This window comes from Mytilus edulis, chromosome 10 (genome assembly GCF_963676685.1).
Source record: "Mytilus edulis chromosome 10, xbMytEdul2.2, whole genome shotgun sequence".
Lineage (NCBI taxonomy): Eukaryota > Metazoa > Mollusca > Bivalvia > Mytilida > Mytilidae > Mytilus > Mytilus edulis.
The window spans coordinates 8,881,293-9,025,471 of NC_092353.1; the positions used below are offsets into that span (position 1 = coordinate 8,881,293).

General features: G+C 31.9%; 8 protein-coding genes and 2 long non-coding RNA genes across 44 annotated transcripts in view; 6 read left to right on the forward strand and 4 right to left on the reverse strand.

Annotated features, from left to right (window-relative positions):
• Positions 1–16,496: 16,496 nt before the first annotated feature.
• On the forward strand, positions 16,497–19,226 carry LOC139493316 (toll-like receptor 2 type-2). Its single transcript, XM_071281596.1, has one exon. The coding sequence runs from the start codon at positions 16,517–16,519 to the stop codon at positions 19,103–19,105; it is 2,589 nt and encodes an 862-aa protein (XP_071137697.1). The 5' UTR covers positions 16,497–16,516; the 3' UTR covers positions 19,106–19,226.
• Positions 19,227–20,504: 1,278 nt separating this feature from the next.
• Positions 20,505–27,636, forward strand: LOC139493317 (toll-like receptor 4). Its single transcript, XM_071281598.1, has 2 exons — positions 20,505–21,123; positions 24,936–27,636. The coding sequence occupies exon 2, from the start codon at positions 25,027–25,029 to the stop codon at positions 27,610–27,612; it is 2,586 nt and encodes an 861-aa protein (XP_071137699.1). The 5' UTR covers positions 20,505–21,123; positions 24,936–25,026; the 3' UTR covers positions 27,613–27,636.
• Positions 27,637–32,488: 4,852 nt separating this feature from the next.
• On the reverse strand, positions 32,489–41,460 carry LOC139493318 (eukaryotic translation initiation factor 3 subunit H-A-like). Its single transcript, XM_071281599.1, has 6 exons — positions 41,329–41,460; positions 39,488–39,644; positions 35,569–35,736; positions 34,789–35,038; positions 33,614–33,749; positions 32,489–32,829 (listed from the first exon to the last, which is right to left on the reverse strand). Exons 1-6 carry the CDS (start codon positions 41,383–41,385, stop codon positions 32,608–32,610), a joined length of 990 nt encoding a protein of 329 aa, XP_071137700.1. The 5' UTR covers positions 41,386–41,460; the 3' UTR covers positions 32,489–32,607.
• Positions 41,461–45,246: 3,786 nt separating this feature from the next.
• On the reverse strand, positions 45,247–47,042 carry LOC139492337 (uncharacterized). Its single transcript, XR_011656797.1, has 2 exons — positions 46,898–47,042; positions 45,247–45,831 (listed from the first exon to the last, which is right to left on the reverse strand). It is a non-coding gene; the product is annotated as an uncharacterized lncRNA (long non-coding RNA).
• Positions 47,043–49,639: 2,597 nt separating this feature from the next.
• On the forward strand, positions 49,640–65,656 carry LOC139493319 (uncharacterized). Its single transcript, XM_071281600.1, has 3 exons — positions 49,640–49,771; positions 57,424–57,573; positions 61,696–65,656. Exons 1-3 carry the CDS (start codon positions 49,655–49,657, stop codon positions 62,854–62,856), a joined length of 1,428 nt encoding a protein of 475 aa, XP_071137701.1. The 5' UTR covers positions 49,640–49,654; the 3' UTR covers positions 62,857–65,656.
• Positions 59,588–61,031, reverse strand: LOC139493320 (uncharacterized). Of its 2 annotated transcripts, XR_011656977.1 has the most exons (3): positions 60,689–61,031; positions 60,268–60,346; positions 59,588–59,706 (listed from the first exon to the last, which is right to left on the reverse strand). It is a non-coding gene; the product is annotated as an uncharacterized lncRNA (long non-coding RNA). The 2 variants fall into 2 exon arrangements; XR_011656976.1 differs by lacking the exon at positions 60,689–61,031 and having other exon boundaries at positions 60,268–60,489.
• A 4,066-nt stretch (positions 65,657–69,722) lies between the features above and the next one.
• LOC139493321 (adenylate kinase 9-like) lies at positions 69,723–114,194 on the forward strand. Of its 34 annotated transcripts, none has more exons than XM_071281601.1 (41): positions 69,723–69,793; positions 71,954–72,097; positions 73,035–73,155; positions 73,553–73,702; positions 74,198–74,310; positions 74,672–74,779; positions 75,004–75,072; positions 79,700–79,828; positions 80,240–80,314; positions 80,708–80,949; positions 81,675–81,855; positions 83,161–83,320; positions 84,532–84,585; positions 86,170–86,199; positions 87,841–87,972; positions 93,372–93,675; positions 94,459–94,686; positions 95,093–95,217; positions 95,600–95,617; positions 97,292–97,378; positions 98,271–98,324; positions 98,606–98,652; positions 99,015–99,047; positions 101,535–101,712; positions 102,114–102,235; positions 102,405–102,623; positions 102,995–103,191; positions 104,159–104,383; positions 104,760–104,979; positions 105,149–105,217; positions 105,764–105,994; positions 106,889–107,107; positions 107,372–107,585; positions 107,938–108,139; positions 108,701–108,847; positions 109,471–109,688; positions 110,791–110,949; positions 111,340–111,541; positions 111,892–111,990; positions 112,446–112,663; positions 113,210–114,194. In XM_071281601.1, exons 1-41 carry the CDS (start codon positions 69,776–69,778, stop codon positions 113,419–113,421), a joined length of 5,973 nt encoding a protein of 1,990 aa, XP_071137702.1. In that variant the 5' UTR covers positions 69,723–69,775; the 3' UTR covers positions 113,422–114,194. The 34 variants fall into 34 exon arrangements, with proteins under 34 accessions (XP_071137702.1, XP_071137703.1, XP_071137706.1 ...); XM_071281602.1 differs by having other exon boundaries at positions 98,274–98,324; XM_071281609.1 differs by lacking the exon at positions 69,723–69,793 and adding an exon at positions 69,929–69,948.
• A 5,613-nt stretch (positions 114,195–119,807) lies between these two features.
• On the forward strand, positions 119,808–122,849 carry LOC139493322 (uncharacterized). The gene is made up of 5 exons (XM_071281638.1): positions 119,808–119,873; positions 120,594–121,041; positions 121,256–121,426; positions 121,622–121,903; positions 122,204–122,849. The coding sequence occupies exons 2-5, from the start codon at positions 120,601–120,603 to the stop codon at positions 122,708–122,710; spliced, it is 1,401 nt and encodes a 466-aa protein (XP_071137739.1). The 5' UTR covers positions 119,808–119,873; positions 120,594–120,600; the 3' UTR covers positions 122,711–122,849.
• A 4,979-nt stretch (positions 122,850–127,828) lies between these two features.
• LOC139493323 (uncharacterized) lies at positions 127,829–130,914 on the forward strand. Its single transcript, XM_071281639.1, has 5 exons — positions 127,829–127,929; positions 128,656–129,103; positions 129,318–129,488; positions 129,683–129,964; positions 130,270–130,914. The coding sequence occupies exons 2-5, from the start codon at positions 128,663–128,665 to the stop codon at positions 130,774–130,776; spliced, it is 1,401 nt and encodes a 466-aa protein (XP_071137740.1). The 5' UTR covers positions 127,829–127,929; positions 128,656–128,662; the 3' UTR covers positions 130,777–130,914.
• Positions 130,915–139,819: 8,905 nt separating this feature from the next.
• Positions 139,820–144,179, reverse strand: part of LOC139493324 (uncharacterized) — a 6,780-nt gene continuing 2,420 nt past the window's right edge. The window contains exons 3-6 of the mRNA XM_071281640.1: positions 142,252–142,620; positions 141,798–141,938; positions 141,429–141,544; positions 139,820–140,081 (exon numbers count right to left, since the gene is read on the reverse strand). Of these exons, the coding sequence (XP_071137741.1) occupies positions 139,956–140,081; positions 141,429–141,544; positions 141,798–141,938; positions 142,252–142,620 (752 nt within the window). The 3' untranslated portion in view covers positions 139,820–139,955. The remainder of the gene's footprint in view (positions 140,082–141,428; positions 141,545–141,797; positions 141,939–142,251; positions 142,621–144,179) is intronic.

Genomic DNA, 144,179 nt, shown 5'->3' on the forward strand with positions numbered 1-144,179 from the left:
CTAGAATAGCATCATACAAAGTGGACGGAAAATATCCAGAGCTCAAAACAGCATTGAAATAGTACATATATAAGGCAGCACAAGGTCCTCAAACTCAATGAAAAATTTGTTTAACAAACCATCTGGACCATGACTTTCAAGTCATGTATAGCTTTGATACGTTCATCAATGGTTATATCCATATCCAGTTCTTTAAAAATACACACATTATCTGGCATTTCTGGTTTTCTGTTGTGTGTGCTCTTTACTATCAGATACTAGAGTTTTGAAATATTCAAAAAAAATCAGTTACTGTTAGATCACAGTTGAATACAGAAAAATTTTCTTAGGATTGTTCTTCCTTAATTAACAAAGTGATGATGGGGTTAAAGTCTCCTTACGATGTCAGACAAGTCTCCGCTACACCTGTGGACTATACATGGCGTTGCACTTTTCAAAAAGACTCCATAAACAATGCCATACGTAATTTATCCCAACCAGTTTCGTCACTAGTCCAGTCTATTATTATCACATGTTTTTAAATGTTGTCAAATTTGTATAAAATTGAAGACACGTTTGCATTTTTTACAATAACAACAATTTTTTGCAAATACTTTGAACATTTTTCATATTCTACTCTTTCAATTTCAAATTTACTCCACTCTTTCTCGTTATATAAATCTGAAATGATGAAAATGGTATGTTTACTTCCCGCAACAGCATAAGATATTGCATCTGCTTTCGAAGTTCCCAGTTGGAAATCCCGATCCTCTAGGCAGACAGTCATATTCCATGAATTTTCTATTCGTGGCAGGAGAACTTCGCGAACCCATTGAATTCTGTCATTGGCATATGCTATGTAAATGTCATATATGAACTTTCTTTCTAATCTATTTTCTACTGCTTTTCTAACATTTCGGTATATCCAATATGTGATTTTCCATCGAAAGTTAAAGATAACACCAACAATAATAGTTAAACCAAAAAAGGAAACAATAAGTCCAATCCCAACGCGTAACCAACTTTTGCTACCACAGTTACCGAAATGGTCATGAAACCGACTATAAACCAACAATGTATTGGTTTCTGTTCCATTAGTCAAAGTACAATTGTATCGTTTTTTGTTCTGATCGAAACCAACTTTCGTTTTGAATAACCACTGAATGAAATCGGCTGTATCACACGTACACTTCAAACTATTACCTTTTATAAGTAGAAGAAACTTTCTACTTTCACTTTTCGAATCAAGCCAGGTTCTGAATGTTTGTCCAATTGTCTGAATTCGATTATATCTTATATCTAATCTATTTAGGTGCGCTAAACTCATCACTGCCTTTGGAATTGTTGATAGTAAATTGTTCGCCATGTTCAGGTTTTTCAGTCTCGTATTAAACGAAAAAGAATCATCATCCAGATATAAGACATTGTTGTATGATATATTAAACTTTTCAACAGTCGGGAATAGTTTAAATACATTACCATTTCTTCTTATGGTTTCATCAATCATAGTATCCTTCATTATTGCAGTTTTGATCTTTTGAAATATAGGTACTGATGATTTGTGAATGAAAAGCATTGAGCTGACACCAGTTAAGTCCAAGTATTTTATGTTGAAAGGAGTAACAGAATATATTTCTGGAAAATATGAAACTTTCAAGTATGAAATATCTAGGTATCTTAAACTAGCTGAGTTTTTCAAAAAGAAATTTACGCCATACTCCATATATGATGTCATATAATGCGATAAACGGAGAAAAGTGAGGTTGACAGGCATTGAAACAGTCATATTCGATTCCTCGGTTATTTCAGAATATCGAAGGTTGGAATTTGAATTTTGAAGTGTTTTAGAATTTTTTGGTTTTACATTACACCCATTGCTATATATCTCGTTTCTATAGGAAACATTTTGGAGAACCTCTATATTGCAGTACGTTACATCGTTGAAATTAATGGCATTGTACGATAAGTCAAAGTACTTCAAATTAGTTGTTTTCGTTGCAAGAACTATAAGCTCCGTCAAATGCTGACCGTATGCTAAAGAAAATCGGTAGCCTGTAAAAACAAGATTCTCTTAGCAGTGTGGATATTTGAACGCAAGCAAAGAATTTGTTTCGTATCCAACAATATCACTTTCTGCTAATTCTAACGTATGCACACAGATTTCTTTTAAATATTGCACCATATCACGAGTTATAAAAACAGGCTTTTCGGCAGAACCAACGATACGCCTATAAGTTATAGAAGTCATTTCTCTACCAGTAAACGGAAATAAAAGTTTTAGTGCATCTGCTAGTTTGATATTCGCTTCAATTATATTTAATTCCACAAGTGCAGGGAAAGGTTTCAAAAACCCAGATTCTACAAAAGGTATGAACGAATCACAATTGAAAAGGTGAAGTGATTTGATGCTACGTGGTAAGTCTCTCAACGTGTCATTTAACATTTGATCTAAATAACATTCTTCAAATCTTATTGTATGAAGGTTAAACAGCAATTCAAAACCACTTGAGTTGAAAACGGGTCTCTTGCCAAGATCTATATATAAATGTTTTAATTCAAGCAAATAACCAAAAAAGGGATATTCTATTGTTGGTTTGATAAACAATCTGTTCAGGTTATATCTCATGTCTAAATGATATAGAGCGGATAAAGGTTTAAATACATGTTTAAATATTATGGATGATATATCAAATGCATTGTTTTTCATTGACAGCCACCTTAGATTGTGAAGACCACAAAACGCGTCTGTTTCAATGGTGTCCGAATTCTTATTATCAATCTTTAACGTCTCTAAAACTCTAAATCTTTCGAATGCATTGTTTTTCAGCAATTTTATATTATTAAAACTGAGATCAAGCTCTGATATGTTCAGTGGCAAATATTTAGGTATATCATGTAGTCCAATCCTTGTGCAGTCTGCAATAATTTTCTGCTTTATTTCTCTTATACGACATGTTTTTGAAGATGCCGTATGCAAACACAAGATGAGTAAATATAATGTCAGTATATCAAAATTTCTCATGTCGACACCCGGTTCTTGTGTTCGAAACGTAACAATCAATCGTGCCTTATCCAAAAACCTGTAAAATAAGAACATTAGCATAATAAAAATACGTGATGTAGACTGTTTGCTATGATTAAAATTGTAATTGTTTTTGTTGACTTTTCAAGTTCTTAGCGAAGCAAGTTAACACAACATTGAAAATAAAATGTTTGTCTGCGTAACTAAACAAATACTAAAGAATTGACAAGTGTTAAGTTATGGTAATTAAAATTTGTTATTTTCTAGTTAAGGATAAAGAGAATGTAAGATTTTGAAACATTTTCTTTTCTTGATTTCGTCTGAGTTATCCTGCGACATGAATATTTAAGAATGTTCATGTTCCTTTAACAGAATCATAAAGAAACTTAACCTTCAACGCCCTCTTTGCAAAGATTATCCTGGTATGCCCCTTTTAGCTATAAACACCTTAAAAATCAAGAACTTTTACTTCCTCATCTTTCAATTATTTATATTTGAGTGTTCCTGAGTGTAGAGAAATACTGGAAGGCCCTAGGAAGCACGAATATGTAGAAAGATCTTCTTTCTTTCTGATTTTTCCAAATAGTGGACTTAATCACTTTTGGGTAGTAAAAAAATCGTTGGAAGTACTTCATAAATTACATGCTTATACGGGTGATTTCAATCTGTTCAAAGTTTAGATTTTTCTACCCTATATACCACTTTGCTTCATAATCAGAGTGCGAATACATATGTCGACAAATGTTTTCGGTCATTTTTTGGTAACAAACCAAAGAACTTTGTCTATTTGACATTTTTTGATAATATAACTATCCTTGAAATTTTTACTTGATAACATTTGTGTTCGCTTTTGAGATTTCGTATATCGTAAGTTTTCGGAATTACAATATTAATTGGAATCAACTGTGTACTATCTATTGCGAACTTGTGTCTGTATTATTATGAGTTATAGTGTTTCACTAAAATCAACAAATACTCATTGAAACAACATCTGTTTCAAAAATTAAACAATACTCTTAGATTTTTTGATGATATATTAGCTCTCAATTGTATACTAAAGAAATTTATTTTACATGAAGCTAATACTAACAATGAACACTGCTTTCACTCGATCATTAAAACGTCTGTATAGTAGTCAACGATTTTCCCCACGAGGGCGCTGGATCGTTACGAGTAACGATACATGTACACAATAAATAAATTATATAAACGCCTAAAAAGTGTACACAACAACTCCAAATACAAAATATATGTGTGTGTATCATTAATAGAAAGTCTAATACCAAAATTTATAATAAAAGAGATTATTTTTCATTTCCTATCGTTAATCATCCATGTAAAGTTGGTGACGTTACCTTGTCACCATCTTATGGTGTTTTTATATCTCACCTTCTCATGTATGTAACAACTTATAAGTTGTTAGTGAGAGAAATCTAGTTACGATACATGTACACAATAAATAAATTATATAAACGCCTAAAAAGTGTACACAACAACTCCAAATACAAAATATATGTGTGTGTATCATTAATAGAAAGTCTAATACCAAAATTTATAATAAAAGAGATTATTTTTCATTTCCTATCGTTAATCATCCATGTAAAGTTGGTGACGTTACCTTGTCACCATCTTATGGTGTTTTTATATCTCACCTTCTCATGTATGTAACAACTTAATAAGTTGTTAGTGAGAGAAATCTAGTTACGATACATGTACACAATAAATAAATTATATAAACGCCTAAAAAGTGTACACAACAACTCCAAATACAAAATATATGTGTGTGTATCATTAATAGAAAGTCTAATACCAAAATTTATAATAAAAGAGATTATTTTTCATTTCCTATCGTTAATCATCCATGTAAAGTTGGTGACGTTACCTTGTCACCATCTTATGGTGTTTTTATATCTCACCTTCTCATGTATGTAACAACTTATAAGTTGTTAGTGAGAGAAATCTATGAAGTTCTGAAAAATTAAAACACCAGTGTTGTTGGTATCACTAACTAGTCAAAATATTTACTAAATAATATCATCGGTACAAGGACATAATTCGTAAATTCAACATGTAGACATCTATTTGTTCATGTATTTCACATCCAATTTTTTTATTGTTATGTTCTTTACACAGCACAAAAATGTCGGCATTCACCTTAAGAGGCAACAAAATCTATAAACAGACTTATTAAGAAGGGATATAGTTACGATACTGTTGTCAGGCCATTAAAGATTGCATATTTGTATTTAATATTGATAAACTCATAGGGTCTTTGCATCGGAAATAAGCACATTTATTCTTAAACCTTTTGTTGGCATGACACAGGCTATGTTCTTCTCATATATTTTATAAAGGTATAATACTAAACCCCTTAGTAGGGATTGTGCTTTTATTTTATTTATATGACGAAGACATACTATGTCAATCAGTTTAGTTTATGTCTGGAGCTGGCATAATGTCTAGTAGTCCTTTGTTAAATTATTTATCATTGTCATATTGTTTTTTTTAGTTTCCTTTGTTGCCTTTGCTGACATCGGACTCGGACTCTTTTAAACTAAGGTTTACTGTGTGTATTGGTATGTGTTTGTTTTTCTTCTTTGACTAAAGGTATAGGGGAATAGTTGAGATAAAAAAAATCGTGTTAAACCCCGCCGCATTGTTGGGCCTGTCCCATGTCAGGAGCCTCTAGTCTTGTTTGATTTTTAATTTAAGTTTCCTTTAAATATTTCAGAGTTTCGTATGACGCCCATTAGCATTGAACTAGCATATATTTTTTTTTAGAGGCCAGCTGAAGCGCTCCTCCGGATATGGGATACTCGCTGCATTGAAGACCTATTGTAGGCCTTCGGCTGTTATCTCCTCTTTAGTCGGTTTGTTGTCTCTTTGACAAATAACCTATTTCCATTCTCAATTTTAAATTTAGTTTATCTATTTCGAATGTAATTAAGTTCTTCAATTTCTGACATGAATATGTAAAACCATTTTGTATGATTTATACATCAATTCATATTTGTTAAAAATTATAACAAAATAGTGAAGGTATGATTTCCATTGAGCCAACTTTCCGTCAGAGTCGAAATGACGTGGTTTAATCAATTAAAGGTTACTTTACGGTCGTCCAAAAGGAAAACAATCCACGACGTTTAGTCAGGTTTCAAAGGCCCGACATGAAAAATGTAAAAAAAATATCAAAAGAAAAATATAGAAACCTGATTTCAACAATACAGTATACGATTAACAAATATGACAGAAATAAACGATTGACTAACACTGAATTGAAGAATTCAGACTTGAGATGGTTAGGTAAATAGCGGCCCCAATATTATAATGATAACTCAATCATACCCTTATCTGGAACATCAGTATACCTTCACACCGTAAAAATAAACTGTTAGAATCAATGCATTATTCAATGGATTGGACTTTGTAACAAACAAATTCTCATTTACTAAAAGCCAGATAGGAGCAAAATTGTACAATGTATTTAGATTATAAAACAATGTTGACTGACGAATTTTACCTATTAACTCTTGTTTTTGTGTGTGCACATATTACTGTCAATATAACTTATTGTGTGCAAAATCATACAAGTGAGAGGTTGGGCTAGCTATTAAATCAAGTTTAAATCACCACTTTCTACACTAAAAACTATATTTATTCTTTCGTTTGGTGTGTAACAGCTTTTGATTTTTCCATTTAATTAATTTTCGGTTTGGAATTTCTTCGGCATTAATTTTTATTATTTTAATTTCTGGTTACCTACTCAATGCTAAACTACTCGAAACACTTGTTTGTTTCATTTCTTCGTTTAGTATTTGTTGCAAATAATCTCTGCTGTTATGGTGATTCCGTATATCGTCAAGTTATTGGAAATCCAATGGGGGACATACTTATTGCGGATCAGTTGTTGTATTGTTATGAGTTACAATTTATGACTCAAACTAGCAAAGACCCATTGAAACAACATTTGACACAAAAATTTAACAATACTTTCAGATATTTAGATGATATCTTGGCTCTCAATAATGACGACTTCAGTATGTATACTAAAGAAATTTATCCTGTTGAACCTACTTTAAATGAAGCTAATACTAACAATGACCACTGCCCTTTCCTCGATCTAGATATCTATATCACAAAGATTTATGATAAAAGAGATTATTTTTCCTATCGTTCTTTATCCTTTTTTAGATGGTGACAAGGTATGGTGTTTATATATCTCAACTTGTACGATTCGCTTGTGTATGTAACAACGTATTAGATTTAAACGAGAAAAAATTATGTAATAATGAAAATTATTACACCAGGGTTTTCGATATCACAAACTAGTTAAAACATTTACTAAATTTTATCATCGGTATAAAGAAATTATTCGTAAATATAACTCAAAATGCAAACATCTTGTACGTTCAGGTTTTTTACATCCAATCTTTTATGGCAATATCCTTTACATAGCACAAAAATGTAAGTATTTATCTCAAAAGCTTACAAAACCTTTAAACAGACTTATTCAAAAGGGATATAGTTACGATACTGTTGTCATGTCATTAAAGATTGCATATTTTGGCGTTAATATTGATTCATTTATAGGGTCTTTGCATCGAAACTAAACACATTTATTTAACAAAATAGTTGTTGGCATGACACGGGTTATGTTCTTCTCGTATATTTAATGATCATATGATTCTAAACCCCTAACGGGAGGGATTGTGCCTGATACTCATATGATGAAGACATAAACGTTTAATCAGTTTAATTGAGGTCTGGAGCTGGCATGTCAGTTAACTGCTAGTAGTCTGTTGTTATTTATTTATTATTGTCCTTTTGTTTATTTTCTTTTGTTACATCTTCTGCCATCGGACTCAGACTTCTCTTGAACTGAATGTTAATGTGCGCATTGTTATGCGTTTACTTTTCTACATTGGCTAGATGTATAGGGGAGGGTTGAGATCTCATAAACATGTTCAACCGCTCTGTCTTGTTTTATTTTTAATTCTAGTTTCTTGTGTATGATTCGCAGTTAAGTGTGACGTCCATTACACTGAACTAGTATACATATTTTTAAGAGGCCAGCTGAAAGACGACTCCGGGTGCGGGAGTTTCTCGCTACATTAAAGACCCATTAGTGGCCTTCGGCTGTTGTCTGCTCTATGGTCGGGTTGTTGTCGCTTTGACACATTCCCCATTTCCTTTTTCAATTTCATTTAGATTAAAGCATATGCAAATACTTGAATTAAATATTTTTATGGTGTCAGAAATATTCGGATATTTTTACCGACGTGTTTTTGTGGAATCCATTTCATTATGTTGACAGTTGTCGACAATAACATGAAGTAATTTATGTATAATTGGTATATAATGTTGAGGGTTTTGACTGGCTATAACACCAAGTTGATACCCACAATTTTCCTCTTGGCTGTATGCCCTCAGTGTACAAATCAGCTAATGATTGGTAGATATATTCAAGCCGAGTTTTTTGTCAGGTGTTTATGGACCTCCCTCTTTTGAATTACCTATTGTTCAAAAGTTTATTCATAAATTGTTTAAGTTGAAAATGTTTTTAAAGGGCAAAGTATAACAAACTGTTGGTGTCAAACCTTCAAGGTATTATCTTTGTAAAAATAGCTTTACTATCAGCAAGCAATACCGTGTTAAATATGACAATGAACTACTGTAACGTTTATTAAGATGATACTTGGTTTTTTTTGGTAAAATACAAGGAAAGGGGTGATGAAAATATAGAATTCAAAACTTTGATTATATCAAGGATTACTCGTTTTAACATACAAGATATGATATGATCATAATTATAAATCAACTTTTTTCAACACTTTGAGTTTTTAACGAACTAAGAATTATCTACCAAAAATGTCATTCATGTAATTGACAAAACTTAGTGGAATTTTGGATCCTCCATGTTATTCAGCTTTGTAATTAGCTGTGATTTTTTAACTTTGATTCAAGTGCCATCACCTATGGCTATTTTAGACAAAACACACGTTCCCAATTAGTTTTAAAAAATGAATCAATTATGTTTCCAGTGTTCCCCTTTTTAACTTCTTATCTTCCTGCTGCCGTGTATTGAAGTTAAAACGATTCAACTGGTTTTGTTTGTATACTGTAGATTCATTTAATTTCGTGGGCACCAATTTTCGTGGATGTAACAAAAGTTACACTTTCCTGAAATTGTCTATTCAGAACCGTTTTTGTCGAAACCGTTTCGGAACAAGTCCCGTTATAAATACGCAAGTCGTTAATGATACCCACGTCAGAGTCCCGACAATTACAGAATACAATACGACTGAGACCAGACAAACATAGAAATACACAGTTAGGGAAAAAAACTTAAAATTGACACTTATAATTTTTAAACACCCTCTTTCCCCTCCTTTCTAACAAATAAGGCTTACTATTTGTGTTTTGCATGAATATATTTATAGAAAGAGTATCTTCCATGGATTTGATTTCTAATGGTAAAAAAAATGTCACAAAAATCTCCAAAACTTGATCCAAAGGAAAATTTCAATCACTTACAGTGATACCTATCCTGAAACCATAGGTTTATATCTATCAAGTGGTCCAAAAAATATTCATATGCATTACTGCTCGTTTTTCCATAAAATTGAATTGAAAAGATCGAGCGCAAAATCTTTGTTGATAAACACTACAATAATTGATGGACCTATAGGCGGTACGGATAGGAAAATACGGACTGTCAAACAGATAAATGGCCTGTAAAACATGTTAAAAACAATCTAAATGTTCATATAAACCCACTAAGAAGCCTATATAATCCTTAAATTATCTAAAAATCAATTTTATTGTACAAAAACTTTCTTATTTAAAAAAATCACCATGGCCATAAACTTCTAACTCTATATTGATACCAAAGCCGTTTGCAATGCGATAGAGTGGATCGTGATAGGATTGCGTTCCGACAGTACCTGACCATTCCGGATATGCCGACAGTTTTCAATCGGATAAAGTCCGTCAGCGTCGGTCCACTGACTGTTCACTGTCTGATCTCTGTCGGATTACATTCGCTAGAATCGGCACGCAGTCGTGACAGACTCGGTCGTATTTTACCACGCGAAAGATACAAATCGGATTGAGAACGGGATTATCGGAACAAATTCGTTTGGAAACGGTTCCTTATCGACGCTTCCTGAACAATGTCTGATTGTTGTCGTGATTGATCTTTTTATACAAATTTTGACTAAATTTTGAATTTTCATCCACGATTCACAGGATCTTGATCAGACTTTTGTCAAATTTTAATTGGGAATGGTCCTGTCAAGGACGGTAGTAAAAATCGTGAATGTGTGACCCAAGCTTAAAGCACAATTGGAAGGATGCATACAGAAAAGATCACGATGATCTAGTTGTATTCTCAGTTTTTACAAGTGTATTAGACCAAATTAACTGGCCTAACAAGTTATGGTGGTCTGAGTTTAGCTCAATTTAGAATGATTTCCTTCAAAACTCTATTAAAATATACTGAAATGTGCATAATACTATCCTTAATTATTATCCATATCGTATCTGCACCGTATACTGCTAGCTAAATGTATTGCCGGGAAAGATATGCCTACATTAAGAAGTTTGAAAATTGATTACACCCTTAAAAGACTGAATGGAAAAGTAAAGATAAATCTGTGAAGGAACCTTAATTTGTCCATAGAAGGGAACAGTCTAACATGCACTTGGGACACATCTGATTTTACAACGTGGATTTTCATTACAAAAGTCGTTTTTGATCGGGTTGATAAAAATTTAAGCTGTACATTGACAAATGAATCTGAAAGTAAATACAATGGATGTCGTCAAACGATTTCATGAACACTTTACAACTGAAATAGCCAAAATTGGTTGCTCGTAGGAATAGGAGTTCTTGTCGCATTTTACAATTGTACTGTTCCGTTTGAAGTTATTTCTTATTTAAGATGGACAATTACTTTTTGGATGTATCTTAAATTCAAAACAGTCGTAGAATATAAATTAGAAATCTGTTCATAGATCTTAAGGCTATTTCGTGGCGGTCGGTTTTTAGTGGTGAAGAAAGCTTGTGTGCAGATTTGCATGATAGAGGATTGCTGCTTACAAGAAAGCTACATGTATTAAACCAAGATTCCCTTCGTATATTTCACAGACGCCATAACAAGTTGGTTGACCGTTAACGAATATCCGTTTCACATATGATATCGGATAAGTTACTAATGTCTTAACTATATTCCCGTTCCTTTCAAAGAGTTTGAACTACCAAATTCGACTATTAACCGTGTTTTTAATAACACGAGCAACACGATGGATGCCACATGTAGAGCAGGATCTACGTACCCTTTCGAAGCACCTGAGATCGACCCCAATTTTTGGTGGGGTTCGTGTTGCTTAGTTTTTAGTTTTCTATGTTGTATTGTTTGTACTATTGTTTGTCTTTTTTTTAGCCATGGCGTTTTCGGTTTGTTTTTGATCTATGAGTTTGAATGTGCCTCTGGTATCTTTCATCCCTCTTTTATCAAAAATCAGTAGGTTTAAAAAAATCATTGAATGATAAGATTTGTTTTCAAAATCCTTAAATTGCATGGAAGTATTTGAACATTGGAGTTCAATGTTTTATTCAGACAAGTGAAACGAAAATTGAATGTGTTTGGACACTCAGAACTTATTCGTTTATATATTATTACCTATAAATCAGCATCATACCTTTAGGTGATTGGTTTATAGATTTTTTGGTTACAGGACGTTCTTTGTGATATAATGTATAGATAAGTAAGAAAATTTCAAATTACCTATTAATTCTTATACTTACTATATAATAAGGTATATGGTCTATTATATAATATGACTCAAAGGCATCCATATTACATGTCACTATAGTATCAATTTAAAAGTACTGTTACTTCCCTAGATCTTTGCGTTTATACGTAAAATGTTCAGCAATTTATCATTCAAAAAAAATATTAACTTGATGATCCTAATGTCTTCGAAAAGTTTGATACGTTTTTAAGAAATCCGTCACTAATTTGTGTTTAACGAAACTTAAAGTACTTTTTCATAGCGGTCAGTTTAATTTTGCTGGGGAAAACCGGAGTGTCCGTAGAGAGGCACTGGCCATAGATTGTCAATTACGACAGTGGTTCACCTGTCACGTGAAGGGATTCGAACTCATAGCATCAGTGTTTAAAGATCAGTGGTTCAGTAGTTTGCCTACTTATACCAACAGGCCAACAAGGCTCTAGAGAATGTTAGTAAACACAATTATAATCATCGGTTTAAAGAATTGTTTTACACTTGTACTTTGTGATCATTCTATTCAGTGTGAGCAATTGCTGCGTATTGAAGATCATTCGTAGACCTTTTATGGTTTACGATTAACAAACTAGGACTTAGATGGAGAGTTCATTGGTACTCAAATCACATCTTCTAATATATAATTAATTGAAGAAAGGTTAGAAGGAAAAGGAAAATCATTTATGAATATAACGTACATATTTTGGCCATTATTGGGTTTACCGGTCAAAAATAAATATAATGTTGCTGAGAAGATGAATTACCTTACGAAAGATAGTGGCAATGTAATCTAAAAGAAATTATATATATTAAGTATGTCAAGCTCTTAATCGTCAAAAGTGTTGTAATAAATATAATAAACCGGCATTCAAAATAAAACCCATTCGAAACGTCATCGACATATGACTTGACAATTTTGAGTTTATAATGTTATAAATTGATAAATTATGTATTATGCTGAGTCTATATTTAGACAGTACCACTGCCTTTAATTATACTATTTTTGATTTATGATTTATGTAGGTGAGTGGAATGCATAAAGTACACAAAAATCTATTTGGAGTGCTTTGTTAACAGTTGTAAACATTAAGTTAAATGACAAACAATCGTTTTGAAAAGAGTAGATAATTTATTATTACTTGTTTCGACATTAAACGAATAACATGTACAAGGTAAGAAGCATAATATATCTTTTGCTTTTATAGCACGATGTTGGTACAATATTAAAAAAAGTTGTAATGCTGCACATCAGCAAAAAGAGGCAAAGAAACCTAAGATGATTTTGCCTCATGTCTGCATGCAGTTCTTTTTCTGAACTGAACTTCTTGTCTTTTTCTGTTAGTAACTATTGGTCTATGGTTGTTCGGTCATACTTTTCGATAATTATTTTATGCGTTGTTTTGTTTGTTTCTGTTTATGTTGTTTGTTTATTTGCTCATTGATCAATAATTGTTTGTCCTTAAAGATGTAGCTATATCACAATACCTTGACTTAAACAACTGTGAATTGTGCATTCAAAAAATAAAAGAGGCTCCTTTGTTGATAATTGAATTTTGTTTCTTATATTTATTTTGTAAACGATTAGGAATTTTCTTATTTGTAAACCACTAAAGAGGAAATGTTCATTTCTCATTTCGTATTTCTTTCCTTTTTGGTTGCTTTGTGATAAAGAGGGAAATAAAAATACTACAAGTTGGTCTTAACTGATTTTATGTGCTGACAATTGTTTTCCCCTTTATAACCATGTGTGCTGCTTTGTTAATATTGGTCGTATAACTTTTGACGTGACTCGATATTTATTCATCGAGTTATAATGTTTTATGGGTTTGGAGGTGCGATTCGTACCTAGAGTGTTCAGTTTCGTTTTCATTTTGTCAAACATTATGTCTATATTTTACCTAATGTGTATACTTTCGGGAACGTGTGTACCTGATACTGTATGAACTATTTAGTACATAAACTTTCGTTTATGACGTTTCCGAAGATATACACTCGTCGTATTGTTTGCATTTAAGGTCAGTTGTAGTGTACATAGAGTATGTATGTGATGTGTAATGTAAGATAACACAGTTGTGGATGCTGGATCTGAACTACATTAGCTAGTTCCTCCCGTTACTCATCCAAAACTTGTCAATGAAAAGCATACGAAGGTTTAACTAGCTGTAAAACTACATTTAACAATCTGTGTTATACGGACATGTATGTACCAAGTCAGAAATATGACTTGTGATTTCTATCATTCAGTTTGTAGATAAAGTCTTACGTTTGATGTTGTCGGTTTGTATGAATTACCCCTTTTCTTGTTAGTCATGGTTGTTTAAAAAAAATGGTAGTCATGGAATTGCCATGTTTATTATTTATGACAGATATAAAAAGGAATCCTGTCACGTTAAACAGTTACGCCCATTTTTGGGAACAGTACAATTTTTTTAAGTCTATTTCAGAATGGAAAGATAATATTTTGTTTACCTTTACATTAAATCTAGTAGGTAGGAAGAACTGTGATGGCGTATTCAAAATGCTTTTTTTCTTCTTTTTTTTTCTTTTATCTTAATTCTAAGTGATTTCATTTTTTTTTAAGTTTATTAACCAATATACGTGTTTTCAGTCACGATGTCAAAAACATGGTTGCCGTTGGATGTTGAGTGCCCTCATCTCTATGTTGTTTTCGTATTATGTCGGATCCCCTTCAAATTATTCTATATCAATGTCGCCTATTCCAATATTTGTTAAGGTTTTCAAAAATCAACGACTTAATTGCATTTGATGGTCAGAAAAACCTGAATTAGTGAATTATTTTATGGGCAGGAAAGGTACAGAAATATATTTTAATGTACCTTTTACATCGTAATTGGACTGCCTTATTGGTAATTTGTTTTTCGAAATCCTTATTGAAATCTATTATGCTAAATGGATGACAAAAATTATAACGAGTCTTTGATTCTTTTTATGATATTCACTGGCCTTCAACATGGTGCTTTAGCTCATAGCGAACTGCAACTATAAAAGGCCTGAAAATATAACGAGTGTAAATCAGTTGAAAGGGAAACTGACATTCTAAAAAATACTTTTATGATTGGTGCAACCTGTTATATTTTAGTACATAAGAAATTTTCACATAAATTTCAGAATTGTATCTTTATCTTGCAATTCATGTTAGTCAAAATCTTATGATCACTGATATTTAAGATCGTGGTCATTCATTATTAATAGGCGGTGACCGAAGTCGGTATTATGAAATTTTAATCGTCAAAAATGGTATTCGGCTGTAACATATATCATTCGATTCGAATGTGTACTTTGAGATTATTTTGGACGTCAAAAGAACACTGACAACATCAACAAATAAGAAATATCAAGTCCAAAATATTTGATGAAAACTATGTATGCAGCCCTATCATGGACGGGACACAACTATCCAGAATTGTTTTAAGTTAATTTCTGAATAGAAGAGATTTTTGAAAGTAAAAAAAATATCGTTTTTTACAATCTTACCTCATAAAAATGTATGTACATAAAAAGAAAAATTGCAGTTTTATTACTTTATAGTCTTTACGATATAATCCATTCATCAGCGCTTTATTATATGATGTTGGAATCAGGTAAAACACAAATTGTTTCCGTTTATAGAAATGTTTACCTTCATAATTTGTCATCAAAAGGCTTTTATTATTATATTTTTTGCCTAATGCATAGAACGTTATGTTTGACGTTTGAATAAAACAAAAAAGAAAGATATTTGAGGGCAGCGTTTGAATAAAAAGTCAAACTGCATGCCACAAGCTAAAATACAAAACAACTGCACCATACAACTTTTGACGACCAATCTTAAATTCAAGTTTAATCATTTTTTTAAGAGTGTGTCAATTTTTAGCCGTATACCCAGATGTGAAATTAAACTGTTTAAATAATCGTTTTTTTCCCTATTTCGTCACCGCACTACATTGACAGATTATGTAAAGCAGTGTTTACATACAACAAAACAATTAAGAATATTCACAGTTTATTCACAATATTGTTCAAACAGGGAAAAAATCCAATTCGGTATGTCTCATTTGAGTTAAAGAAAGAAAAGAAAACGGTACTGTGAAGCAGATATCAAATAACGGTCAACCAAGTCGAGATGGCATCCGTGAAATTGTCGAAGGGATTATTTTAAATTCTCCACATGGAATTATTGGATTAATAGAATCCTTCTTTGTAGCAATTCTCTATCCCGTACTTCATGAAAGGAAATCCAAGCTTTGGAATATCGTTACAGCAGGGCTATATTTAGCTGAACTTGAAGGATGATGTTGTCTTCTTTCTTTTTTTTCTTTAAAAGGAACAAATCAGAAAACTGGAACGCACAGTTTGTGCATATGGGAGTGGAAATTTCTGGTTAAAAATCCGGTCCTACAACGTATTAAGTATAAATTAAATAATTAAAAGTCCTGATCATGTCAGTTTCAGAGAATGTTTTGTTCCAATCATAATATTTGTAAGGTTTCATAACATGTTTGGAATGCATGCCAATGAAAATACTGATTGCACATGTTTTTTTATGAAACGAACACGGTAAACTGTTCAGATTGAATTTATCAGGTTATTAGAAAATGAAGTCAAATAACCTGCATTATTTCTAAGTCCTTCGACTATAACCTTTTGTACATATGTTTTTCATTATGATCTATTTACATTTCCTATATTGCAGGATTCATCGTATGATAAAAGAAATGTTCACTGATGAGTTACACAACATTTATCATGAATAAATCCGTTTACCTAATCCTTTTGATAGTAACGTTGACAACATTTGCACATAAATGTCAAATAATATTACACGCCGATCAAATAATTGCAGATTGCACCAGACTTGAATTAACAAATGTGCCTACAGATTTACCACTAGACATATCAGGTATTGATCTGAGCTACAATCAGATTTCAACGATACAAAAGAAGGCCTTTGAATCGTTCTCAAAGTTGACAGCTCTGATATTGGATTTTAATATGATTAAAACTATAGATGGTGATGTCTTTAATGGTTTGAAAAAAATAAGATGGCTTTCAATGAAGCACAATCAACTTAACATATCGTCTAAAATACTTGACGTTGTATTTAAATCGTTATTACAACTGCAACACTTAGACATCAGATACAATATTGATAAAATGTTTAACCAATCAAATCCAATGGTCTATCCCTACTTTGGAAATCTGCATAATTTAACCGATTTATATATGGATCTTGCACAAAACCCTGTATTCAAGTTAAGTGGATTCGAGGAACTTACAAACCTGAGCACAATAAAATTTGCAAAATGCTATTTGAACCAGATGTCTAATGATACCTTAGTAGAATTACCACCATCTATTACTGCAATATACTTTCACGAATGCACTGGTACAATAAAGATTGTAGAAGCAGATTTTTTAAAGCCGTTTACGTCACTTACGATATTAAATATGGAAAGAGTTGCTATACAATTAGAAGATGCTTTAAAACTTCTTTATCCTTTTACAAATAAAACAATGACCTCCATCATATTCAAAGCAATTACACCTCATGTTCCTAAACCTGTTTTCTTATATCACAATATGACTAATTATTTGATACATATTTGTGTTAAAACCTTAGTTTTAGCAGAAAGTGAAATAGTAGGATATGAGAACGGTCTTCTTCGCGATTTTAAATCTCCCCAATGTCTCGAAAATGTTGTTTTATCGGGCAATCGATTTTCAATAGCATTAGGTCCTCATTTGCAGGAGTTAATGGTTATTATGAAGATGACAACCAATTTGAAATTTTTTGACTTGTCGTATAATTCAATTAATTTTAACAATATAGAATACTGCAACATAAACGTGCTTGAAAATCCTTCTTATAGAAAGGAAGTATATAGAGAAGGATGCCAAATTAAATCTGAACCTACAAATGAATTTACAAATTACAACTATGTATTAGAAAAGGCTCAAATGGTTGATATACCTACATACACGATTTATTTACCTAGTAATCTTACTTTTCTTCGTGTTTCTCATTATATGACATCGTATATTATGACGGGACAAAAGTTATTTTTTGCGAATGTCAATAATCTAAGATATGTAGATTTCTCATACTGGCAGATAAAGCAGTTTCCAGAAATTTATTCAGTTACTCCTTTTAATGTTAGGTATTTGGACATTTCGGGACTTAACTCAACAATACTTATTCATAAGACGTCAGTACCTTTTTTCCAGAATGTCCAGACAGCAATTTTAAAAAATGCAATGCTGGGTCTAACAACGGGAAAAACTGGTAAAATATTCAAACTTTTCCCGGCTGTGGAAAAACTAGATATATCTTACAACAACTTATGGTATCTGGATGAAGATGCCTTTGAAAGAAACTTAAATTTGTCAATTGTTAGTATAGCACACAATTTACTGCCTGCTATACCTATAGCTTTGATAGATTTGCCTCATTTAAGTAAATTGGATTTAAGTTACAACCGCCTTCAAACCATCAATAAAACATTTAGAGACTGGATGGATAAGAAAAGTCAAATTTATAAAAGGACATTTAATTTCTTTATAAAAGGGAACAGTCTGAAATGCACCTGCGAAACTTCTGATTTTATAAGGTGGCTTTTCAACACAAATGTCGTTTTTGATCAGGCCAATAAAAATTTCAGCTGTACATTGACAAATGGATCAGAAAGTAACACAATTGATGTCTACAAACGATTCCATGAGCACTTTAGCACCTGTAATAGCAATAATTGGTTGCGCCTAGGAATAGGACTTCTTGTTGCATTCGTCATTTTCACTGTTCCGTTTGCAGTGATTTTTAATTTCCGATGGAAAATAACATTTTGGATATATCGGAACTTTAAGAGAGTCGTAGAACAAAAATTAGAGAGAAAATTTAATTATGACATTTACTTGTCATATGCAGATGACATGCTACAGTGGATTCAGGTCGATTTTCTCCAGAGAATTGAGAATTCATGGAGCATGAAAGTATGCATAGAGGAGCGCGATTTCCAAATTGGAGTTACCAAAGCAGATGAAATAGCAAATGCTATAGCTAGCAGTAAACATGCAATTTTTATCCTTTCTGAGTCGTACAAAGATAACGAGTGGAACAAGTTTGTAATCGAAAGAGTCAAATTTGAAAAATGCAGAAATTATTTGCAGAAGATAATCATCCTGGTACAAGACGCTACAGCATCATGCATTCCACATGAACTGGACGACATTCTACAAAATGTCACCATAATAGACTGGGAGGACAACGAGACAGGCTGGGACAAACTGCGAATGGCACTGTTTACTGATTCCTTTTAATTAAAGGAATACGAAGTTGATTAAATACCACTACTGACTATACATTATAAAAAAATATGCAGCTAAAACAATTGTTGGAAATATATCTTCGCCTATTCATAGCTTTACAACCAGACTTGTCTTTTTTTCTATGATATTTAGTCTATCGTGTTACGGTATATGTATATTAAGTATAAAGCATACGTAAAAAGTTATATATATATATATATATCTCAGGCCAACCAGAATGTATTAGTAGAAAGTCTATCCTTGATATTAGTTGTAAAGAAATCCCCAATCTACAAAAAAAAGTGGATACTTCAAAACTTTTGTAGTACTGATCAATATTTACGATTGTATTGTCATACACGACGATTAAGGTAAAAACAAATCACATGGTGATAAAGACTTTTTATAAGGTGTAACAAAATAAATATTGTAAGCATTTATATGAATTTAAAAAATGCCTAATTATGCATAATCCATTCATTGGCGCTTAGAATTTCCATTTGTGTTTATTTTCAACCCTTCGTTTGATGTTTCGTTACATAATCCAAAAATATTGCGAAAAGTATACAAATATATATATATAAGTTTTCGAAAAATAGTATAACTATAAAACTGGGAACAGTTAATTAAATATATTTCTTTTTAATATAACTTTATAACGGAGAACTATCAACATAAATGTTGTTTGATTACGTTTCGTGCTGTTATTAAAATAGCGAAATTGTTGAAAGATACAGTATGTTTATGTTTAAAAGACATATTCAAAGATATCCAAAAAAAAAAAACTTTGACCGATGATGAATACATCATGTATACGTATCAATAGTTTAAGATAACACCCTTTAGGAGTATTTTTCGTTCGCGTTTTCCGAGTTAATTGAGACTCTTTAGTAATACTCAATAGAGTTGCTCCCCTGGACAATGCCAGATTTATGAAACAGGTTATTATAAATGAAAATTTGTTTAAAATTAAAAAAAAATAGATAAAAGAGATTTTCCTTATACAAGTAAGCACTTCAGATAAAAATAAAAACATTATTTTCTTAATTCCGAATTTATTAACTTAACAATAACAGCACTTGTAAATTAAATAATACGTACCAAAATTGCTCGAAGATAATAAATCATGGTTTTGTTACCGAAAGCTATGGGACTGTAATTTACTTGAGGTTATGCTTGGTGACTTTCTCTCTTCATTTATAAACGATATTAAGAGGCTGTTTTAATTTTCATATAATCTACAAATAAACTTTGAAATTATTGGCGCAGATTTAAAAATTACGATGTTAGTATATACTAGTAATACAAATGTTCATATCGATAACATTGGTTTTAGCACTGATCGTATCGCAGAAAAAATGTTTTAATGTTTTCATTTCCTTCTATATGTTTTGTTTTCATTCAAAGAAATATTGAGGATGGAAATGGGGAATGTATCAAAGAGACAACAACCCGACCATAGAGCAAACAACAGCAGAAGGTCACCAACAGGTCTTTAATGCAGCGAGAAATTCCAGCACCCGGAGGCTTCCTTCAGCTGGCCCCTAAACAAATATATATACTACTTCAGTGATAATGAACGCCAAACTAAACTCAAAATTGTACACAAGAAACTAACATTTAAATTATACAAGACTTGGGAGAGGCGCAAAAATGCGGCGGGGTTAAACATGTTTGTGAGATCTCAACCCTCCTTGGCATATATTGATTGGACTTCTATTAAAAATATTGTTCCCTAGCTCAGCATTTCAATAGATGATTCCCTTTTGTTGATTAAAGAAATCCTGCAGGTTGTTTCTGGTAACGATCATTATATAAGACTTTAGTTATAATTCATTAAAATATATCATATTCAAGAAAAAGAAAATATATATGAAGATATTTATTAAGTAATACTTTAAACCATTAAGACATAATTTAAGTATCGTTTCCGAAAACTTGTTATATTCCTTCCTTTGGCTCTTTTTAGCAAAAAAATATCTTCCTGGTTTGAAAAAGAAATCAACATTTTCCGTTTGAGCTATTCGCAGGTATGTCGAAATTAAAAATTATTTGTATTAACAAAATAATCATGAAGACTTTTTTATTATTGTATTTTGATATTTTTTTTTTATCTATTTTCTTTTTTTTTATATTTCTTTTTTTTATTTGTTTTAGTCGAGCTCACTTTACATATGAAATGAAACCCTTTATTAATGTGTTTATAAGTGTAAGCATATATTGTTGGTTTTGAAACTAGTCGTCGTATCATTTCAATAGTATGAATATCTTGATGGTCTTCTGGTAGCTATACTACACATAATATCAAACCTTTTGTCTCCTGGAGCGGTGTTGTACTTGCTACGAATTCCAGATATACACTGATTGTTTGAATATGTTTACAACAAATTATTTAACCAACAGTCCTATATAGGTTAAAGATCAGAGCGTTGGTGTTCAAATCATTTGCATGAGTTTTATGTTATTCTTAAGATGGACCCGTTAAACAACGTATTTTCCAAATAGACTGAATAGTAGGTGAAAAATTTCAATCATGTGCTCATTTTTATAAATTTCCTGTTTACAAAACTCTGTATTTTTCGAAAAACTAAGGATTTTCTTATCCCAGGCATAGACTACCTTAGCCGTATTTGGCACACCGTTTTTGAATTTTGGATCCTCAATGCTCTTAAACTTTGTATTTGTTTGGCTTTATAAATATTTTGATATGAGATTCACTGATCAGTCTTATGTAGTCTGGCGTACTAAATTATAATCCTGGTACCTTTGATAACTATTATTTAGCAGACCACAAATTGATGACACAGCTCAATACCAACATGTTCATACTGTTCAATGTCGTCCTTCATTTTAAAAAAAACACATTTGGCGTTACATAGATGGACTATGATAACTATTATTTAGCAGACCACAAATTGATGACACAGCTCAATACCAACATGTTCATACTGTTCAATGTCGTCCTTCATTTAAAAAAAAAACACATTTGGCGTTACATAGATGGATGTATTTAACACGTATTTTAACTTCGATCTGCATAATGAAATGAATGCTAATTTTGAAGGTTTCTGGATATTTCATGAATAAATTGAAAACAAAATAAATTTGCCAGCTGTAACTAAAAAACAGCAATACCCGCATATCATTTGGAAATATTTAAAGAGGTATCTAAGCGCACATTTGTTTTTTTTTTATCTTGAGTTCTTCGGTAACATATGTAAATTTCAGAGAGAGAAAATATTATCTGCACAAAAAGTCAGTTAGTTCAGTTTATATTTAGACAAATCAACTGGAATTAAATTAAAAAAATATATTCTTAAAGATTTATGGAAGTCACCAAGTGCTTATATGACATAAGTGTACTTCAAAGGAAAAAAAAACACTTTACTTGTGAAATTATGTCAAGACGTTTTCGTAAAAAGTATGTTGAAGATGTTTTTTCGGAAAATTTACACACTATGATTATAAAAGATTGTTAAAGTCATATGAAGTGAGTGAGTGGTGAAAAATAAATGTTTATCCAATTCTTGAACCAATGCATGTATATATCATAAACTTAGTCCTCTGTGCACGATTTTATAATTTTTTACGCAAATATATCGTATAATCGTCAAATTTTTTTTTCTCTCTGTCTGTTATGATTTAATAAATATGGATGCTCATTAAATGCCGTGTTTTGAAGCCGAAGTTTAACGATTGTCACCTTATAGTAAACAAATAACAAAATGCATGGGTATTGAGCACGTGTTTAACATGTACAATCAGATAATTGTTTATTTTAATGACAGATCCATGCGTATTGCGACCACCGGATTTTTACGAGGAAGGTTACGCTCAGGTCACTATGCATACGGAAAATATGTCGGCGAATTGCTTCCTGGAAACAAACAATCAAAACTAAGTAAACTTCTTCTAAATGTGGACAAATTAAAGAATTTTCCTCAGAAAAAAGTATATGTACATAAGTTGGATGATGAAAACTATCCATTTAGTTATAAAAAAAACATATGCATATTTTTTTTTAATTTGAGGTTTCTTATGACTTTAACACTCTTCGCTTTAGTCGCTTTCTATTCCCATGATATTGTCAATTTTATTCGACTTATGAGTATGAATAATTCTTGGTTATTGTCGCCTCTATTGTAACCCGGATTTGTTTTTCCTCTATCGATAAATGAATTTTGAACAGCGGTATACTACTGTTGCCTTTATTTAAAAACACAATAATTTTGCATAGTGAGAAATCAAAATAACGCTCTGATATTTTGATAATACACACCGAGATTATTAATAAAAAATTCATGAAATGAAGAAAAGAAAAAACAATGACACAAGTGAATAACACACAATGATTTCAAAATTCACATATTTGGAATTTTCAAAACATGCCTTCAACTTAATTTTGACGAGAATGGTTTGCCATAAGAGATACCTGTCATTGGCAATCCATCATACATTCACGTCTCAGTCATTACAGCTGAAAGGTCGTACTGGGTCAGCTCTCCCTTACCCGCTATCTACGATGAGGGTTTACTGGTAGATTGATCAACGACTTACTACTTTCGATGACAGAAACCAATCCAACGCTGTACAGACTACGTTAGGCGTTATCCACATAAATACTCGTGTCAGCATTCATTCCGTTACCCATTATGGATGGGGAGTGTTATGCCGACTGACATCCGAGGGTTGTATCCTAGGTGTTAGATAATTGAACGTCATTTCACTGTCTCGCGACATTGGCCCTAATAATGCGTCCTGTCATCGTTATACCAACGTCCGAGATTCATGATTCATGTAAGCGGGCTACCAAGCTGACCAATATGGCCCTATAAGCAGCCGTTGTAAAGGCTGTAAACATTATCAACATAGTCGACAAACCAAAAGATCTTACCAAAACCAAAATGGCGGCCGTTCTGTTCCAACTTTCCATCGTCACGTTTGATATATTTAAACGCTCACCAAACGCCTTCGGGTACCGAACCGACCGTTCGAGTGCTATTATTTCACGATTTGAACAAGCTTAAAAATAAAAAATTTCGAAAAAAATTAATTACCTCAAAATGTCATAAGATATGATGTCCATGAATATCGACTGAAGTTTACACTTTGTTGTCAGTTCTCCTAGAAATATTTCATATGTCGCACCTCAAACTTGAAGGAAAGTTTCCACTCATGAACATATCAAATGAAATTGATAACTAGACCACCTGCGCACATAAATCAATATACGAAATGTATGTAATAGACCATACCAGTTTTCGTTTAAACTCATTGATTTACAAAATATTCTTGTATGCATGAAGTCACAATGGCAATAATTCTTTTCTGTGGAATGTAGCTTTATTTAGATAAAAAAACATACCAAGATTTTACAAAGAATTAAAATTCTACGTTTGAAAACACTGATAAAGGTGACAATTGTTCTACTATTTTATTTGTCTGACAACTTTTTCGTTTCCTCCTCGTTGTAATTAGATAAGGGTCTGGTATTATAATAGCCTGCCTTGTCACTATATATCTTGAGCATTTCTTTGAATTTATTATGTCCGGTATGTTGTATAATCTTTTGTCAGAAATGTTTTAAATGTTATTTTCCAACCTGCACCTCAATAAAATTGCATATAAAATTTAAATTGTTCTTTAAATATAAAGGTCTCGCCGCATACGATGATTACCAATAACGATTATGAGATATTATACAAAGGGGAATAACGCTGTTAAGTCAACGAATATTGAATTTAAACGGATTAATTAAAAAATGAAACTGTAATAATCAGTAATGTTTCTCTTACTATAACCATATGTAAATTTTTAATGTTTTTCGTTTTCTTTTTTACAGGAACTATTTTGATATCGTAAAACTCTGCATTCATCAATATAGCCCATCTGCAATATTACGAATGTCTCTGGTGAATTAGATAATATTAAACATGCCACGATTACTTTACCCTATCATCATGATCATATTGCTGATCAATTTTACCGTGTATGCGCATAAATGTCGGATTGAACAACAAGGTGATCAAATAATTGCAGATTGCACCAGACTAAAATTAACAGATGTTCCGACAGATTTACCGATACACATATCAGGTCTTGATCTGAGCTACAATCAAATTTCATTGATAAAAAACAATACCTTCTCATCTTTTTCTAACTTGAAGACATTAACAATAGATTCAAACAATATTCATACTTTATACGGTGATGTCTTTAAAGGATTGGAAAATTTACGATGGCTTTCAATACAGCATAACCAACTTAACATATTTACAAAAATATTTGACATTGTTATTAAACCTTTATTACATATGCAACATTTAGACATTAGATACAATATAAATAAAACGTTAGATATACCAAAGCCAATGATATATCCTTACTTTGGAGACGTGTTAAATTTAACCAATCTATATATGGATCTTGCGCAAACACCTGTATTTAATTTAAGTGGATTCGCAAGACTGTCGCAACTAAAAACAATAAAGTTTGCACGATGCTATTTAAAACAGATGTCTAATGACACTTTTGTAGATTTACCATCAACTATTACTGCAATCTTCTTCCACGATTGTGTCGGTAAAATATCGATTGTAGAGGCAGACTTTTTGAAGCCGTTTCCATCACTTATGATATTGAATATGAATAGAGTAGCTATGCAATTAGGAGATGCGTTACAACTCTTATATCCTTTCAAGAATACAAGAATGACCTCGATTATATTCAAACAAATCAGACCTCAGTTTCCTAAACCTGTTTTCATAACTCGTGTTATGATTAATTACTTGATGTATATTTGTGTAAAAACTTTAGTTTTAGCAGAATGTGAAATTGTAGGTTATGAGCAAAGATCTCTACTGGCACTGAAATTTCCAGAATGTTTAGAGAATTTGGTACTCTCAGGCAATCGATTTGCAATAGCCCTAGGACCGCATGCACCGGAATTGCTAATCATTATGAGAAGAGTTATCAATTTGAAATATTTTGACTGGTCGTATAACGCAATCAACTACAACATTATTGATTACTGCAACATAGACGTGCTGGAGAATGCTGCATATGCAAAAGAAGTTTATAGAGAAGGATGCCAAATAAAGTCCGCAGCTACAAATGCATATAAAAACTTAAACAACTCAACGTTAGAAAAAGCTTCAATGGTTGATGAATATAAATTTACGATTTATTTTCCGGGTAATCTTACTTTCCTTCGTGTTTCCCATTACATAACATCTTATGTCTTGTACCCACTAAAAATATTTGTAGCCAAGGCTGATAATCTAAGATATGTAGATTTCTCATACTGGCAGATAACGCAGTTTCCTGTAATATATTCCGAGACTCCTTTTAATGTTAAGTATTTGGACATTTCTGGACTTAACTCAACAATACTTATTCATGAGACGTCCATACCGGTTTTTAAAAATGTCCAAACAGCTATTTTAAAAAATGCAATGCTTGGGCTAACGACTGGAAAAACAGGTAAAATATTCAAACTATTTCCGGCCGTGGAAAAACTTGATATATCTTACAACAACTTATGGTATCTAGATGAAGATGCCTTTGAAACAAACTTAAATTTGTCAATTGTCAATATAGCACACAATTTATTGTCAGCCATACCAATAGCTATGATGAATTTACCCTACTTAAGTAAATTGGATTTAAGTTTCAACCGCCTTCAAACTATTAATAAAACATTTAGAGACTGGATGGATAAGAAAAGTAAAAAATATGAAGGAACATTTAATTTGTCGGTCGAAGGGAACAGTCTAACATGTACATGCGAAACTTCGGACTTTATAAGGTGGCTTTTCAGCACAAATGTCGTTTTTGATCGAATCAATAAAAATTTCAGCTGCACATTGACAAATGGATCGGAAAGTAACACAATGGATGTCTACAGACGATTTCATCAACAGTTTGGGAACTGCAAGAGCAAACAATGGTTGCGCCTCGGAATAGGACTTCTAGTTGCATTCGTCATTTTTACTGTTCCGCTTGCAATACTTTTAAATTTCCGTTGGAAAATAACATATTGGATATATCGTAACTTTCGGAGAGTCGTAGAACATAGATTAGAAAGAAAATTTAATTATGATATTTACTTGTCATTTGCAAACGACATTTGTCAATGGGTGTATGATGACTTCCTCCCAAAAGTAGAGTGTTCATGGCACATGAAAGTATGCATAGAGGACCGCGATTTTCTGATTGGAGTTGCGAAAGCAGATGAAATAGCAAATGCTATTTCTGGTAGTAAACATGCAGTATTTATCCTGTCCGAGTCCTACAAAGACAACGAGTGGAACAAATTTGAAATCGAAAGAGTCAAATTCGAAAAATGCAGAAATTACTTGCAGAAAATAATCATCTTAGTCAAAGGAGCTAAGGCCACATGCGTTCCACATGAACTGGACGACATTCTACAAAATGTAACTATAATAGACTGGGCTGATAACGAGACGGGTTGGGACAAATTACGAATGGCATTGTTTACTGATTCTTTTCAATTTTGAGTAAAAGTATTTTTTCATACGCAATTGATTGATTTATTGATTGTTGATTGTGCGTTATTGATAAACAAAAATAAGGCCTCAAAATACACTATGCATGATAGAGTACTATAAATATCGTCAACAAAATCCATACAGAGAACACGAGGACAGTAAATTGCATATATGCTAGTAACTGAAATAGTTTTGTTTTCTTCTTACGAGTTTGGGAAATATTATATGTCACCTTTTACTTGTCAAAATAGCAAGCGATTTATCCATATCATTAGACAAAACCAATACGATATAATTGAAGGCAATTATCGATAAAAATGATTTACTTTGAACTTTTGTAAGTGTAGTTGTATTTACTCTTGTTTCATGACTTACTTGTTTTTATTTGTAGTACTTCCTTTCGTTCTTTTTGTCGTATTCCGTTGTATACATGTACTACAATTATAGGCCTAATCCCTTTAAACTAGTGGTATGATATCAATTTCTTCCAAAGTCCAAGTAGTAAGACATACTGTACCTATATTAGATATTACCAACGTGTTCATTTCATATAAAAAAGGAGATGAGGTATGATTGCTTATGAGACAACTCTCCATAACAGACCAAATGAAACAGAAATTATTAACTTTACATGTAAGTCACCGTACGGCCTTCGAAAATGAACAAATAAACTCATCATTGATACCAGGACTAAATTTTGTATATATACGCCAGACGCGCGTTTCGTCTACAAAAGACTCATCAGTGACGCTCGAATCCAAAAAAGTTAAAAAGGCCAAATAAAGTACGAAGTTAATTTATAAATATAAACATATCAATGATACTACCCATACTGCATAGTTAGCTTTAAAACACTCCGAAATGACAATGTAAAACAATTCAAACGAGAAAACTAACTGCTTTATCTATGTACAACAAATGAACGAAAAACGAATATGTAACACATAAACAAACGACCACCACTGAGTTAACGGCTTCTGGCTTGGCACATACATTCAGAATGTGGTGGGGTTGAATATAATAGCGGGATATCAACCCTTCCCTGACATTGGACAGTGGTATAACAGTACAACATAAGAACGAACTATAAAAATCAGTTAAAAGTCTTAACTCGTCAGATGGATACAGTCAATTTAGTGATATTTTTTTACAACCTTTCATATAATTAAGGTGTATTGCGTTTAGGATCAGAGGATATTAGTTATGGATTGTGCACGACATTTTTTGAGTTTTGAGTTTTCACTGCTTTTCTGGCAGGGGTAAAATTTTCATCAGGTCAAGATCTATCTCCCCTGTTATTTTCAGACGTATCATTGTTGGGTTGCTGCCCCTGAATTGGTTATTTTAAGAAAATTTCGCAGTGTTTGGTTATTATCAAGAGTTTCAAATGATGAAGTTGAAATCATCCCTTTGTAAATCTAATAGACGACATCACGAGTTGGTTAACCGTTATGGAATAACTGTTTTACAGATGATATCAGATATGTTCCTTATGTCGTAACTACAATACACTTCCCTTTAAACAAATGTGACCTACCGAATTTACCGGATTAGTAAAAACTTAAGCAACTCGAAGATGCCACATGTGAAGCAGTATCTACTTACCTTTCCGGAGCATTCGAGATTAAGTCGGGTTAGTGTTGCTTAGTCTTTAGCTTTCTATGCTGAGTTATCTGTACAATTATTTGTCTTTTTATTTTTAGCCATGGCACTGTCAAGTTTACTTTCAACCTACGAGTTTGACTGTCCCTCCGACATCTTTCGTCCCTCTTTGTGAATATTATTACAGATTGAGCAAAACTGTTAACAGCACTAATATTAAGCAAAGTAAGATCTGCAAATAAGTCAACATTACCCAATTGTCAGTTGACCCTTAAGGAGTTGTTGTCCTTTGAAGTCAATTCTTAACAATTTTTCAACCAGATGCTCCGCAGGGCGCAGCTTTATACGACCGCAGAGTTCGAACCCTGAACATTGGGGCAAATATGGACACAACATTCAAGCTTAATACAGCTCTGGATTTTATTGTGATTAAAAAGTTGACACAACACAGGTTTCTGACACATAATGAATGTGGTCTAAGAACTTAAACTTAAAATTTTAAATTGGACATTACCTATTATGGTCCAATATCCAAAATATAAATACATGGTTAGATTCAGCATATCAAAGAACCCCAAGAATTCAATTTTTGATGAAATCAAATAAAGTTCAATTTTGGACCCTTTAGACCTCAATGTGGACCAATCTGATAACCGGGCCCAAACATCAAAAATCTAAATACATCGTTAGATTAAGCATATATCAAAGAACCTCATATATACAATTTTTGTTGATATCAAAAAAAGTTTAATTTTGGACCGCGATTTGGACCAACTTGAAAACTGGGCCTATAATCAAAAATCTAAATACAGGTTTAGATTCAGCATATCAAAGAATCCCAAGGATTTAATTTTTGTTGATATCAAACAAAGTTAAATTTTGGACCACGATTTGGACCAACTTGAAAACTGGGCCCATAATAAAAATTATAAGAGCATGTTTAGATTCAGCATATCAAAGAATCCCAAGGATTCAATTTTTGTCGAAATCAAACAAAGTTTAATATTTTGGACCCAATTTGGACCAACTTGAAAACTGGGCCAATAATAAAAAATATAAGTAAATGTTTAGATTCAGCATATCAAAGAACCCCAAGAATTCAATTTTTGTTAAAATCAAACTTAGGTTAATTTTGGACCCTTTGGAACTTAATGTAGACCAATTTGAAAATGGGACCAAAAATTAATAATCTACATATACAGTAAGATTCGGCATATCAAAGAACCCCAATTATTAATTTTTTGATGAATTCAAACAAAGTTTAATTTTGGACCCTTTGGGCCCCTTATTCCTAAACAGTTGGGACCATAACTCCCAAAATCAATCCCAACCTTCATTTTATGGTCATAAATCTGGTGTTTAAATTTCATAGATTTCTATTTACTTCTACTTAAGTTAAAATGCTTATTTGGCCCCTAATTCCTAAACTGTTGGGACCAAAACTCCCAAAATCAATCCCAACCTTCCTTTAGTGTGTCAAAATTTCATAGATTTCTATTTACTGAAACTAAAGTTATAGTGCGAAAACTAAAAGTCTTCGGATGCCGACAACGACTACAGACAACAACGCCAAGGTGACACCAATATACGACCAAAAAATTTTCAACCAACAAACAAGACATGGCTAAAAATAGAACATAGGGGGAAACTTAACATTTTTACGTAAATCTCTAAAACTAAAGCAAAAGTATAACAGTTGCATTATTTCATGCATCAATTGTTCATTAAATTATCAGGTGAGCAACACAGGCTCCTTGGAGCCTCTAGTTAATTTTTCTTTATGTTTGTATTCTTGTTATTTACTTTATATGCAGTCAGACAATTTTCAAGAGCTCTGATTTTGTATTAATCCAAAATTGGCAATGCTAATTTGGGAAGGCAAAATGTTCGAATGAGAAAAAGAAAATTAATTAGATTCCAGATAAAGCTAAGTTATTATTGACATGTGATGACTAGAGAACTTCTGTCAACTTTTCATTATACTTTTTTGCAATATCAACGACAAATGATCATAAAAAACAACTGAAATTGAAATACTACTCGTAACATACCCAAACTTACTCTTGTACACAGATTTTTTAGTAATCATGTTATAAAACGGATGACTACTAATAATGAAAATTGTAACTCTATCGTGACCATGGACATACAGCCATTGATTGGTACCGAGTTAGGATTATGACAGTTTGTTTTCAATTTGTTTAATGATCTTTAATATGTTTGAGCATATGATTTTGCAATTTGATTAGGGACTTTCTGTTTTGATTTTTTCTTGGAGTTCGTTTTTTTTGTTATTTTACTTTTTATGGCACTGCAACAAAGTTGTTGGGCCATAAAGGTTTACTCTTCTTGGTCATTCGGCCAAAAACATTATAAAATCTAAGTTACATTCCCCTCTTCTTATTTTTGCCAATAAATTGTTGAACATCACAGTGATACCCCAACTTCACACTGAAGTAATATAACTGTATTATAAAAAAAAATAAAAAAAACATGACAAAGTCAATGCCAGACTAAGTTCAACTTTCTCCCAAAAAAGCAATTACTGATATAATTCAAAATCCTGATCACATACACACCTTCAATATATGTACAAACAGCCAGCAAAGTGAAAACTTCCTAACATTCAAACTTGGAGGAGTTATCCGGAAATGCTATGCACCTCTTCTGCAAGATTATACTTCAAATATGACAAAGTTCAATTATCTCCAGAAAGAGCAAAAATTCAGAAAAAATCAAAAATCATACACACCTTCAATAAATGTACAATCAGCCAGCAAAGTGAAAACAGCCTAGCAGTCTGTAGGAGGAGTTATGTGGCATAACTATATACCCATATTGGGATGGATGGACAGATGGATGGACAGGGGTAAAACAATATGACCCATAACTTTCAGTTGCGGGGGCATAAACGAAGTTGCATGGGGCTTAAAAATGTGGGGCAAAGTGTACGCGGTTTATTTTAAAGTGTTTTTTTATGTTATCTTGATTCAAGAAGATATTAGTCATTACCTATAATTTAATTCTGAATTCCATTTGTAGTCGGAGTAAATCATGAAAACAACCTTGATGACATCACGGTCACATTAAAAAATTATGTCTATAAGCTGATAGACACAACTCTGTCAGCCAATCAGAAGACCTGTTTCATCCAAAATAAATTATTTGACCATGTTTGTGAATATTTTAAAGCACTAAAGCCTTTTGATATGTAGGTCAAGAACAACATTATGTACACTCAGGAGAATACTTAGTATTGCTATGAAGGATATAAAAGCCAGACTTCAAGTTTTTTTTTTTTTTTATTCTGACAACTTTTTTTCATTCTCAATGTACTAAAATGGCTAACCATATTGATCTTATAATTATTTTCAGTTTTCAAATCTAAGTTCAATCTGTTCATTAACTTTCTAATGGTTCTTTCTGTAAAGTTTCAGACATAAACAGCTTTCCAACACTCTGTGATGAAAACTCTCCTATTTGCTGGCAGTAGTTGTTAATCTGTTCAGCCAATAACAAGCTATCTAATCTAGCAGGTGCTGGTATTGGCTTAAACATCTTGTTGATGTCATCCTCAGGTAAAGGTTTCTCACCTCTAGCTTCTCTGGCTGTATTTTCTTGTTGCTGAAAAATATTTCATTATTACATGATAAATCTGCATAAAATTCTTACACTATAGCTATGAAAGTCTACATCTATTCTTACAAGGAATTACACTAAAACAGGTGCTAGGGGTTGTCTTAAACTTGAGTTCTGAGTGTTTTGCTCCATTTGAAGGCCTCACTGTTGTTTGTGAGATGAAGAACAGCAATAAAAGCACTGTTTCTTTGCTTTTAGAATTTTTTTACTGTGCAAATACAGGTTTTTGTGTCATAGGTAGATACCCCACATCCTTTTCTTTTTATTATATTTTTCAGGCATTATGACATGGTAATTTATAGATCTAATGGTTTAATTTTGTTTGAAACAAAATCACAAGTCAACAGCAGTAAAACAATCCTTTCTGTTGCCTCTCAAACAACCACATAAATAATGTAAATAAATAATTCCTGTGTTAATTTGAATTTTTAGTTTCAAAAGTTGTTTCTAAACATAGAAATCGATTTACAGGAATATTGTTTTCTTAAAAACTACCACAGTATCATGTTTTTTTTATGTACATAATAATATTCCATAATGAAAGGATGTGACAACTGGTATTAATTACATAGAAAAATTGTGCGATTTCAACAAGGAAAAAAGTGTTATCTGCTGTATCCATATATATATCAGCTGAAATGGTGAATTTCATGTTTGTTATGTTTAACCACAAAAATCACTCAGACCAAAAATTTAGTCTCAAAGAAGAAGCTGAGCTTATACAAACTAGGAACAGTTTTTTAATGGAATTATACTCATATAAACCTACCCTCTTCGTCAGGAACTGCTGTTTCTGTACAGATTGTTTATTATATTGTCTCTGGTAGTTAAGGAAACGGTTGGCATCCATAGCAACCTCATCAACACAATCCATTAACTGACGGAGATTTTTTTCCAACATTGAACTGAAAAAGAACAAAATAAAGTTGGATTAATGTCTTACTGACCCCCACATCTCTTTTATATCACACAACAGCACGGGTGGATTTTGCTATTTCCACCGGCCCACCGTGGACAGCCCACCAGTGCCCACTCTAGCTATAATCTCTTTTTTGTAAAAATATTGATTACAATTGCTTAACTGCTTTTTTCAATTGATTATACTTGCAATTCTTTTGATTATACAAAAGAAATTGCATGCCCACTCCTATGGGTGGGCAGAGTGGACAAGCTAGAAATTTTGCCCACCCGGTGCCCACTCCCACTGTGGACTGGTGGACAAAGCAAAATCCACCTGAGCTGTAGTGTCATATATAATAAAGTTCTACATTGATCTTTCTGATATTCTCTAATAAAGGCTGTACCAAAAATGAGGATGTATGTATGTTGGAAGTAAACAGCAACTATACATACAATTTTATCTTGATTCAAGACCGTTTCTTTTTCATTTAAAAATTAATCAAGCATTGGTGTAGTAAAAAATCACCACTAGTTATTGAAATTATTGGAATTAGAAAGAAGGGTCCAACAAATTCCCAAAGATACAGACATCACAACTCATCACTGTTCAATAGTTTAGAGAAACTTTAAGTAGTTAATTCAACATATTGAAAAATTCAAAGTATCTGTTACAGGGAGTAGGTATCTAACACAGGCTCTTTTCACAAAAAAATGTAACAACAAAAATTGTTTATCTGTTATACTGAAATGTTTATGTTTAACAAGTATTTTATCTGGTAAGTTTTACTGTGAAATGAGTCACAGATTCTTAACATGCTAACACATCACTACTTGTTGCTTTTAAGCTGCTGAATCAATATAATTTTTTTCTATTTAGTAGTATATAAGAAAGTGTGATGAAAATAATAGTTGGACAAACAGACAAACAAGATGGTTGCAATATAGGGTGGGTTCAAATAATTTGGAAAGTAATTTGACAAGTTCCTAATCTTCCTGACTCAATTTTATAATATTATTGATTTTGTCTTGAGTTATCTCCCTTACCTAGTTGCTAAATCAAGATAATTAAATTTATCTTCATCAGTAGTTTTTTCTTCTACTTCACACAACAAGGCATTGGTCAGATGAGAATTCTTCACATAGATTGGGATTTCTTCAAACATTTTTTCAAAGCTGATATTTGATTCTTTAATCGAGTCTGGACTGTAATCTCCATTTCTATAGAAGTCCATCATTTCTCTGGTCAATCTGTAGGCCTTTAATGCTAAATATCCCTGTGTGGTACGTAAAGGATCTGAAATGTTATAATTGTAATACATATAAAAATTGATTTGAAAAATTATTCCTCAGGCTGAAATACATGGCATATAAGTATATCTTGGTATTTATAAACTGAATTCAGTTAGTGATCAAAAGGCGTAGAACATAATTCATCAGACATCTCCTTCCTCTTGTGTTAATCAAAATCAGTTCAAACAGTCATTCTACATATGATACAAGTGCATTTAAATTTACATGTCTCTCTTTGTTTAAATAAATACACTGTCTAGACCTGCATCACTACATGCACTTGATTACAGTAACATGTAATTTTTGTTGTATGTTTGTTGTTATTGGGTTGCTGTGTCCTTGACCTTTATTCTGTATGTTTAGGTTGAATTTAAAATGCTACATTTTTTTAGTTGGTTAAATTAAAGCTGCTGACATAAGTGATTAAATCCTTAATATTGATTTACAATTTTTGACTTTTACTTTATCCCCAGTGGCGTTAGCAATCGATGACTATAAGAAATCAGAGGTGTATGGATATAATGATTACCTTACCATAAATAAGAACAACAGATTCTTCAATATTATCTTGGTAGTTGAACTGAGAGTCTAATAATGGTCTGTTGATGAAAGAGCCAAAGTATGTACTCTGATACCATCCAACATGTAAATGGTCTATGTTTACATGTCGTAGATTTCTCATCATTTCCATCTGGTATTGAACTACAAAATAATACATAAATGTACATTATAATCAACACATGAGAGAGAGATATGACATCAAATAAAACATTATTATAAAAAAATATATTTGGTAATCCTGACATATGAAAGAAATATGATGTCAAATCAAAAACCACAAAATATTCAATACAATGTTTATCATATATACAAATTTAATGTCATACTCATAATCAATAAACATGTTTAATAAAAAGAGAATTTAAATATAATGACACTTATATGTAAAATATATGAAACCAAAACCAAAATAAGGTGATGTTTGCATTTTGTATATTCATTCATTAACTACAAAGTCTGAAGGGAATTAGGCAAAGGACAGAGAAAATGGTAGGGATAAACAAATTATTGACATGTAGGGTGGCAATCTGGAGCTCTGATGGCATCTGTCCTACTTTCATTTTTTACATTTTATTGCTGCTTTGGTATCTTGAAGTACATAAATTTTTCTAAATATGTTTTACCATGTTTACCATGACAAAAAACTAGTATTATACAGCATGTACAGATACCACGTCCCTCTATTTTCAAATCTTAGAGCTCTAGATCACTGCTTGAAGGTGGCCATATTGTTTACATGTATGGTCAGCAAGGTTGGCAAAAAAGTGGTCAAAGTGGTCAATACTAGCGGTAGATACCGGTAAATACTGGCATTTACTGGCAAATACTGGTCGATTGAAATTTTGGATGGACTTTACTATAAAGTTTATAAACACCACTCTCTACCTGGTCAATTGCTACATGTACCAGTAATGAAATAATGAAAGTGTTGCAGTCATTTTAAATATTATCATTTCTATTTTTATTGTAAATTAATAGTAAACAGTGATTTACAATCACTTATTAGTACAAAAGATAAAAACAGTGTTGTCCCTGTCAAGGACTCATCAGGTGCCTTTAGCACTGACTATAGCATCGCAATCATTTGCTCTGGTTGTGTTGTTGTCTTCTAATATTGTATTAAAGTTCCAGATAGGGTCTTTACTAAAGTTTCGGTTTCAGTTTAAAGTCATGGTGGTTGAACTAGATGTGTATGTAAAAATTTATTACACCAAATAATAGATTTTTTTGTTCACACCATAAATTATAAAAGGCATAAGAGTAAAGTTCCTTCATTTCCTGCAGGGTGGTTTTTGTCTTACAGTTGAATACACAGGATAAAAACATTTGATTTTTTAACTTAATGAGTATCTTCAAATATCCTTTTTATTACTTTCAACCCATGTTTTGTCATCATTCATTGGGGGCTGTTGTTTTAGTAGTTAAATTATCACACCTAGCAATGCCAGGTGATAGGTAATATGACACCTGTAACTTAATTTACCTCAAGTTTTATTTACCTGTAAACACTATTTTCAAAAAAATCATATCTTAATTTATAAATCACTAGAACACACCCGCGAAATCGCGGGCATTCAGAGCGTGGTTGAAAGAATAGGTAAATTGTCGTAGGAAAGAATTTTGTAAAAGACTTAATGACTGGAGAATTTCAGGAAAGGTATCAAAAGTCATAGGTACTGGGGACAGGAAAATGTTTTCTTTTATCCCTCCTCCCTTTTTCCAAAATTGCCAAATTTTTGTTTTCTATCAATTTCAATATGAAAATACATTTAATATATGTTATCATGGTAATGAACATTCAAGTCACTGAGGAGCCTGTAATTCAGTGGTTGTCGTTTGCTTATGTGTTACACATATGTATTTGCCAGTATTAATTGACCACTTGAAGAGTATTGTCCAGGGCGGTAAATACCGCCCAACCTTGCTATGGTGGCCTAGCAGCCTAGCAGGAATTAATTCTTTGCAAGGTTTTATGGTTTGTGGCATAACTGAATATAGTTTTCAAACATTGTTGATTTCTTTCATTTGACTTTGCTGTCAAGGGTATAATAATAAAGATATTAATTTTAACCATCAGGCCACACCAAATTAATTAGTAGTTCTTTGGAAAACCCACACCTAAATTGCCGAAATTAAAATAAAAAAATAAAAATAAATTTCCCGCACCTCACCTGCCAAAACCAAAAAATAAAAATAAAAATAAAATTCCTGCACGTCGAAAATAAATCCGCATTTTCAACGAACTCGATTCCGGTATTAAAAAAAAATCTTTATCAATTAAGCGTTTGAAAATATGCAGTGTTTGTCATTTGTCAAGCATATTTTTGATTCTGATAAAAAAAGTTGCAAAGATGGAAAACGTGCTGATTGTTTCTGTGGTGAAACATTCAGACAAAAATAACAACAAGGCATACATATTAAAAAATACGGCAACACAAACAAAATGTCGGACATTCAGGGAACTATATCAAGAAGCCATTGAACGATGTAGCGATGCACAAAGTGAGATTATTAATATTAAAACCATACAAATAAGTAAGTCGAACAGTTTCGATGATTCTAGTATCGAAATATCTGACGAAAATATGGTATGGTCAATATGTAATGACCTAAACTTTAAATATGTGCAGTTCACAATTGATGATGGATCTACTGCTACTAAAGATGCATCAAATTCAAAACCAAGTGGAATTAATGCATTTTCGGTACTCATGAGCTCACTAAATGAGTTACACATGCCTGATAAACCTGTCCCCTTGTCTGGGAAACAGCTTTCTGGGCCACAAAGACTTTACTCTGATATCATTGATTGGGCCTCAAACATTGATCAAGGATGGTCACTAGACACTTTAGATACAGGTAAAGAGGTTTTCTGCATTTGTTATTTTTCCTGGTGGATGTTGTGCAGTTCTCAAACTTTAAAATACCCCATATTGTTCCATTTTTATATGTACCTTTTTATAATAATACAAGGTACTGACAAAATGATAAAATTTGATATTTTATACCATTTTTAAAGATGGGTGAAATTGAAAGTTAACTTGTTTAACACAGGATGTTTTGTAAATGAAAAAAATGCATTTCTATTGCAGGATTATAGACTCCATGATGCATCTGGTTGAAATCTTAGTTATAACATAGGCTTATAAATGTAGGTTATGTAGGTATTTCCATGTTGGTATGTTTTGGTGTAATTTATTTTCTGATATTTAATTGTAAAGTAGCACTAGCTAGGATCCCCAGTTTCCACTGTGCTTGGATTAACTGGTATGTGATCCATATGCATAAACACAAAACACACACCATGCAGTTATGTTACAAGAAGCTAGCTAGCATACTACAGAGGGTGTCTAAGGACCAGAAGGTGCATATACTACAGATGAAAGCAGTGCATATTAAAAGCAGATAGCCATATAAAGTTCATGCATAAAAAAATATGTTCAAAAGTGTATATTTGTGCAGTGTTAATTATACAAACAACAAAACAAAATGAAAAAGAATGCAGAAAGTTGAAATACATATAAAAAGGGAGATAATTTAATTATATCAAATTATGTCCCCTTTCAATTAAGTGAGTAGAAAATTCAGTTGCTTCTTTTAGGTAAAAGATATAAAAATTGAGAGAAAAAAAATATCACTCGCTCCATATTTCTTTAAAATTTGAGGCGAAGAATTTAAAAATATAAATTTAAATTTCGCTCGCTCGCCCCATTTTTTTTTGGGTAAAATCTCAAAGAACTATTAATTAATTTGGTGTGGCCTCAACTTCAGCTTTATTCAAACATTTACAATAGAGATACAAATTATAGACACATACAACCACAGACACTTCATAATAACAACTCCTTTCACTGGAACTATGAGGTAAACTACAGAAAATATCTTTACTTACCTTCATTAAATTCTTCTTCATCATTATGCCTGGGGAAAGGAAAGCAATTTGTGATTTCCAACTTGTTGTCGACGACTAGACCTAACAAGACACCCTGGACCAAATCTGTTCCACCAGCTGCTTCCTCTTGACAATGTTTAACTATCTTCAATACAACCTACAATGTAACATAGTAAAATATATGTATGTGAACGTGTTCTTGACAATGCTTAACTATCTTCAATACACCCTAAAATGTAAAATAGTAAAATATATGTATGTGAACGTGTTCTTGACAATGCTTAACTATCTTCAATACACCCTAAAATGTAAAATAGTAAAATATATGTATGTGAACGTGTTCTTGACAATGCTTAACTATCTTCAATACACCCTAAAATGCAACAAAGTAAAATATATGAATGTATTCTCAGTTGGTCCATCTCACACATACATCCCAATGAATGTTATAAATCTGTGCAGGAAACAAAAGGATATATCAACTTCGTAATAAAGAACTCAGTCATCAGATCAGAAAAGTCATTCAAATTCTTGTGCATTCTTCTAGACCAAATTCTTCTGTCCCTATAATGCATATATTTACTAATTTACATTCGCTTTTTATTGATTTTGCTATTTTCTATTTTTTTTTGTGTGCAATATACATGTATAGAGACAGAAAGCAGTTCCAATCCAAAACAGGAGATCGTGGACAATTTGTTTGCACTAATTTTTCGCTTATTTTGTATAAATTTGTCAGATATCCGTACCAATACACACTGGTAGATAAACATTTTTTTCAACATTTTCATGTGCCTTTTTAGAATCAACAACCTTTATATGTCAAGATAATCCACTTTTTTCAACATTTAATACATTCTACTTTTAATCTAATCAAGTTTGGCAGAATCTGTTTGACATATTGAACTATTTCGACCAATCAACACTGATTTCCGGTAACATGATTCTTCTACCTTCTTGCATATGAATAGCAAATTAGGTTATAATTAGATATCATAGTTAGTCATAAAGGAAGATAGAAGATCCTAGTAACCGGAAATCAACATTGGATGGTCGAAATAGTTCAAGATGTCAAACTTCTGTCAAACTTGATGAGATTAAAAGTAGAATGTTTTGAATATTAACCATTTGATGCTTGATGGTAAAGGCATTCTTCTTCTACCCGTTACGAGTCTAACTATGTAATAAAGTGTAATTGAATGGGGCACATCTCAAACAGACAGGAGGCCACTCATACCACAGGAGTTTGAAATCCTATCAATAAGGGGGTCAAAATATACCAAAGTCGACTATCACAGTAGAGCTTCTCTCGAAGAGAGAGAGAAGCTCTACTGTGGTAGTCGACTTTGGTATATTTTGACCCCCTTATTGATAGGATTTCAAACTCCTGTGCTCATACACTCTTTCAACTATGTTGATTTCTTTGAATAATCAGAGGCAACCAATTGGATTTAAACAACTAACACTTAAGTGCCAGGTGTATCAATATAAGTACATTGTCAGAATTTACAGAAATATAAAATGTATTTGTACTGGCTACAAAATAGAATGTCACACTCTGGGAAGCCTGGCTTATTTTGATTTGTAACATACATAGCAGTCTATGAAAAAAAAACAGAGGAGAAGCGTTTCTAATAGTCGACTTTATTATTTACAGACTTTTATCATATTTATTGACAGAAATTTATCATGAATTTCCTGTGGCACTACAAACGATGTGAGACTAATGTAATTGCGTCGCCAGATTAGAAGGTACCTATTCAAAGCTTTATTGAAAAGCTAAATAGTTATATTTAATGAGCATACACTAATTATTGAAATCTATTAATTAGAACACGTACAAGACCATCAATTTGAACATATTGTACAGGAGAACTCGTGTGTTTTCTGGAAGCCATCTTGGAAAAGGAGAGTCCGGGTTAATGAAACGCTTTCTGGACAATCTCAAAACATATTTTATTTATTCCTATACACAAACTCGCCCCAAATAATATTTCGTCCTTTGAGTACTAGTGTCAAAATTGTGGCGTTAACCATTATAGAACCGAATAATTTAAATGTATTGTTGTACAATATTTCTTGGAAAAGAAAAAAATGTCGATAAAATAAAAAAAAAGAACAATTATAATTCGTTTTTTTTTCATTCTGTCGATCTTGTACAAAACATGTTTGAGGGGATAATATACTGCTGGGCTAGCAATCTCCGGCGCAGAGCTCACATCCGTTCCGTACTTACTACGTATCACTACACTAAGTCATTGTATTGTAGTGTACTAAGTCACTGTGTCTAAACCACACCGGCAAAATTTGATCGGACTCGATGGTATCTAACATCCGGCACAATGACGGAACATCAATAGACAGAAGAAAGATAGGTTTCTCCTTATTTTCTTATTTTTTAATGATATCGAAGAATATATATACATATACAACTATTTTCTATTGTGATATGCAATATTTTCTACAACCGTTCTATATTAACGAAGAAATAAGTAAAAATGCATGTCAAAATAACGAATTGAGTGAACCTTGCCTCAAAATTGTTTAATTTTTCGTTAAATTGTTCACATTGTACGGAAAGAAAGATACGGGAAGATGCAGAAGTTAAGATTTATATTACTAAGAAGTGTGTAAAGTTTGATGCAATAATGATAAATCGTTTTGAGATATGGCGCGACATGTTAAAAAAAACCACACTCCTGTTTTACTTACAAAGTTCTGTAACTCAATAAGATTTCATTTGATTTTTACTAAAAGGTTTATAGTTCGTTTGACCATTTCAAGAAATAACTTTGTTAAGTTTCATGAAAACTAGATAAGCTGTTCTCAAGTTACGGTGCGACATGTTTACGCTGGACGGAAAGATAGACGGACGGACGGACGGACAGAATGACTGATAGATGGAGGAACGGACGGATGGAAGGAAGGAAGAACAGATGGACGGACGGATGTATACAAAATAATACGTCCTGTCAAAATTTTGACGGGCGTGTAAAAACGCAATGAAATGGAAAAAAAACCTCTTAATTAAAGGTCAAAAGTTTTATTAGGATATCGACCAAGTCGATTTATTTGTATATCTTCTTGACTTCCTAAGTCATTTTTGCTATATGCCTTATATATATATTTTTGAAAATAATAATTTCTATCTATTATTTCATTATTGAAAAAAATTAAATTAAAGAATTCCAAACAAAATTACACCGTTCTTGAATTTAAAAACAATGTGTAACAACTGAAAATTTCAAATTTCACGAACCGGATCGGACATAGCTTCACTGACGTTTTTTTCTCAATAAAACAAATAAGACATATTATTTATATTTAAGTGTACATGTCACAAATGCTTAAATGGTCGCAATTCAATTTATGGTGAAGGTCTGTGGCCGAAGGAAAAATAATATAGAAAATGAGGTCAAGGGCAAGGGCAATGGACATATGACAAATAGGGAAAAAAATCGTTAGATCTGTGTTTCATACTTGTATATGTTACAGTCAAACCTTCTTACTTTTGACATATGCAGCTTTATACAAATACATGTAGTTCAAAACGCTATGAATTCGAATCAATTAGTGTCGCTTGTTTAAAAATATCAATGAGAATGTTTATAATAAACATAATCAGACTCACATAATCCGATTTCGCGGGTGTCCCTGTTTTCTTATTTCTTACAATATTTTAATTCGGTATACACTTTATAATATAAGTGGCGAATCTCGAAGACGTATATATTGCACCCCCCTCCCCCGATCCCACCTTTGATGCATGGTAGTTGTAATCCTTTTCTTCCTATAAACATTCATTTTCCATTTCGATTATGCATGCATATATACATTTGTCTTATCATATTTTCCATAATTCATATATAAAACGCATATTTGAGAGCTTTAACCTCAATTTGCGTTATAACCTTCATTTATATGTATTCTGCTGTTAAAAATTTTTGAATGCAAAATAAAATAAAAATTATTTGTCTTCTATAAGAGTAGGAATTTTAGTGTTTGCTTATTTTTTATTTGAATCTGAGACTAATCATATAAATAATAAGCCGTTGTCCTGTGAAAGAACTTGTTTTCCAACTACCCGGTCACAAAACTCCTTTTTAACACTGAAGCTAAATTATCAATTATAATGCAATGCGATTATGATTTTTTTTATTTGACCAAACCGGGTTATGCATTGTAAAATCTAAGACCAAACCGGGTGGTACATATTGACGAAACCGGCCAGTTCCATTTTGACATGACCCATTTCTTTCGTTCCATACTCAGAAATACAAGTATTGAGATGTTCATAAAAACAAGTTTTGCAATCTCCGTGTCAGTATCTATCTTCTCGTACCATTCTTTCCGTACAATGTGAACAAGTTAACGAGAAATTAAACAATTTCGAGGCAAGGTTCACTCAATTCGTCATTTTGACATGCATTTTTACTTATTTCTCCGTTAATATAGAACGGTTGTAGAAAATATTGCATATCACATTAGAAAATAGTTGTATATGTATATATATTCTTCGATATCATAAAGAAAATAAGAAAATAAGGAGAAACCTAGCTTTTTTCTGTCTATTAATGTTCCGTCATTGTGCCGGATGTTAGATAGCATTTAGTCCGAACAAATTTTGCCGGTGTGGTATAGACACAGTGTAAGTATACGGAAAGGAAACGAGCGCTGTACGGAGATTGCTGGGCTAGTACTCATTTCCGAAATCCATCTTTTTTGGTGATTTTTCAATCACCCTTTTATAGGCATATGTAGTACAACGAAAGCAGAGATCTTTATTTCAATTAGATTGATGTTGATATACTAAAAAAATGATGTTTTAGAGTACATACAATCTAAGACTCTTTCATCTTGCAATAGTATATTAAAACATTTGACTTTTCTACACTTTTTCACAAGTATTCCCCATTCTAAACTATAAGACAAATTGAAAGAGTTGATTATCCTTATAACTGCTTTTGTTTTTGCGAAAGAAAAAAGTGAATAGCAAGTAATTTAAAAAGAGTGGCAAAATATACCAGAGGGTCAGTCAAACTTATAGATCGAAAACAAACTGAAAATATGTCATAGCTAAAAAAGAAAAAGACAAACAGACAAATAATAGTACACAAGACACAACATAGAAAACTAAGGACTAAGCAACACGAACCCCACCATCATCTATATAGCGTAAAATAGAGTTAAAGGATATTGCTAACTTCTTATCTTTCTTCCTACGAAGTTCCTGTATGAAGTCAGCCTCATAATAATAAAGAAACAAGTCGGCAGAAGAGGGCACAATTGGTTCCCATTGGAATGCCGACAGTTTGTTGGAAAATACGTCCTCCGAACGTAACAAATATGCTGTCAATCAAAAATCAAGCATCTTGATAATGTAAGTTTCAGAGATTTTTTTGTTTGAATCAGAGTAATCCTTTACAAAGTAGGATTTATCCCTCCCAGACTGAGTTAGTCCCTAAGACAAAATACTTGTATCTACGTTGGCCATTCTTTTTTATGAAACAAATCAATACCAACTCTTCCAATTTGTCTTTTATTTTGAAATGTGGAATACTTGTGTAAAGTGTAGAAAAGTCAAATGTTTTAATACTACTGCAAGATGAAAGAGAGTTAGAGTGTATGTACTCTAAAAGATATTAAGTTATAGTGCGCCAGGAATGAAAACCGTTTTGAATATATTTTTCTCACACTAATCTGATCAGGCTTTACTCTAATTCAAAAATGTCAACTGATTGGTCATGTTGATAAGCAAGTTTAAAGTCAGCGATTGTCATAGCCGAAGATGGCACTCGTGACCTGTCATAATCGAGACAAGTTTATTTCATAACGATTACAAACAAGATATATACAAGATATATGCATGTTTATGACATAAAGTACACACACACACACACACTTACAAACAAAACCCAGATATAGGCGTGCATGTTTACATTGAATACAAATAGTAGTTGCTTTAGTTAAAAATCCATCTAATGAACAGTTTGGATTTTTTTCGAATTCTTCATAAAATGTTCCCAATAGATTTCGTAGAATTGTTCCCATTCATAGAATTCGTAGAAAATACGGAAATACTTTATCTATGTAGACTATGATATTAAGATGTCAGTTTCCCGAAAATCTCCAAATGTCTGTTCGTCTGGTGAACTTTCTTGCGCAAAGCGATTTTCGACGCCGGGCTTTTCTCCACACATATCTCTGAGCCGTACTAGTTGTTCCACGATATGATTTTTCTCTTCTTCAAGCTTTACTGATTGTTCCTTTAAATCACAATTTTCTTTTTTTAAATCTCGCTATCTCACAGTCTTTTGCTATTAATTTCGTACTTGCTTCACTCTCTTGCAGGCGCGTAGCTACGTTTACGTCAAAACGCCCGGGCGTACACTTGAATTTTGAGAAAATGATAATGTAATCTAAAAAAATAATAAAAAGAAGTAGTAAGAAGCACATCAGCTTTATAATTCTTTCTTCATTAGCTTGTAATTGCGGAAAATTTACTTTTCAGCCAATGGTATCATATAGTATATTTGTTCATTTTCGAATGACAGCATAATGTTGAAACTATATGCAGTTCAGTTTACCGTGTTTTACAAACAAAATTAACAGGTACTAATAGTTATAGGCTTTGGTTAACATTTTTTACACAACAAATTCTTTGTCAAATCTTCATCTAATTAATGAAACTTCAGCAGAATCCAAGAATTTTTTACAAATTTTGTTTTAAGCAATTTTGAAAGTAAATTTGCTTATTCATTTTTCAATATTATACTGACAGACTGTATGGCTTTTTAAATTCACAAATGCATAACCCTGCATAGACAGTTATGAAACTAGGGTCAAAAGTAATATTCTAGATAAAAAAAATATCTAAAGAACATGTTTGATTTTTTTTAAATCCTGTAATGGACTGATAACTGGATTCACTTTTGCGAGGAATATTCCAGACGAGAACCAGGGTTCTACAAAACACTTTACCATATCTAATATTGCACCTGAACATCTCTGAAGATTAATTTTTACATGTTCATTTATGAAATTTTGACATAAAATAGGTGTGTTTGTTGGTTGAGTGATTTACCCCAACGGTTCATTTTAAACATAATTTATTTTAAAAGTTACTGGTTTTGACACTTTCTCTAAATCAAATGACCATTATATTTCTAATTAACAAAAATGAATAATTTAACATAACAAATAATCCATTTAGATTCTAATTTATGTTGCTACTGATGAGCCTTTGATGACAGGAATGGTACCCATTCTCGATTACTCTTTAGATTCCGGTGGCTTTGCTTCCTAGCTAAACCACAACAGCGATTGTTTGACATGGACCCGTTTTGGAATCCTTGGATTCCTTGCCAAGGTTCGGGCGTACACGTCAAAATGACCTAGCTACGCCACTGCCTTGATATTGCATTTGTCTATATTTCCACACGACTCCTATAACTAAAAGCCCTATAAGTATAACAGATTCTGTGATACAGCATAGCTTATAACTATCATTCTTCCTTGTAGGCGATGAATTTTGAACATGACTCGTATTACTTTCACATAATTACATTAGATGTATGTTTCATTATAACACTTTATTCTGATTGGCTATCTGCACATCACGTGTTATTCCGTAAGCAGTTGCAATGCTCAATACAACTTTTCATTCATGATAACACGTGGTCCAACAATAAAGGGCACAGGTGAATTAAATAAAAAAATATATAAAATTCGTGTTTTCATGATCATAGCTAAAAAATGCAATTATAAGTATTGAATGCTTCTTTTTGTAACTTTATAGGGTTGTAAAAGCGTTGACCGTGCGCACATTTTTAGAATGAAGCGCTTCCGCGCTTCATACAAAATGTACTTCGGTCAACGCTTTTACACCCCAATAAATTTACAAAAAGAAGCATTCAATTCTTAAATAAAGTTATATATTGCAGTTTGTGATAATTGGAATTATTTGTTGACATAACAGCCACTGTCTTAATGTTGAATGCTTCAGTATTTCGTTCAATAAAGTAAAGCCTAATCCTATCATTTGTTTGACTTGGTCTACACTCTTCTATAAGTTGACATGATGTATTATATACACAATGATATTCATGACGTGTTTGCTCTATTCGACCACGTGTTGTCATCTGGACAGACTGTTGCTCCGCTGCAATGAAAAACAATGAAACAAAAATAATAAATTATTAAAGAATAATGATTGATTACGTTAGGGTGTTTAACGTAACTTCCGGCACCCTTGGCTATGTCGTGGAGGCTGCACGGTTTCATTGACAGAACAAGACGGAGGGAACAAATGTACTTTGAATTGAAAAGAAGACGACGGTCAGTTCCAATAAAATTGTCTACCTGGTGGTATTAAAATCATACCTCAAAATTTGTGACGTATTTTTTACTATACACATGTGGTTATTCAATAGTTAGTATATCCATAGAAGTATTACATTATATTACTTCCATGGTATATCTTTCGAGAATGATACAACCCGTACAGCTTATGTTCGATGTACACCAATGAACTGAATAGCCTTCCTATGACAATGTGAATCTTTTTCAATCACATGACCTAGTTAGGCTAGGGTTGTTCGCGGTAACAGCTGTTCTTCTGCTATATATACATATATATAGTGTATATTACCTATTCGGTTCTAATGAAGTAAACGAGAGCAGCCGTATGCGGTACTAATTTATTATGGGGACAGTAAATCCACATATATATATATATATCGTGATTTCCCCAAAAAGTTAATAAAGATAAAAACTGCAAATAATCAAAGCATACTGTGATCCAGAAATTCAAAGTTTACAGAATGTATGGAAATCACAATAATGGGAACAAAAAAAATAATAAATTTGGTTTATTATTTACTATCAATTCCAAGTAAACTACCTACAGCCGTCACCCCATTGATATATTATGTATAAATTTAGACTGTATATGTAAGACCATACAAGTATTATAACATACAATACTTCCCAAACTTATTAAAATATAGATCTCTGATTTCGTTATACTACATACATGTATGAGTATAACGAGATCAGAGATCTGTAAGATTGAACACTTCCATGGTAAGACCATTTTAGATTTCACTGACACTACTTGAATCATTATAAGAATTCAATGATTTTTCTAAATTAATTTGCGAATAAGCCTATTGTCGGTTGACCAGTCAAGTACGAGGGTCTGTATGATGGGGACTGTCCATTCATCCAAATAACAATTTATAAAAGTAAACATGTACGCCCTTCAACACGGAGCCTTGGCTCACACCGTTAGTCCATAATTCTCAATTGTTTATATAATTTAAGAACATTATTACTCTCTATTCCTTAGGTAAACGAAAAAAAAATCACAGGAAACAAGGTCACAGGAAAAAAAGTCACAATATTCATAGGAAAAAAGTCACAAGAACAAAGTTCTGATGAATAATTTTACTCAAACATATATTGCGACTTTTTTCCTTTGACTTTTTTTCCTATGGATTTTGTGACTTTAAAAAAAAACCAAATATGTCTGACATTTTACCACTATATTAATCCCCGTATACATGTCGTAACACCAATATTTTATGGAAAGATAAACTAAAAATGTGTAGGCATGCAGGCGGCAGTGTCTGGTTTCAATGCGGAGAATTGTTTCGTTTAAAAATAAGTTTTCGGTATGATTCCATGCATTCGCAAGAAAAATACATCTGTGAAATAGGCTTTCAAAGGTAAAATAAAAAAACGGGAACTATATATTTTTTTAATAAGTTTCAAAATGATTACTGACATACATAAAAAGAGGGTGTTTAAAAAAAAACCACCAAGAAATACTATAAAATGATAGAAGAAAGACACTTTAACACCATTGCTAAAATTAATAAAGGAATTGTATATTTAAATATACAATTCCTTGAATTAATGGACAAAAAATTAAAAATAATTGTGTATTATTTTTTTTTTAGTAAACTGATTGAGTTTTTAGGTTATAAATCAACTATTTATAGATATCCGATATATTTAAATCATTTATTTGTTGACATCCTATATACAAAGGAAGTTCGTGTCTGTTTATTGACAATTAATGACACGTGTTTTAATTATTTAATTGACCATTCCTACCCCTCAGTAGGTGTCTTGGTGATCAGGTTACATAGCATCATTTCCATCATGGATTACTTACAGAGCGCGGTAAAACTTATTCCAGCGTGGCTGACTCTTGATTTTGTCATCACTGTCTACAAAGTTTGTGCGTTTGTTACTGCTTATTGTATGGTACAAAATAGTGTAAGTACTACTTGATTCATTGTTATCCCCTTACATTATTCTAAATTACCTGGGAATAGCATAATATATTTAATATGTCCCAGATTTTACCATTTTATGTAGTTATGACTGCATGTTTGGCACAAACGGGCAAGAATTTAATATCATACTTTATCTGTATGTAAAGTCTTGGTAGAAGTTTTCGTATCCTACTATAATAAGTAATTAGGAAAAACGAAATAAATCAAGACAAATCATTTAAAAAAAATAGTACTAGAACACATGCAGAGCTATTTTGGAAATTCAGGGCTAAAAAACCCTTCATTTTAATCGTTAAGACTTAAAAGAATTATGTTTTCTCTCACAAAATTGAGTATGTTAATCCTTGTCTTTAGGTATTAAAAAATATAATATAAGAATAATAGACTTTCGCGCTACAGAAAATTTCCTTTTGTATTAATAATACAATACAATACAATATTTTTTATTTTCCAAATTAAAGGGCCCATTAAGAGCATAACATTAATTACAACATGACATAAACATTAGAGTGATTAAAGAAACATAAAATAATAATTCAAATGCAGATTCAGATTCAATATTTTATTATAGTCTCACCACATACAAACATGAAATGAGATTCACATACATAGATTTAAAACATTAAAACATTTGCATTGCATGTACCAATCTTAAAAAGATTTATGAGAGACTTTTAAGATATACTATATACATATAAACATATTTTTACACATTTATCAATGTTTATAATTAAAATTCTGACACAATATACATTTTTACTAAATGATATTAAAACATTTGTTTCTTTAAAAACTAGTGAAATAAAATACTATTTCTTCTTAATAAAATATTGTTGCAGGTTTTGGCAACTATAGCAGCAACATTGTCATTACTAAATAAAAATATAATTTTTTCATTATCTGATAAAAGGTTAAAATGTTCATTAAAATGTAAAGCTTCATGTATCAGGATTTGTCTTAGATCCACATACAATGGGCATTTTTAAAATGACATGCATTTCATCTTAAACAATAGAGCTACAGTTAAAACATGTCCTCTCATGGACTTCTTTCTTTTCATATCTTCCAGTTTCTATTTTTAGTGGAGCTACCCCACATCTAAATTTAGCGAAAAAACTTCTGTTTTTTAATGACATAATAATGGGAGAATTGGGTATGATCCCATGCTCTGTTGATGCTACTAAACTATGTGTAGGTTACTGGCATCATATAGTCAATTCAAATCCGGATAGCTTAATAAATAAAATTTATTCATCAAACCTTAATAATAAGTCGGACTGGTATAGAATTAAAATGAAATTGTTATTTGAAAAAGTTGGATTTGACCATGTCTGGGAAAATCAAAATTCATTTAGTAAAAATCGTTTGACTGTTTCTATATATAAAAAATTGAAAAATGATTTCATAAAATTTTGGGACCATTCTATTTCAAAAAATATTATTGATAAAAGAGGAAATAAATTAAAGAACTTACAAGGATTTGAAAAAGAAATTTGAGATGGAAGACTTTTTAAAATTAGATATAGACAGAGCTGATATTTCAAACTTTGTGAGAATTAGAATAAGTAATAGTATCCTTATGATTGAAAAGGGCAGACACAGAAAGATTGATTTAGAAAACAGAATATGCCCTCTATCATTGAATAAAAGTGACACCTAACATCCACGTATTCCAACATCAGTCTGAATTCCGATAGCAAAAAATCTTATTCGGAAGACTCCGTATACATACTATAAGTACTTTATTGTAATTAAATTACAAAATATTGATCACATGATGCTAGTATTACTAGACTTTCAATTGCTATTTAAATTTGAAGTTGAGGATGAATTACACTTCACCATAAAATGTACCAAACTCAATGAGTTGAGAATTAAATTTTTTCAGAATATTTCAGATATTTTACCATCTTTCAATAACCTTAGACATAGAAAAATTTCACCTCATTTTTCGAAGTAACGATTATGATGTCAGTAAATGTTGCATAAAAGGTATTAGTGAGATGTACAAGTTCAGACGTTCACTAACTTAAGCTATTTTACGTTATTTAGTATATAAATTGTATAACTATGATGTAAAACTGTACCTCCTCAGTCAAATAGATAGATAAGAAAGAAAATATATATTACCATTTTATGTACATATAATTGATTGTAATGATTACTGTTTGTTTGTTCTTTGTGTATGTGTTGATGACAATCCAGATTTTGGATTTTTATATCAATAAAATCTTATATCTTATATCTTATATCTTAATATTTTGCAAATAATTTTCAGTACAATAGTTATTTTCAAACAATTTGTAAGTCCTTAATTTAATTACCTCTACATATGCAGCAACTATTGTACACCAGTTTGATTTAAAATTATCAAATACATCCTCCTCAATTTGTTTAATACAATTTTTGTTCAATACATTTGATTCAAAATTACAATATTGCTCATAATTATAAAGTTTTAACATTTCTATAACTCTAAAACTCCAGTTTTTAATTCTAGTATTACATTTTCGTATCGACCACTTAAAATTTTTTAAATTTATCCTGTGTGGGTCCATTATGGAACACCTAGCCCAATGTCTCAGGACACTTGACCATTGTTTAACGCATGGAGGTTTCCAGCCCATATCACCAGCTATGGCATCATTTGGTGTGTATTTGCCAACACCCATGTTGCATGAGGAAAGGATCAGTGGTCAAAGTGGGATACTTTTGATATCTATTAGAGTATTAAAGTTAACTAATTTTCTGATTTTCTAAGTTGCAGGCCTTTATCGAGGTATGCACATACAATAGATAAAAATCTGCTATCTTCATAAATCATGATCCATGAAAAAAGATCTTTTCTGTTTAAATTATCTAAACAGGGGTATTTTTTTTATATAATCAGTCATATCTCTTCTGAGGTTATTGTAAAGAGGGCATTCCAAAAGAAAGTGCATTTCATTTTCAATACAATTTGAATTACAATATAAACATATCCTCTCATGTCGAGGTAATATTTCATATTTACCACATTCATTGGTAATTCGTTCATGTCTGCCAGTTTCTATTTTAAACAGTGATTGCTGAGTCTGTATTTTGTTAACAAATGTTTTTGTGGGTGCTTTAAATCTAAATAATTTTCATAGTCAAATGACCTTTTGAATGAAAAATATGTGTCCAATTTGCCTTGATTATGTAAATAAAAATCTCGCATTTTCTCCGAATCATTTTGAAAATTTAATTTGAGCTGTTTTTTCAGTAAATTTTTTAATTTATTTTTGCCTAAACTTTTACATATATTTAGGTCAATACCCAATTTTTCACTGTAGAAAATGATATTAGAGAGCCATGAATTATTGGAGCTAGTTTGAGCCTTATTCTATATATATATATATATATATATATATATATATATATATATATATATATATATATATATATATATATATATATATATATATATATATATATATATGTCTAAAAATAGCAACAATCAACATTCAATCTAATTAAGCGTGGATCAGTTTGTGAAAATAAACTGATACAGTTACTGAATTAAAATTATATAAATGTCTAAGAATATAACTAAAACACACTAATTGATACATTAAAAAGTTCTATTAGATGTTAAATAGAAATACGCAATATTTCGCTAAACAAATTAGCTTCATCAGGCGTGTGCATCTCTCAAGGTGAAATCGGATGCATGACAGAAAAATATTTTTGTAGCTTAATCTATACAAGAACTCTTGAACCTGATGGACACAATGAGAGAGACGAAAAAAGATTTCAAAGCAAATCAAAACCATAGTTATCTTGAAATCATACAAATTAATTTATAAAAATTCATACAATTAATCGAACATCTATAAATGTGTTAAACTTTTATTCCAACTTCATGTAGTTGTAGCTACATACATATTTTATGACCGAATTAATATGTTACACCCATCCCTCAAATCTTGTATAGATTAAGCTACAAAAATATTTTTCTGTCATGCATCCGATTTCACCTTGAGAGATGCACACGCCTGATGAAGCTAATTTGCAAGGCCGTAACTACCCTTGAGGCAAGTGAGGCAATTGCCTCACTAAAATTTCGACACTGATTTTTTTTTATACATATATATAAATATAATAGTCGTTTGTTGTTCTGTCTCAACCTTGATTTCTATAACTTGTCATCATTCCTTTTAAACTATTCTTCCTGGATATAACTCAGCATCTCAACGGGTGATGTTTCTCGATTACATTAACCTAGTAACGATAATCATAACGGATCTCTAGTTAAAAACAGGCTCTTGCAGAAAAAGGAAAAGCGACACTGAAGGTAAATAAGGAATAATTCTAGTAAACTAGTTTTTTGGTGAACAGAGTCTGAGTATTGCATATAACTTCATTAGTGCAATCCAAAAACGATAAGTAGACTAACAAATGAAGTACTGGTCTTCGGAAGGGGGCAGTCCTGTCTGCGTATTCATTTCTCCGTTTCACCAACTTTGACAAATCAAGTACTGGGCATCGCAAGGGAGCAGTCCTGTCTGCGTATTCATTTCACGAACTTTAATCTTTCTCTTTACAGATAAATAAAATATAAATAATATGAAACATCCATGGATTAGTTTTTATCCATGTTTCTTTAACCTTAAAAAATTGAAAGAATATCCCATATTCCAATTTGATATTATTGAGGATCGAATGGTAGAACCTTTAACACAGGATTTTGTCTTTACTTATTCGGGACTACGGTATTTCGTTTCTTTATATTCGGGGTTTCGGAATCGGACACCCCAGACCCTAACCCCTAAATTTATAGATTCTGGAACTGAAATACCACCAACTATTTCCAGAAATAATTGGAAATTACGGACCTACATGTAAACGTCAAAAACTCCAGTCCAATTTCCCCTGTACCCATACCAGATATACTTACTCTATAGATAGAATCATATACCTGTATCTTATCTCATTCTATCCCTAGTTTGTCTACTCTTTGTCAGCATAAAAGCGAGTTGAATATTTTGAAACTGCGACTGTATGATGGTTCTAACAGGAAAGCTTAATTCCCTTTTGCAAACAAAACTGTTACTACCGATGCTGCTACCGAATTGCTGATGGAGAAGGAATTGGAAGAAGACATTGATCATTGTGTTGATGATAATGTGCTACCTTTAGAAACACAGACTGCCCTGAAACGACTGAAAACTTGGAAAAGAGCATGCATGAGTGGCGAGAGATTGTGCGGTCTTGCCATGCTCCATGTTCATCGCGATAAGGATACCAGTAGACCAAATTATGATTCTGAAACGATTTGACTGAACCGGCAATAGAAAAATTTGGCAAACTCTACTGAATCGATGTTTGTTCTATGTTCTGGCAGCAGACTCAAATCAGTGATATTTGGATGATTATCTTACATATAAATTTAAATAAAGTTGTTGGTGTAAGTAAAAGTCTTAAAATATGAAAAATTTATATAAAAAGTGTCCAAATTCAAAACATTATCAAACTCTCTAAAAATGCCTAGAATGCAGGATTTTACACCATTCATTTCATACCCTAAAAAAAAAATTTCGCCTCGCTTCGCTCGGCTCAATTATTTTGCCTCACTAAAATAAAATGCCTAGTTACGGCCTTGATTTGTTTAGCGAAATATTGCGTATTTCTATTTAACATCTAATAGAACTTTTTAATGTATCAATTAGTGTGTTTTAGTTATATTCTTAGACATTTATATATATATATATATATATATATATCTTTATTCTCACAAACCAAATTACAAAGGTATAGAGATATATAATTATACATATTTCAATACAATTACATAAATAAATAATGTACGAAAGTAAATAGAGGCGTTCACAATTGTTCACCCAGAAAAGTTCAATGTCTCCTTAATCATTTAATAAGTTTACACAGTTTGTTCAGTTCTTTACATTTTTATGCCCCACCTACGATAGTAGAGGGGCATTATGTTTTCTGGTCTGTGCGTTCGTCCGTCCGTCCGACCGTCCGTCTGTCCCGCTTCAGGTTAAAGTTTTTGGTCAAGGTAGTTTTTGATGAAGTTGAAGTCCAATCGACTTCAAACTTGGTACACATGTTCCCTATGATATGATCTTTCTAATTTTAATGCCAAATTAGAGATTTTACCCCAATTTCACGGTCCACTGAACATAGAAAATGATAGTGCGAGTGGGGCATTCGTGTACTGAGGACACATTCTTGTTTAGAATTCATTAATTCATAAAACTTCAATGAGTTTGGTCTATTTCTATAGTAAAATGCAATACATTGTTTCCTACAATTATCAAACACTGAACAATTAAAAATGTAATGGTATTCATCACCAATGGCATCTGAGTTACACAATACACATTTTCTGTTTTCTCTTTCTATGTTTTGCCATCTTCCAGTTTCTATTGGAAATTTCATATCGAAGTTCGAAATTTAAGAAATAAGGATATCTGCCTGTCATCCAAAATATTTAAATATTTCTCAAACTCCAAAGTATCTTTAAATAAACGATAATTTAATGCTTTTTGGTGATTCCTGTAGGCTTGCTAGCCATCTTTGTTTAATAAATTGATCTATCAAATTCTGTTTGATGGTTACATGTAGCCATGTTTTATTTACAAAAAAGATATTATCCCATACATATGACAAGCCACACGTGTCTAAAATTGATTTGACTTGTTTTAACCATAAAATATTTGTACCACATTTGGCAGTTGCTAAGTTATACAAAATAAAAGGCAATTTGTCAGGTTATCCAGTTCGTAACTTGATTGAAATATCTAATGGATATCTTCCCAATTCACCATAAATCATAAAATCAGGAGTAAACTTTTTTACTCCACGTAATAGTTTACAAAATTTAATATGAACCCTCTCGATTATTGAATTATTTCCAAAACCCCAAACTTCGCACCCATACAGATAATATTGTCTTATAGGAACACCAATAAGACAACTCTCTATCAAGACACATAGTGGTCAAAGTAAGAAATTATAGGTCCCAATCTGAGGTCCCAATCGAGGTCCCAATACAGCCTTTAACACAAATCCTTGGCTCACATCGAACAGGAAGCTATTAAGAGCCCTAAAATGATCATTGTAAATCAATTTAGACAGGGAAAAGAAACAGGCTAATAAAATACAAAACGTAAAGCACATACATGTACATTTCTTACAGTATCCTATCGACGAAGTATTAGAGATATCATTAGATTGGTTTAGGACGCCAGGCTAACTGAAATGTTATAAACGTAATTCATGATCATGCATCAATGTATATAAAAATCATGATAAAATTATAAATGCTTATTTTGCCACCATCAATAAATTAGAAAGGTTTATATACATGAAATCCAGAAATGGTTCTTATCATCAAGGTTTTGAAAAGTGGCTATACAAATCCTTAATTGCTATCATCATTGTATTTATATTTATCTGCTATCATGTTTTAGTGAAATAAATAGAGAGAAATTGCTACTAATAGTTTAAGTTCTTTTTAAAGCTTCATGTTTTAATAACTTTCACTAAATTTTTCTGTATTTTTCATGAACCATAGAAATAACCAAGCTAGGGTCGAACATGTGCTTTGGTCCGAATTATATTATTCATCTTTGAGACTTTCCATTTTAGAAGATCAAACGTGACTTCCGGTTGCAGAAGAAGCCCAAGCGAGAACTTACTGCAGATGAAGAACAGCGGATGATTGAGAAGTTTGAAAGAGGAGATGCTGAAGGAGTACAGTTTGTCACAGAAGCATTTTATGACCATTTAGAAGCAAAGGTGATTTCATAATTCACACTATTGTCTTGTAATGTAATTAAACAAGGGTTAGCGGACATAGCAATCAATGACAGATCTAGAAATGTTCAAAAGAGGGGACTGCCTAAATTGGGAACCACTCAGTCATGGTTCAGTGATTCCCAATATAATCAACTAGTGGACATTTTCCCCACTAAAGGGGGCCCCAGGCCTCCTGCTCCTCTTAAATCCACCCCCTGTTAATGATTCACTAACACTGCATCTGTCACTATCAGTGTCAAGGTAGTCCAAATGATTTTGACGAATTATAGTTATCGCATACCAATGTCAACTTGTACCACTAAATAAAACCTTGTACTAATGCAAACTTGCGCCACTGCTAACTCGTACCACGGTAAATTCATACCAACTTATTCAAATGGTGTGATGGATATATACTTTAATTAACACAGGAAGTTCAGAGGCATAAAACTTGTAAAAATAGTGCAAACCCGCAGGCATATAACTACTGATTGTAAAATTTTATTATTGAAATACGTATAGGAAACGACTACTTCCATTTGAAGTAAAAAATCGAAAAAAAATTGTGAAATTAAGTATCTTTGGTCCAAATGACCTTCTGTATACTGCTGAACCAAGATCAGATTCACTCCCACCTAACAACTGTTGGGGTCAATTTGTTAACTGGGGTCCACCCTACATGCAGGCTACAGCTGTATACCTTTACCTGGGTCTTTAAGGTCAAGTCAAAGGACGAAAAATTGTCAAATTTTCTGCACCTGATGACCAACTTTGGGGCAAATTCAAGTATTATAAATTCAATTTTTTTTTATTAAGTTTACAAAAATACATAAAACATTCATATTTTTGAATACATTTTTAATGGTACGAGTTTGCAGTGGTACGGGTTTACGTTGGTATTAGTTGACTTGCTTCCATTATGATGTCTTGGCAGGCTATTTTAAATTTTTGCTTTGATGCTTTCCTGCAACATAAGGTGTCAAAGAAAAAATATAATAGTCTTTCAAAACGTCATAATTATTTGGACCAAGTGTCAAGGAAGACTCGAATACATCTCAAATATGCATACACTTGTTTTGAGCCACATTAAGGTTGATGTGGACCCTTCGGCTAAAATGGCTGTATTTTCACCTCAAAATTTACCTTGAGTGCAGACAAACCTGTACATCTGGAAAAGTTTTAAGGCATAGCATGCCCTAGATAAATACATTTCAAGTAGGTTGTATGTATAAGAAAAAATAAAAACTGAACAGGATTTTGCAGTGCACTTTTTTTCATTCCTCCAGAAGGTACCAAAATAAACTAAGTTGAGAAAGAGGTTTGAGATCTTCCCCACAGGTAATTATTGAAGTGAGCTGTTTTGTTTGACATGGACAATAGATGGACAATAGCTACCTGGCAATAATTGGTGATTTAAACTGTGTACAGGAGTGACCCATATCAAGCAAAACTCAAATGTTTGTTAATTTTATCATCTTCTGCAGGGATGAAAAAAAGTGCACTGCAAAATTCAGTTAAGTTATGAATTTTCTGAATCATACAATGCATTTGAATTCTAGTTATCTAGGGCATGCTATGCCTTAAAACTTTTCCAGTAGCACAGGTTTGTCTTTACTCAGAGTAAATTTTGAGGTGAAATGCAGCCATTTTAGCCAAAGGCAGAGGGTCCACATGAACCTTAACACCATTTCGGCCATTTAAGTATGTGAGACTGGATTCTGATGTGTATAAATCCACACCTAAAGAACACCTAAATGTCAAATAAACTTAATGCATTTTTTCCCCTCCAATTGCAAGTTATTTCAAGCATAACTGTCAAGTTTTGTCTCAGTCAGAACTATAGTTTCAGAGAAAATCACTATAATGTAAGGCCATATCCTACGGCAATTTCAGTCCAATTTCTTCGAAAGATCCCAATTTCAGTGTATCATTATAAAATGCAGTGTTGACTAATATCTGATCATAAACTCATGATATATGCATTCAAACAATTAAATAGAATACAAAAGACAACTTTAAGATGATAAACAATTTTATTGCACCTTTTAGAGTTCATTTGAAGGTCTGTTTTGGTCTGTTTTGGTCCATTTTTCTTCCTTCCTTCCTTTTTCATCAAAACTTGATATCTTTTGTCTAAAAAATAAAACAAATGTGATTATTTTCCCACAAAAATGAAATAAATGTAATGTTAAATCAATAATTAAAGTGTTTTAGCTGAAAGAACTGTCTCTATAAATATTAACAGTCTACACAGAAGTTTCTATAAGCCCTTATGTGTAACTTGAGTTTTTGGTCTGTTCCCCATGTGTGAGAAGTAACGGTTCCCTTTCAGTCAATCATTTATTGCTACTGGTATCAAAGTCTTTTTATTTACTCATAACAGTATATTTCTAATAGATTTACACAAAAAGTCCACTTTCTTGTATTTTACATCAGAAAATGGGGAGAAAGAGTAATAAAAAAATACCTCAAAATGTTTTTAAAAAGGGTTATGTCCCTTGGAATGCTGGTACAAAAAATAATTGGTAAGAATTATAAAGTTTAAGTATGTGAGACTGGATTCTGATGTGTATAAATCCAGGACAAATAAGTGTTTAGATGAGTTATTGTCTGTGCAAAATGTAGACGGCACAATGGCAAATTGTAAACTTTTGCGGCCAAAACAAAAAAAACATGATGATAGTTGATACATACTTTAATGCTGAAGTGTCATCTGCAGACCAATTCACATATAAGATTTTTCAACAGAATGCTCTTCAGAACATGGTTAACACTGAAATAAAAAATTCACATGTTGTATAAACAAAACAAAAACTGTAAGGGTAATTTAAAATTTAACACAGTAATCTAAATACAGCTTCGTCTGTCCACCCATTTGACTAAGAAAACACCCGTAAACCCCCATTTCAATGCAATTTTACCTCAGTCTAAATCCATTCCAAATAGTCCATGTTTACAATGTATGAACTGGTTTATTAATAACTTTTAAAAATTAAAGTACAATAGGGTCACGAGTGCACATTTAGTTTCCCTAAATAGGTGTAATACCACCATTGATTTTTCCCTATTAGTCTTTGTTAAATTGGCACTTTTAAAAAAATCGTACAGTATTTACCTTTATTTCAACCAAAGAAATACTTTGCATGTGTAAAGTTCAATCCTTTCCAGTGATACAGTGAAAATTTCACACTACATTTCATTGCATATAAGAAAGTAACCACCGCCGAGGGTAGACAACCCAATTTTTACACTGTTATTTACTGGTTACCTGCTTTGGTAACTATGTAACCTTAACGTTCCAAAATATTTTATAAGACCATCAAATAAAAAAAGAATGATGCTTTCAGACACCCAACATACATATTTATGACTCAGAAAAATTTAAGTGCATTGAAATGCAGGGTTAATTTTCTACAACTGTCAAATTCAAGGGAATATTTTTTTAGGCCTACTTTCGTATGCAACCGGATGTAACGTACCATGATTTGGTGGTATTACACCTATATTGTTGGGTACTTCAAAACTCAAATCTCATGTCTATATTTTCATAAGGGGAGACAACCCTTACTCCAAAGTACATTATAATTATATATATTGACATTCAGAACAAAAAAGCATTGATAAAAATGTGAGTGTCTATATTTTTGAATGGTAAAATGCACATTAATTTGTAAAATTTCTTCTCTCTAAACAAATAAAGTTTGCTTCAAACAACTCAATATCAAAATAATTATAGAATATCGTTGATCATCTCAACGAGATTGATCTTCTTGCTTAAGCCAGTAAGACGACACTGAGGAAAGTAGTTGAGTGATAATCTGATTATATCGCTATTTTACCTATGATAACTTGGTCAGTTTCATTGATAGGGTTTTTCCTACTTCCTATTTTCATCAAATAATCCTGTTGCATTGTATCAATTTATTTTTGGGAAACAATTCAGGTTTCTTGAAGTCTCTTCAGTCTTGTTTCTATAATTCACAGTTTCAATAGCTCCCATCCCTGCTTTCAATGCATCGTTTCTTTTTCTGTCCAAAAACTTGTTTATATTTTAATGAATTTACAGATATCTGTCATCTTCTTAACTCATACAATGTGTCAATTATATCTTGAATATTGTAGGAGGAGGAGTTTATTTCACGGGATATATTTCTTCACTCCAACAACAACTGGTGCACATGGGAAGATTTGATCGCACAGGATTTATTTCCTCACTCAGACAACAACTGCTGTAAATGGGATTTATGTGATTGCTGTCGCCAAGAGATTTACACATCCACCATGTCATCTAGTAAGACTGTTGAAAGTTATGTTGCTGAAATAATTGCTAAGATTAAGGATGCAGATTATCCATACTTGGACACTTTTTACGATACACTACAGAAAATGAGGTCTAGTGGAAAACAAAAACATGAAGATAATTACTGGAAAGTTTTACAATGTTTGGGTGAGACTGGCTCAGACATGATCATTAGGTCCTTATCTCTGTGTGAAAGAGCATCATGTAAATGTCATATCAATCGTAATCTCTATGTCCTGATGCAACTGTTTGTAGAAATGCAAAGTTCAGTTGCTGTTATCAAACATATCAATCTATATAAAGACAAAGTTGTGTCTGTGTTATTTAAAGCAGTAAGACAGAGGGAAATCCCAGAACTCTCTCGTAAAGGGTTTGTCAGTTTGTACCGGTGTCTTCTTGTCGGAAAGTTTAGTATGGTTGAATTATACCTCCGCCATAACATTTTCAGAGACATTCAAGAACACATCAAATGTAGATTGCAGTTTTACAGCATACCAAGTATGGAGGCGATTCAGTACTGTGCCAAGATTCTTCATGTAATGGCATTACTGGGAGGAACTAATACTCAACGAAGGATCAAATCCAGTCAGGCACTCAAACTTTTAATGGAATATGCCAAGACCTTCAACCCAAATCATCCACAGATGGAGAAAAACTATATCTGGTGCTACCATAAAGAGGAACTATTTCTTCATTTCAATTCCCTGATTGAAATTCTTTTTGAAGAATCCCAGGAGAATCTTAAAGACAGTTGGCATCCCAAAGACAAACTGAGTGAAGATTTATCAGATGAAGCTAGTTATTTCTGTTCCTGTCCTAGTTGTAGAAAGCAGTGTTGTGACAAAGACAAGTTTCTATATTGTGGTGCTTGTAAACTATCCAGATACTGTAGTGAGAAATGTCAGAAGGAACATTGGAAAAATGGTCACAAGTCTACATGCCTTAGTGATCACTTACAGGAAAAGGACTTCAAATCATTTTAAAACTGCTCATACATGTACATCTTCATGCTTGATTCCAACAGGAAAGGTTTTTTTTTCCTTCTCTGAAAGATGATGTCTATATAAAAACTGTGTATGTAGATGTTGTCAGGTTGTACTTGTTAAAGTTGTTTATTGCTAACTTTTAATTTGCTCCTGTCCAAACAATCCACAAATGTTAAAGGATTTCCATGAAATTGCATGAATCCATGATGCAAATAAAATTTAAAAGATAATAAAGGGAGCCATTTTATTTGAATGTGAGTTTTATACATGTAAATGAATCATGCAAATTTGAAACCTTTTTAAGGACCATTTCAGCCTGTTTTTATTGAGGAAAATCTCTTTTTGGCATTTACTTGTTCAATAACTTCTGCCATGTCTGTATAATTATTTATAAACATGTGTATGAAATTTACTTTTCAATCCTAAAAATCAAGTTCGTTTTATCTTTTGTCTATTCAGGACTGCATATATATATATATATATCATGCATATATCATTTATCCTGTGTTCTGATTATCATAACCATGATAACCTGTTTACAAGTTTTGTTTTCCAAATATATTTTAATATCAAATGTGTCAGTTGTCATGGTTATACAAAGCAGTCCTGCATTGTAAACTGTTACCAAGTTATACATTTTGTATGATAATAAGGATGTAAATGCTGTTATACAGTAATTCATGGTCATAGAGCTAGACAATGGCACATGTATAACATGTATGTATAATACATGTATATATATATATACTGATATATGTACAAAAGTCAAAAGTCTATTTAAATTTTTATATTCATGTACATGTATGTCATGTATGTCACTTTGTACATCATGTGCACTACATGTACATCAAAGTACATAGTCTTGCATTAGTTTAACTTCTAAATGATAAGGCCATGGAAAGTTAATTGTTGGTTTCCGCTAACATGGGAAAACTTTAAAGACCCGGCAGGCAGGCTTTTTTTTTGGGGTAACCATGCGTTATTTTATATGTTTTGTTTCTATAGCGGAACTTTTGTTTACAGAAAAATTAAATGACCCAGCGGTAAAAAAATAACCCGGTCGGGTTAGGGGAAACCATCAATTATTTTTCCATGGCCTAAGATAAATGATTATACCATAGTTTTAGAATTTAAGGAAGATTTGAATAAAGACAGAACTGTATCATGTATATATATACAATGATATATGTATTAAATGTCGGAAATTTTACATGGATCATCATGATTAGGTAGATCTATATATGGGATTTATCTGACATTTTAATATAAAATTAGACAGAAAAAATTGTCAATATGCCAACTTTTCAAGTTCAATTTTCAATTTTGAACTTGAACTGGTAATTTTATTACAAATGTAGTGATGATCATTTTTACCAAGTCTTTTACCATGTTTACAATTGTTGTAGGTATTACTGTACATGTAGATAAACATATACACGATATATATATGAATATGGTGTTCAGTTCAGTTTAGTGCTTTTTGAAGAGGTGCTTAGTGATTAAGATTAGGGGTTGAAAACTTGTAGTGCTACTTTCTAACATGTATGTTATACCATTCCCAATTCTGATATGTCTTAGGCCTAAAAAATACTATTTACAGTTCTAACAGCTTGCTTGAAACAATATAAGTACATGAAGTACGTTGGCATTCATTCATCATAAAAAATCCTGCTTAACTTTTACAGTGCAAGTTTTTGTTTTCATCATAAATTTAAGAAAAATATCACTTTTATATATATATATATAATCATGATAATAGTTTAAAAAGTAAGGAATTGTATTAAAAATTCAGTTGTGAGACTTTGCAAACATTTACCATAAATCATGTAAATATATTTTTTTTCCATCATTTACCCCAAATACAAAATGATGATAATTGGTGGGGAATTACGTTGACAATGATGTTAACTCCTAGTCAATGATAAAATATATATTTCTGTCCCACAAAGGTGTTCCCATATATAAACTTGGTGCTTATTAACTCATTTTATCATTGTTATGGTACTTGGAAGCTTTAAGTATTGATGGGCCTTTCCAAATGTTTAATGTATACATGTAAATAATATTGCTTTGTAGTAATTTTTAGTTTTTTGTTCCAATCTTTAAGAGAAGAAAGATCTGTTATACATATATTAGTCAGTTTTATTGTGTACTGTTTAATAGTGTGATGCATTGTAGTTATTTCAACTTATACAGTTTATTCATCATACAAATGGTATTTTTTTAATCCATGAATTTTAGATGGGACCATTAACATGTACCAGAGTACTGTGTCCTTTTTTATATTTTTTTATGGACAAAACATTTATAGAAAAAAAGACAAGATAATATGTCATATACATGTATATAGCTTGTATATATGACACATTATGATATTAAGGCAGAAGGCTTAATATTTTAGGGGTTAAATATTTCATTTGAATAAAATGCAAAATGATATTACATGTAGTTTCAAAAGAAACCTTTTAAATCTTTAAGGGGATATTGACAAGTTGTGTACATGATGTGCTAAAAATGATAATTATTTCCTCCATTTCTCTAGATTTTTTTTCAAAATTTCTGCATTTATTTTCATCTATTCCATGTTCCTTTCGTTCTTCTGTTTTGTCATGGTTTGATTTTTGCTCAGGCCTGTAAATATTGCAATTTGTTAACCTATTGGTGCTTGATAATGTCATGAATGTTTACACAGTTTAAAATGTCTTCATTTATTGAACTGTTTGTATTATATGGGCCGGTATGATATGTATAGTTAAACCAACATTTATGGTCAAATTGATATTCAGGAAAATAGTTGGGTTTTATGCAATGTATTAGCTAAAGGGCATTATTTTTTGTTATATTGTGCATTTCTTGTTATTAATTAAAAAAAGAAAAAAAATGCTGTATTTACTCATTACTTGGTAAAAACCTTTTTAGTCAACAATGGTCATTTTTTTATGTCCATATTTCATGTATTTATTGCATTCAGGAAATAATAAATCAACGACATTGCATTTTTATGCTAAAGTTTGGAGAATAATTCCTTCAGTTTTTGTCAGACCAATTATGAAAGTTATGGAAAAAACCCATTGGTTTTCAATTTTTGTCTGGTCTACAATGAAAGTTGTGGAAGAGAAACATCTGGCTTATAATGAAAGTAGTGGAGGGGAGACATTAGCATTCAGTTTTTAGCCTGGCCAATAATGCATGTTGATGTTGTGGAGGTAAGACATAAGCATTCAGTTTTTTGCCTGGCCAATAATGAAAATTGTGGAGGGGAGACAAAAGCATTCAGTTTTTATCTGGTCTTCAATGCATGTTGTGGAGGCAAGACATAAGCATTCAGTTTTTAGCCTGGCCAATAATGAAAATTGTGGCAGGGAGACAAAAGCCTTCAGTTCTTGTCTGGCCTACAATGAAAGTTGTGGAGGGGAGACTTCAGCATTCAGTTTTTGACTGGCCTACAATGCATGTTGTGGAGGCAAGACATAAACATTCAGTTTTTGTATGGCCTACAATGAAAGTTGTGGAGAGGAGACATAATCATTCAATTTTTGTATGGCCTACAATCAAAGTTGTGGTAGAGAGACAAGCATTCAATTTTTGAATGGCCTACAAAACATGTTGTTGAGGGGAGACATATGTGTTCAATTTTTGTCTTGCCCACATTGACAGTTGTGGAGTGGAGACATAAGCATTCAGTTTTTGTCAAGCCTACAATGAAAATTGTGGAGGGGAGGCATAAACATTCAGTTTTTGTCAGGCCTACAATGAAAGTGGTGGAAGGGAGACATAAGCATTCAGTTTTTGTCATGCCTACAATGAAAGTTGTTGAGGGGAGACTTAAGCATTCAGTTTTTGTCTGGCCCACAATGAAAGTTGTGGAGGGAGACATAAGCATTCAGTTTTTGTCAGGCCTACAATGAGAGTTGTTGAGGGGAAACTTAAGCAATCAGTTTTAGTCTGGCCCACAATGAAAGATGTGGAGGGGAGACATAAGCATTCAGTTTTTGTCTGGCCTACAATAAAAGGTTTGTAAGCTAGTTTTTTTGTCTGGCCTATGATGAAAGTGATTCAGGCGAGAAATAACCATTCTCTTTTTTGTCTTGCCTATAGCTACAATGACAGTTGTGGAGGGGAGACGTAAGCATTCAGTTTCTGACTGGGCTTTATAGAAAGTTATGGAGGTGAGACATTAGCAGTCAGTTTTTGTCTGGCCTACAATGAAAGTTGTGCAGGGGAGAAATAAGCATTCTTTTTTTTGTCTGACCTATAAAAAAAGTTGTAGAAGGGAGATGTAAACATTCTTTTTTTTTGTCTGACCTATAAAAAAAGTTGTAGATGGGAGATGTAAGCATTCTGTTCTTGTCTGACCTATAAATTGTTTTTGGAGGGGAGACATATAAGCACTCTGTTTTTGTCAGACCAACAATGAAAGTTGTGGTAAAGAAACATTGGCTTTCATTTTTTGTATGGCCTACAATGAAAATCGTTGGAGAGAAACATCTGGCCTTTAATGCATGTTGTTGAGGGGAGACATAAGCATTCAGTTTTTGCCTGGCTTCAATGCAAGTTGTGGAGGTGAGACACAAGTGTTCCGTTTTTGTCTGGCCTATAATGAAAGTTGGAGAAGGGAGACATAAGCATTCAGTTTTTGTCTGGCCTACAATGCAGGTTGTGGAGGGGAGACATTTAAGTGTTCTGTTTTTGTCTGGCCTATAATGAAAGTTGTGGAAAGGAGACATACGCATTTAGTTTTTGCATGGCCTACAATGCAAGATGTGGAGGTGAGACATAAGTGTTCCGTTTTTGTCTGTCCTATAATGAAAGTTTTGGAAGGGAGACATAAGCATTCAGTTTTTGTCAGGTTTATAATGAAAGTTGTGGAAAAGAATCATTGGCGTTCAGTTTTTGTCTGGCCTACAATGAAAGTTGTGGAGAGTCATAAGCATTCAGTTATTGTCTGGCCTACAATGAAAGTTGTATAGGAGAGACATAAACATTCAGCTTTTGGCCCTGCCTATAATGGAAGTTGTGGCAAATAGACATTAACATTCAATTTTTGTCTGGCCTATAATGAAAGTTGTAGGGGTGGAGACATACGCAGTTAGTTTATGTCTGACCTATAACAAAAGTTTTGGAGAGGAGTCATATAAGCACTCTGTTTTTGTCAGGCCAACAATGAAAGTTGTGGTAAAGAAACATTGGCTTTCATTTTTTGTATGGCCTACAATGAAAATTGTTAGAGAGAAACATCTGGCCTTTAATGAAAGTAGTAAAGGGAAGACATAAGCATTCAGTTTTTGCCTGGCCTACAATGCAAGTTGTGGAGGTGAGACATAAGTGTTCTGTTTTTTGCCTGCATGGCCTACAATGCAAGTTGTGGAGGGGAGACATAAGCTTTTAGTTTTTGCCTGGCCTACAATGCAAGTTGTGGAGGTGAGACATAAGTGTTCCGATTTTTGCCTGGCCTACAATGCAAGTTGTGGAGGGGAGACATAAGCATTCAGTTTTTGCCTGGCCTACAATGCAAGTTGTGGAGGTGAGACATAAGTGTTCCGTTTTTTGCCTGGCCTACAATGCAAGTTGTGGAGGGGAGATATAAGCATTCAGTTTTTGCCTGGCCTACAATGCAAGTTGTGGAGGTGAAACATAAGTGTTCCGTTTTTGTCTGGCCTATAAAGAAGGTTGTGGAAGGTAGACATAAGCATTCAGTTTTTGTCTGGTTTATAATGAAAGTTGTGGTAAAGAAACATTGGCTTTCATTTTTTGTATGGCCTACAATGAAAATTGTAGGTCATACAAAAAATGTTGGAGAGAAACATCTGGCCTTTAATGAAAGTAGTAGAGGGAACACATAAGCATTCAGTTTTTGCCTGGCCTAGAATGCAAGTTATGGAGGTGAAACATAAGTGTTCCGTTTTTTGCCTGGCCTACAATGCAAGTTGTGGAGGGGAGATATAAGCATTCAGTTTTTGCCTGGCCTACAATGCAAGTTGTGGAGGTGAGACATAAGTGTTCCGTTTTTGTCTGGCCTATAAAGAAAGTTGTGGAAGGGAGACATAAGCATTCAGTTTTTGTCTGGTTTATAATGAAAGTTGTGAAAAAGAATCATTGGCGTTCAGTCTGGCCTACAATGAAAGTTGTGGAGAGACATAAGCATTCAGTTTTTGTCTGGCCTACAAGGAAAGTTGTATAGGCGAGACATAAGCATTCAGTTTTTTGCCCTGCCTATAATGGAAGTTGTGGCAAAGAGATATTAATATTCAATTTTTGTCTGGCCTATAATGAAAGTTGTAGGGGTGGAGACATACGTATTTTTAGTTTTTGTCTGGCCTATAATTAAAGTGATACAGTCGAGAAATAAACATTCTGTTTTTGGGAAAAAAAATTGGTTGCTTATGTATAGGGAATCACTGAAGCGTGACTGGAGCGGGCCCCCTCTTAGGTCAGTCAGTGGGCCCCCACTTATGAAAAATTCTGGATCCGCCACTTCATTAATAATTTGCGCGTATAGGGGCCGTCTCAAAGACATAAATAATTACCGTGATATTCAATACAAATTGTGGAGGTTTTCCGAAAACCGAGATTCCCTTAAAAGGTAGTGTAGGGTTCGTGCATTTATAAACATTTATTGTAGAAATCATTATCACTGAATTGTGCAAATAATATATCAAATATATAATTTTATACACCAATGAGTTGTATAGATCAGGAAATGATGGGTTACACAATATAAAACAGGCAAGCTCAGTATCTCATTTGCAAAATCGAACATTAATCATATAAACTGCCTTAAAAAAAAAGTAACAGCTATAATATAGAAATAACATTAAACTTATTAAGAAATGGGAGTAGGTTATGCTGCATTAATTTAGCAAGTTTTCCTAAGATTTGACTTCCGGTTAGATCGTTCCTTGGAGACGAAAACAACATGGCGGATCCCACAATGGTAACATTTTAGAATAGCGAAGTGACTTACGTCCTAATTAAATCCAGGCTTTTATTAGCTTTGACATTAACCATTATTTACTCAAGTTTAAACAAAAATGCACACCTCTTTGAATCGACTATAGGACGTAAATGACATCAGAAAAAATACCATAGGTCAATACAAATGTTGAATTTTAAGAAAAACAACAATGTTATTTTTGAAGCAATTTGAGACATTGAGAGTGAGATGTTTGTTTGTTTGTACATTTTTTTTCTCCCATCTATTTTATATGAGATAGGTTGTAATATGAGGCAGGCATTACCTGTAAATGGGGACGAAGTCTGTATGAATTATTTTTTTGTAACTTAATTATTTGTCAAAAAGAAACGGAAATACCGTAACGTTTCCGAGTTTGGTTCTGTTGTTAGGGATTTTAGTTGTGACGTTATTTAAATTATGACGTCATATGCAATGTAAACAAAGAAACGCTATCATTAGGTAACGTTTTTTCATATCAAGGAATTATTAAAAATGAAATTGGTATTGCGTGTTTCTTCCTATTTTATACTAGACTGATAAATATATATTTTACTCAAAGTTTCATACAAACGAGACCGGAAAAAGGAAGTATATTGTACATTTCTGCGCAGGTCCGGGATTTCAAAACATGACATAAAAAAAATTGAACGATTTTGAGTTCATTAGTACAATGAAAAATTCGGGAAATTTTCCCGAATCTTTTTTTTGTTGTTGAATTTTCTACTGTTATTGGGGACTTCGTCCCCATATAATTGAAATAGTACACAGTCCAAACAAGGTAATTCTAGTCATCGACAAATGCTTTAGTCTTGACTTTAGTGAGTGTCAACTTGACACTATAATCTCTCTGTATTTTTTATCACTCTGGTAAATTTATGTCGCTATTGTATAAGACTCAATAGTATGTTTGTAATAATGATGTGGCACTGCAGAGAAAAATAAATAATTAACCCTTTTAAAAAAAAAAAAACCCTTAACTATCATTGTATGTATGTATGAACTTCGATATTCCGCCTGTTAAGACACACCCCTTGATTGACTGCAAGGGTACAGCGGATCCATGTACACTCCCTAAGGATTAATGGAGATGTGTCCTTTACAATATTATCCCACCACCAGAACAATCCCCACCCAACACCGTCTCTCTAGCCTCCTCATAATTTTCACAATACAGTAGATTATATGGTCAACTGTTTCTTTTTGTCCACCGCTGCATTTGTCGTTGAGTGCTGGGCATATCATTGATTTGTATAAGTTTAAATTACAATATCCTGTTCTTAAACTACATAGTACTGTAGTTGATATCTGATACATTTCAGTTGATAGTTTGTTTTTGGAACTGTATTTTATACATTTTGTTGAAAGGAATAATATCTTCTTCCCTTATTACTGGTGTCCCATGGGTTTTGCCATTTTAACATAATACACTATCTTTTGCTCCTTTTAGTATATATCTTGTTTTGTGAATATTGAAATACTTTCTATTTTTTACCTTTAGTCTTTACTTAGCCTTTACTTTTATTTAGTAGTGCTATGTAAAGTAGTCTAGTATTTAATTGTCATATAGATTATTTAAGTACACCTATTTAAAGTATGTAACAATGCCATGTCCAACCCTATTTTATTAGAGAATCATTAACAAGATATAATTCATACCTTTAAGTGAAAGAGACGTAGATACCATGTCAGGAGTCATTTATTTAACTAATTGTAACAGCTGCCTTACCTGATTCATTCAATTGAGTCTCCCCAGATGGGCAAGGGAACACATTTTGTTTGCTTTAAAATTGGATGTTAAATAAGCACCAGTCTCTGTTCTGTATTCTGTAGGTGTCACTGTTGACACTGGATTGTATCACTTGTAAATATTAAAGTATTGCATGTACAATTTTCATTTTAAAAAGATACCAATATCTTCTGCTTTCTCAGTTTGGTGGCGCCATCACTTCTTATTATTCTGCCACTTTTGGTCAAATTACTTAAGCTAAAATGTAAGTAACTGAAGTAAAAAAAAATGAACCAATTATGGATTCATTAGACAGTGTATTTATCATGTTTGATTTTTGTTATTATTGAATTTCCTACTGAAAATGAAAACTTTGTCCGCATATAAGTGTAATACATAATTATTTGTTTTAGGCCACAGAGGAAGGCCAGGGTGAAAAACCTATGATGTTACGGGCAGTAAGTGTGTCAGAACCAGGGAGCAAGACACCATTTGAGCTTCCAGAGGATCTTATAAAAAATACAGAACTGGAGATGGATCCTTATAATGAAAATGAGGTGAGAGTAATTAGGCAATCACAACATAGTAAAATCAAATTGATTTACTACAGGAAAAAAATATCAAAGTCTTAATGTTTAATGTGAATACAAATTACCTTTTTTGATATTTCATAGAAGCTCCACTAAGTCACTTAGCTTTGTGTAAATTATTGTAGATAAATCACTGAGCATGCCGCAATTAGGACTTAGATCAAAGGTTAAAAGCTAGCACAAAACAAAGTATGGTTCACATCTATTTGCCACACACATTAAACAGCCATATATATAGAACAATCAACAATTCTGTTGTTAAATCTCTTAGCTTAAACTGTCTAATTTAAGTAAATGTTATGCCAAGTTTAACCCATTAGATGATACTGTTGCTTCAGCTGAAACTTGTTAGGATTGCACATTTATATTACTGATACGTTCAGTTGAGTTTCCTTGAATATATCAGTGTTTTATTTAACGCAAAAATTCGAGATCTGGGGTTGTAGTATTGTTTTTTTTTTGCTGATCGAAGGGTGACAAGCATTGACTTAAGTTTGTTGCATATTATGTTATCATTTCAACTCAATAGCGTACATCAAATCATTCTAAGTAAGTTTCCGCAAAATAAGTGTGTTACTTCATTAGCACATGATGAATTGTTTGAAGTAAATTTGTAATCCCTGTAATCCATGTATTGTGTTAAAAACATCATATTCCTTTCCAAATTGCATGCCAAACATCATTTATTTTGTAAATTTTCTACATCTGCCATTGGAATATTTGTATAAAGTAGGGACCAGAGTTAGTAAACAGACCCGCTTTGAACGAAATCTGGATTCTCACAATAATATCTTCGGACGCATGAATGGCACAGCTGACAGATGAATATTGATCACTAAAACAATATAAATATATATTATCAATATTATAAACAAATCAATTAAAGGTACATCTTAATTTGCAGACTGCATTAAGGTTTCTACATTCCAAGCCGACATGTTTTATTGTGATTGGTAAACCAGGAGCTGGGAAGACCAGCCTTGTAAGACGTTTAGCAGCAGAGTGGAAATGTGAACTAATTAATCGTAAGTTATGTGACAATCAATGCATGTAAAAATTTTCAGTATGTTTGTTTTTATTATCAATGTTGTCAGGGATTACAGATCAGTTCTAGTTTTAAAAATCAATGAAAAAGTATCTACTTGCTAAATTTGCATCATATATAATCGGATTTGTGGTATGTTGGTTGGATCAGAATTTTCAGGGATGATTATGAGTAAAAGAGAAATCAATTAATATTCCAACGTTTGCCATACAATGTTTTCAAATAAAAAAAATGGATGAATCAACTGTTATGAAAAAGAATTATGTTTTAAGAATGATTGGTCTTTCATCTAATGTGTCTAAAGTATGAAATAAAAAATCACATTTGAAATTTTGAATAACAAAAATATGTTTGAATAATCTGTTGATTTTTTTCAGCTACTGAAATAATACTAAGAGCAATTGAAATGGAAACAGAGTCTGGTAAAAAGTGTGCAGAAATATTAAACCGTGGTGAAGCAGTGTCGGAGGATATGGTGATAAAAATGATAGAAGAAAAAGTTAACTCCCCTGAAGTAGCACATCACGGTAAGAACTGGTTCTATAATAAAATACATGGCACTGAAGGAAGGATAGGGGCTTCGAAAATGAAGTTATTACCATTAGAAGTAGTTGAATATTATTCTCATGTATTGCAATAATTAAATTTCATTAGTTTAAGATACCGACCATGCTTTTCTGACTGAGTTTCTGATAGATATTTTTAAAGAGAATACCCTTAACAGATTTTGCTGGATATTTGACAGCATTTCCAATAGTTTAAGTTTTAAGTCTAACAACAGATTCAAGTTATGTAAATGGAAATTTTCAAGCCTTTTTTATTCAACAGGATAGTAAACGGCTATACAGTTCAAACGTACATGGAAAAATACAGGATTAATCAGACCACATGCTAGAATTAATTAATCAAATACATAGGTTTTCTTGTAATAATATATAAAGTGAACTCCACCAGTGATTAACTGTTTCTTACTGAAATGACAGAGAAAGACATAATATTAATAGTATAATTTTGTTTTTCAGGTTATGTTTTAGATGATTTCCCATCTCTGTCAGAAGATAATATGAGTATAAAGGATCAGCTAGAACTTATAAAGAACTGGAAACTCAAACCAGATTTTATAATTAATATTAAAGTGAGTATGAACTTGAAAAGTAGACTTTGAAAAATAACATGTTGATGACAAATTGTTCATTGTTTCTGTCTATCTGTTTACATAAATACTCTTGACCCATAAGGTTAGATATTGTTGAAGACTGTATTTTGCCGTCTATCATGTAAAGATGTCTTTTTGTTATTTTGTCCTTAGATTGCAGGACATATACCCCTCATCCCTCTTTATGTTCTCTTCATTTAATTTTGTTGAACTTCATTTGGCTTCATGAATTTAAGTTATTTAATAATGATATACATGTCTAAACTACACACTTATTATTCATTTTGTTCATGTCTATAAAATAAATTTATATTATGTGATACAAACTTTATTTTCACAGATACCAGATAAAGATTTAGAAGAGAGAAGAACTGGACAGAAGGTTGACCCGTTAACGGGTATAACTTACATCAAGGAAGTGTATGCACCTGAAAAACCAACTAAACAGGTAATTATACTTTTAAATGGACTTCTTTTTTATAAATCAAAATTTACAGTATAATAGAGAATATGAAAGTACATGTATAAATATCGAAAGACGACCTTTTAAAGTTCTGTAGTTTTGTATCCAAATTTGTATCAGTACTATTGTTAAGTATTGGCTAGTCAGTACAAAATTAGATTATTTTATTGCATTGACATTTTGTAATTGGAAATACCTTTTAATTACAGCCTACCACAGAGGAAGAAGGAGAAGAAGAAGAGGAGGAGGCAGAGGAAGAAGAAGAGGCTGGTTTGGAGGTAAAGTAGTCAAATACAAAAATTACAGGGAAACAGGATAGAAAAAGGGAGATAAATTAATTAAAAAAAAGCTCAAACGTTCTTCTAGTTAGGATACAGAAGTAACTTGGTAGTTTTTTAAACTACAAATCGACTGACATTTCAAATTTCCAATAGTCTTTGAATGATATATTGTTATTACTTTTATCAGCATTTCTAACATGTGTCTTAAGATTTATTATTACTTATAGAATAACTAATCGAAGAATTCAAATAGAGAAAAATATTCAACGAGTGATCGAACACCACATTAATTCACGAATGCGTGTAGCGCATGAGTTAATTATCAGTGTTGGTATGTCACAAGTTGAATAATTTTCGATATTTGAATTCTTTCATTAGTTATTCTTTTTATTACTTTGGCAAACAGCTTTTTTTAAAGAAATTAATGTAAAACATGTAAGGAACTATATCTTTTTTCTACGAATTCACAATTTGTTTTGATCCGCAGTTATCGACGTCTTGACAACACCTATTGTTGTATGATGTCAGAGAGTGAAATAACCACGTTTATTTCACATGTGAAATTATCGGTTTTTATTTAACTGAGAAATCAATGTAATTCATTGCAACCAATGTAATAATTTGTGTATATTCATTTCCAATAATTTTATTATTTGATTAAAAGATAATTATATAGGCATGCATTGTAAAAGCTATTTTGTTTGTTTTTGGAAAATGACGCAGTCATTGTTCCATAACTGCCGACCTGAACTTCATAACATTTCTCTGCCTACCGCGCTTGGTTTCGTATTTACTATTTTCCATACAAACTGGAATCTGCTTGTGTTATCATTATGCATGATCATTGTGTATTTATCAGCCAGGAACCAGTTTACACTCGGTTTCATAATCTACTATACAAACAAACTGGTTCCTGCTTGTATTCCACTACACTCGAACAAAGTGTTGTAGTTTGACGGGAACCAGTTTAGAATTTGTAAACTACAAAACGTAATCGGTTATTGTTCATTCCGTTTTGGTGTTTCATACCGACTTATATGGTTTGAATAAGCTTAAGACCCTTCAAACATTAATGTGATAGGTATATTAAAGACTGTTTTACAAAAGGATGGAACTGTTTTACTTTCAAAGTCGTACTATAGTGATATCTGTCATGTACGGATTTCCACTCTCACCGGTTAATTTCTTCTTTTACACGTGCTTTTGAAACTTCCTGTTTAAACATCGCAAGTTTCAAAATTGTTATTTGAGTGAATTAAACTTATTTTAACAATCATGAAGCGTTCCAGAATCATTTTCAAGCAGTTTCTTCTTCTCTTTGATGATGGAAAATAGGTTTTCTCAAGAAAATACCGCAAACGATCGCAGAGGAATTGAAACGTACAAGTTAAGTCGGCACCTTGTTAAATTGGCATCTAGTCAAATCGGCACCTATTTGACGTCAATTCGGCATCCAATAATATTTGTTATAATATTTTCTATTCAATTAATTAATAACTGTTACCAAGTACATAGTGAATATGTTGTTGTGTATTTAGGTAAATAAGGAAACCAAAGTGAATATGTTGTTGTGTATAAAGGTAAACAACGAATCCCTTACCCAACTGTTGTTTTAACAATTAGACAATTATTAAAATAAAATGGAAAACTATGAGTCCCTTTCAATAAGTCAAACTTTCATGCCAAATAATTAGCAAATTTAAGGTGTTTTTTCAGTAAAATTTAAACAGCATTAAACCAACAATCCTGTAAAATGCCATATCCAACTATAGCAGTCATGTGTGACTTTGACGACGTCACACATCACCCGTATTAAGCCTAAGTAAAATGTATAGAAATACACAGGGGCTTTCAAGAATCGATAAAATAAAGTACTTTAAGTTCATGATACAAAAAGTGTGGGAATATATATTAATTCCTCATATATAAAGAAATATATTTATGCCTTTTGAAAAAGTTTAAATTTTGGTCTTCTCCCTTCCAAATGCTTTTGAAAATTTGTCTTGTTGCCTCGATAAGTTTACACTGTTTATCACCCAAATCCGATAAATATTGGATTTTCTGTCGTGTTAAACCTAAAATTGTGATTTAAACAAAATAGATGGAATAATTGTGGGAATATGTGCTTATTACTATATTCATAAAGATTTGAAATATCGTATACGCAATAGTTTAATTTTTTATTATGTCCCTTCCAAATTGATTTGAAAATCAGTCATTTTCAGAAAATCTGGTATTATTTTTCAAGATGGCGACCTCATTGCCAGCGTGAGACGACGACTTGGTAAAACATATTTTGTAAGATTGTAAAATTGAAAATCAAATAACCGTTGGATGCTCACGTTTTCAGTCAATGTCTTACCTTAAAGCAGCATAGAATCAAACATTGGTTCCTTTTGATAAAGCTGTTACATGCTGTTTATTATATAAAATTTTGAAAAAAAATGGCGACCAAATAATTTTCAAACGTGGACGATGTTCGACACTTATTTTGTACATGCACATAATTCAATTTAATTTCACTGTTTACATTGCAATTAAATATGACATTTTATAGTCGCTATAATGATAGCCATGCAAGGGCATAGCTAGATAAAGGAGATACTAATTAAGTCATCACATCAACGTGATCAAAGATCGAAAATAAACATGGCACCTTATCACGATGTAAGTTTTGACAATACCTAAATAATAAATAATAATAATACCAATGTAGATTAATTAGTGTTCTCGATGCAATTTATTACGATATTATTTTATATTTATAAAAAAAGACCTCGAATGGCTATTAAATAACCAAGGATTTGTATAGTATCTTACTATACAAATCCTTGAAATAACCAAGGTGAAATAAATATATTGTTTAATTTTCTTTAAATCATTCATCAGGTAAACAGTAAATTTTACATAATCCTAATTAAACCAGTAACATGCAGAGTTATCAAACGTAATTATGACTGGAATAGTTGCATATGTCAACTGGTTAAAATAATGCATAAAAATATCCAATATCTCATGTATTAGTCCAAATAATTATGACGTCTGGGTAGGATATTTTTTTTTCTCTGGGCATCCCAGAAAAAAATTAACATAGCCTTGCGGTCATAGGAAGGTGTCCCAGAATGAAATAAAAAAAGCCTTGCCAGACGTAATAATTATTTGGACTACTCATATATACATTATATATCATTAAAAATACACCAAAAAAGTCATTTAGTTGAGAAAAATAAATATATACAAAATGTACATGAACACCCAAAAATGTGAAAGTTAGAATTTAACTCTTTTTGCTTCAATACTGAAAAAAATTCTGGCAACCCCTTTCTTATTTTTACTCTTTTTGCTTAAAATACTGTTAAAAATATATATTTAACATGGGTGACGAATTGACTATATCAGGTGTCGATTTAACCAGGTGCTGATTTGTCCAGGTGCCAATTTAACCAGGTACCGGTTTGACTAGAATTCTTTGACAAATGTTTGAAATTACCTGAGTTTCATTAGACCTTTGATAACAGTAACAAAAAGATTATTTACTTAATATTTTGTGGGAGAAGGGGGTTCAGACTGTGGTATCAGGTCTGTTCGCGCCCAATACACTTTCGCACCCTACATGTTCGCAGCTCGCACGTTCGCACCCAAGGTCCGTTCGCACTCTACTCATTCGCGCCCAATTTTAATTCAAATTCAAGTTGAATAATTGGAAAATCATGATTGTTGTTTTAAATTGCTTTGGTGTAAATACTGAATGTATTTATAGCTTGGTATGAGTAAAACATTGAAGATTTTAAAGGAAAAACACAAAAGATAATTGTTTTTAACAGCTTGGTCCCTTTGATCTGAAACAACGAAGCAATAAAATATAGGAACTAAAATATAGCAATCCACTATTATAACCAAAACATGATAAAATTTATTCAACACACAGAAAAAAACATAGTCAGAATCTCACTTCATTTTGAAACAGTCAATGAAACAAAGTTATAGCAATACACTAACAAAAACATGATTAAGAGTTATTCAACACAAAATAAAACGTTGACAAAATACCACTTTATTTAGAAAGGATTATTATTATTTTTAACAATACCCTATCCAAAACATGATTAAGATTTATTCAACACTTTATTTTTGAGACAATGACAACAATTATACTTATAAGAAAACACTTGCTTACAGAGTTATTAAACACAAAACCAATTAAGATTGGGTGCGAACATGTAGGGTGTGAAAGTTAAAGGGGGTGAACATGAGTGGGCGCAAACGTGAATGGGCGCGAACGGACACGGATTCAGACTATGTACCAGTGAGAAATAAACAAGCCTTTCTACGGTATTTATTTGTACAATTCAGGTAGTCTTGACCTATTCATTTGTCTTAAAAAAAAACACAGCCACCTTCACCTTCACTTCACACATATACAAATATTAATTATATGCTTACGAGACATGTTCCATTGTTAAACTAATTAAGGTATGTGAAAATCAAGACTTGCATAAAAACTATCCCAATATTAGAGACAGTGGCGTCATTTTTCCTCAGAGCTTTCAGCTCTTTGATTGATTTTTGGAGATTTAAATCTTTAAACAGCAAAATCCATTAACATTTTTATTCTAAATAATAGGAAGAAGAGATGGTTGAAGAACTGCCTCCAGAGACCTTAGAGAGACTTGTACGAAGACCAGAAGATCTTCCCAATAAAGTGGGGGATAATATACGCAAATATAAAACTAACATGCTGAGATTACTAGAGGTCAGTCAATAATTAAAAAGTCATTTTGAAATTGTATATAGTATTATTGAAGAGAGTTAAAGCGAAACTGATCATAGATACTGGGCTTAAAAATTTTATGCAGACATAAGTTTTGTCTCCAAAAGATGGTGACACTCAACTCAAGAAAGTTTAAAATAATGTACAAAGTTTAAGAGCATTGAGAACTCATTTTTCAACAGACTCTGCTAATTTCATAAATAAGTACATTTACAGTTATTTGATGCAGAATTTTACATTTTGTAACATATATAGATTTCTAAGAAGTATTCGAAATAAGAAAATAGGAGTACTTATAGAAATTAAATTAAAATAAAGTAAATAAAATTAGGTATTTATAGACATAATCAGTTACTGTATGTTTGACTAAGTACTATGTGTTTTCTGTTTTAGGATTACATGGCAGACCATGATCAGCAGTTTCTGATTGAGATGGATGGAAATCAGTCACAGACAGTTCTATTCAAAGTATGTAGGAAATATCAGACTTTAGTTAAACATTTTGCATTAACACAACACTTCTTTTCACAGTATAATAAAATCTGAAGAATTTTGAAGACCCAATGAAACACAGTCATTCACAAATTTGTTACACGACTTATTTACTAATCTTTCAAGATTTTTTTTTGTCTCAAGACCAAGAAAATTGTAATCCACATATAAAGTAACTTTGTAGTGCAAATTTTCTTTCTTCAACTTGTTTATAAAGTATGAAATTTCAAATTGCCAATAGAAAACCATGAATTAGTAACTTTAGAATTATAATGGCAATTCTTTTATTACAGGTAGTAATCATTACATGAAAACCAAAACATTGTTATGTAAGAGCTTTGACTTATAATCTTTTCTTTAATGTTTCAGCAATTAATGACAAGATTGAATTGTTTTGTGTTGAGACCAGCTGCTGTTCCAATGAGACTGATTGACCCAGATGAGGAAGATGTCCCAGAGGACATTGAGGCTGATGAGTTAATGAGACTTCTTGGTCCAAAGAGAATGGTTGCTCCTCGATTCAGGTGGCGTCGAAGCAGATGGATGAAAAATTGTCCTGTTGCCTTACATGATGGAAATATTATACCTGGAAAACCAGAATTTTGTGTCAGGTATAGTCAATGTTTAAATCTAGATATCTCTGTAAGCCTGAGTTTTATATCAGTATATCAGATTGTTTCTTGCATACTGTGGATTCATTTATTTTCGTGGATATCAATTTTCGTGGATTGAAGAAAATTTACATTTTCGTGGATACCTGAATTCGTGGTTTGCCGATTTCGTTTGTAATTCGTTGAACATATGAATTCCTGGTTCACCTGTACCCACGAAACCCACGAAAATTGGTATCCAACGAATAATAATGAATCCACAGTATGTGATTTATCTGGGTTTTTTTTCTGTTGTTTTATACCTGTGGTTAGGTCATTTACCAACATTTTTAAATTTGTACTGATTGTTGACTTCTCTCTTGTGTATATAAGAAAGATGTGGTATGATTGCCAATGAAACAACTCTTCACAAGAGACTGAATGACTCTTAAATTAACAGCTTTAGGGCACCATACGGCTTTCAGTAATCAGCAAAGCCCATACCATGCACATACTATGTGTACTGTTATTTTCAGTAATTAAGGCTATAAACGATGAACAATTTGTTATTAAAGGGTTCACATATCTAGACTAATGATCATTGAGCATCTGTTATAAAATATAAATACATGTGAAGGGTTTATATGTTTTATCTCATTGTACAATTATAGGAAAATAAAAGGTATGCTTTGAGACGTGTTAAAAGTTACCTTATTTGAATAAATTGTAATTTTGTGTTTTTACAGTTTTCTAGATAAGATTTACTGTTTGTCAAGTATTGATGCCATATCCAAGTTCATGAAGAATCCACGGCCATACCTACTGCCACCCCAGCCACGGCCACCATGTAAACTCTCTGTCATGGGACCACCTTTGTCAGGAAAAACAACATTATGTCATCTGCTTGCCACTAAATATGGGGCAAAGGTTTGTTTAATTTATGGCATATAACTTTTCTCCTTCAGATGTTTTTATTAGAGTTTTGCTATTCTATATTCTAGCTAGTATTAAAGATGAGTAAACCACTTGTTTCAAAATCACCAAATTTCACCAACTGTAAGTCTAACATTTTAACTTCATGCCGCAGTATTTAACATTTAATACTGGGGCCAGGGTTTTTTAATTTGTTGGTTTACGGATTTTCCCCATGAAAAAGTCGGGTCGGTCGGTCGGGAAAAAAAAGAAAAAAAATATCTTTCGAGACAGAAAAATATGCAAATAAATATATATTTCACCTTTCTGACAATATGTTTGTTATGCTATTTTGTCATCATTTCTTAGATTTTAGTTAGATGCAATTTTATTGCTCAGCTGTAATAAACATCGCATGACATTCCAATAATTTTCCGTACAAAAAGGGGGGGGGGGGGGGGGGGGTGCACGGAAAAGACGAAATTAAACAAGAAAAACAGATTCGCGTAGCTCTTTATCAACTCCAGAAAACTTGTTGAAGTATGATCTTCAAGCAAGAAAACTGATAAAGAAAAAAAATGTAAAAACGTCGTACGAAAATAAGTTTCAACACACGTGTCAAAAACGAAATAGACTCGTCAACTGGAAAAACGAGAATATCGGGTTAATCTGTTGTCATGCATTCCCGTTTTTTTATCCAAATGGACGATATTTTTTTATTATCTATAAAACAAGAAAATTCAAAATGATTATTTAATATTCAGTACTTTAACTTGATGTCTTCCACCTGTGTACATTTGGACAAGTCTATTTCTATCAGATGATGCATCTTACGGACTGATTACAAATCAGGGAAACGAACTCATTGTGTAGTTGGTTTTAAACACAGGTTTCGGTTCGCAAAATTATATGCGCAAACGACATTTCAAGGTCATTTATAATTGATTTGTCAATTTTTAGAAACGTAAACTGGAAGTTTTATTTTTTCACTACAGAAAGTGTTATCAATTTTGTTAGTGATTAAAGCATTTCATTTCATAAAAAAAAAAAAAGATTGTTTAATTATTTTCCAGGGATAATGCATTTGTTAAGGTCGGCGGGAATAAAAAAAGCATGAAAGTCAATTTTATTTTTATTCTGGAAATCGGCAAAATCGGGTCGGCAGATCCGTAAACCAACAAATTAAAAAATGCTGGCCTGATCGATGTAATCTTTAATGTAGATGCAGATTATATATCTCAAAAGATTCTGAAGTTATGGAGTCAATTTTTGGGTCAAAAATGTATTATAATCTTAATGGAACACTTGTTTATGTTACAGGTTTTAGATATGGATGCCATAATACAGCCTCATTTAGATGAAGAAAAGAAAAGATTTCTTGAGAAAACTAAAGAGGATGCTACAGAAACTGCTATTACTACTGTAAAACTGAAAATGAAAGAACAAATGGAGGCTGAACAAGCTGCCAGAGAAGCTGAAGGTAAACCAATAAGAAATCTTGACACTTCAACCAATAGAATTGTGTTTAACACTGTATGATCAGTTAGTTCTAACTTGGTGTAAAAAAAGTTTTAAGTGTACCAATTGTAATATCCTGTGTCTTGCATGAAACTTAAATATGTTTGACTGAAAAAACACATGTCTTGGTTAAAGTATTGAAATGTTTTGTTTGATGGTAATTGTTATATAGTTTCATCTTAAAGAAATCAGCCTAATTGTCATCTAATTATTGTGATTGTGAATAGTTGGTCCTGTACAAGACAAATCTAAGCCTAATGTTGTTGGTAGGTAATTTTGCCTCTTATTATATTTACCTTGGAGCATGGTATATAGATTTATATATTTAACTTTATTACTGGTAGTTAGGAATTTAATTTTGTAAAGATTTGCAACAATGATTGGTGTTAGATGATACCTGATACATTTTGGTTCGTGGGTATTAAAATTTCTCCAATTTTATTGACATTTGTGGTTCTTTTTGACCATTAATAGCCTTAGCAGCAGAAGAGAAAACTAAAGCAGAAAGAGAGTCGATGACAACATTTACATTAGGTCAGGAGTTAGCTGACTTTTGGTTTCTATTTGAGTTGTCCTTAGTTACCAGCAAAAATCATCATTTTAAAATACTAGTTGTCAGTGATTGAAAAGAAGAAAACATAAAGACAAAAGTTTTGTTGGTGAATAATTTTATCTTGAGCTAATGACAAACAGATGATTTATGCTGGTCAACTTCATTCTTTTAAATTTTTGTTATTTTTTTCTGTTATTTGATTTTTAATTGGTAGTTTTGTGTAGAGAATTTTAGTTCATTTCATTAGGACATGAATGACCATAGACAATAGTGTAGGTATTTGACACTTAAATTCTTTACATATGGACTACTGAATTGTACAGCTGTTATCATCATGTTATACGTAGGCGAAGTATAATTAAACTTTTGTTGAAGGTCATCTTATTTTTAAACACCTCTGAAATATCAATTAGTTCTAGACTTTATCAGAATCAAGATTAAAAGGGTAAACTTAAATATGAATATCCTGACTGAACCCAAAGGTAGTAGAATAGCATTAGTCATGTATGGGCTGAGTATTTGTGTGTTCAAAGCCCAATTGTAACACTCTTTGTAGTCTGTTATGTGTATTGTGTAGATTAACTTGTGTATATGTGTTAATTGTGTAATTTTGTGTACAGAATTAGCTATGTTAGAAGAACAAGCGGAGGAGGAAGAACAAGATATACCAGAAGGTATCCATGACTACCACTTGCATGTTTCAATAGCATCTATTTAGCATTGTAGCACTATAGATTAGTTGTCACTTTCCTTTAGTTTTCTTACCAAATTCCTGAATGACAGTAAAAACTCTCTATCGAAAATATATGACTCTATCACTTAACAAAGTTCACAACCCACTAAACAAAGTTCACGACCCTATCACTAACATTTATATTGGTTATTTAACACAGAAGTAATGTATTTATTTGATTACGTTTTTTCACTTGAAGTCACAGACATCTGTACATTTACTCAGTGAAATTTTATATTTTGTATAAAGGATATTTGTACATGGTGTATGTATAATTTGATTTTTTAGTTAAAAAAACCCTGAGCTCTGCATTAATATTATACATATCTTTGGATAAAATTAAAATATTTGAAGTGAAATCTTCATCTCATAAACATAAATACATGTTTTACACACCAACCCTTTACATACATTTTACATCATTGTGCATGGTTAAAGTTTTCTTTAGGATTGATACAGAATCATTATATTGTGTATGTGGTTACGGTAGGGAGGAAGGCACTAATCTATTTAAATTTCTTGGTGGTTTGACAGATAGTCTGGAAAATTATAGGAAATAAATCACTTAAATTTTATATTTGGCAGGGTGAAATCAAAAGTGCTTCTAACCCATCTCCTGTTGATTTATTTATGAACCTCAATAAGAACCCAGAAAAATTATAAAAGATTGCTCTTGTTTGAAAAGAAATGGCATTTCTAAATTTTTTCTGTGGATTCATTATTATTCGTTGAATACCAATTTTCATTGATTTCATCATTGTTCATGGGTACAGGCAAACCACAAAAGTAAATGTTCAACGAATGACAATTTTTTTATATGCTTGCATGCAGACCTCGGCAAAACCACGAAATTAAATATCCATGAACATACAAGTTTTCCCATATCCACGAAAATTAATGAATTCACAGTACTTATAGAAACTGAATAAGCAGCCAAATAAATATATATTAAATGTAGAATACATTGTGTAAAGTTTTTTTTGTAAAGATACACTATTATGTAGAAAAGTTGCCTGATTTGAATGCATGCCAGTATAATAGTCATATATATATATATACATATATTACATAAGCTTACCATATAACTTTCACAGGTATGAATTAATATGCATGATTTTAAATTCTTATCACCATAACATTTTGTATAATATTTTAAATTGTAATCCTTTTATAACATACACCATTATTAAATATATTTGTTATTTACATTTAATGGGAATTTACTCTATTAAAGAGATATATTTTGAGATTTCACAAAATGTGTGTCAAAAATGGTAATAGTTTAAAATCTTTTAATTCCCATCTTTTTCATATAAAACATTCATTTCATATTTCATGGCTTTAATAGAATAGTGAAAACTTTCTGGTAAATTTTATTCATATTAAAATAATGACTTATTAAACTTTTATTTTGAAATCTTGGCACTTTCATAGTGAGATTTATCATAAGGATATTTTCAATGCATTTGAACCTCCTATTAAAGTCTAGTACCTAGAATAACATGTTCTGTTGCTATATATTTAGAAGATGACGAGAAAAAAGATTCTGATGATGGTAAGATCATTATTACCTCCCCTGCTTAAAAATTATCTCCCTTTGCTTGATATAAGTCCCTTGCTTGTATAATCAACTCTTGCGGCTTTCTATAGCACCCACCATTACACAACTTTTTATAATTTTTAGACCACAAAAGATGAAAATATGGAGGCCGATTATGGATGAATGTTAAAACTATTAACATGATTAAGGTGTTCCAAAATGAGCTAGTGTGTTTAAAATTTATTACTATGGTTTTTTTTGACAGCAACAAGAATGTTATTAAAGTCAAATTTGTAAAGTAAATCAGGTTCAAAATAAAATCCAAAGGTTTATTCAATATGCAAGCAGAAGAATGCTGTCATATTTCGAAAAAATTCTGAAATGAAATTGCCTTAGCTAGAGAAATGTAAGTGGACTGAATGTATTGAACTAAACCAAAGAAGAAAGTATTGTTTTTTTGTACATGTATTTTTTAATATATACAAAAAGTTAACCGATTCAGACTGTGATATCAACAGACACCTCATGCTTTTATACCCTTTTGTTTATGTTAATATCAGCATCTTCTTTCCTACAGCACTATTTTCTTCACTTTCTTATAATTTATATATTTGCACCTGCATTTCACTTTTATATGTATTTTCTCCACTTATATTGTTTGTATATATGCTATTTATGTTTTTAGTCAGTGTTGATATTATAAATATCAAGATTTATACATTAATTGAAATACATATGATTGTGTACTATATTCATGTGATCGTATAATATAAATTAATAATTGTAACCATAATATTGACTAAAGAATTGAAGATTATTGTGAATAACTTCCATTTGATGGATGGGAATGCAGTTGCTAGGATGTAACAGTTTGAGAAAATTAATTTCAATCAAAATTCGAATTTTGAATTGATTTGTTGTAAAAGAGAATATTAATAAGTTTCCATAATGTCCAGGATACGATTGATCTTGTATGTTGAAAGTATTAATTGCCAAAATGTTACATTTATCTTGTATCTAATGTTTTTGACATGTATGTCCTGTAATTGGTCTGTAAATTTTTACATTTCCTCTCATACTGGGAATTTTATTTAAATTGACTAAATACCAATTATTGAGGATTTCATTGGTAGAAGGGGACCACAAATTCAACGAAATGTTTACAGACTGCTAAATGCAAATTTTCCTTAATCCATGAAAATTAATGGTACCCCAAAAAATAAATGAATTCACGGTATGCCCAAGCTATTAATTGGAACATGTTAACATTTCTTAATATCTAGGTACTTGATTGATGACCTATGGTAAATGGTAATTTTAAAAACAAAACGTTTTTTTATGAAATCCAAATGTTTTCTGCTTGAAACAAAATAAGAAAAGGTAGACATGTGTTTTACACACTTAAGTGAGAAACCTGCAAGAATTGGTGTAGATTTAAAGTATTCTCTGCATTCATGAAATGCATTTAAGGTTTCGGTATCAAATAATATATCTTACAAACTGGTCAGTCAAATGATTTCTTTATCTTGGTTAATATCATCCTCACAGTCTTTGATTTATGTTGGTATCAATCATCATGATTCCACTTCACTGAGGATTCTCTATAACATAATTGGATTAGAATAATAAGACGAATTTTGATCCTTTAAATCACAGATGGAACCACAACAGAAGGAGAGACCGTTGCAGTCAGTAAAAGTGATGAAAAGAAAGAATCGGATGATGCTGAAAAACCAGAAGGAGAAAGTGAAAAGCAAGAAGGCGATAGTGAAAAATCTGAAGGGGAAGGTGAAGATACAACAAAGATAGCTGTCTTAACTAACATCAGCTGGTTTTACTTTATACTAGAAATCTGAAAGCTATTTAGTCTATCATCAGCTCTTTTTACTTCATAACTACATACATGATAGCTACCTAGCCAATCATCAGCTCTTTTTACTTATAACTACATACAAGATAGCTACCTAGCCAATCATCAACTCTTTTTACTTATAACTACATACATGATAGCTACCTAGCCAATCATCAGCTCTTTTTACTTATAACTACATACATGATAGCTGCCTTGTCAATCATTAGCTCTTTTTACTTTATTTTGATTTTGATAGCTACCTAGTCAATCATCAGCTCTTTTTACTTATAACTACATACATGATAGCTACCTAGTCAATCATCAGCTCTTTTTACTCATAACTACATACATGATAGCTACCTAGTCTATCATCAGCTAATTTTACTTATAACTACATACATGATAGCTACCTAGTCAATCATCAGCTCTTTTTACTTATAACTACATACATGATAGCTGCCTTGTCAATCATTAGCTCTTTTTACTTATAACTACATACATGATAGCTTCATAGTCCATCATCAACTCTTTTTACTTCATAACTACATACATGATAGCTACCTAGTCAATCATCAGCTCTTTTTACTTATAACTACATACATGATAGCTACCTAGTCTATCATCAGCTAATTTTACTTATAACTACATACATGATAGCTACCTAGTCAATCATCAGCTCTTTTTACTTATAACTACATACATGATAGCTACCTAGTCAATCATCAACTCTTTTTACTTATAACTACATACATGATAGCTACTTAGTCAATCATCAGCTCTTTTTACTTATAACTACATACATGATAGCTACCTAGTCTATCATCAGCTAATTTTACTTATAACTACATACATGATAGCTACTTAGTCAATCATCAGCTCTTTTTACTTATAACTACATACATGATAGCTACTTAGTCAATCATCAGCTCTTTTTACTTATAACTACATACATGATAGCTACCTAGCCAATCATCAACTACATACATGATAGCTACATAGTCCATCATCAACTCTTTTTACTTATAACTACATACATGATAGCTACCTAGTCAATCATCAACTCTTTTTACTTATAACTACATACATGATAGCTTCATAGTCCATCATCAACTCTTTTTACTTATAACTACATACATGATAGCTACCTAGTCAATCATCAACTCTTTTTACTTATAACTACATACATGATAGCTTCATAGTCCATCATCAACTCTTTTTACTTATAACTACATACATGATAGCTACCTAGTCAATCATCAACTCTTTTTACTTATAACTACATACATGATAGCTTCATAGTCCATCATCAACTCTTTTTACTTATAACTACATACATGATAGCTACCTAGTCAATCATCAACTCTTTTTACTTATAACTACATACATGATAGCTTCATAGTCCATCATCAACTCTTTTTACTTATAACTACATACATGATAGCTACCTAGTCAATCATCAACTCTTTTTACTTATAACTACATACATGATAGCTTCATAGTCCATCATCAACTCTTTTTACTTATAACTACATACATGATAGCTACCTAGTCAATCATCAGCTCTTTTTACTTATAACTACATACATGATAGCTGCCTTGTCAATCATCAGCTCTTTTTACTTATAACTACATACATGATAGCTGCCTTGTCAATCATTAGCTCTTTTTACTTATAACTACATACATGATAGCTGCCTTGTCAATCATTAGCTCTTTTTACTTTATTTTGATTTTGATAGCTACCTAGTCAGTCATCAGCTCTTTTTACTTATAACTACATACATGATAGCTACCTAGTCAATCATCAACTCTTTTTACTTATAACTACATACATTATAGCTACCTAGTCAATCATCAACTCTATTTACTTATAACTACATACATGATAGCTACTTAGTCCATCATCAACTCTTTTTACTTATAACTACATACATGATAGCTTCATAGTCCATCATCAACTCTTTTTACTTATAACTACATACATGATAGCTACATAGTCCATCATCAACTCTTTTTACTTATAACTACATACATGATAGCTACCAAGTCAATCATCAACTCTTTTTACTTATAACTACATACATGATAGCTACATAGTCCATCATCAACTCTTTTTACTTATAACTACATACATGATAGCTACATAGTCCATCATCAACTCTTTTTACTTATAACTACATACATGATAGCTACCTAGTCAATCATCAACTCTTTTTACTTATAACTACATACATGATAGCTACCTAGTCAATCATCAACTCTTTTTACTTATAACTACATACATGATAGCTACCTAGTCAATCATCAGCTCTTTTTACTTATAACTACATACATGATAGCTACCTAGTCAATCATCAACTCTATTTACTTATAACTACATACATGATAGCTACCTAGTCAATCATCAGCTCTTTTTTACTTGTAACTACATACATGATAGCTGCCTTGTCAATCATTAGCTCTTTTTACTTATAACTACATACATGATAGCTTCATAGTCCATCATCAACTCTTTTTACTTATAACTACATACATGATAGCTACCTAGTCAATCATCAACTCTTTTTACTTATAACTACATACATGATAGCTACCTAGTCAATCATCAGCTCTTTTTACTTATAACTACATACATGATAGCTACCTAGTCAATCATCAGCTCTTTTTTACTTGTAACTACATACATGATAGCTGCCTTGTCAATCATTAGCTCTTTTTACTTTATTTTGATTTTGATAGCAGAATATTAAACTGTCATTAGCTCTTTTTATTTTATACACATACATCATAGCTATCTAGACAATCATTTACTCTTTTACTTTATTTTGATTTTTGATAACAGAATATGTTTTAAGCTATCATGCTCTTTTTACTTTATACACATACACCATAGCTATCTAGTAATCATCAACTCTTTTTACTTTATACCGCAAACATGATAGCTGTTAAGTCAATCATCAACTCTTTTTTCTTTATTATGATTTTTGATATCAAAATATTTAGTGAATCATCAGCTTATTTATTGCTATGTGACATACATGATCAGCTAGTTTTTTTTTTTACATACATGACAGCTATTTAGTCAATCATCAGCTTTTTGTCATCTTGCCTCATATCATTGATTTAGTAATACTTTCACTGTTTGGCTTGTTTCAAAATGTTCCAAGTTTTTCATAGAGATCAAGATTTAAGTAGGACAGTAAGTCAGAGACAATTGTTTGTCAGTGTGTACATCTTGGAAAGTTTTAGTAGTCCATGGGAAATACTATGAATGATTCTAGTAGAGTATGTGTTTACATCAAGATTTAACCATCACATATATTTATATAGAATTTTTTTTATCACCCACATCTCAAATATTATAATGTTGCCCTATATTGCTACATTTACCCAGTAAATCACAAAAGACTGCTTAAGTTTTATTGCATCGTCTAGATTAAAGCAGTATATGAGTTGTGGAGGAAATATATTGTTTTATTTCACGATTTGACAGAAGGGAAAAATTTCTTCAGACATTGGGTCACCTAAACAATATATGAATGAATAACCCTTGCTAAGTTGTAAGAGTGATACAATGTTCTGTGTTCAAGAAAAATTATTGTCACCTTTAACTATATGTTACATATATACAGTTGCATTTGGTTATATTTTGCTACAAGGTTCATATCTGTTTAATTTTCTTTCTTTTTTTTACCCAAATATAGACATCTACTTCCTTTGAATTTGTTGATAAATTGTAAATGGCAATCATACCACTTCTCATTATTTTCATATATTTAGTATCTGCAAGGCAATATTTGAACAGAAATGAATGAACCTCATTTATGATGGCTTCAGTTTGATTTATTTTAATTTTACTAAATACATACTAGCTACAGTCTGTCATTAGCTCTTATCATGCTTATTACTTTATACAAATAACATGATACATTAGTTAGTCAAAACGTCATTTTCTTGGTAATACTAGATGCTAGTTTAATTTTCTTAGTAAATTATTGTTTTGACGATACATCTTTAATTAGGCTATATTACTTAGAATTAGTATCATTTTCAATTAATCAAACATATTAAGATATATATTACTATTTTTTTTAATTCTTTATATATATCTTCTTTAGTGTAGATCCTTTGGTGATATTAAAGCTTTTTTCGATGTGTTTTCTTCAAAAGAGATTTAAAACCGTTCAAATATTCAATTTTTTGTGGATTTATATTAAAATAAAGTTTTTGTATCCTTATTAGATGTATAAGCTGATTCAAGAAAAATTTTACAATCAAACTCATACAAATGTTTACTAGTTTTCTTTCTATTGCTCTGGGTTGATCTGGTCAAATTTACTCTCACCATTTAAATATTTTTTGAGCATTGAAATTCATTTTCCTACAAATGAAGGCATACTTAAAATGACTTAAGATTTACTTAAGCAACACCATATGTTTTTAAAAACATTAAAAAATAGATATAATCCGTCAGTTGATTGACTTTTGTTAGCTATTCTTTTTTTAATTATTACATTTTAAATGATTACAGTACATACATTCAAGTACTAAGTCATAGGCTTCTCCTACAGTTTAAGGAAGGCCCATATTAAGGTCAGATTTTTTGGAGTAATGCTTTGAGAGTTTTGTTTGACTTCTCATCTTCTCAAATATGTTATTTGTTGAATAATTGCAAAATGCTGAACTTGAGTGAAAAAAGAGTAAGAACTAGTGCAGATTTACGTGTCTGTTTTGTCTTAATGCAAATGTACACTTTGTTTTAGACAAATTTACCATATGCAGTAATAATTATATTTTCTGTTTATATCTTTCAAATTCTTTATGCTATTTAAATCTTTTCTGACTTTTTGATTGTTATATAAATTATGTTGATTATACTGAATTGGTTGAAATTCTTAAAGTAATAATTTTTAAATGAATAAAAAGGATTTTAACATGTTTATTTCATTTCATGGTTTTGACAGTTTCCAAAGATTATTTTTTTGAAACATTCGTTGTTTTAGTGGTAAAAAAAACCTAATTGTGCAGTTTACATTTCAATACTTAGAATGTAATTAAACATGTCATTGCATGTTAAAGATTCAATTTTAATAATTTCTAATAGACAAATCTTTAAATACATTTTCATATAACTTAATCTCATAAGACTTTTAAGGTTGGGTATTGATCTTTTTTTCATGATGTTGTTTTGTGATTTTATTATAGATCAATATGTGACAGTCAAATAAATTAATATTTATCTTATTTATCTTTAATCTATTTAATATGTGAAATATTTGTTTTGTTTTAATGTGACACATTACTTATTATTTTTGTATTTACTCTGTTCCTTCAGGCGTTGTCACAGATGATCAGCCAACAGAAACAGATGAGGACAAGAAACCAGAAGAAAGTGAAGGAGGAAAATCATCTGATGAGAAAACAGAATCGGAAGCTGGAAAACCAGAAAAACCAGAGGCTCCAAAGGTACATGAGGTTGATGGCAACCATCCCGAGGTTATAGCTATGGTAGAAGAGGCTGTAAAAGAGGCAGAGAAGCAGTCGGTGACATTGACACCTGAAGTGTATGTAGATATCCTGGACAAAGCCATCAAAGATGTAGAGAAAGAACAAAGAGACCAGAATGCTGAGGGACCACTGTATGTATACCTTATTTGGCCTTTAAGGTGGTACCCAACACCTTCACTAAAATGAATTTGGCTCGTTTAATTTTTATAAAATTTTGATAAAGAATTTACTTTGACCCTTTGACAAAAATACAAAAATTTTAAAAATTTGAACCACCAATTTATCAGAAAAAATACACTGGTTATATAGCAGTTTGACAAACACTAATTTTGATCATTGAGAATCTTAATACCCCAACCTCAACAACACAATGTAATTAAAACGTTTAGCTGATTTTACAGAGTTATCTCCCTGTAGTGTTAGGTACCACCATAATTTATGTTCTTTTTCTTGTTTATTTGTAATATAGAAATAACGATATGTGATATGAGACAACCGTCCATCAACAGTCCATTTGTTGTGGAGGTTAACAGATTTACATACTACAACAATGAACAAAACCCATACTGTATGGTCAGCTATAAAACGCCCTGATGTTTATACTTTGCACAAATCTGGTGCAGAAGTTTTACTTCTGAGCTAGGGCATGAAATTTTATATTATAGGACAACTTAAAATAAGAATGTTAGAATATTTTTATCAATATAAGTCTACAGTTCTTTTGCATAGTTCCGTTTCAAACTTATAAACCTGCATGAAATTTTGAAAGACTCTAAAAATAAATACACATTGTTTTTTACCCCAAAAGAATAAGCAAAACAAATGGAAGAAGAAATTTAAAATAATTGAACAAAATTTTTGCTTTGAATTAAAAGTAATGGCTAAAATACTTAGACTTTATAATATTTATTCAGGAATGGAGGCTGGATCCTTGATAACTTTCCACGAACCAGGGACCAGTGGACTATGGCTATAGAGAAGAATGTCCTTCCTGATGATGTTGTTTGCCTCAAGGACAGTGATAATGGTGAATTCTTACTCAAGAGGTACTACTTAATTAACAAGGAGGAGATTGATGGCAAGATTAAACTGAGGAAGGATGCTGAGGAGAAAAAGAAGAAACAAGAGGAGGAAGAAAAAAGGTAATTAAACTACATAACTATCCTGAGACCTAACACAGAAGATATTCATGAAGTACTAGCAATGTATGTACATTCAAACATTGGATGATCTGGGACATTACACATATATAAGATATTCATGTAATAGATTAGATATATATACATTTAAAATGTAAACATCTGACTGCCAAAAATACATGTATTCAAAACAATAAAAAAGCAGTTTGTTTCAGAAAAATGTGTTTTACATCAAAAATGTAATGGTGTCTTGTTTCTGTCTATCCATTTTCTGATATGAACTTTTAGAAGAATACATTTGATTGGGATTAAGTTCCCAATTTATGATTGGGTTAAACATCATTTGACATCTAAAATCAAACTTGTAAAAATGTCCCATACATAGTCATAACTATAATACTCATTACAGGAGAAAGTTGGAAGAGGAAAAGAGGGCAGAAGAAGAAGCAGCAAAGAAAGCTGCAGAAGAAGAAAGACTGAGGAAATTAGAGGAAGGAGAGGAGGAACAAGAAGGTGGTGGAGAGGAAGAGGATGGTAAGGGACAAATATAACAGTCACAGCATTTTTAAAGCGCCTCAATGACTTTTTGAAATCCAACTTTATCATATCATATCATGATGCCTGTTTGTTTGTTTGTGTTTTTAAGTATGCCTAGGTCAAGGTTAAAAAGATAGCAAATTTTGAGGTTTTGAGAATAAAGGCGTAAAGTTGGTGTTTAGTTGATGCCTTCACATTGACTGAAAGAAACGTTAAGATGTGCACATGTTGGCGTCAGTAGAAATGAATTTGCCTGCTAATTGGAATAAAGCTTTGTTTTCAGTGACCCATTTCCATAAATACCTGTTTTATCAAGGTCTGATTAAAAAAATATTTTTTTAATACAATTTAGTCAATAATAAATGTTTTCTATAAATAGATGAAAATGAATCAATCGGTAAGCTGTCCATTCTATGCTTAATTTATAATCACTCTATTTATAAACATTACTGCACAGTAACCAATCAATATGCTTACATTTTATTATATTATATTTTTTATTCACATTTATACCTTTAATGTAGAGCTGTTACAGTTAAGTTGAATTATTTGCCCTTCATATCATGCGAATTATAATGAAAATATGTATAGGCCTGTTATAGATTTGAATTTGATTGTGAAGTGTACAACATAGACAAGAGCAATGAAGTGAAAGTTTAGTATAAATCAACTGCCAATCAATATAAAATATATTACTGGTCCAAAGCTGGAGGTATTATTTTTCGGGTATGATCAATCCCTGTTTACGTTTAAAATATGATGCATTTGATTAAACAGAGCAGCATGCCAATATTAATATGTAGCACTGCTTCATACTTTTATATAATGCTTTATTTATTTCCATTTTACTTTATATATGCTATATAATGACAAAGTTATCACATGTAAGTAAAAACAAATTTGCAATACAACAGGAATTTTAATTTCACAAACGAAATATTTTATGGACAAGAATGTGAAAATAGAGATTAAAAAAATAATCAAAGGAAATTTTTCCTAAGTGAAAAGCAATTTAATAACTGCTGCCTATTATCTCAAATAGTCCTTGCAAGTTCTTTAACATTGTGTAGAATGTCGACATCAAAGTCTTCAATTTAATATAAAGATGTTGAAGTTAAGACAAAAATCAGTAAAAGGATATACTGATCTAGATCTAACATATGCATGATCTCACAATTTCCAGTTATTAAACCTGCTTTTTAGAATATTTAGCTTTATCCATTCTGCAAGCTTATTATTTTTATTATTTAAGATATACTTGCAATGCTTTTAATATAATATTAAAACCTTTTCATACTTTAAAAATATTGCTAATGGCATATTATTGAAAAACATTGGAAAATATTGTTTTAAATGATAACAAAGAGTGATAGATGATGAATTTTAAAACACACACTTTTAAAAATGTTTTTATTTTCATTTGTAAAACACCTAAAAATTTTGACTGCTTGGTGTAAACTTAATATGGGTGCATGGTTTTCATGAAAATTACACAGGTGTACAACATAGTGTATGGTTAAGGAATACCATGTAATCAACATTGAATGCATGTTTCACTGCTAAACACTCACCTATGGTACATGTACAGTGACAGATTCATAAACTAACATGTGCAGAGTTCAGAATCATGTAAAAACTATTTCAATGGAGTTAAATATAGGACTTGTCTGAGTAATATCCAGAAAATATTAGATATATATGACTTGTTTACACTTAATTATGTTTTGAATAAAGAAATTAACAAGTTATAAATACAATTTTTAGTGTTTCCCGAAACAAGTTCTTGTGACCAAGAAATGTAAATTTTTTCACAAAACACATATATATAGTAATCGTAATTTTACTGCATGCAATTTCAAAATACTTCTGTAAATACAATGCATGTTTTAAAAGCATGATGATTTTATCTGTTGTAAAGATGGACGTGGGGTAGGTTTTATTGAAACAGATTTCATAAAGTATTTACATTGTGACAAGGGAGATAACTTCTGCACATGTTAGTTTAGAGTCTAATGGCTAATTGTTTTAATGCATGATTGATCTCACTGTGGTTTTATGCATGTTTGTCTAGCAAGTAAAAGTGATGCACCAGCACAGCCAGAGGAGGAGGAGGGGGAAGAAAAGGAGGAGGAAAAAGAGGCAGAACCTGAAACAAAAGGTCCGTTGATATGACCCTTATACAAATAATATTACTCAACTTAATCTCCTGATTTACAACCTTCCAATTTCCTTTTATATATGTAACTATTTGTGTTAATATGAAACCTAGGAGGGGAAGAAGGAATACATGTTTCTGGATGCCCTATTCAATCAATGTAACACTTGAAAGAAAACTGGCAACTCTGATAAATAAAGATTTTAATTAAACAAGATTTTTATTTTGAATAAAATATTGTGGCATGGAAATCCAGGAACAGCAAATCAAAGTAGTTTTCTCATTAATACTTTTTATGTCTGGTCAATCTTTGAAAAAAAATATTTTAGTGCTTTGATTCCATAAAAGTTTGTATCAAGCTTGTCATTTTCTGGTACTTGGTTGTGTGCATTGGAAATAGGAGATTGTGACTTAACATTAAATTTCACATTGCATGATATGATAATGAACTCACAGAATCATCCACTAGCACTCACAACAAAGTTTTATTTCACTAGAATCAATATACAGTTTAAAGATTTTGTCAATTTGTTATACTAATCATAACAAAACTACACTGCTCCAATGATAGTGTGGCGATGGTTCTATCAAGTTTGATTAAAACAAATAAATGACAGAAAAAGATCAACACATACACACAAAGATATTTATAAAAAATTAGGAATAAAAACTTACCTGTATTGATTATCTGATGAAGATAAGTGTATGATCAGATATTTTCATAGATATCAAAAAGAGTAATTTTGGAAGTTGAATAACAATGATCAAATAAGAATTTTCAATTATGATATTCTTATGATCTTGTTTATTCATCGCAAAAATACAACAAAGAAAGTTTACAGAGGATGCCAGCATAAAATGCCATTTTTTTAGTTTATTTGTTGATTTATTTCAGAAGATGAGGAAACAAAAACAGATGCAGAAGAAACAAAAACAGAGACAACAGAAGGTAAATATCAAGTTGACAATATTCAGAGAATTTTTGTACTTTATTGTGAGTTGTCAGAATATATGTTTATAAACAGTAATTTTCATTATCTGTTCATCTTAAAATCTGAAAAAAAAACCAACTGAATCCTCTGTGTTCCCTTTAAAAAACTAAGATCAGAAAGAAAAAAGATTCTCTAGTAAAGTTTGCTATTGAATTCTTTATAACCTATAAATCAATGAAGAATATGATATGTCGTTGATTGCTTCTGTTAATTATTTTTATTCCATTGCTCCTTTCAGCAGAAGAACCAGTTAAAGAACCCTCTGTTAGGAAAGAGGAAGAAGAGGTTAGTATAGAACATTTCTGGTACTTGGTTGTGTGCATGGGTTTTTATTGCTCATTCTGATATCACAGTATTAAAAAAGTTACTTAATATTCATTCTTTGAAATTCAAAAGTCCATGAAAGAATACTATATGTAGGAGGAAAAAAGTTTTCAAGTTACATCATGTACATTTTAGTCTTGATTTTATATGATATTTTAAAGTTCAAAGCTACATAATGTTTAATCATGATCCGAGATAGTCCTTTCTTTAGGTACCATAACACCAGTTATGGATGTAAAAATATCATTTTTTAAATAGTAAAGTCTTCAACATACTAAAAGGGTTAAGATATATGAATTATGCTGTATTTCCAAATTTTATAGAAAACAAAGAAAGCTAAACCAGTTGTTATAAAGGTATATTCTGTTTTTATGTTCACATGAAATGTTCTCCTGTTTGTTGGACATGAACATGTTATCCATTGCATACCTTGAATACCTATCATCACATGATCAGTGAATCATCCAGTTATCCGTCTTATTACATGATTCTTCAAACATCCATGTTATCTGTCTAACACATGATCTTTGAAACATCCATGTTATCCGTCATATCAATCACATAATCCTTTGAAACATCCTTGTTATCCCACTTATCACATGATCCTTCAAACATCCATGTTATCTGTCTAACACATGATTCTTCAAACATCCATGTTATCCGTCTTATCACATGATCCTTTGAAACATCCTTGTTATCCCACTTATCACATGATCCTTGAAACATCCATGTTATCTGTCTAACACATGATCCTTCAAACATCCATGTTATCTGTCTAACACATGATTCTTCAAACATCCATGTTATCCGTCTTATCACATGATCCTTTGAAACATCCTTGTTATCCCACTTATCACATGATCCTTGAAACATCCATGTTATCTGTCTAACACATGATCCTTCAAACATCCATGTTATCTGTCTTATCACATGATCCTTGAAACATCTATGCTATCCCACTTATCACATGATCCTTTGAAACATCCATGTTATCCCACTTATCACATGATCCTTGAAACATCCATGTTATCTGTCTAACACATGATCCTTCAAACATCCATGTTATCTGTCTTATCACATGATCCTGGAAACATCCATGTTATCCGTCTGATCACATGATCCTTCAAACATCCATGTTATCTGTCTAACACATGATCCTTCAAACATCCATGTTATCTGTCTTATCACATGATCCTGGAAACATCCATGTTATCCGTCTTATCACATGATCCTTTGAAACATCCATGTTATCTGTCTAATACATGATCCTTCACACATCCATGTTATCTGTCTTATCACATGATCCTGGAAACATCTATGTTATCCGTCTTATCACATGATCCTTCAAACATCCATGTTATCTGTCTTATCACATGATCCTGGAAACATCCATGTTATCCGTCTTATCACATGATCCTGGAAACATCCATGTTATCCATCTTATCACATGATCCTGGAAATATCCATGTTATCCATCTTATCACATGATCCTTCAAACATCCATGTTATGCGTCTTATCACATGATCCTTCAAACATCCATGTTATCTGTCTTATCACATGATCCTTCAAACATCCATGTTATGCGTCTTATCACATGATCCTTCAAACATCCATGTTATCTGTCTTATCACATGATCCTTCAAACATCCATGTTATCTGTCTAACACATGATCCTTCAAACATCCATGTTATCCGTCTTATCACATGATCCTTTGAAACATCCTTGTTATCCCACTTATCACATGATCCTTGAAACATCCATGTTATCTGTCTTATCACATGATCCTTGAAACATCCATGTTATCTGTCTAACACATGATTCTTCAAACATCCATGTTATCCGTCTTATCACATGATCCTTTGAAACATCCTTGTTATCCCACTTATCACATGATCCTGGAAATATCCATGTTATCTGTCTTATCACATGATCCTTGAAACATCCTTGTTATCCCACTTATCACATGATCCTTGAAATATCCATGTTATCCGTCTTATCACATGATCCTGGAAATATCCATGTTATCCGTCTTATCACATTATCCTGGAAACATCAGTGTTAGCGTTATCATTGGTTAAAAAATAAATCCTAGAAAATTCACCTGTTCCAATATCATTATATGTTATTCCAATTCTAGTTAAATTTTAACTGCATTTATAACCTAACAAAGTGTCCAGTTCTAAATCATGATAATTATTAAGCCATCATTTATCACATTCCTTTACAACATGACAAATAAAATAAATAATATATAACCTTATTTTTGTTATATTTTATCAAAAGAGTAAAAATAATGTGATAAGAGGTAATAACAGACACCAGATTCAAGCTATTAGTGACTCAGCCATTTATGTTTTTATATAGAAGTTGAAACATTTAATTTTTTTTTTTATTATAAAGCTTGTTGTTGTGTTTTTTGCTTTTTGAGTTGTTAATATCTTCAATTTTATATTTTTATTGTTACAGTATAAATGAAATCTGTTTTAGCAGGCCAATTTTTAACCTAATTGTGTTAAATTAAAATTAAGGGAGATAATGAGGGTTGAAACATGAATGATTTTTGCTGTAAACAATATTTTTGGCATGCTTATGTTTCATCATTAAAGACATCTGCTATAGTTTTTTAATACTTATGTAAAAATGTCTTGTTAGCAGAAATCAGCAACTAATATAAGTTTCACAGTGATATTGATTATTGTTGTGTGAAAATCTTTTTTGAATGTGTGCAAATTTTTTGTCATATTAAAATATCTTAGAAAAGTTTGCCTTTTGAATTTAGTGTTTCTTCAACTCAATTTTTCCTTTATTAACATTTGACTTTTTCTTAAAACTCATGAACAGAAAGTTCCAGAGGGCCCAGAGTTGGACGACTTTAAAGAGAAACGTAAGGAATATGACAGAGACATAGGGAACATCCTGGCCACTATATCTGGTGGAAGTTCTATTGACCCAGTACAGATTGATCTGGAAGAGAAAACAGTTGAGGCCATACAAGAAGAATCATCATTAAGTATAGAAAGTAAGTCTTTAAAGCTGAACTGATAAATGTGATAAAACTGATAAAATATCTCATTTTTGAAGGTCATATGGTTGCCTCTAATTGCTTACATCCACTTCATTTGAACTTAAGTGGATGGTTGTCTCATTGGCAATCATACAATATCTCCTTATTTATATCTTTATTTTGAAAAATAGATTCTCAGGAATTTTCCATATGTTATTACGGAATATCCTTAAAAGTAGGATTTTCAATCATCATTTTGTCTTATAATGAGTGGATACATTCTAGAATGAATAATAAGCTTTGATATTCAATATGAGAAAAATAAGTATAGAGTTTTGTTACTTAAAATTCATACTTTGAGAAAGACAACATACCGGTATTCTATTTTTGACTTGTGATGAACTTTATGTTAACAGAACAGTTCAAACCTCAGGCCTGGGAATTATCTGGTGCAGATATGGATGAGGAAGAGGAGGATCTACAGAATGATGCTGATGCAGCAGCTGAGGAAGAGGAAGGGGAAGAAGAGGCTGAGGAGGTGAGTACCAGTTAACACTTTGGTCTTTGATTAAAATCTTCTTTTATTTGTTTAGATTTGTTAATAATTTAAATAGGATTTTACAAAAAAATAAATTTTGGTGGATAGTTATGTTAACATCCTTTTTAAATTTTGGTTGAATATAAATTTTTCATATTTATTTTCATAGGAGGAAGATACCAATAGAGGTCGTGGCAAAAAGAAACCTCTGGGTGACACTAACTGGTTCTGTCCTGTGGCACTGAAAGAGAACTTTGTGCTGTATCCTGGTAACCCAGAGATAGCTTCCAAGTACAGAGAGAAGACCTACTATTTCTCTACAAACGAAGCTAGAGACAAGTTCTTGGTCACTCCAGAAGATTTCCTTCCTAAAGACAAACCATTACAGGTATAGTAAGATATTTGAAGTCTATCACTATTTTAGTGTTCAAATTGTAGTTTTCTCGTACAAATAAATTTGAATCCCTCTCCATTAATGAATAATGGAATGAAAAATATGAAAGTCTCAAACATTATTTATAGATTTTCAAAAGACTTATACATGTATTTTAAAAAGAATATAGTGTAGGACTGCATTACTACATCTGCATTGTAAGAAATGTTAGTTGACTGTAAGTTTCACATGTTACATAGTTATATCTTTTAGGCAAATATTTATACATAACAATATGAATTGACTCGAGTAGAAAGAAAGTTTCTTAATGAAAAGTCTTTTAGAACAATAATGAAGTTAGTTATTTTTCTTAATCTTTTATTTAGCCACCACCATTAAGACTGTTAATGCTTGGTCCAAGAGGAGCAGGTAAATCACTGCATGCACGCAATATGGCACGACAGATGGGACTGTTCCATATCTCATTCCGAGACAGATTACAGGAACTGATTATACACAAGACAAGAAAGAGAATAGGTCCAGAATATGAACAAGACAATCTACCAGATCCAGAGGAGGAAGAGTGAGTTATCATTTTATCATACATTATTGTTTTAGACGAGGAATTATTTAAATGGGGAATAATTTTGAAAAATGATCAGAATATATGATGAAATACCTTCAATTTAAATATATATCAGACTAGAGTTTCATTGTTTTTGCTATTTATTTTATTATTTACTTGTATTTACACCAAAGAACTTAAATTAGTTCATGACTTGGCTGCAATCTGTCAATTTTTTTTAATATATATTGTCAATCTTACAATAGGTAAGAGTATATGGATATGTAAAAATTATGTATGTCAATGGTAATTTTATCAAAACATTTAAAACTTGTATTTTATAACTGTGCAATAAATGACAAACTCTCGTCAATTTAAAGTCATAAGAAACCTCAAATCAAAAAAAAATATTACATATGTTTTTTATAACTCAATTGATAGTTTTCATTGTAAAACTTATGTACATATACTTTTTTCTGAAGAAAATTCTTTAATTTATTCATATTTAGAAGAAGTTTACTTTATTTGAATTGCTTCCTTCCAGCAAGCTATTCCCCTGATATATTTTCCGTATGCAAGATGACCTCAGTGTGACCCATCTCGTAAAAATCCGGTGACCACAATACGCATGGATGTCCTTAAAATAAACTATTATCTGAATTTACATGTTAAACACGTGCTCAATTTCCATGCTTTTTTGTTTATTTTTCGTCAATTGTTGACAAACAGCTGACAATCGTTAAACTTCGGCTTTAAAACACGAACTTTAATTACCTGCCATATTTTCACAACAACACTGACCGATTGAAAAAAAAATTGACGATTATACGATATTAACACGAAAAAAATGATAAATTCGAGCACAGAAGACTAAGTTTATGATGTTTGTATGCATTGGTTTAAGAATTGGAAGAACAATATTTTTCACCGGTCACTCGTTTCTTATGACTTTAATTTAAAATTATCCTAATATTGTTTTAAACAGGGAACCAGATGAAGATGAAGCAGGAGTTACTGGTCCTGATGGACTGCCTGTACCCTCAGATACTCATCAATCAGAAAGTGAGAGTAAAGAAAACCAAGAGGAAGAGGAAATACAATACACAGAGGAGGAGGAAGCTATTAAAAATAATCTGGAATCAGAGGAACCCTTACCAGCTGAGGTGTTGGATAATATACTACAACCTTTCTGGCAAAAAGAACCATTCAAGTTAGTCTACATTAGTTAAATCTAGAAATTATTTTTAAAAATCTATAATTCTGTAATAAATCAATCTGAATTTTATATAAAGGACGAATTTTGAACTATTTTAAGAAATTTATTCTTTACCAGGACTTCTTCATTGAGTTATCATGGTTATTGCCACCTTCACTGAATTGCTGGTTTTTCAGTCATCCTTTTGTTATTAGTTCTTTGATTTTGCTATAGGCTCATGACAACATAGTAATACTGTATACCAAACTATATGAATTTCATACTCCACCTGGCAAACAAGTAAATTAAACTTTATTGATAATGTTTGTACACACACAAATATATATAAATATATGTGTTGTAAAAAGTTTGTTTTTTGTTTGTGTTTCAGATCTACAGGATTTATTTTGGAAGGGTTCCCTAGGACAAGTGAGGAGGCTAAATACTTGGCAGAGATGGGATTATTCCCTGATGTAGGGGTTGTCATGAATGTAGAGGTTGAGGATGTTATCAACAGATTACTACCTCCAAAGATGCTGAAGTGGAGAGTAAGGAGAGACAAAAAATTAGCAATCAAACTGAAAAAGAAGGAAAAGTCAAAAAAGAAAAGGGTAAGGAAAAATTCCTTAAACTAATTATTATAGTATCAAATCATTTTGAAAAATCCTGATGATTTCTGTTAGTTGATGACATGTCAATTACATCACTGAATTCAAATAGTTATGTATTTTCTATACTTCAGAATTTATTTGTCAAAGGAAATCTGATATATAATTTCAGGAAGAATCAATACAGAAAAGAAGAGAAGAATTACTTAAGGAACAGGAAGAAAGGAAAAAAGAAAGACAGGTAAATTGCTTATAAATTAATATTGAATACTCACTAACTTCAAATTTAGACCAGCAGGAACCACTATACAATCTTCAAATAAGATATCCATTGAAGTAATACAAAAAACATCACAAATAGACAAGTAATACTTTTTTGGAAAGCTTAACTAATAGATATTTTTATCATGAGAAATTTGCTGAAGAATATGTGAAGTAATTCATGATAAAAGAATTTAGAGCTGTTTCAAAATACTCTATAAAAGTTAATAAATTCTGAGGTGAGAACATAATATCCTGTATCAACTATCTTTAATTTACAAAGGGTCCATGTGTATCTTCAAGTTCCAAATATTTGCCAGAATTGAAAAAAAAATCCTAATTTATTCATAACTTGCTTATTGTGTCTGTTGTTTACTGTTAGCAAGAGAAATTTTCATTACAGACCATATCATGTAAAAAAGAGGTTAAACAAATCATACAAGCATGTTTTCTGTATTATTTGTAGTTATGTAAAATGGTAAATGTATAATTTTCATTATAAGTATTTTTTTATAAATTTTTATAGCTTGAAAAAGAAGCAGCAAGAGCCGAGGCTGAATCTGATGAAGAGATTGAAGAAGAGGCTGAAGAAGAAGAAGAGGAAGACAGTATTGAGGCCATGTTAGCTGAGGAGTTTGAGGAGGAAGAAGAAGAGGAAGAGGAGGAGGAAGAGGCAGAGGATGAGGCTCAAGACAGGATGAAAAACGATCTAAGTGAAGTGTTTGATAATGATAAAAACAGACTGGAAAATGTTGTGGTAAGTTAGGGGCTTAAGAAGGGATTAAAAGACCTTAATTATATGTTGTTTATGACAAAACAAGCTAGAAGATGTTGTAAAGGTTTTAAAGAGGGGGGGAAGGACCTTAAATAAGTGTTTGATAATGATGAAAACAAACTGGAATATGTCATGATAGTAAGGGGCTAATGGCAGAATGAAATAACCAAACATAAGTGTTTGATAATGATATTTTTTAATTAAGAAGATGAATATAAAACAAGTTGATTTTTTTTTTGGCTGATTCACAGTTTATAAATTCAGTAGAATTAAAGAATAACTAATCGAAGAATTCAAATAGAGAAAAATATTCAACGAATGACCGAACAACACATTAATTCACTAAACAACACTTTAATTTACGAATGCGCGTAGCGCATGAGTTAATTATCAGTGTTGTTTGGTCACGAGTTAAATATTTTTCGATATTTGAATTCATTAATTAGTTATTCTAATAAAAAATTGGCAAATGGCTTTTTTTAAAGGAATTAATGTAAAACATGTAAGAAACTATATCTTTTTTCTACGCATTCACAATTTGTTTTGATCCACCGTTATCGACGTCTTGACAACGCCTATTGTTGTATGACGTCAGAGAGTGAAATAACCACGTTTATTTCACATGTGAAATTATGGTTTTTTATTTAACTGGGAAATCAATGTAATTTATTGCAACCAATGTCATAATTTTTTTTATCAAATGCCTTCACTGTTTGACAGACTTCAGGATAATCTTTGTTGATAGCAGGAATATATAATTGGATGTCTATTGGAAGTGTCATTGAATTTGCATTGACATATATACCACATCTCCTTATATTCATATTAGACTACATTATGTGTTGCCCATTTGAAAAATTATTTACTGTTTTTCAGGCAACTTTTATGGAGGTGCTTATTGATTCTGTAGAAGTTGATAGTACTAGGAAACCTCACATTGTATCGTACGTTCTGAATAAAAAACTGAAGAAATATGTGCAAGCTCGACACAGTATGTTTGAAAGAGTATATCCAATCAGTGAAGCCTTAGCCAGAAGGATGTTACAGACAGGATATAAACAGCCCAGTAGATTTGGAAGATGGTGTCCTGTTAAGGTTGGTATTAATGTATTTATTTGTTTTCTGATTAAAATACTTTATGCTTTTTAGCATTGTTTATATCTTTCAATTTAATGTCTTATATATGTACATTTTAAGGTAACTTAGTACATGCAGTATATAATGTTAAGGCCTGTATAAAGTTTAAATAAATTTGGACAAACATTTTATTATTGTATAAAGATGAAATACATATGAACTCAGACGTTTATTGTAATTATTTAACTTTCAAGTTTTGTAGTGTTTTTTTTTACATTTCAGTCTAAGGAGGGTAACTGTATCCAGCCAATGAGTGGTATGGGATATGCCACATACCCATGTATATATCGCCATCATATCTACTTCCTGTCGTCTGTCCAGGCCAGAGATGAATTCATTCTAGATCCAATGGCATACCTTAAACAACCAACACCCAAACCAGTGGTGCCAATCAGAATGGCAGTCATAGGACCACCTAAGTCAGGAAAAACAGCTTGTAAGTTTCTCTGTCATTGGTTGACATCTGACTTAAGAAAGACATTCATAAATGCTTAATCTCTTTTCATCCATTGATAAAAATCTTATGCATCATGTATAACTTAGATTAAAAAAGATAGATTGTTTATATCTTATTTTAATCTCTGTGTGAAAAAGTATGCTTAAGGCATTGAAAAAAATAACAGAAGAATTAGGTTAAGCAAAAAAAGGTAGAACTTCAAATATTTAGTGATAAAACTGACAAATTTTATTAAAAGTTGGATTGTATATATATATGCTAAACAAACTTGCTTATGAATGTATAGTTTAATTGTAATTTAAGTGTTATAACTGGAATATATTGTTTTCAGTGGCAAACAGATTTGTTGAAGAGTATGGTTTAGTAAGACTGTCAATAGGAGAAGCTATGAGACGTGTTATGTTGGAGCAACCTAAATCTGATCTCTCTAAACAACTTGTCAAACATGTGACTAAAGGACTGACAGTTCCTGATGAATTAGCCGTCCAAGCCTTGGATATTTGTTTGTTAGAAATGAGAAGTCAGACAAGAGGGTATGTCCACAAACAATTGTCTATTCACTATTTGTTCATTTTTATTCATGGAATAATGATCTTTGAACATTTATCCTTCTGACATCAACTTATATAATTAATGCTTGTATAATTATAACTTTATTTTACTTAAAAACGAAAATTAGCTAAGTAAAATGAAAATCTGTTGCTGTAAGCATAAATTCAGTCAAGTGCCTAGAATTTCTGGTTGACCTTCATGTCATAATGTATGTCAATCTTCCCACTAAATTGCTTGTTCTGTCAGAAATAAGTCTGTAGTGAAAAGTTGTCATTTAATTTTTTACATTAGTGATTTTACCCTAAAAGGACAAAAGGATACAAAGTGTTTGGGTTACACCTCTCATAATTTCGGGGTGAAGAAGAAAAAACAAAACTACCATAAAGGAACATGTATATATATATTTGATGAATTTGTTTCAATAGTGACACATTATTTTTAGGCTTTAATGTCTTAACTAAGTTGTACTGTAATTCAAGCTGCTAAGCTTGAAATTAGTTATTCAGTTCTAAATGTTTCTGATTATATATTGTATGTTGTAGGTATATATTGGATGGCTTCCCTACAACAATGAAACAGGTAGAATTAATGACAGAGAGATGTATTATACCTGTCCGTGTTATAGAGCTTGAAATAAACAGTAAAGAAGTTATGGTCAGAGGCTTGAGAGACAGGATGTCCTCTGCAAGGTTTGTTTTACCATCAATTATATTAGACTTTCAACAATGATGTTTGTTAATTTTCAATTATTGCTTCTTTGGCAGGAATGATAAGTCATTCTATTATCGTCAACCAGTATAATCACAATATATCTACCTTTACCGCAAACGCAGTAATTCACAAAAACCTGTGTTCCGCGTTACGACCAACTTATTTGTACTGCCAGATATTCTCAATTTTCGACATCAATACCCCCAGTTTACGTAGGCCAAGATTCAGATACAATATTTTTATCTCTATTCTACAGCAAAACAAACAATTCAGTCTATTTCAATTTATTTTACAAGGCAAAATTCAATAAAACGAAAATTCCGCGAAATGATGTTATTGTGTTGGCATTGGCAATGAAACAAGGTGATGTCAATGATAATTTTAAATGAACTGTTGGAATTTACTTGAAAAAGATTTCCAATTTCCTAATGACTAATATTTTATGTTGATTTCTGTGTACAAGCTACTTTACTTGCATATGGAAATTGATAGTGTGTATAAGTAGTCAGAACAAAATAAATAAATAACCATTCTATTGTAGTTGCAATTTAAAAAAAAATATACACCATTGAAAGTAACAAGTAACATATTTTTTTTACAGAATGCTTCCCCTTCATGACAGTGCCCAGATTCTTGCAATAAAGCTGGCTGCTTACAACAAGGAAGTCTCCCCAATACGAGAATATTATGAACAGGAACACATGAACTTTATCAAGGTCAGTGGTGAAAGGTCAAAATGGTGGGTGTGGAACAGAAGTCTGGAGATTGCTCATGATAGTGTAAAGAAAATCCAGACCTACTTACAGAGAATATCTGATGGTATGTATATTATCCTGATTTAGAGTAATTTCTTGCAATTTGATTGGCTGATATTGTCCTAATAAATTTCAGTACAATTTTTTTTATTACATCAATTGGATTTATCTCCCTTATTTATTACGTCAATTGGAATTATCTCCCTTATTTATTACGTCAATTGGAATTATCTCCCTTATACCATTGACCTAATAAAAAAAAACAAAAAACAATTGAGTTGCTTTGTAGTCATAATATTTTTTATTTTTCACATTTTTTTATTTAGTATCTAAAATATATTTATTGATATTGTTCTAACATTGAATTTGAATATAATAATATGTAATATAACAAAATCAGGATAAATTCGTTACACAGTGTTCAATTGTCCTAATACGGAATTTATCGGGTCAATAAAATTCATATCGGGTTTGGCTTCGCCTCACCCGATATGAATTTTATTGACCTGATAAATTCTCGTATTAGGACAATTGCACACTGTGTAACTAATAATATCCACTGTTCATTCAATGGTTAAAGATATAAATGCTCTTCATATTTCATTCTTTGGTTAACATTGTTAATGGTTTAATTTAAAAGTACAGCTTATGCAGAAATTAATGTGTCATTAATGCCAATGAGACAACTCTCCACAAGAGACCAAATGACACAGAAATGAACAACTATAGGTCACCCAATGGTGTTCAAAGAATGTATAGCAAACCGATTGTTTAGATATGACAGTTACAGTGTAACTTGCCTAATCCGACACACTCGGGGACCAGAAAAAAATGTCAGATTAAGCAGGGTGTCAGAATACTCAAGTTTTTTTCTGCAAAGATGGGCATATTTTGGGACCATGAAAATGTGTCGGTTAAAGCAGGATGTTGGAATACACAGGTGTCAGATAAGGCAGGTTACACTGTACCATGATATTTGATTTCCTTATTTACCTAAAATGAGTAAATATGATTGATGATTACTGCTTGCAGTTGACTAACATTGTTACACTCACAGATAAAATGTTGCTTATATTAATGTTCCATTATACTGTTTCTCTTTTTTTTTTTTTAAGTTAAAGAGTACCAAGTTTGATATGCCATCTGATTATTTATTGATATTGTAGGTAACTCTGCCTCTATCAGTGAGATGTGTATAACACCAAACGAGTTCCTACAAAGAGTTGGAGATTATGGACAGTACTGTCCGGTCAGTTTGGCATTACGGGGAGAACTTGTGGACTGCTCATCAAATCCAACACTGGAATATGCTGCAGAATATAGAGGTTTGTTATTTAGAGATTAAGTATCCATTTTATATAAAAGCTAGAGTTAGGAACCAGTTCTGTTACTCTCTTTATTAAAAGTTCAATGGTGAAGAAGCAATGTATCTAAAATGGTCTTATGTCTCAATATTTTAATATACCCAATGTTCTCTATATAGAAATCTGTTTCACTTCAGAGATAAAAGTCACTGTTTTAAGTTAGAAATATCAGGGTGAAATTACCTATGTGTTTACAATAATATATTGTCATGCAAATGGAGTCAATGGTTAAAGCTAATAACCAGCCCTAATTTTGCTCCTTAATAAGCTTAGATACTACAAGAAAAAAAAATAAAAAATATCAGAACACAAAAAGGCTGTGTATTTAATTTATGTATGTTTTTAATGCAGCTCATTATTACAAGATGGCAGGTCCAGAAGAGTTACAACAATTCTTAGCTGACCCAGAGAAATATGTTCCCCCACTAGCCCCCAGAGAATTACCTGCTCAAGAGTTATTACCCAAGAGACATAGTCCTAAACAAGTGAAAGCTTCACAGTCAATAGAATTAAAGGGTTATTGTCCTGTTACGTTCCTGGATGGACAGTGCAGGTATGAACTTTATACTTTTAATATTATTTTGCTAGTTTTTATTAATAAATTATTCTTATTGATTATAAAAACAAAAACATGGTTATACCCTGACCTGTTCTCAATAATGGCCATTAGCCTCATGATTGAGGTTATGTTGCAATTATGAATATCGGTGTTATTGACAGACTACTACATTTATGTATTTTTTTAGTAACTACTTTTTACATGTAAAATATTTTGTCTTTTTATGTATGTATTCAATATTGGTTTTTATGACATTTTATATATACTTCTTGTAAAGATTTGTGACACTATATGAATAAGATAAATTATTTATTTTGTTTATTTATGTAATTTTCTATTTTTAGGTACGAAGCTATTGTACCTGGAAATCCAGATTTTATTGGAGAATACCAAGGAAAATTCTTTTACATGGAGTCTGAAGAAAAATTGTATAAATTCTTAAAGTAAGTACTAACAGATATTTTTGAGTGAACTGATGATTTTCTTCTTTTTTGTAAGAAGGAGTCTTTACTTACACCCTCTAAAAGTTCAATATTGAGAAGTTTTTTTAAGGTTTGAAAGTGATTATGATTTTAACGAACCTGTATAAAATGATTTAAAGCCTAAATATCTACTCTTCTTACCGTTTATATAAATTTAAGGAGATGTGGCGTGATTTCCATTGATACAACTAACCACCTGACATCAATGTCACAAGATGTAAGCAACTAATGATATAAACGAATTTTTGAAAGTATATATCCTTTTTCAAGTTAAGAACAAATATAAATTGATGATTAGGTGAATAAAAACAAGCTTTCGTTTATTATGCATTTCGTATGTTTTGGCTGCAAAAGAGTTTAAACTAAACAAATAATGTCATTAAATGTTTTATTACATGGTATTTCTTCTTCTTCAGATTACCAGAGAAGTACTCAAATTTGACTCTTCCCCACAAACTGCCCCCACCCAAAGATCCATTACCAGTGACTGGATTACCAATGTTAGGATACCTGGAACAGACAGCCGCTACAAATATGGTCAAGGCTTTAACTGCTGTTGGAAACTTTAAACCAAAATATCCATTCTTAACGCCTGCTAGGTCAGCACAGCTGTATGTGGCATATCATCTGAAAGGTAAGTTGTATTTTTGGTATTTGGATAAAGCTTCCTTATGAATTGACATGATAACTTACAAAAACTTACCAAAAAAAGGATACAATCAGACAATATTCTGTTTGTTTTCTTTAGGACCAATATAACAGTAGACTGATGTCTAATGCTGTTATGAATTGAGAATTGAGAATGGCAATAGGGAATGAGTAAAAAAAACAACCACGGCTAAAGAGCAGAAAACAGACCAGGGCCACCAACACAGCAAGAAAATTCTGCACCTTGAGGCGGGCTTCAGCTGGTCCCTTAAAAAAATGTGTACTAGACCAGTGAATGATATGTTTGAAAGACAAAATAAATTTTTTTTTGTATCCACCTCTATAGAGTTCATGTTGTTTTTAAGCATTAACATTGAGTTTAATTAGATATGCAGTTTTCAGTTTTATAACTGTTGATTTTGACAGTCATCTCAAACATAATGCTCCTATGTTAATCAAGGTGTACTAATATAATTTGCTTAGTAAATTGTTCAAAATGATATTTAATAAAACATTGATTTGTATTTTACAGCTTTTAATCCCAAAAGTTCTGAATATGTGAGAAAGAAGTATAAACAAAAATTACAGAAATTTGAAGAAACATGTACACTTATTCGATATCTTGGTGACAATATGACAGTGCGTTACAGAGATCCTAATGAAAGACCAGGAGATTTTGACAATAAACTGGAAACATTCTTTGCCTTGAAAGGACTTGAACCAACCACAACATGGCTAGCATAACTGTACAGATATTGTGTATAGTGTTGGCAGAATGAGTTATTTGATAATGAATCTATTGATGTGCATTTTATTTATAGTTGGGGGGAGAAATACATTCCAGCAAATTTAAGAACAAACATTCCTCCCACTAGATTTTTACAAGACAAGAAAAATCATTATGTGAAACTTCAAGAATATCTGTTGTGACTAAGTTTTAAGGTATTTCTTATGTAAGAATTAATAGTGTACTATGACATATATATGAGGTTTGACTAAGATTCTATATCTTAAACCATAATCCTAAATTTTACTTTTACAAGTTTCTTGAAATTCAACTTTGATCTTCAAAGTTGAAAGTTGAATTCGATTTTGGCAACAATCAATTTTCCTGCAATGAACACCATTGTATAATTTGATAATAGAAACCTTTCATAAAATATGTCCATAATAGTTTTACATTCTGTGTAGAAAGTGCCTAATAATAACCAAATATAGACTTTTGTTGTAACTTGTAGCATTCCAAAATCTTATGTTTTTCACAGCATTACAATGTTTAACATGTAGTGCCTATCTATATATATTAGAAACAAGAACTATGTGCTTTGTTATTACTTTGAAATCTATCAGTGTTATTATATTTGTGATATTTTTTATTCTTAAATTATTCCATGAAGTCTGTGATCTGTGTATTTTAAATGAATTTTATTTATGTTTCACCACGAATAATGTTAACATTATATTTTATATACAATGGTCATCCGTCCAGATGTTAATAAAATGACTCTTTATATACATTAGTATGACTACTTTAATTGGCCATGTTTAAACAAAAGACATCAGAATAGGAAATCTTTCATTATTAACTTTAAATTTATATATTTCTTCAATGTTTTTGATACTTAAAAATATGCTACATAAATAGATGAATTTGCCTGGCTCTTCAGTTAGTTTTTTGAAAGAAGAAAAAAATCACCTCTGAACTATTAAACTGAATGCAAATTGAGTATTTTATATTTTCATCAGAAAATCTAATCTTACACTCAAAAACTTCAACTAGTTGAAATTAGATGACAGCTTCTGAATAAATTGTTCATTTTCAAAAAGTGGCACTTGTCTGAACCAGATTGTTGAAGGCTGTAAGGTGACCTATAATTGTTAATTTCTGTGTCATTTAGTCTCTTGTGTAGAGTTGTCTCATTGGCATTCATACCACTTCTTTTTTTTTAATATATATATGAGCTGCAAATAGCAGTTTAAAGAAAAAAGTGATTTCATGTGATCAATAAAAATTACACTTACCTACATAGTTGTGCTCCAAATATAACAAACCTCTCTTAATCAGCCTGTTGAGCAAAGCCAAGAAAATCTTATACAAAAATACCAGTTGAGTAAAAAAGGTATAGTAATGTATAAGAATTGCTATGCTAAGTTTTTATCCATCGGTAACTTAGAATTGGGATCAAGAAACCAAATTTTCCTTGGGAAAAATTGCGGAAAAATTGCTGACTGCAGAATTGGAATCAAAATTGAAAAAATGATTCAGTCAGTCTTTATTTGGACAAAACAACTCTTCAAAACGAAGTATTAGTTAAGATATATAAACAATGTTCTAAGTCATTGTGTTAATGGTGCCATAGAACATAGATGATACACCTGCACTATTAAGATTGGTTAATGATATGTATGGATTCCAATATTCAAGACTTACTGATTTTAATAGATCACAATCTGGTATGTATATTCCTTATAATGTTATTATCTTTGCTAGCTTAGTGAATGATTCCCCTTTAGAATTCTGTTCTCCAGGACAACAAAGGCTTAGGGGAATAATGAAATTAATAGAAATCAATGGCATTTAAGGGAAAGCTGAAATTACAAATATCTTTGAGAGATGAATTGAGCTTCCAAATTATGAACTTTCCATTTCTGTGTAGCATCAATCCAGCAGTGCATGCATACGAAGTTTATATCTCCGATTTAATATTATATTCCAGGGCTTGTAATTACTATCATGATTTTCTTGACAGAGGGTTTCTGCTCTATAGGAACATATTAAATCAGGAATCCCAAGTGTTGAAGATGGTGGGAAAGGTCGTGTTAATCAGTTTTATATGTTGTGTTTTGTGTACTTTTGGTTGTTGGTCTTTTTTTTAAGCCATGGCGTTGTTTATTTTCGATTATGAGTTTGAATGTTCTTCTGATATCTTATGTCTCTCTGTTATGAAAATGATCACATTTAGGGATAAAACTACTGAGATATCACATTCAAATAAAAAGATAATGATAAAGATCATATGAGAGAGATATGAATAAAGCTAAAAAGAGGGATTTTATTCAGGATAAAGGTAATGGGAGGGATCACATTCAGGATACAGCCTTCGAAAAAGGTCACATTTAGGGATAATGCTAAGGAGAAATATCGCATTTAGGGATAACAATATAGAACTAAATGAGACAGATCACGTTAAAGATATCTATAATATCAAAAAGGTGTTTCCCTGAGCGAAGATTTCATGTGAGAGGACAGTTACCATAGATAATGCCGATTAATGGTACAAAAATAAGAAAAACAGTCCTCTCAACAGACATCTTCACTTAGAGAAATAATCTTTTGATTAAGTTACTTTTAAGATTGTGGAAGTGGTCACTAGAGTGGGAAATCACGGGAAGAAGGAGAAGAGAACATTTTTTGATCCACCAGACACATACCTAAGACACTGATCATATAGATAAAACACGAATGAAAAGGCATAGAAAATACAAAGAACAAATAGAAAAATGAGCAATTTCACCCTAATATGCTCTATTGAAGTCATATTGGTTGTTAGTATTAAATAATACCCCCCCCCCCCCCCAAAAAAAAAAAAGTTCACCATCCATTGATGACCAATTTTTGGCTTTCTTTTTTTATTCTTATCTTCTTTTTCTTGTTTTTTTTGTTCCCTTCCTGATTTTGTTTTACCTTTCTTTGATATCATTTGTTGAGGGTATTTAAAAAAGTAACATCACACAAATTGGTCATTAACATAATGTTTTCCTCCTTTTTTAGTTAAAAAATCTGCCTAAACTGGAAAGAGAAAACGTTACAGAGACAAATGTCATGCTTAATGATGCCCCATGGTCAACATGGCAATTAGCAATCACACCCGAATCACCAGAAGGAGCCGAATTTCATTTATGTAGAGGTGACTTGACAAAATATCGTAAATCAGAAATATGTAATGGACAATACCAGAAACCAGCACTGTATGAATTTGCAGTTCAAACGCATGAACACTGTAAACGATATGTTGTATATTGTAAGTGTAACAAAGGGTTCACTTTGGATAAAGGATCATGGGAATCTAGACTGTTAAATAACACAGACGTTAGAAATGAGGTAGAAGATGTTTTAAAGAAAGGTTGTCGTATATTTGTTAAACATTTTTCCATTGATAAAAACATCAACAAACAAGATGGCCGATCTTGATCACTATGACTACGCACATGTGGAGATGCAGAAGAAGAGAGAGAGAGTATCCCCACGTCAACTACAAGTACTTAATTGAAGTACTAGATTGATATTCAGAAAAGAAGGAACATATTTCGACGTTTTTAATATTCATTTTAGCCATATTATTGCATGAGTTATTATAACGATTAAGGAGCCCCGAGGGTATTAAAATTTCAGAAAAAAATATAAACATTTGTTTTTTATTTCAAATTTTATTTGTTTCCTTTTGTAGTTGTTACTTATTATATGGTACAACAATTATTCAAAACAAACAATTCGTGTTGGCCCAAGATGACTTTTAAAATGTATTTACATCGTTGAAAAAGTTCCAAATTATCTGCATTTGGTGGAAAAATGCCATTTTTTGGCTTTAAAATTGAAATATCTCTTTTAACTCATTGGTGACCTATATTTTTTAATATAATTACCATACAAGCTGTACTTAAACTAAATTATTGTAAAATGAGCGATTTCTGTAATAAATTTCTTTCTTTTTTTTCGATATTACCTTTATTTCTCCTCTTACTTCAACAGAAAAAAAACCTTTACAGAAATGTACGCTTCTTTCGAAGGCAGATTGTGAGCGCAAATGAACGGTGACCCCACTTTTTTATTTTATTTTTCTATTAACTATAAGATAAAGTTCATTTATAGAAAAATATAGAGAAATCCTATATAAATGATTTAGACCCGCGAACCCCCTTAAGTCTTATTTGTTATTCTTGTGAACATGGATAAATAAATGTTAAGCATACAATTAATATTCTAGATTTTACAATGACAAGCTGTATGTATCACTTTCAGTTTTGCACATGTTCAATAGACGTTTTTTTCCAATTGTTATATGAAATACTAACTCAAACAATATTATCCTTTACATTCAAATCTTACATTTATCTTTTACTTACCGGATCATGCCACCGAATCAAACCCTTTTTCGTAAAAAGATGAAAAAAAACAGCATTCCACCAAGCGCTAGATAGAAAGCAAAGCATATATCACACACCTGCTTTAACACAAATTATTTCTTGAACTTCTAGAATTTGATAAAAAAAATTATTAGTACTGGGTCAAGATTTAAAAGTAAGCGTCATTGTCTAAGCGAACGGAGCATATACCATTGGAAAAATCATGAACCAATAATCGAAAAATACAAATATACAAACAACAGTTAACAATACACTATTTAGAAAACTAAGCATTGGCGAACACGTGCCTCATTTAATACCGATACTGAAAGAAACAAGGTACTTCCAAAGGGCCAACAGATTCACATATAGGAGAAAGCTTATACGACAGACCACTTTCAAAAAGAAAGAAAAATGAGACAGACCACATTCAATATAAAGCTAATGAGAGTGATAACATTCAGGATAAAGCTAATGAGACAGACATCATTTACCATGAAGCTAATGGACAGGCCATATTCATAGAAAATCTAATGATAGAGACCACGTTCAGTCAAACACTAATGAGATAGAAACAATTAAGGATAAAGCTAATGAGACAGATCACATTCAGGGGAAATCTATTTGACAATTTATATTCAGGATAAAGCCAATCAGAGGGTTTTCATGCAGAATGAACTCAATGAGAAGTATCCCCTTCACGAGAAACTAATGAGGGATCCCCTTCATGAGAAACCAATGAAGGAAGTACATTAAGAAATAATATAATGAGAGGGATCGCATTCTTTTAGGATAACACTTATGAGAGGCATTCATTAGAGAAATCCCATTTAGAATAAGCTTTTGAGAGAGATAACATTCATGATATCTTTAACTTGAAAAGTAATTCTATTAAGAGAATGTTTCTCTGAGTAAAAATGTCTTGTGAGAGGACAGTTATCATCGATCAAAGTACACCACTAATAACATATTTACACAGAGAATCATTCTGTTGATAAATTTATTTGAAGATTCTAGTGAAGAACACTAACATCACACTTCACAAAAAGCAAGAGAAGAGAAAATAGTTGGATCCAACAGCCTCATACGTAGAACCTGGTGGTGTAAATGAAAAAAAGACGAAAGAGGTGCAAGAAAGATAATATAAAGACAAAATGAGTACTTTTGCCCCTAATGTTCTATTTTAGCCATTTAGCAGACTATTATTATAACATTATCTGGTATAATGCCTTTGCAATGTACAAGAATGACTTAATTAGTCAAAGAAATATCGTTTATCATCACTCATCAACACAAAAAAACGAAAAAAAAACTTCTCTGGATCATGCTTCGTTGTGGTCAGAGTTCGTGATTGTTCAGTCGATTCAGATCTGTATTGACCGACCATTACCATTGGGTTTGTACGATATTATCTACAAAAAAACCCAAAAAAAACCCCACCTTTTCAAACATTCAGTTCATAATATGATCGTTTACATGTATTTTGGTATAATTGGAAATATATCAACTATTATGATATCTATATTTTGAACATATAGCTTGATAGGATTGTTGAACAGGATTTCTACACGTTGCATGAAATGATGTGAATTATTAAAAATTTGTTTACAATAGAAATTGTGGGATGTAGCATTGAGGGATCAGGTAAGCCATGTAAGGTTACCAGAAAAAAATGTTTTAAATTCTCGTAACAAACTCAAGCTACGACTATACTTAAGCTAGGTTAGGAGAATTTAGACGATGTATAATTGTATTTATTAATATCGCATATAATGTCATGCATAGGTTATTTTAGCTTTCAAATTATGGTAAAAAATATAATGTTTAAGTATCTCATGTAACACAGTTGAAAAATTAACGTTCAATTGTTTGTTTCGAAACATTTTAGGAAAAAATCTACTTAATTTCTCTTAACTAGTTCATTCGGACGATTTTCAGTACCTTTAATATTTTATTTTTAGTAGTATAGTTATGACGTAGATGTAAAAGTATATAAATACAGGTAACATTTTATGTTCGGCATATACACTCATAATACAGTTTAGTCGAACGGACAGACTTGATACAAAAAGGTAATATCTTTACAATATATCTATAGCATGGTTAGTTTTTATTAGGAGGGGAAGGAAACATTTACACTGAAACTATAATTTCAGTTAATTAATTCATATTTTATTTATAGCAATATACAGCAAGAGTGTAATTTTGGTATCCCGATTTTAGAAAAGTTTGATATTGCGTTAAGGTGGTTGGTGTAAATTTGAAAACCTGATATTGTAGATGAAAAGGTAAACTAACCTTTCCAAAGGAATGTTCAATATACATGTATTGATACAAAATTTCAGATTCTTAAAATGCTGAAAAATCAAGGCAACAGTGGTATACCGCTGTTCGAAAATCATACATCGATTGATTGAAAACAGTGACAATGTTCGTGCAAACCCGCCTCATTTTCCCCGTATCCGCAGTATTTCAAAAGGTCGTCCACAAATATTAAAAAAAAAACATCAAGAGATAACCAAAAGCTAACTCATAAATGATCATAAACAAATTAAAAAAAAACCAACACCAATACGATATACTGGTAACAAAATGCAAACACCGCTTTTTATTCTTGTTTCACGGAATTTCAAAGAATTCTGGTATCGACAGATAGTTAAAAAACACATTTCAATATAAACTATAATAATGTGTACTGTATCAGGTATAATTGCTTGCATATGCTGAACTATGATCAAGTTATGTTGTCTTACGCTCTATATATATACTCACTGTGCTCTTTTGAATTTCAGCTACAAGATGGCTAACCCTGGAGGACCAATAGAAATATGTTTCTCCTTTGATGCAACCTGTTCTATGTATGAATATATTGACGAAGTAAAAGGAAAAGTTCAAGACTTAATACAACGTTTGCAAGCAGACATTCCTGGAATCAGAATAGCAGTGTTTGCGCATGGCGATTATGGCTCTCCCACCTATGTCACTAAACACATTGATTTCACTACAGACGTGGCAGAGCTGTGTAACTGGGTAAAGAATGTAAAAGAGAGCAGAGGAGGCGACTGGGATGAATGCTATGAACTCGTATTACAAGAAGTTCAGTCGTTGTCATGGACACCAGGATCAAAACGAGCATTGGTTATGATAGGGGATGCAGACCCCCATGAACCGGGATTTAGGTGTGGCGGGAAAACTTATAACATAGACTGGCGAGCCGAAACATATAAACTTTTAATGATGGTAAGTCAATAATGATCTTAAGGTCATTTACCCACTTAGCTAATTCATATCGTTTTTGGAAGCATTTCCTGACGTCTTGATATCTTTTCATGTTGTTAGCTTTGATATAAAAATGAATTGTGAGAACTAGTAAAAGTTTGCAAAATAAGACAAACAAAAACTTACTGTCTTCCTGCACATAGCATGAATTTATTAACATTATACCTTTTTCTAGAATGTTACTATCTATGGAGTTAAATGTGGAGATGATGATTCATCAACAGAATTTTTCAACAAGATCGCCAAAGCAACTGATGGAAAGTTCCTTACATTAAAAGACTTTACTAACATATTTGACCTAATGATGGCTATATGTTACAGAGAACATGATGAAACTCTTCTGCAGGTAATATTAATGTTATTTTTATAGTGTAGATTATTTTAAATGAATATCGAAATAAATATTTTCTGCTATAATAAAAAAAAAGGGGAAATAATATTTCATAAAAATATACGCATAGTAATTTTTCATTTCTAGACAGAACCCCTAACGTCAGTATTAGCCATAATACAGCATGTTTTATCTTTATCTTATATCCAGAATTATGAAACAGAAGTAAGAGCCAGAGGAACAACAGTTCACAAAGATTTAGAAGCTTTGTTTGGCAATCTACGACATACCGAAACAGATGACATGGAGACCGCCCCATCAACACCAGCTCGTTTGGTAAAAATACCATCACTGACAAAACCATCATCACCACTGAAAACAAGTACCAAGCCAACAGTTGACCCAAGTAGAAATTTAAGAACAACACAATTTAAATCTAAACACGAACGAATGATGAATAAAAGAAACGAGGAACGACTCGAAAAGTACAAGGTACATATACATACATTTTGAACATTTAAAAATTGCTTAGTAAAACAGTACAAGACTTTTACAATTAAACATGTATTAGACAGCAATGCAACATAAAACACAAACCAAATAAATTCAAGGAGTAAGAGTTCAACATGTTTGTCTTTGTTTCAATTATTTGATTCTTATCTTCTTTTGCCTTGTTTTTTATGTTCCCTCCTTAATTTATTTTTTTTAAATTTTGGTGTATATTTAAAGAATACAATCCCATGGACGTTCAAACAAATTGAACATTCACACAATATTTTCTTTTTCTTTCAGTTAAAAAATCTGCCGAAACTGAAAAGAGAAAACGTAACACAGACAAATTTCATGCTCAATGATGCCCCATGGTCAAGATGGCAATTAGCAATCACACCCGAATCACCAGAAGGAGTAGAATCTCATTTATGGCAAAAACGTAGAGGCGACTTGACAGGATATCGTAAAACAGAAATATGTAATGGACAATACCAGAAACCAGCACTGTATGAATTCGCAATTCAAACGCATGAACATTGTAAACGATATGTTGTATATTGTAAGTGTAACAAAGGGTTCACTTTGGATAAAGGATCATGGGAATCTAGACTGTTAAATAACACAGACGTTAGAAATGAGGTAGAAGATGTTTTAAAGAAAGGTTGTCGTATATATGTTAGACACTTTTCTTTGAGAAAAACATCTACGACAACAAACAAGATGGCCGACCTTGGGCACTATGACTACGCATGGAGATGTCAAAGAAGTGAGAGAATATCCCCACGTCAACTACAAGTACTGAATTAAAGTTCTAGATTTATATTCAGACAAGAAGGAACATATTCCTACGTTTTTAATATTTATGTTAGCCATTTTATTGCATTAGTTGTTATAACGATATAGTTTTTATTTGTTATTTATCAATAAATGTAAAACATACAATCAATATACTAGTTTTTACAATGACAAACTGTATGCATATCTGTCAGTTTGTTCACGTCCAATTGAAGTTATTTAATTCAAATATGAATTAAAGTTCTAGATTTATATTCAGACAAGAAGGAACATATTATGTCCCACAAAATTTAATGAATTTCATCAAATATTTAATCGGATAATATCAACTCTTCTTTACCATTTCTTATGAAGTTTATATTTTGTAGGCTAGGGTTTGGTTAAATATTACTGCTTAAGACTTTCTATAACATTTAACAAGTGTTCAATGACAATACCTATGCAACGATTCGTCATAGATCTATCGTGTGTATTCACTGTACTGTCACTGTTTAAAAGCGGTTCAATTCAATTAAATGCCTTTATGCATTCAATATTATAAGATATATTGATTTTCTTTCATAATTTTTCATAAGTTATTTTTTCTATTTTTATTATCTGCTATTGTAAGGGTATTTCTTAACGACTCAGAAGTACCGCACTGAAGTATGAAACACTATAGAATTTTATCGAACTAGGAAGTACATTGATCATGTCATTATAACTAGTTCAATATATTAAAAAACGACAAATGATAACTCTGATATTATTTATTTCGTTCAGTCTTTCTTCATGGACAAGTTATGCATTATAATTGGAAATTTATTTATCGACAACCCTATAAACTTAAAATTCCTTTTTGAAACATATTTAATAATGTTTTTTTTTATAAATTTGTCACATTAAACCAAATACCAAGTGAAATCTGAGTAAAACACGATTAAAATAATTAAGTTGATTTGTGGTATATGATATAGTGTAACGCCACTTAGGGTATATAGCAAATTCCTTTTATTCAACTGCACCCTGACAATATGCAGATTCCAAGACTAATTTAAACGTTTAATAGGATATTAGTATATAAAATATTAATGTTTCTATTTTCAATATTGACCGGCAGTGGCGATATATTACATGTTCCTCAAATGAATATTTCTGGCAAATAATAATAAAAAAATAGTATGAGCGTTTTTCCATAGATAGTATTTGATTTTGAAACTTTATAATTTGTCATTCCTTATTGGATTTATAGTGATATTCTACATGATATACATTAGGTCTAGAATGTTTAAATTAAATCCAAAATTTACACCGTTGTTAGTATTAGAGAATCTAGACTCGCTTTGGAATAATCAAATTTTATATATAGTTTTGACATGAATATCAATAATGTGGTCAGTGTTATAAATTTCCTGTTTACATAACTTTGAATTTTTCAAAAAAACTAAGGATTTTCTTATTCAAGGCATATACTACCTTAGCCGTATTTGGCACAATATTTTTGGAATTTTGGATCCTCAATGCTTTTCAACTTTGTACTTATTTGGCTTTATAAATATTTTCTTACTATAGTTATAATCTCCATTTTGGGGGTATTGTGAGGTTTTGACGTAGCTGTTTTTTTGGTGATTTTTGTGATTTGTTTTATATGATAGATGGTGTGATAATCATATGCAACCAATAGCTTCGAGCCGTGGTGCGAAATCTCAATTTTAGATCAACTTTACACGAAGGAGTTGTTAGTTATCCTTAGTTTTTGAAAGAATGCATTGGTTTATAAGCGGACAGTTTTAAGAAAGTATGTGAATAGTGAAATGCTAACTACTGAGTTGTTGATACCCTTGAGGATGGCAGGGCATCCACCCTTATTATTATATTTAAATGACAATTGAATTTACTTCCACCAGAAACGCTCAAGGTGGTATGGGTGTCTGCCGCTATCTTGGATTGTAAAAAACAGAGAACTTTTAAGTCCACAATTTCTATCAAGTTATCAAATTTAATACAGGAATACAGATATTTAATGTGCATTTTCATTTTAAAGAACCAATTTCTAAGAATGTAACTTATAAATATTAAAAGTTTTACAAGTGTTGATTATTTTTGGTTGTTTTTTAATATTTTTGAATGGCATTTTAAGGAAGGGTAACTCTAAAAAGTGCATTTTCTGAAGGGTTCTACATGAAATTTTCCTATTTTGTACTTTAGCCGGAAAAAACGTACGGTGACCCTATCTTTTCTTTTGATATTCCCAAAGCATTGTCTGAAAGCTACCTTTTCCTAATATATTTTACAATTCTATCATTTTGTTTAGTGTCTAATCACCAAATGGTGTTTTTTTCCTGTAAAATCTATACAAAATATGTCATTTTGTCACAACCTGTAGCTTGAGAAAATGCGCGGTGACCTATCATTTTAATTATATTTGTGAACATATATCAATAGAAAAGTATGTATCATTTTTATTTTAGACTCCAATGCCACCTTAAAGCCAAATATTATAAATCCTAGGGTATAAATACCGTCTTTGTTTTAAACTTAATTTAAAATATTCATAGAAAATCTAATGATAGAGACCACGTTCAGTCAAACACTAATGGGAGAGACACACTTAAGGATAAAGCTTATCAGACAGATCACATTCAGGGGAAAGCTATTTCACAATTTATATTCAGGATAAAGCCAATCAGAGGGTTTTCATTCAGGATGAACCCAATGAGAAGTATCCCCTTAACGAGCAACTAATGAGGGATCCCCTTCACGAGAAACTAATGAGGGATCCCCTTCATGAGAAACTAATGAAGGAAGTACATTAAGAAATAATATAATGAGAGGAATCGCATTCTTTTAGGATAACACTTATGAGAGGCATTCATTAGAGAAATCCCATTTAGGATAAGCTTTTGAGAGAGATAACGTTCATGATATCTTTAACTTGAAAAGTACTTCTATTAAAAGAATGTTTGTCTGAGTAAAAATGTCTTGTGAGAGGACAGTTATCATCGATCAAAGTACACCACTAATAACATATTTACCCAGAGAATCATTCTGTTGATAAATTTATTTGAAGATTCTAGTGAAGAACACTAACATCGCACTTCACAAAAAGCAAGAGAAGAGAAAATAGTTGGATCCAACAGCCTCATACGTAGAACCTGATGGTGTAAATGAAAAAAAGACGAAAGAGGTGCAAGAAAGATAATATAAAGACAAAATGAGTACTTTTGCCCCTAATGTTCCATTTTAGCCATTTATCAGACTATAAATATAACATTATCTGGTATAATGCCTTTGCAATGTACAAGAATGACATAATTAGTCAAAGAAATATCGTTTATCATCACTCATCGACACAAAAAAACGAAAAAAACAACTTAGAGGAAATGCCAGAACATGCAGATTCTGTGTGAAGTGACTGCCTGCCGTAAAATGTTCATAAATTTTCTCATCTGAATCTGGGGTTTCTGTGGTCTTGAAAGTTATTCATGGTACAAACTGAATATCGATCGATTGATGAAAAGTAATATTGAAAGTACATGTCATTGACTGCTTATACATATATAATTATTTAAACATTCTAATGTATTAGAACTTCCAGCTTCTATGGACTCTATGGTTTTTGTATTGCGTGATATGCACTACTACTTTTCAATGATTTATCTGGGGCTAACGTTTCTTATTCTCTTATCAAATATCTTTTTTTCGGGTAATTCTCTCATCTCTGGATCATGCTTCGTTGTGGTGAGAGTTGGTGATTGTTCTTGTGAGAGGACAGTTATCATCGATCAAAGTACACCACTAATAACATATTTACACAGAGAATCATTCTGTTGATAAATTTATTTGAAGATTCTAGTGAAGAACACTAACATCGCACTTCACAAAAAGCAAGAGAAGAGAAAATAGTTGGATCCAACAGCCTCATACGTAGAACCTGGTGGTGTAAATGAAAAAAAGACGAAAGAGGTGCAAGAAAGATAATATAAAGACAAAATGAGTACTTTTGCCCCTAATGTTCCATTTTAGCCATTTAGCAGACTATAAATATAACATTATCTGGTATAATGCCTTTGCAATGTACAAGAATGACATAATTAGTCAAAGAAATATCGTTTATCATCACTCATCGACACAAAAAAACTAAAAAAAAAAAACTTAGAGGAAATGCCAGAACATGCAGATTCTGTGTGAAGTGACTGCCTGCCGTAAAATGTTCATAAATTTTCTCATCTGAATCTGGGGTTTCTGTGGTCTTGAAAGTTATTCATGGTACAAACTGAATATCGATCGATTGATGAAAAGTAATATTGAAAGTACATGTCATTGACTGCTTATACATATATAATTATTTAAACATTCTAATGTATTAGAACTTCCAGCTTCTATGGACTCTATGGTTTTTGTATTGCGTGATATGCACTACTACTTTTCAATGATTTATCTGGGGCTAACGTTTCTTATTCTCTTATCAAATATCTTTTTTTCGGGTAATTCTCTCTTCTCTGGATCATGCTTCGTTGTGGTGAGAGTTGGTGATTGTTCAGTCGATTCAGATCTGTATTGACCGACCATTACCATTATCTACTAAAAAACAAAAAAAAAAAAACCACCTTTTCAAACATTTAGTTCATAATACGATCGTTTACATGTTTACATGTATTTACATGTATTTAGGTATAATTGAAAATATATCAACTATTATGATATCTATATTTTGAACAGTTAGCTTGTTGAACAGGATTTCTAAACGTTGCATGAAATGATGTGAATAATTAAAAAATTGTTTACAATAGAAATTGTGGGATGTAGCATTGGGGGATAAGGTAAGCCATGTAGGGTTACCAGAAAAAAATAATTTAAATTCTCCTAACAAACTCAAGCTACGACTATACTTAAGCTAGGTTAGGAGAATTTAGACAATGTTTAATTGTATTTATTAATATCGCATATAATGTCATTCATAGGTTATTTTAGCATTCAAATTATGGTGAAAAATATAATGTTTAAGTATCTCATGTTAACACAGTTGAAAAATTAACGTTCAATTGCTTGTTTCGAAACATTTTAGGAAAAAATCTACCTAATTTCTCTTAACTAGTTCATTCGGACGATTTTCAGTACCTTTAATATTTTATTTTTAGTAGTATAGTTATGACGTAGATGTAAAAGTATATAAATACAGGTAACATTTTATGTTCGGCATATACACTCATAATACAGTTTAATCGAACGGACAGACTTGATACAAAAAGGTAATATCTTTACAATATATCTATAGCATGGTTAGTTTCTGTTAGGGGAGTAAGGAAACATTTACACTGAAACTATAATTTCATTTAATTAATTCATATTTTATTTATAGCAATATACAGCAAGAGTGTAATTTTGGTATCCCGATTTTAGAAAAAAAAAGTTTGATATTGCGTTAAGGTGGTTGGTGTAAATTTGAAAACCTGATATTTTAGATGAAAAGGTAAACGAATCTTTCCAAAGGAATGTTCAATATACATGTATTGATACAAAATTTCAGATTCTCAAAATGCTGAAAAATAAAGGCAACAGTAGTATACCGCTGTTCGAAAATCATACATCGACTGATTGAAAACAGTGACAATGTTCGTGCAAACCCGCCTCATTTACCCCGTATCCGCAGTATTTCAAAAGGTCGTCCACAAATATTTAAAAAAAAACATCAAGAGATAACCAAAAGCTAACTCATAAATGATCATAAACAAATTAAAAAAAAAACCAACACCAATACGATATACTAGTAACAAAATGCAAACACCGCTTTTTATTCTTGATTCACGGAATTTCAAAGAATACCGGTATCGACAGATAGTTAAAAAACACATTTCAATGTAAACTGTAATAATGTGTACTGTATCAGGTATAATTGCTTGCATATGCTGAACTATGATCAAGTTATAATGTCTTACACTCTATATATATACTCACTGTGCTCTTTTGAATTTCAGCTACAAGATGGCTAACCCTGGAGGACCAATAGAAATATGTTTCTCCTTTGATGCAACCTGTTCTATGTATGAATATATTGACGAAGTAAAAGGAAAAGTTCAAGACTTAATACAACGTTTGCAAGCAGACATTCCTGGAATCAGAATAGCAGTGTTTGCGCATGGCGATTATGGTTCTCCCACCTATGTCACTAAACACATTGATTTCACTACAGACGTGGCAGAGCTGTGTAACTGGGTAAAGAATGTAAAAGAGAGCAGAGGAGGCGACTGGGATGAATGCTATGAACTCGTATTACAAGAAGTTCAGTCGTTGTCATGGACACCAGGATCAAAACGAGCATTGGTTATGATAGGGGATGCAGACCCCCATGAACCGGGATTTAGGTGTGGCGGGAAAACTTATAACATAGACTGGCGAGCCGAAACATATAAACTTTTAATGATGGTAAGTCAATAATGATCTTAGGGTCATTTACCCACTTAGCTAATTCATATTGTTTTTGGAAGAATTTCCTGACGTCTTGATATCTTTTCATGTTGTTAGCTTTGATATAAAAATGAATTGTGAGAACTAGTAAAAGTTTGCAAAATAAGATAAACAAAAACAAACTGTCTTCCTGCACATAGCATGAATTTATTAACATTATTCCTTTTTCCAGAATGTTACTATCTATGGAGTTAAATGTGGAGATGATGATTCATCAACAGAATTTTTCAACAAGATCGCCAAAGCAACTGATGGAAAGTTCCTTACATTAAAAGACTTTACTAACATATTTGACCTAATGATGGCTATATGTTACAGAGAACATGATGAAACTCTTCTGCAGGTAATATTAATGTTATTTTTATAGTGTAGATTATTTTAAATGAATATCGAAATAAATATTTTCTGCTATAATAAAAAAAAGGGGAAATAATATTTCATAAAAATATACGCATAGTAATTTTTCATTTCTAGACAGAACCCATAACGTCAGTATTAGCCATAATACAGCATGTTTTATCTTTATCTTATATCCAGAATTATGAAACAGAAGTAAGAGCCAGAGGAACAACAGTTCACAAAGATTTAGAAGCTTTGTTTGGCAATCTACGACATAACGAAACAGATGACATGGAGACCGCCCCATCAACACCAGCTCGTTTGGTAAAAATACCATCACTGACAAAACCATCATCACCACTGAAAACAAGTACCAAGCCAACAGTTAACCCAAGTAGAAATTCAAGAACAACACGGTTTAAATCTAAACACGAACGAATGATGAATAAAAGAAACGAGGAACGACTCGAAAAGTATAAGGTACATCTACATACATTTTGAACATTTACAAATTGCTTAGTAAAACAGTACAAGAATTTTACAATTAAACATGTATTAGACAGCAATGCAACATAAAACACAAACCAAATAAATTCAAGGAAAGGAGTAAGAGTTCAACATGTTTGTCTTTGCTTCAATTATTTGATTCTAATCTTCTATTTCCTCGTTTTTTATGTTCCCTCCTTAATTTATTTTTTTAAAATTTTGGTGTATATTTAAAGAATACAATCCCATGGACGTTCAAACAAATTGAACATTCACACAATATTTTCTTTTTCTTTCAGTTAAAAAATCTGCCGAAACTGAAAAGAGAAAACGTAACACAGACAAATTTCATGCTCAATGATGCCCCATGGTCAAGATGGCAATTAGCAATAACACCCGAATCACCAGAAGGAGAAGAATCTCATTTATGGCAAAAACGTAGAGGCGACTTGACAGGGTATCGTAAAACAGAAATATGTAATGGACAATACCAGAAACCAGCACTGTATGAATTCGCAATTCAAACGCATGAACACTGTAAACGATATGTTGTATATTGTAAGTGTAACAAAGGGTTCACTTTGGATAAAGGATCATGGGAATCTAGACTGTTAAATAACACAGACGTTAGAAATGAGGTAGAAGATGTTTTAAAGAAAGGTTGTCGTATATTTGTTAGACACTTTCCTTTGAGAAAAACATCTGCGACAACAAACAAGATGGCCGACCTTGGGCACTATGACTACGCATGGAAATGCCAAAGAAGTGAGAGAATATCCATACGTCAACTACAAGTACTGAATTAAAGTTCTAGATTTATATTCAGACAAGAAGGAACATATTCCTACGTTTTTAATATTTATGTTAGCCATTTTATTGCATTAGTTGTTATAACGATATAGTTTTTATTTGTTATTTATTAATAAATGTAAAACATACAATCAATATACTAGTTTTTACAATGACAAACTGTATGCATATCTTTCAGTTTGTTCACGTCCAATTGAAGTTATTTAATTCAAATATGAAACATAAGCACATGCAAACTATCAGGCCTTTCCTTAATAATCTGTAAATCTGTTTAGTCTTTCGCTTACCGCATCATTTGTCTAAAAGAAGGGGAAATTGACTAAGGGGTAGTAAACAAAAACCTAAGTAAAAAAAGAACACCAAACATACAAATAAAGAAAACTAAAAATCATCTATCCCACCCAGAAACCGTGCTATGTCCTGTTATATATTGCCTGGTCTCTAGTGAATAGTTGTCGCATTGTCAAGCATACCATATCTTTTTTTATATTTATATTTAGGTACTCCGGAAAGGTCAACAGTTTTACTTCTTTTGTAAATACAACCATAAAGCTGCTGTTTATGTATGTTAAGTCATAAAAGGTGTCTCGCAGCATACACTAACGATTAGTGAATTTGTTAAAAAATAATAAAATACATTAATCATAAGAACATAAGAACATGTACATTCATTTATCCTGATAATTGATCAAATTAATAGTTTAAAATTAGTGTTGTCAAATCGTATACTTTTGACTAACCGGTTACTCGGATAATCGTTCGACCGATTAACCGGTTAACCGGTAGTTTAAGTTTATGTTTTAAGGCCTTATCTATAGTACCCTATACATAGATATAAGAAAATGTGGTATGATTGTCAATGTGAAAACCTTCCACCCAAGTCATACATTTACGGTTTTAAAGTACGATGAATTGGAGACTGTATTAACTATGGCGTTTGTATTAACTTCAGATTGAAATAAAAACCTGCTTGATCTCGTAGAATTTAATATGTCTGAAACCGACGATTCTTTCATTTTTTCTTGTTGTCTCCGAAAATAAGGTGGAGTGTTTCAATTTGAAATGAGTAAGCCAAAGCTTGTTACTCGTACTATCAAGTATACATTAATTACATTCACATTGGTTTGCATTGCACAATTGTTGAGTTAGTATTTAGTTTAAAGTATGACAAAGCCTTGCACGATGGAGATTGCACACTTAGGTTTAGTCTACACAATATAAGAACAAAAATGAAATAATGAAGTGAATCGTATTACTGATTTAAAGTTACTGTAAAAAAAACCTGTATACTAATCATGTTTTCTTAAGATCTTGCCCCGAGCTGAGAGACAAGTTCTAATTAGTTTTTGGATTAACAATAGCAATCAACATACTGGATAATTGATCTGTCAAATTAATTACCACGACGACAATTTTTAAAGAAACCATAACTATTTAAGGATTTCAATACTTTATATCAAATCTATCAAAATTGAAAAAAAAGTCCGGTTAACCGGTTAGCGTTTTTTGGTATTCGGTATTCGGTCGTTCAAACGGTTAACCGTTGACAACACTATTTACAATAGAAAACATGACTTGCCAGGACAAGGAATATACAAGACTTTTCTCTATAATTTATATCGGTACATATTGAGAAATACAAAAAGAAACACTTACAATTGAAAAACCCAACAGGAAACTCGTTAAAAAAATGGGTTTGAATTCAGGAGCTACTCATTTCTTATATTGGCAATTTGATGCATAATTTCAGTCTTTCAGAATTTGAGTAGGCGTTGTTCTATTCAGATATCACACATATGGAAACACACGATATCCCTTTTCTGTATACTACTCTATACATGTGTTTTGTCTTTTATATAATGAGTCATGTCAACTACGTAATGAATTCTGGAACTTTTTAAATTTGGGATAAAACCCCATTGTACTGTGTCATGATTTAAAAGGAAACATCTTTGTTTAGACGGAAGATGAAGATACCTTGGGGATATTCCAGAACCATTACAGGAAAAGAATGAAAAGAAAAAAAAAAAAAAAGTTTCGAGTCATATAAGATTAACACGCATCACACAATAATAAATTGGTGAACACATTTCCTTAACCCACCAGTTCATGTTACTTTCCTTGTTCGAATGAAGAAGTTTTAATTGAAAATACTCGTCAGGACAAAGGCTATACAGAACTGTAACAGACACAAATAACATATTTAATAGTTATCCCACAAGGACGCGGTGTGTCTGTGTAAGATCACCCCGGACGCCAGAGGGTGATCTCACACTGACACATCAAGTCTGAGTGGGATAAATATTTTACATCCCAGCTGTTTTAGATTAGACGAAAAACCATTTACGATTCATAAAATCTAGTTAAGAACGCCACACAACCATTACAATATACTTTATATATCACTATATGATGTATACCCTTTATGACCCCCAAACACAATGAGTAGATATCAAACAATGTCAACCGCCCCACTTGCCAATCGGCCCACAATATATCACCACTTTATAAAAAAAATCGCCCCACTCTTGTTTACCGACTCGCCTAGCTTTTGAAAAAGTGTAAAATCAAAGTGAACAATCAGTCTGAAAACTCACTTATTAACGAAAAAGGTTTAAACCCCACTGAATAAAGGTTTGACAACTCGCCCAACTTATAAAAAGATCTTGCATCCTTTAAGGTTCATGTGGATCCTATGGATAAAATGGCCGCATTGTCATCTCAAAATTTACTCTGAGTACAGACAAACCTGTGCATCTAGAAAAGTAATAAGGCATAGCATGCCCTAGATAAATATAATTCAAATGCATTGTATGATTTAGAAAACTGAACTGGATTTTGCCGTGCACTTTTTTCGTCCCTGTGTAACGTGTTTGGCTTATAAACTATATGTTCGTATCCGTTTTCACAGAATCTGAGATACTCCAATATCAATCTTTTAATTAACTCGAAAACCTAACTACAACTTGGAGGCTTTCCTTAAAAACTACAAGACCAGTATTTAAACTTTGAAACTTAATAAAGAAATAATAATATTCACACAAATAACTGTATATCAAAAAAGTAGCCTGAAAACTATGACCTCAATTTATCCTTGATCCTTTCACTGACTCCGAGGTCCCAACTGATTTGACAAACAATTATATTAAACTTAATTAAGAACAATCTTCAAAAAATCATAGGTTTCCGAAACACCTAGTTCTGAGACACCCAGTCTCTAAAACACCTAGTCCTGAAATGACTAGTCTCTGAAGCACCTAAGTTACCAGATTATTACAAGCTATCTGTTCGAGGGACTGCGACCATTCCCAAGGGAAATTACAGTTTCGGAACAACGCGGTAGCTTCCAATAATTGTAATACCTTTAAAAACCGCTTGCTTCAAAACTACAACGCTTTCAACTCAACTAGGTTTATAAACTTACTTTCCAGCTTCAAATTTCAATTCTTCAATTCCTTCAGAAGCGATTATTATCCGTCGACAGCCAGATTACAAATGACAAAAAAAACCACAATGAATCGGTGTCTTTATATACCAAGAGCGCGGACCTCGAAGAGAGCACCCTAGTAACAATTAACGCGTCTCATAACAACCAAGGATAAAAGAATGATTTCATATGCATTTATCGTTAACGCATTGTCCAAACGGGTAATTTATTATAGATAACAATTAAACGATAAACTATAGATATTGTCTTATGCCTAAACTGCATTTTTGTCACATTACCCACGCCTCCGATTTCATGCGTCCTCGCATGACTAACATACTTTTATTTCCTATTTGTATTTACACAAAGCAACTGCAAAAGAATAAGTTTTAAATGTCCCTAACAAATTTTGCCTCTGCAGCGGCCCCAAGGAGCCTACTCTTAACGAAATCTGCAGGAGGGGTCTTTTACATGCACAGGGCGTGACATGTTCCTGTACATGGGACCTCGGATTTAACGTCCCCATCCGACGGACTCTACATATATATCTATAAATTTTTTTTCTCTTTGCTGAGTGTATTTCAACAGACCTCAACAGTTACAATAACAATAACATTTTATAAAAAAAACCACAACCAAACATTGCTATCTCAATAACCAATTAAAACTCAACAAAATATAGAAAATTCTTCCTGAACTGTGTGTTTTAATTCTTTATTATTTCCAATATATCTATTAACAGTTTCGAGAAATTTCAAAAGATCAAATGATTTTTCATTTTTTGGAGCCACAAATTTCACTGGTCCTGACGGCCTTATTGTGCTCCTCGTTTTAAGACACATTTTATTAACAGTCTCCACATCTGTTTTGGGCTCTCTAACAACTTTTTCTTGTATCAGACTGTTTTCGTCATTATTGGCCAAGTTCTTCAACTCTACAAGATCTGACATCTCTTTTCCACTGTCGTGTGTTTCATCTTGATCTTTTGGTAGCTCAAAGTTTTCATCACCATTACCCTGGTGACACCTTGTCATATGACGTCTATGATATGCTGTCTTTTTATACCGTCTGTTACACTGGTAGCATATCAACTTGCCCTTCTCGTGATCTTTATTTATAATTATAATACCAACTTCTGGCTTTGGTATAACAGGTTTTTTTTATGTTTCTAGACACCATTACTTCACTAGTAGGAGGCAGTTTTATAGTTGTTGCAACATCTACCCTGTAGCAGCCTATCTGACCTTCAAAATGTAAACGGTTCTCTCTTCCGTTTACCCAAATGCTACCTTTAGTAATATTTATTACACAATTATGGCTTCTTTGAAAGTCTATTCCCAATATACCATCTACGTTTAGGTCTGCTACTACAGCAATGTTTGAACAAACATGTCCATTTAAGTCAATGTCAATTATAGTTTTCCCAAACAGAATTAAGGGAGAACCATTTGCAGTCAGTATCTCTCTGGCCATTGGTGACAGAACCTGAGATTTCATACTGTCAAACATCTTTTTTGAAATAAGGGATACTGTCGCCCCTGTGTCTATAAGCATCTTTGCTTTACAACCATTGACCTTAGCCTCTATAAACATACCAGCCTCATTTGCTAATTTGTTAACTCCTATTACACCGTTCTGTTTTTCATGTGAAACTTCGGGTAGGTTTTGGGAGTTTGGATGTCCTCTTTTCACACTACTATCGGGACAATCTTTCTTGAAGTGTCCAAATTTTCCACAATTGAAACATCCTCGATTCTTGTGATTCTGGTATTGCGCCCGAGTCTGCTTTAAAGCTCTAACTTCTTGCTTCAGATCAGTCAAAGCTGTCTGCATGTTTTTAAGTAGCTCTACTGTTTTGTCGCTAGCGTCACTGTTGGTCCCGTCTCTAATTATAGCCCTTGAATAGCCCTTCCCATTATCTTGCTTAATTTCGGCCTTATTAAAAGCTTCAAGTTCAACAGCGTGTCGAATCGCGTCGTTCAAGTCAGTAGGTCTAGCTTGTTTTATCCTTAGCCTCATGTCTACACTCATGAGTCCGTCTATAAACTGCTCTTTAGCAAGTGTTTCCCTAACGTCATTTGGGGCTGTTGGATATGAAAGGTTCGCTAAGCGTCTTATGTCCTGACCTAATTCCGGAAGGCTTTCTGAAGCCTTTTGACGACGCTCCCGTAATTGTGTTCGGTACAATTCCGTTTGATTGGCAGGCGAAAATCTCTCTTCAAGAGACATGACAAGCTCTTTAAAATCTTGTCTTTTATCTGTGGGTAGATTTCCTAGTACCCCCTGGGCCTGTCCTCTCAATGAGACTGCCAAATATAAACCCTTTTCTGACTCTGTCCAGCCATTTATACGCGAACAGGCATCAACATGAGACTTGTAATCTATCAATGATCCTTGGCCGTCAAACGTAGCAGGCTTTATGATATTTTTGCTTTTGTTGTCTCCCCTATATGCACCTAATTTATCTTGTGGTTTTGGCAAATTTTTCTTTAGCCTTTCAGTAACAAAATTTGTCTCGAAAACAGAGTCTGAATAATTTTTCATATCTGGAGCTAACTTTATCGAAGCTGGGATATGTTTATCAGGTATTGCAGGCCGTGGCATAACTTTTGACTTAGCCGCTCCTTTCCCAACATTTGAACTTTGGGGTATATTGCTGCCTGTACCAAAGTCGGGGTCTGGAATAATGGAAGTACGAAATCCAGAGTCAGATTGTCTTGGCCATGTTGCTTGATTGATAGGAGTTGACTGAGAAAACTCTGGGGCATTCTCAAAACTCTTAGATCTTAAGCACTCTATTTCCTTGTTTAATCTATCCAACTCCCTGGTCAAATTTCTTGTTTCGACACTGTGAGGGTCATACAACATTTTATCTTCTTTGTATGTTCGGGACATATTTTGAAGAATAAATCAAACAATTTTCCAAATATATTTTATTAAACAATTTGACAATCAATGTATTTACAAAACAGTGTGTTGCTTCTTGCAATTGAGGACAAATAAGAAATAATGACAATAAAACAATGTGATTATTTACATATAATACTGAAGTTTCTCAGATCCCACCGCTGCCACCAATTTTGTAACGTGTTTGGCTTATAAACTATATGTTCGTATCCGTTTTCACAGAATCTGACATACTCCAATATCAATCTTGTAATTAACTCGAAAACCTAACTACAACTTGGAGGCTTTCCTTAAAAACTACAAGACCAGTATTTAAACTTTGAAACTTAATAAAGAAATAATAATATTCACACAAATAACTGTATATCAAAAAGTAGCCTGAAAACTATGACCTCAATTTATCCTTGATCCTTTCACTGACTCTGAGGTCCCAACTGATTTGACAAACAATTATATTAAACTTAATTAAGAACAATCTTCAAAAAATCATAGGTTTCCGAAACACCTAGTGTCTCTGAAGCACCTAAGTTACCAGATTATTACAAGCTATCTGTTCGAGGGACTGCGACCATTCCCAAGGGAAATTACAGTTTCGGAACAACGCGGTAGCTTGCAATAATTGTAATACCTTTAAAAACCGCTTGCTTCAAAACTACAACGCTTTCAACTCAACTAGGTTTATAAACTTACTTTCCAGCTTCAAATTTCAATTCTTCAATTCTTTCAGAAGCGATTATTATCCGTCGACAGCCAGATTACAAATGACAAAAAAAAAACACAATGAATCGGTGTCTTTATATACCAAGAGCGCGGACCTCGAAGAGAGCACCCTAGTAACAATTAACGCGTCTCATAACAACCAAGGATAAAAGAATGATTTCATATGCATTTATCGTTAACGCATTGTCCAAACGGGTAATTTATTATAGATAACAATTAAACGATAAACTATAGATATTGTCTTATGCCTAAACTGCATTTTTGTCACACCTGCAGAAGATGATAGAATTAACAAACAGTTGAGTTTCCCTTGATATGGTTCACTCAGGTACACAGTTTAAATCACCAAGTATTGTCAGGTATTTACTGTCCATCTATTGTCCATGTCAATCAACACCGCTCACTTCAATTATTACCTGTGGAGAAGTTCTCAAACCTGTTTCTCAACTTAGTTTATTTTGGCACTTTCTGGAGGAATGAAAAAAAGTGCACGGCAAAATCCTGGTAAGTTTTTATTTTTCTGAAGCATGAAACATATTTGATATTTATTTATCTAGGGCATGCTATGCCTTAAAAGTTTTACAGATGTGCAGGTTTGTCTGTACTCAGAGTAAATTTTGAGGTGAAAATACGGCCATTTTTTTTATAAGAGTCCACATGAACCTTAAGTATGTCCAATTACCATTATTTCGTATCTAGTCGTCCTGGTGTAGTGGTATGTTTCGTGGCTTGATATGGTTAAGGTCTTGAGTTCGAATCCCAGCATATACACTGGATTTTTTCTACGTGAATTTTGATAGATAGTCTTTTCCGTATAATTAAGTATAAGTTTTTTTAGTGGATTTGACATTCCCGTCTAAATGTTACAGAACAAAGGAAAGCATGCATAACAAGGAAACTCGAACTGGGGTGATCTGGTAGGGAACAAAGGAGCTGGGATGTTAAATACATTGAAAAATTAAAAGAAAAACAGGAATTACAGCACTTGAAATAAAGCAAAAAACAAAACGAACTTCAAACATTTAACAAACAAAAAAGATATTTTGTTCTTGTGCTACGGTATTATATCTTTTATCTGATAAAATCTTTACTATTTTTATTCTCAGATAATACAAACTTTAGATAAAGTTGGAAGTTTAGCTGTATCTGCTAAAAAGGTGTTTGCATACGGGTTATCAAATCTTATATGTCTCGGCAATATTGTTTTAAGGCTCGTAAATTAAGATGATAGATATTTTTATAAGTTGTACTGTATTCAATAAACTAAGTCATGCAATATAAGGTCATACAATTGGAACAAACAAGATTCTTACACAATCAACAATTTTCATTTTTATCTGTCTCTAACACATTTTTGGAAAAAGTAAGGATTTTCTTATCCCAGGCATAGATTACCTTAGCATTATTTGGCACAACTTTTCGGAATTTTGGATCCTAATGCTCTTCAACTTTTTACTTGTTTGGCTTTATAAATATTTTGATATGAGCGTAACTGATGAGTCTTATGTAGACGAAACGCGCGTCTGGCGTACTAAATTATAATCCTGGTACCTTTGATAACTATTTACACCACTGGGTCAATGCCACTGCTGGTGGACGTTTCGTCCCGGGGGTATCACCAGCCCAGTAGTCAACACTTCGGTGTTGACATGAATATCAAAAATGTGGTAATGTTTGTAAATTTCCTGTTTGCAAAACTGATATTTTGGAAAAACTAAGGATTTTCTTATCCCAGGTATAGATTACCTTAGCATTATTTGGTACAACTTTTTGGAATTTTGGATCCTAATGCTCTTCAACTTTGTACTTGTTTGGCTTTATAAATATTTTGATACGAGCGTCACTGATGAGTCTTAGGTAGACGAAACGCGCGTCTGACGTACTTAATTATAATCCTGGTACCTTTGATAACATAACAACGTAAAAATCAAAAATACAACTCAGTACATGCCCTATCAAATTGGATGAAAATTCACATAAACAAATACAAGAAAATTTTAATTACGGTGTTAATTGAGTACATGATTCTGAATTGGGACAAGCAGTAAGAGTTTGTTGCAGTATTACCCATGTACATATCATTTGCACTTGAATTGAATATTTCATTGCTAGTGTTCTGACTTATATATTTGTGTTCATGCGGATGAGTACAGACTCAGGTGCACGGCTTGTTATTGGAGTTTGGTCGTTGTTATTAAAGAATTCATCATCGTCCGTATCTGTCTCTGGATCCGGTTTCGGGTCCACCTTAAAACATAACAAAAAAAAATGTTAACTTCATAGTGATATAAACTTCTATTTCATCTATTGTAAAGTACTTTTATGTAAATGTAACTAGCTAATTACATGTATCCACAAGTCCATAAATATGCACATTAAGAAAAAGATATCCTACGTCCACGTTCTTCGGTTTCTAGTGGATAGTTGTCACTGGCAATTATACAATATATCTCTATCTTTGTAGGACGACAACCAAGATGATATGTATACATAAAAATACGAAATCCAGCAAAATTTAAGAAAGACACTGAACGTTCGGCCATCAGTCATAAAAAGTGTCCATTGTCTTGAATATGAAGTCAGTCTACTACTACTATTTTAATTATGTCGCCTTAATAATAATGGGAAAAAGAAACGTAGGAAGTTTCGATAGACAGAATTTTTTCTACGTTTCTTTTTCCCATTATTAGTTTTTAACTTTTTTGTACAAGGTATTCCTGAAGACTACTGAACCATTTTTGACGAAACATCAGCATAATGAGTATTATGCTCCATATTTAGGTGTGCAGTTAAACTTTAGAACTACTAAAACTGCCAACGTTACCATGAAAATTAAACAAATGTAAAAATATAGAAAAGTGTAATTAACTTAATGAAACCGAATACAAATGTCAATTGCAATGTGGTACTGAGTTTGGCCACCATTGCTATGGAAACAGTGGAAAATGTAAACCATTGAACCCTATGGAAAAAACCGTAGAGTAGCATTTATTCTTTTGAAATTTGGAAATGGTCGCAATAACCTGGAAACGACAAAAAGATAAAAAAAAAAATCAAAATGCCAAACATTGTAAACAAACTATACAAAAATGTAACCTCGCACGTGAAAAGCAGCTATTTGATTTGGAAGTACAATAACATGACTGTTATTGACATGGAAACCGCAAATATGTGAAAAATTTCAAAATGATTCATATTCTCTGAAAACTTACAGAAAGATGTATAGTTATTCATATATGAGCATTTCTGTTTCTAATTTTCGAATTGGCTGTTGCTTAGTGATAGTTTCGGATAGTAACATCCGCTTTCCCTTGCAAAAGTAATTCTAGTTATTTTTACCATTTTTATTAAAGGAAATGACACAATACTAATATGACTTTATATACCAACGCACGAGGTGACAAAATAAAAGTCACTTCTTCTGTGATGTTTACCACCTTAACTAACCATCAGTGTCTTGCGGGGACTATTCATATAACTTATAGCTTTAAAAAGTACCGTTTTATATACTTCATTCCCTACAAACACACACAGAAATAAAATCACTGATCTTGTTAGTTTGTAAGTGTTAGTTGAAAGCTGTACATAACTCACCTTTGTATTTTTATCTTTATATCTCTTCCATAATCTATAAGCTATCAAAGCCAACACCACAAGAACGATTATTGCGACAACGACTCCTATTATAGTACCAATACCAACGCCGTTACCTGCAAAACACATGTTGCTGGAATTGTAAAATAAACAAACAATACCCGTTTTTTGCAAAATCATAAAAATAAATGTTATCTAGCAAAAAATGTGAAATATTCACTTAATTAAGACATTTTACATTTATTTTAATTTGGTAAGCGTCTTTCATCCTTTAAAAACTAACATTCTAATGAAATCCTCGCTCTTTCGTCTATCCCACATGCACAATTGATTTCTATTGCATGAGTCAATGCTAATTTAGTAACTAACCACTCTCTGCGACTTTATTTATTCTGTCTTGTAGGACAAATTCTGTGATGTTCTCAGATATAATTGTAAAGTTATCATTGCAGCTGTATGTGGCATTCTCCTTTCCACAATGTAAGGTTAACGTATCAATACTTTCAAATGCTGAAAAGTAATAAAATGCAATATAATGAATATTTTGTTTTGAATAGTTTTGCACTAATTGATAAGTTCTCGCATTTAATAAAAACATATTGTTAATTCTTTTTATAAATTTTCTTAGTCATAGTTTTGGTTGGCATGACTTCACAAATCCCATATATACATGCTATTAATACAATCGCTAATCACACTTAAACAAAAAGAAGCAAAAAACCTTAAAATAGAATGAACACAAGAAAAACAACTCTTTGATCAAACAGTACATAGCACCGATATTTGTTTTAAAGAACAATCAGTATAAGTAAGATTCTTTTACCTTTTACTTGAATCCAGAAATAGCCATTTGACCCTTCCAAACTGTTATCTAGCCTCAGTTTTATGTCATTAGATGTACTTATATAAACCGTTCGTTTCTTAAAAGCATTATGATCATCACACGCAATGTCGAATTCAGATTCACCATCTTGTATGTGTAGTCTTTGAGCACAATCATTGGATGTTGAATTAATCTTAAATCGGATGTCAAAAGCAATCAATTGTATTCGAGAACCTCCGCTTGATTTTATTGAACAGGAACATCCAGATGTCAAAGAACAGTCATTTACAGCGTTTGGATACTCCCCGTTCCATATGTATAATGAAGTCCCCGACACAGTGCAAGAACATATGCTACAAATTTGTATCTCTGAAAATAACAAAATAACCTATAATGCAATGAACACCGCTGAATAACAAGTTCATCTGCAATACAACAAACACGGCTGAATAACACGTTTATCGATATTGCAATGAACAATGCTGAACAGCAGGTTTATATGTAATGCAACGAATACTGCTGTAGTGGATAACTCAAACTGATTATCATAACCCTTAGTTTACTCCTTTGTTATATAATCTGATGTCTTAAAGTGAAAGACAAATAATTTTAATAACTAACACGGACTTTTCGTGATCTTTCATAGCCTATTTCGAAACAAGCGATAAAGTTATTTAATATATACCATATTTGCATGTAGTGTACAAGTTATAGTTTTGTTTCATTCTAAAATGTCCAATACTATTATTTTATTGGCTTGAACCCGCTGTAACGTACAGTTATGAAGAGCTATGCCTATCTCGCTTGTTGTAACACAGTAATTACATACACCTTTTCAATTCTTTTTAAAAAGCCAAATTAAAGTTTATTTCAGGCATAACATTAAATTAGATGGAGATCATTTCTAAAAACACCTTTCATGTTTAATAAACAGTTATTTTCATATTTTGTAATACTTCCGTACGAAAAATTGTTATTCAACATGTCGCTACACATATGCAATCATTAATGTTTTTACTCGCATAAGAGTTTACTCATATGTACTACCACGTTTATAATAAATTTTAATAATTTTGATGATCTATCGCATTAAAAATCAGTTATTATGAAATTCATTCCTTTCTGACATAATGTTCAATGAACAAGCTTAGTAGACTGTTACACCAAAGAAAACCGTTATATACTGAATCTTAATCTAATCATTCAAACAAAACACAGAATAAGCATACTCAATGTAACAGGTGCTTACTTTATATTCATAGGATATGTCCAATGAAATATAATCTATCCTTGTATGCACCTTAACTAAATTAAAGTTAGCCGATTGATGTTAAACTCTCGTGATGCTTATATGAATTTGAATAATCGTACACAAGGTGAAACAAATTTTGGTTCAACATGATTTAAACGAAACATTTATTTGTCTGTTAAGTGTTAATAACAAAATAGTCAATTTCTCAACCGACTACAGATATGACAGCATATTACCTTAACTAGATTTCCGAAGTAGCCAGCCAGAACATTTCGACTCGGCTTTCCAAGCCATTTTTCATTTTATTTTTCATACTGTCAGTATGAAAACAGGTTATTTATAATGTTAAACCTTTACGACATCACATCCTCATCCTTTGCTGTCTGGTGGATATTTGTCTCATTAGGAATCATATGACAATTCTTACCTTTATTTTCATATGATTTAGATAGGTTAAAGGAAACGTTGTGTAAAAATCACTTTTTTGGGTTGTTACTGTTATCAACCTGTAGCATATGGCAGTTAGTAGACCATTCGCTAACCTTCCAAAGTAACAGACCCCACTTGTCAGTGTCGGTTTGGTCTTTATACGTTTAATTGTCAATTAACGGACACATTACCCTAGTTGATGCATCATTTTAAATATTGTGCATGCGTATCAAATGTATATATCCTT

Coding starts and splice junctions, on each gene's coding strand:
- LOC139493316 (XM_071281596.1), top strand. CDS start 16,517: ATGAGTTACACAACATTTATCATGAATAAATCCGTTTACCTAATCCTT.
- LOC139493317 (XM_071281598.1), top strand. CDS start 25,027: ATGCCACGATTACTTTACCCTATCATCATGATCATATTGCTGATCAAT.
- LOC139493318 (XM_071281599.1), bottom strand. CDS start 41,385: ATGGCTTCCAGAAAACACACGAGTTCTCCTGTACAATATGTTCAAATT. Junction 39,645..41,328: donor ATGTTCAAATTGATGGTCTT/GTACGTGTTCTA, acceptor GTTACATTGTAG/GTTGTATTGAAGATAGTTAA. Junction 32,830..33,613: donor AGCAGTTCCTGACGAAGAGG/GTAGGTTTATAT, acceptor AATATTTTTCAG/CAACAAGAAAATACAGCCAG.
- LOC139493319 (XM_071281600.1), top strand. CDS start 49,655: ATGGATTACTTACAGAGCGCGGTAAAACTTATTCCAGCGTGGCTGACT. Junction 49,772..57,423: donor ATTGTATGGTACAAAATAGT/GTAAGTACTACT, acceptor TTTCCATTTTAG/AAGATCAAACGTGACTTCCG. Junction 57,574..61,695: donor ATGACCATTTAGAAGCAAAG/GTGATTTCATAA, acceptor TGAATATTGTAG/GAGGAGGAGTTTATTTCACG.
- LOC139493321 (XM_071281601.1), top strand. Junction 80,950..81,674: donor AAACCAGAATTTTGTGTCAG/GTATAGTCAATG, acceptor GTGTTTTTACAG/TTTTCTAGATAAGATTTACT. Junction 107,586..107,937: donor TAAGTCAGGAAAAACAGCTT/GTAAGTTTCTCT, acceptor TATTGTTTTCAG/TGGCAAACAGATTTGTTGAA.
- LOC139493322 (XM_071281638.1), top strand. CDS start 120,601: ATGGCTAACCCTGGAGGACCAATAGAAATATGTTTCTCCTTTGATGCA. Junction 121,427..121,621: donor ATGATGAAACTCTTCTGCAG/GTAATATTAATG, acceptor TCTTATATCCAG/AATTATGAAACAGAAGTAAG. Junction 121,904..122,203: donor AACGACTCGAAAAGTACAAG/GTACATATACAT, acceptor TTTTTCTTTCAG/TTAAAAAATCTGCCGAAACT.
- LOC139493323 (XM_071281639.1), top strand. CDS start 128,663: ATGGCTAACCCTGGAGGACCAATAGAAATATGTTTCTCCTTTGATGCA. Junction 129,104..129,317: donor CATATAAACTTTTAATGATG/GTAAGTCAATAA, acceptor TCCTTTTTCCAG/AATGTTACTATCTATGGAGT. Junction 129,965..130,269: donor AACGACTCGAAAAGTATAAG/GTACATCTACAT, acceptor TTTTTCTTTCAG/TTAAAAAATCTGCCGAAACT.